The 120,830-nt window shown below is 44.8% G+C and overlaps 3 protein-coding genes across 5 annotated transcripts; 1 reads left to right on the forward strand and 2 right to left on the reverse strand.

The window, feature by feature from the left end:
- Positions 1–2,300: 2,300 nt before the first annotated feature.
- Positions 2,301–45,119, reverse strand: Plaat5 (phospholipase A and acyltransferase 5). 2 transcript variants are annotated; one of them, XM_085834008.1, is made up of 6 exons: positions 44,814–45,119; positions 44,192–44,285; positions 43,001–43,109; positions 34,810–34,918; positions 8,684–8,943; positions 2,301–6,942 (listed from the first exon to the last, which is right to left on the reverse strand). In XM_085834008.1, exons 1-6 carry the CDS (start codon positions 45,031–45,033, stop codon positions 6,664–6,666), a joined length of 1,071 nt encoding a protein of 356 aa, XP_085690134.1. In that variant the 5' UTR covers positions 45,034–45,119; the 3' UTR covers positions 2,301–6,663. The 2 variants fall into 2 exon arrangements, with proteins under 2 accessions (XP_085690134.1, XP_085690133.1); XM_085834007.1 differs by having other exon boundaries at positions 6,875–7,327; positions 44,814–45,117.
- A 3,234-nt stretch (positions 45,120–48,353) lies between these two features.
- On the forward strand, positions 48,354–58,593 carry Lgals12 (galectin 12). 2 transcript variants are annotated; one of them, XM_085833843.1, is made up of 9 exons: positions 48,354–48,901; positions 51,319–51,407; positions 51,529–51,742; positions 52,572–52,691; positions 53,607–53,645; positions 54,383–54,409; positions 54,909–54,997; positions 56,783–56,933; positions 57,515–58,593. In XM_085833843.1, the coding sequence occupies exons 1-9, from the start codon at positions 48,833–48,835 to the stop codon at positions 57,659–57,661; spliced, it is 945 nt and encodes a 314-aa protein (XP_085689969.1). In that variant the 5' UTR covers positions 48,354–48,832; the 3' UTR covers positions 57,662–58,593. The 2 variants fall into 2 exon arrangements, with proteins under 2 accessions (XP_085689969.1, XP_085689970.1); XM_085833844.1 differs by lacking the exon at positions 48,354–48,901 and adding an exon at positions 50,727–50,801.
- Positions 58,594–75,587: 16,994 nt separating this feature from the next.
- Positions 75,588–104,199, reverse strand: LOC110285658 (phospholipase A and acyltransferase 3). The gene is made up of 5 exons (XM_021151982.3): positions 104,061–104,199; positions 103,658–103,721; positions 86,112–86,214; positions 81,857–82,125; positions 75,588–75,812 (listed from the first exon to the last, which is right to left on the reverse strand). The coding sequence occupies exons 2-5, from the start codon at positions 103,670–103,672 to the stop codon at positions 75,711–75,713; spliced, it is 489 nt and encodes a 162-aa protein (XP_021007641.1). The 5' UTR covers positions 103,673–103,721; positions 104,061–104,199; the 3' UTR covers positions 75,588–75,710.
- Between the last annotated feature and the right edge of the window lie 16,631 nt (positions 104,200–120,830).

Consider the following 120,830-nt stretch of genomic DNA (forward strand, 5'->3'; position numbering starts at 1 on the left):
GTGGTAGGTGCTCCATAATGTTGGAATGGAGTAGAACTACAGAACTCATAAACCCCAGCACACATACTTCTTACGGAGTCACCAGAGAGAGGGCATCTGTTCCTGGGTCTACCCATGGGTCTCATGGACTCTGAAGCTTCCCTGGTGCTAATCTGGGCAGAATAACAGCTTGACGCCAAAGCCTACTTTCAGCCCACCAGATGAGAAGGCTAAGATCTCAACTCAAGGTGCTGAGGCCATGCTCTTGCTACACACCTAGGCCCCTCTTTATCTACAGTAACTACTAACATGGCATGACACTTTAAAGTTGATGCCCTAATCCCAGATACAGAGTCACACGGGATTTGACAGTCTTATAAGCCAGTAAATTCTTCATATTAATCTGTTTTGTTGAGTTTTCTAAGCAACTCAGAGTCCTAACACAAATATACTTGTGATTTCTTCCCATAATTAAAGATTGACAGGTCAACAATGCCATGTATGTTTTTTTTAACCACATATTCCTCATTTTTATCTCATGAGTATCCACATGTGTTAACTCATGTGTTCCATGTATGGGAGGGTTGTGCACACATGTGTGTGCATGTGAGGGCCAGAGGACAACCTCAGATGTTATCCTCAGGGATCATCCATCTCCCTTGAAGCAGGATGGCAACCATGGACCTTTAGAGGAGGCATTTCCCTGAACCACAGCAACATCTACACCCTACAGAGACCCTAAAGACCATCCCAGAGGGGGCATGAATCTGTTTTGAATGTGTATCCTACTCACTGTTTCCTACTACTCACTGAACAGTCGATCTCAGATATTAAGATCACGAAAAGTTGATTCTGCCCCTGAAACTGAGTGTCACAGATGGCACAGCCATTTGCTGGTATCCAGTGGTACCCACATCCCCCCCCCAACTGTTGCATCTTTGATCTTTAATACCTTTGCCTATTTATCTCTGGGATTATTATAAATCAGATCTTTGCTTCAATTTCCTTATTTCATCAAATGGAGACATAACCACAATCATTGTTTTCCCAGGGAAAGCACTGGATAATGATGGCGGAAAGGGCCAGGATGTCTAAGGAGGCCACTGTGTCTATGGTAGAAGTAATTGAGTTGAACACACAGCCACGGGACAAGGGGAGCACATGCTGCAGTGCCTGGAGCAGCAGGAACACTTGGCTAATGGTACTGTCACTGTTGGTTTATTCCCATCGACTGTTGGAAGGTAGTGTTATCAAAGGCTTCTTCTGCCCTAGCAGATGCCTCTAGCTACCTTCATGAATCAGTGGTTAGCTCCTCTTTTCCATTGAGCAACTCAATGATACTGTACCTGCTATTAAAGCATAGAAGCCATTGCTCTGAAAAAAAATCAGTCAAGGCCAGGCTCTCTCATCTTTGTGACAGAGTTTCTCTGACCTTTTCCTGGTAGATTTAGAAAAAGACAGGGTAGCTGACGTTCATCAAGGCAAAAGACAAGAAACCTCTGACTTTTCTTTCAAAGGTTCCTCTTATGAAACAGAGCTGTAAATAGCACAAATTAACCACCAATAACACACCTCCCCCATCACTGTAAACTCAGAGATGCTTTAACTTTGAAGTTGAACTTTAAGCCATCGTTCCAAAAGTAAAGGAGAAAATTAATGATTTGTCAAGCGTGGTGACACACATCTGGAACCCCAGCAATATGAAGGTTGAGAAAGGAAGATGACCTGTTGGAGGCCAGCCTGGCTGTAGAGCAAGCTCCTGCTTCAAAAACATGAATTAGGGGCTGAAGGGTTTAGCTCAGCTGGTAAAGTGCCTGCTGGACAGGCACGAAACCCTGAGTTTGAATCTCCCAACACCTCTGTAAAAATGCTAAGCAGGGTCACACAGGCCTGTGACCTTAGTGCATACAGACAGAGACAGGTGGAACCAGGAGCTAGGTGACCAGCAAGTCTAGCCAGTCAGTCAAGGACCGGGTTCAATGATAGACCTTGCCTTAAAGATAACATGGAGAATGACTGAGGGAGACACTCAGCGTTGACTCCTGGCCTCCATGTGTGTCTTCACATAATGAGGGTGTATCCACACTCACACATAGACATCACACACAAAAACGTTAACAGGAATTCATCTATTCATGTTTCTCCTAAAATGCTGAACCATTTGAGAAAATAAAACTATTTTGAAACACAAATCTACCATAAGCAAGCAAAAACATCTAGGCAGTTTGTTCACGTTAAAGATCTTTCCCAGCTGGAAGCCTTTGAAGAGACCCCCCTCTCCCCCCAGGACAGAACCTTCAGTGGCTTTGATTCCCCTAGAGTCCAAATGACTGAAGCTCGCTCTGCCAACATAGCAAAGTGTTTTCGTGGGGATGGTGTGAGGGCTGAGAGTTCAGTCCTTACTCCCCTAACTCTTGTCCATTCCAAAATCATTCTTCTTTTAAAAAGAACAAAAGCTTCTTTTTGGCCAGTTCACTCTCAAAAAAAAAGAATTCCAGCAAGATGTCTCCAAGCCTAGTGCCCCATGTTTAATACTTAGAAGCCACATGGCAGAAAGAGAGTTGACTCCCGCAAGGTATCCTCTGACTTCTACGTGTACTCTGGCACATATACGTCCATACACATACGCTCATATAGAGAGGACACCAAGAGTTAGACTAACATGGAACCTCTGTGCTCTTCCTGTTTCCTATGGGCTGTTAGTTCTAGAACTGTCTCCTTTGAGCATAGCAGCCATTATCAGCTTAATCAAAATAGCCTTGACTACACCTGCAGACAACCTCCAGATCCAGATTGTTGATGTAAGGGAAGGAAAGCCATCAGACCTCAGCAGAGATCTCAACTGCTCCCTTCTGCAAGCACAGCCAAAGCCCACACACACTGCTGGCTATATATAATTTGGTCCCAGCTACATGTGGTATGGTATGGCCTCTCAGGAGGCACTGCAAATATAGAGTGTGAAACGTGGGGCTCAATCTATGCAGTTGTGGGGAAGACGTCATCTCTGCTGAGGTGAGGTGCTTGGGTGATACAGCTCCTGTAAGTGGCCTCTCGTCTATGCTCTGTAAGGAAGTCCTATAAGGAAATCCCAGTTGGACCATGGTAGAACTTTACTTTGCTCTCTCACTGTATCCCTCTCTAGGTGATTTGTACATCTCCCTAGGAACATTTTATGGAAACAGCATTGCTCGTCTCCCTGCCCCCGTGCCTACTACTTCCTTGGTGTCTATAAACTATGGCTCCTGACTCCTCCCTTTATTCTCCAAGCGCAACTGATAACAAACCTTTACGATATCAAAGAGTGGTTATGAGAGAAATAAACTGACAAGAGGAAACAGCTTGTCTCTGTACTTCATTTCACAAAGGGTCCGCTCAGGCCTTTTCTTCAGCAGTCTTCTTCTCTGGCAATTGACATACCTGAGACTAAGTAAAGGGATGAGTGGGTGACAGTGTTCGCAGTGCCAGCATGAGGTCCTGAGTTCAAATCCCCAGCACCCATGTAAAAAATTGGATGTGGCCCTACACACCTGCAATACCATCCTTGGATGTCAGGGGTAGAGAAAGGAGACTTGCTGAGGCTAGCTGACTGCCAACCTAGCTCTGAATCCAGCAAAAGATTCCCAAGACAAAGTGATAAAGTAGGGCACTCAAAGTCCTCCTCTGGCCTCAGTGTTCACATGCGCGCACACGCACACACACACACACACACACACACACTCATATGCACACACAGCATACCTGACTGACATTCTCCACTACCTTTCTCCTACTTCTAGCAAAACCACATCTCCCCATGGCTGTAACAACCTCTGCAACATTGCCTCCTGAAGTCTGCCTGTCTACATTTAGGTAAAACTTCTATGTTGACCCGTGTGTCGCTAACACTGCCCCTCCCTAACCATGAGGGCAAATCCCAGGTCTGTGATTTGCCACAGGATATGCCAAGTGAACCACTACCACTATCCCCTCCTAACCCTCCAGAGCTGAATCTCAGAAACATTCGCACTCAGGTCACTTTCCCTTAGGCTCTCCCACTTCCTTACCCTCCTGCTGTCAACAGAGAACACATGTCCACTCAGAGTGGTGACATGACAGGACTCACTCAAAGCACACATTTTAGCTTCTAGTCTATGATGCAGAAACTGCTACAAGTTTTTTGTTTCTTAAGGGAGGCCTTAACAAAAGTCTTACCTCCTCGTCTTGAAGGTGTGAGATATGAATTCCAGAGCTCATGGCCTTATAGACAGCTTGGCAATAGAAGGGAACACTGTCCAGAAAGTGGTCTATGGCACGTGTGTCTTCATCTTCCTAACTGACTCAGAATGTCACCTGGGCCTCCTAAACCACTGCTTATAGGCTGACAAATATGCAAGTAGCCAGCACATGGACACACTCTCAAAAATGTGTTTTTTAATGGATGAGGGAACATAATTGCTGATATACTTTGCCCATGGAGTCAGAGAAGTGAGCAAGAGGTGGATAAGTTCCCTGTTAGAGTCACTAAACTACTGTGGGGGAGCTGTTTGCTAACCAAAGAAATCCTTGCTTGTTTGTTTGTTTGTTTGTTTGTTTGTTAGACATCAAATGGCCCAAGAGGTCAGTATCAATAAAGAGTCCACTAAAACATGACAGTGTTCATTTAAAGCTAAAGGAAATGTGCTCATAAAGACCTGGTATTTAGGCTCTGCCTCAAAGGAAGTCTAGACACAGATAATATTTTGAGTTAAGAGGCTAATAGAAGAATTATTGGGAGCCCAGCTGATCTTCTAGGTGTCAGGGAGACAGGGAAAGGAACCGGGTGTATTAGCTTCATGGCAGTTGTGATGAGCAGAAATGCAGGTTTGCCTGACTGGACCAAGATGGCTACATATAGAACGCATAGGATGTTGGGGAAGGGCATAAGAATTCTAACAAAGAAATACACCAGGCTTGGGCATCCAAAAAGTTAAATGAGACATCAAGTTTGGGTTGCTGAGAAAGGGTAAGAGGACAAAAACCAAGGTGGCTCATTGTGTCTGTTTACACACACACACACACACTCACAGGAAAAAAAGCCCCTTAGCAAGCAGCTTAAAAGAGCTCCTAAACACCCTGAGGGCTCCATCTTGCTCGTGCATGCATGTTTCCTTCCTCCATATTTCCCAGCATTTTCAGAGCTACGGGAAAAAACCATCTCTGTTTTGGGTGACTTCAGTGCTCCACGGAGTAAAATCCATGGGAACAGTTTCAGATCTTCCATCAAAATCATTCCTTTCATTCACACCATTGACTTATATGCTTTAAATATCCATTGGAAATCAGTCAGAATGGAAATTTCAAAGGTTTCTGGCAATTGTAAAGTATAAGTTATTTTTAATAGTCTCATTAATTATGCTTCAAATAAAAAAGGTTTTGTTTTGTTGTATGTTATGTTGTTTTGTTTTGTTTTGTTTTGATTTGATTTAGACAGGGCTTCTCTGTGTATGTAGCCTTGGCTATCCTGGAACTCACCAAGTTCAGGCTAGCCCCAAGCTCAGAGTTCTACCTGCCTCTGCCTCCCAAGTGCTGGGATTAGGGGCCACCACCACCCAACCTAAATCCAAAAATTTTAAACAGTAAAGAATGAAGTTGATGCATGTGATGAGCCTCTGAGCATGGCTGGATGTTCTTAGCTGGGTTCACTGAGGTGGGAAGACCAACCTGGATGGCTTCATTCTGGCGTCATTCTAACAGCACCATTTCATGGTCTGGCCCTGGGCTGCATGAAGAAAGGGGAACTTTCGAGCAGCAAGCATGCACTCATTCACTGCTCCTTATTTTGGCTACAGACATAATGTGCCCACTTCCCTCCAGTTCTTGACAGATGGCTTCCTCACCCTGATGGACCATAACATTGAACTGTAAATTAAATAAATAAACCCTTTCTCCTTTGAGTTGCCTTATCTGAGAACTTATCATAGCAACAAGAGCAGACCCTAAGTCAGAAATTGCTTCCAATTAAGTGAGGTCACTGCTATAATGAACCTCACCATGTGGCTCTTCTTCCTTTGAGACTGTTCTGTGGATGGAACGTGAAAGAGTTTGGAACCTGGGGTTAGAAAATGGAGCTTAGTGGGCAATTCTGGTGGGATCATAGCGAAGAATGCTGAGAGAAATGCCCAGTTCCTGGGGCTTCAAAGGGAAACAAGGACTCGAACAGGAACTGAGCTGGGGACTATTTATGTGTTATTTGGAAAAAGGACCTGGCTTCATTCTGACCATGTGCTGAGAATCTGAGTGAAGCTAAATTGAGAGATTATGAAGTGGTTTATCTGGCAGAGGACATTTTAGGAATGTGTCCAGGAGGGGTGCCAGGATGATGCTGAGTCCAGCTGTGGTTGTTAAAGAGATAATGTATACTATAAAAGTGTTCAATTTCTTTAATATTTTTTTATTTTTGTCTAGGCATGGTTTTAATGTGTTGCCCTGATTGTCCTGGAACTCACTCTGTAGACAAAGCTGGCCTCAGACTCAGAGATCTGCCTGCCTCTGCCTAAAGATGTGCGCTGCTGCTGCCACCACCACCTGGCAAATCTTTTTCATCTTTAAGCATGTATATGTATGTGTGTCTGTATGTGAGTGTGTGTACATGAGTGCTATGCCCACGAGGTCAGAGGATAACGTTAGAGTTACCAACGTGGGTCCTGGGAACCAAACTCAGGTCCTCTAAAGAGTAGCAAGTGCACGTAACCACTGAGCCACCTCTCCAGCCAGGTTTAAGTCCAGCTTAAGTCCCTGAAGCCGCAGCTTTCCTTGATGTCCTCTCACCCCTCCTCCCCTTAGCGACACAGTGGGTCTGAAAAGATAGGGCTGAGATACATGCAAGAAGGCAGAGATAGCTGAGAACAATAGGAAGAGTTTCTGGGGAGAGTTCTTCATTAATGGAAAAGTTCTAAGGAGGTTCCCAGAATGTTTCCGATGGTTTCCCAGTTCCACAAAATAGACCTAAGGAACAAGTAAAGGGTTAAGATTAAATAAATACATGAAATGGCTCTAACAGTGCCAGACACATGCAAGATTCATAGCAGATATCAGATCCTCCCATGCTGATGGTCTAAGGGTCCACGTCAGCTTTAGCGGACAAATGCCAGAGGAAGTAACAAAACACATTCCAGTTTTCCAGGAACTCACAATCTTTTTTAACAGGGCTACTGAGTGAGAAAGGCGAGGAAGAAGAAAGGCGGTCTTTGCTCCGCAGCTGCTAGTAGCTCTTCCTCCGCTCAGAATTGCAGCACCTTCAAGCAGTTATGGGTTTGGGTCTTATGCTATCTACTACTGCTGAGAGGACAGCTCCTGCAGCCTTCGCTCCCTCCACCAGGGCGTGCTCCACCTGCAAAGCACAGTGGTTCATGATATAGAGGGTACCAATTGCAGCTGGCACTCTTCCTTCCTCCTATTCCTCTCTTCCCTTCCAGGATCCAACCTGACTGGAGTATGTTCCTACGGAAGGAGACCACCTGTAATACCCTACATCTCCCAAATCTCTTAAGTTTCCAGAGACTCAGCAAAGGGGCATCTGAAGGCAGGTACACAAAGCAGTAAAGTCTCCCTTCCCCCAGGCCATGGAGCCTCTGGCCTTTTGCTTTCCTGGAAGCCATTCAGCATAGGGTCTTCCTCCCAAGTAGTATATATGAAGCAAAGGATTTCTCCGTGGGATAGGCTTCAGCCATTAAACAAAAAGGAATTCTGAGAGCCAAGGAGTGGCTTATTACTAGCCTGTCTGTGGCAGAAGGTAGGTTACAGAGCCAGGCAGGCCATGTGACAAGAGTTGGCAAAAGGCACATCTATGCTCAACACATAGCACACAGCCACCAGTTGGCCCAACAGAGGACAGGAATGCCAGTGACCTGGTTAATGGCTTAAAGAAAAACTGAAAACCTAGATACTTCTATGTAAACTTTCTACAGTCTCCAAATTTAGCAGATTCAGGTACTAATCCAAATTTTAAAATAATAATATGTAGCACCAATTATATACAATAATCTCTTGTATACTGTATGGCTACAGCACCTGCCAATAAAGTGCTGATTAGCCTATAAGCTTAGGCAGGAAATAGAAGGTGGGACCATTGGTAGGAAGAGTGAATTCTGGGACAGAGCCAAGATGGGAGGATTCACCCAGGAATTTGGAGGAGCATGGGGGCTGAGCAGAGGCAACCAGTCACATGGCAGAAGATAGATTATAATAAATGGGATATTATGTTGTGATCTAACCAGGGAACAGCCAAAGCTTATGGCCTAAGTATCTGTAAATACATTTGAGCCTCAGAGTCCTTATACTGGGAGCCTGGGAGAAAAACTCAGTTTTTACACCCATGGTGGCCCACAGGTTACAGCTTCTCAGCTCCAACAGCCAAGTATCTACCATGATCTATACCCATTTTATAAAGGAAGGAGGAGCTTCAAAAGGAAGCAACTTAGGGAGCTGAGATACCAGTGGGAGATGATGGAGCCCACCCCTGGTCTCACTAAGCCGAAACACCACTGGGTGATGATGGAGCCCACCCCTGGTCTTCAGCTGAGACACCAGTGGGTGGGTGGTGTTCCTGATGGCGTAATGTTTCTTCACATTGTTAGCACAGCACAACAAGCAGTATCAGGAACCTGGTGTCTGCCAAGCTTTGTCTGGCCATCTTTGATAAGCTTGGCAGACAGTGAGGAGCCACTGAAGGCGCTCGGGGACATACCTGCTGGCTCCTGGGCACACCATATCTGAGGTCATTGACAAAGTGCTCACAGTTCCCCTCAATTAGGCTGTACTGAACTATCTTGTTTATCATGTTTTTTGTGCGCTGCATGATCTTGTCCACCGGCAGCGGCAGGTATGTGCCATCCAGCTTGTTGTTGATCTTCCAGGAGCAACCGTGCAGCACATCCTCCAGCCGGCTATACTTCACCACAGCTCGGTTACTGAAGATAGAGGTGATGCTCCCTGCCTCAAACTCACCTGAGAACAAGAACAAAAGTTGGAAATGCACAAGGAGTAAAGGAAGGGACAGGATGCGCTGGCTCTGCCTAAGACCTTGGCAAAGCCACTTTCTTTGAGATTCTGGATCACACATCAATCTAGAGTATGTTAGCGGAGAGGATGTTGTATTAAATGTACCATGGAAGACCAACTTCCCAGAGAGATACTTTACTTGTGGGTGCACATGCATGCGTGGAGGCCAGAAGTCAGTGTCAAAATAATATTCCTTAATCACGTTCTCCATTGTATTTTTTAAGACCTGGCATCTCACTGAATCAACAGGTCACCTGGTTATTGGCTAGACAGGCGGGTCAGTGGGCTCTGGGATCACCTATCTCCAGCATACACAGACTTTCTTACATGAGTGCTGGGGATCTGAACTCAGAACCTCATGTTTGTGCGGAAAGCACATTAGCAACTATGGCAACTGCAATGCTACTCCACCCCATGCCAAGATACCATTTGCCTTGAGTCACGTGCCCGTTCACCTCCAAAAGAATCTCTTGTTAGTAACTGTAGAAATATGTTATCACTGGCCCTGGACTAGACCACATTGGCCTGATCCTGTCTTGGAAGCTGAGTCTTGTTTCCTAAGCAGATCTAATCTCTAATATCTGTGGGTCATTCAAGGATCTGTCTTGTGCATAAAAATGGTTTCATAACAAGCCTCCCTCTCAGCCACTGCCAGGGAATGGTGGAGCTAGTATTTGCAACTCTGTGCTCACTTCTACCACCATCCACGCAGAGACTCTTGCTGTTTGTGACTAGTCACATATGCGGCATGGGAAGGGTTCATTAAGGCTTACCACCAAGGAGGGACTCTGCAGCTTCAGGAAACAGAAACATTTGAAAGCTGCCATATTGTCTCACACTCACTGTTTAGAAGACATAGAAGCTCCAAGATGGTGGGGAAACCTGTCTGAGGCCACATGGGTGGTTACTAAAAATGATTTCCAATATTCTCATCAAAAAGAAATAATAGCATCTTGGCTCCGGGGCTCTGCCGAACTTAGTCTGCACAGGTGAGAGTGAGGACCACAGAGGCAGACAGCTTCTGGGACAGGCGGGAGCCACAGAGCCGCTGGGACAGCACCCTTTTGGGGCCGCAGACATCCGGCACCCTCCCAGCCAGAGGACAGTGATCCGCCCTGCAGGGAGCGCCATCTTGGCTCCGGGGCTCCACCGAACTTAGTCTGCACAGGTGAGAGTGAGGACCACAGAGGCAGACAGCTTCTGGGACAGGCGGGAGCCACAGAGCCGCTGAGGCAGCACCCTTTTGGGGCCACAGACATCCGGCACCCTCCCAGCCGGAGGACAGTGATCCACCCTGCAGGGAGCGCCATCTTGGCTCCAGGACTCCACCGAACTTAGTCTGCACAGGTGAGAGTGAGGACCACAGAGCAAGACAGCTTCTGGGACAGGCGGGAGCCACAGAGCCACTGAAGCAGCACCCTTTTGGGGCCGCAGTCACCCAGCACCCTCCCAGCCTGAGGCAGAGGTCCGCCCTGCAGGGAGCGCCATCTTGGCTCCAGGACTCCACCGAACTTAGTCTGCACAGGTGAGAGTGAGGACCACAGAGGCAGACAGCTTCTGGGACAGGCGGGAGCCACAGAGCCGCTGAGGCAGCACCCTTTTGGGGCCGCAGACATCCGGCACCCTCCCAGCTGGAAGACAGTGGTCTGCCCTGCACAGGAGCCCTCTGCCTCAGGAGCAGGGAGCACATCTTGGATCCAGGACTCCACTGAACTTAGGAACTTAGTCTGCACAGCTGAGAGTGTGCACCACAGAAGCTGACAGCTTCTGTGACCTGCCAAAGCAACACAGCATCTGGGAAAGGTCCTGTTTTCGGCCTTCTTCTTCGGCCAGGAGGAGGTCCAAACGCCAGATATCTGTACACCTTCCCTTTAAGAGGAAAGCTTGTCAGCAGGGAGTGCTCTAACCACTGAAACTCAGAGGAGAGAGCCTGTCTCCCAGGTCTGCTGACAGACGATACTCAGAATCACCAGAAGAACAACCTCTGAACAGAGACAACTATAACAACTCAAGAGATACCAGATGGCGAGAGGTAAAGGTAAGAATCTTACTAACAGAAACCAAGACCACTCACCATCATCAGGACCCAGCACTCCCACTTCGCCCAGTCCAGGGCACCCCAACACACCTGAAAAGTTAGACCTGGATTTAAAAGCATATCTCATGATGATGGTAGAGGACATCAAGAAGGACTTTAAAGAACTACAGGAGAACATGGCTAAAGAGTTACAAGTCCTTAAAGAAAAACAGGAAAACACAACCAAACTGGTAGAAGTCCTTAAAGAGAAACAGGAAAACACATCCAATCAGATGATGGAAATGAACAAAACCATACTAGACCTAAAAAGGGAAGTAGACACAATAAAGAAAACCCAAAATGAGGCAACACTGGAGATAGAAACCCTAGGAAAGAAATCTAGAACCATAGATGTGAGCATCAGCAACAGAATACAAGAGATGGAAGAGAGAATCTCGGGTGCAGAAGATTCCATGGAGAACATCGGCACAACAATCAAGGAAAATGGAAAATGCAAAAAGATCCTAACTCAAAACATCCAGGAAATACAGGACACAATGAGAAGACCAAACCTACGGATAATAGGAGTGGATGAGAATGAAGATTTTCAACTCAAAGGACCAGCTAACATCTTCAACAAAATTATAGAAGAAAACTTCCCAAATCTAAAGAAAGACATGCCCATGAACATACAAGAAGCCTACAGAACTCCAAATAGGCTGGACCAAAAAGAAATACCTCCCGACACATAATAATCAGAACAACAAATGCTCTAAATAAAGATAGAATACTAAAAGCAGTAAGAGAAAAAGGCCAAGTAACATATAAAGGCAAGCCTATCAGAATTACACCAGATTTTTCACCAGAGACTATGAAAGCCAGAAGATCCTGGACAGATGTTATACAGACACTAAAAGAACACAAATTCCAGCCCAGGCTACTATACCCAGCCAAACTCTCAATTAACATAGATGGAGAAACCAAAGTATTCCACGACAAAACCAAATTCACACATTATCTCTCCAGGAATCCAGCCCTTCAAAGGATAATAACAGAAAAAAACCAATACAAGGACAGGAACCACGCCCTAGAAACAACAAGAAGGTAATCCCTCAACAAACCTAGAAGAAGACAGACACAAGAACAGAATGCCAACTTTAACAACAAAAATAACAGGAAACAACAATTACTTTTCCTTAATATCTCTTAATATCAATGGACTCAACTCCCCAATAAAAAGACATAGACTAACAAACTGGCTACACAAACAAGACCCAACATTTTGCTGCTTACAGGAAACTCACCTCAGAGAAAAAGATAGACACTACCTCAGAATGAAAGGCTGGAAAATAATTTTCCAAGCAAATGGTATGAAGAAACAAGCTGGAGTAGCCATTCTAATATCTGATAAGATTGACTTCCAACCCAAAGTCATCAAAAAAGACAGGGAGGGGCACTTCATACTCATCAAAGGTAAAATCCTCCAAGAGGAACTATCAATCCTGAATATCTATGCTCCAAATACAAAGGCAGCCTCATTCATTAAAGAAACTTTAGTAAATCTCAAAGCACACAATGCACGTCATACAATAATAGTGGGAGACTTCAACACACCACTTTCACCAATCTGTCGATCAAGGAAACAGAAACCAAACAGGGACACAGTGAAACTAACAGAAGTTATGGATCAAATGGATCTGGCAGATATCTACAGAACATTTTACCCTAAAACAAAAGGATATACCTTCTTCTCAGCACCTCATGGTACCTTCTCCAAAATTGACCACGTAATTGGGCACAAAACAGGCCTCAACAGATACAAAAATATTGAAATTGTCCCATGCATCCTATCAGATCACCATGGAATAAGGCTGATCTTCAATAACAAAATAAATAATAGAAAGCCAACCTTCACGTGGAAACTGAACAACACTCTTCTCAATGATACCTTGGTCAAGGAAGGAATAAAGAAAGAAATTAAGGACTTTTTAGAGTTCAATGAAAATGAAGCCACAACATACCCAAACTTATGGGACGCAATGAAAGCATTTCTAAGAGGAAAACTCATAGCTCTGAGTGCCTCCAAAAAGAAACTAGAAAGAGCACACATTAGTAGCTTGACAACACACCTAAAAGCACTAGAAAAAAAGGAAGCAAATTCACCCAAGAGGAGTAGACGGCAGGAAATAATCAAACTCAGGGGCGAAATCAATCAAGTGGAAACAAGAACTATTCAAAGAATCAACCAATCAAGGAGCTGGTTCTTTGAGAAAATCAACAAGATAGATAAACCCTTAGCCAGACTCACTAGAGGGCACAGGGAAAGCATTCTAATTAACAAAATCAGAAATGAAAAAGGAGACATAACAACAGATCCTGAAGACATCCAAAACACCATCAGATCCTTCTACCAAAGGCTATACTCAACAAAACTGGAGAACCTGGATGAAATGGAGAAGTTCCTAGACAGATACCAGGTACCAAAGTTGAACCAAGATCAGGTTAATGATCTAAACAGCCCTATATCCCCCAAAGAAATAGAAGCAGAGACTTCTGGTGAGTGGAACACAGCTTCTGCTCCAATCCAATTGCGCACGGGACCTGAGACTGCATTAGTTAGGGAAGCAGAAACCGGCCTGAGTAGGGCCACAGGCCTCATCCGGCCGGATCAGCACCCGGGTAGCTAGAGCGCAGGGTTGGCTGACACCTGCCAGCTACCCACGACCCCCGCCACAGGATTTTGAGACTGCTGGTGAGTGGAACACAGCTTCTGCTCCAATCCAATGGCGCGCGGGACCTGAGACTGCATTAGTTAGGGAAGCAGAAAACCGGCCTGAGTAGGACCACAGGCCTCTTCCGGCTGGACCAGCACCGGGGTACTGCCAGCTACCCACGACCCCCGCCACAGGATTTTGAGACTGCTGGTGAGTGGAACACAGCTTCTGCTCCAATCTTTAAACAGTGACAACGACAACAACTAACCCCAGAGATTACCAGATGGCGAAAGGTAAACGTAATAATCTTACTTACAGAAACCAAGACCACTCACCATCATCAGAACCCAGCACTCCCACTTCACCCAGTCCAGGCCACCCCAACACTCCGGAAAAGCTAGACACGGATCTAAAAGCATATCTCCTGATGATGGTAGAGGATTTCTAGAAGGACTTTAATAACACACTTAAAGAAATACAAAGGAACACTGGTAAACAGGTAGAAGACAATAAAGAGGAAGCACAAAAATCCCTTAAAGAATTGCAGGAGAACACTGCTAAAGAGTTACAAATCCTTAAAGAAAAACAGGATAACCTAATCAAACAGGTAGAAGTCCTTAATGAAAAACAGGAAAACACATCCAAACAGATGATGGAAATGAACAAAACCATACTAGACCTAAAAAGGGAAGTAGACACAATAAAGAAAACCCAAAATGAGGCAACACTGGAGATAGAAACCCTAGGAAAGAAATCTGGAACCATAGATACCAGCATCAGCAACAGAACACAAGAGATGGAAGAGAGAATCTCGGGTGCAGAAGATTCCATAGAGAACATCGGCACAACAGTCAAGGAAAATGTAAAATGCAAAAAGATCCTAACTCAAAACATCCAAGAAATACAGGACACAATGAGAAGACCAAACCTACGGATAATAGGAGTGGATGAGAATGAAGATTTTCAACTCAAAGGACAAGCAAACATCTTCAACAAAATTATAGAAGAAAATTTCCCAAATCTAAAGAAAGAGATGCCCATGAACATACAAGAAGCCTACAGAACTCCAAATAGACTGGACCAAAAAAGAAATACCTCCCGACACATAATAATCAGAACAACAAATGCTCTAAATAAAGATAGAATACTAAAAGCAGTAAGAGAAAAAGGCCAAGTAACATATAAAGGCAAGCCTATCAGAATTACACCAGATTTTTCACCAGAGACTATGAAAGCCAGAAGATCCTGGACGGATGTTATACAGACACTAAAAGAACACAAATTCCAGCCCAGGCTACTATACCCAGCCAAACTCTCAATTAACATAGATGGAGAAACCAAAGTATTCCACGACAAAACCAAATTCACACATTATCTCTCCACGAATCCAGCCCCTCAAAGGATAATAACAGAAAAAAACCAATACAAGGACAGGAACCACGCCCTAGAAACAACAAGAAGGTAATCCCTCAACAAACCTCAAAGAAGACAGCCACAAGAACAGAATGCCAACTTTAACAACAAAAATAACAGGAAACAACAATTACTTTTCCTTAATATCTCTTAATATCAATGGACTCAACTCCCCGATAAAAAGACATAGACTAACAAACTGGCTACACAAACAAGACCCAACATTTTGCTGCTTACAGGAAACTCATCTCAGAGAAAAAGATAGACACTACCTCAGAATGAAAGGCTGGAAAACAATTTTCCAAGCAAATGGTATGAAGAAACAAGCTGGAGTAGCCATTCTAATATCTGATAAGATTGACTTCCAACCCAAAGTCATTAAAAAAGACAGGGAGGGACACTTCATACTCATCAAAGGTAAAATCCTCCAAGAGGAACTATCAATCCTGAATATCTATGCTCCAAATACAAAGGCAGCCACATTCATTAAAGAAACTTTAGTAAATCTCAAAGCACACATTGCACCTCATACAATAATAGTGGGAGACTTCAACACACCACTTTCACCAATGGACAGATCATGGAAACAGAAACTAAACAGGGACACAGAGAAACTAAGAGAAATTATGAATCAAATGGATCTGGCAGATATCTACAGAACATTCTATCCTAAAACAAAAGGATATACCTTCTTCTCAGCACCTCATGGTACCTTCTCCAAAATTGACCACGTAATTGGGCACAAAACAGGCCTCAACAGATACAAAAATATTGAAATTGTCCCATGCATCCTATCAGATCACCATGGAATAAGGCTGATCTTCAATAACAAAATAAATAATAGAAAGCCAACCTTCACGTGGAAACTGAACAACACTCTTCTCAATGATACCTTGGTCAAGGAAGGAATGAAGAAAGAAATTAAGGACTTTTTAGAGTTCAATGAAAATGAAGCCACAACATACCCAAACTTAGGGCACACAATGAAAGCATCTCTAAGAGGAAAACTCATAGCTCTGAGTGCCTCCAAAAGGAAACTAGAGAGAGCACACATTAGCAGCTTGACAACATACCTAAAAGCACTAGAACAAAAGGAAGCAAATTCACCCAAGAGGAGTAGACGGCAGGAAATAATCAAACTCAGGGGCGAAATCAACCAAGTGGAAACAAGAAGAACTATTCAAAGAATCAACCAATCAAGGAGCTGGTTCTTTGAGAAAATCAACAAGATAGATAAACCCTTAGCCAGACTCACTAGAGGGCACAGGGAAAGCATCCTAATTAACAAAATCAGACATGAAAAAGGAGACATAACAACAGATCCTGAAGACATCCAAAACACCATCAGATCCTTCTACCAAAGGCTATACTCAACAAAACTGGAGAACCTGGATGAAATGGAGAAGTTCCTAGACAGATACCAGGTACCATGTTGAATCAAGATCAGGTTAATGATCTAAACAGCCCTATATCCCCCAAAGAAATAGAAGCAGTCATTAATAGTCTCCCAACTAAAAAAAGCCCAGGACCAGATGGGTTTAGTACAGAGTTCTATCAGACCTTCAAAGAAGATCTAATCCCAGTTCTTCACAAACTATTCCACAAAATAGAAACAGAAGGTACTCTACCCAACTCATTCTATGAAGCCACAATTACTCTGATACCTAAACCACAAAAAGACCCAACAAAGATAGAAAACTTCAGACCAATATCCCTTATGAATATTGATGCAAAAATCCTCAATAAAGTTCTTGCTAACCAAATCCAAGAACACATCAAAACAATCATCCATCCTGACCAAGTAGGTTTCATCCCAGGGATGCAGGGATGGTTCAATATACGGAAATCCATCAACGTAATCCAGTATATAAACAAACTCAAAGACAAAAACCACATGGTCATCTCCTTAGATGCGGAAAAAGCATTTGACAAGATCCAACACCCATTCATGATAAAAGTCTTGGAAAGATCAGGAATTCAAGGCCCATACCTAAACATGATAAAAGCAATTTACAGCAAACCAGTAGCCAACATCAAAGTAAATGGTGAGAAGCTTGAAGCAATCCCTCTAAAATCAGGGACTAGACAAGGCTGTCCACTTTCTCCATACCTATTCAACATTGTACTTGAAGTCCTAGCCAGAGCAATTCGACAACAAAAGGAGATCAAAGGGATACAAATTGGAAAAGATGAAGTCAAAATATCACTTTTTGCAGATGATATGATAGTATATATAAGTGACCCTAAAAATTCCACCAGAGAACTCCTAAGCCTGATAAACAGCTTCGGTGAAGTAGCTGGATATAAAATTAACTCAAACAAGTCAATGGCCTTTCTCTACACAAAGAATAAACAGGCTGAGAAAGAAATTAGGGAAACAGCACCCTTCTAAATAGTCACAAATAATATAAAATATCTTGGCGTGACTCTAACTAAGGAAGTGAAAGATCTGTATAATAAAAACTTCAAGTCTCTGAAGAAAGAAATTATAGAAGATCTCAGAAGATGGAAAGATCTCCCATGCTCATGGATTGGCAGGATCAACATTGTAAAAATGGCTATCTTGCCAAAAGCAATCTACAGATTCAATGCAATCCCCATCAAAATTCCAAATCAATTCTTCAACGAATTAGAAAGTGCAATCTGCAAATTCATCTGGAATAACAAAAAACCTAGGATAGCAAAAACTCTTCTCAAGGATAAAAGAACCTCTGGTGGAATCACCATGCCGGACCTAAAGCTCTACTACAGAGCAATTGTGATAAAAACTGCATGGTACTGGTATAGTGACAGACAAATAGACCAATGGAATAGAATTGAAGACCCAGAAATTAACCCACACACCTACGGTCACTTGATCTTCGACAAGGGAGCTAAAACCATCCAGTGGAAGAAAGACAGCATTTTCAACAAATGGTGCTGGCACAACTGGTTGTTAACATGTAGAAGAATGCAAATCGATCCATTCCTATCTCCTTGTACTAAGGTCAAGTCTAAGTGGATCAAGGAACTTCACATAAAACCAGAGACACTGAAACTTATAGAGGAGAAAGTGGGGAAAAGCCTTGAAGATATGGGCACAGGGGAAAAATTCCTGAATAGAACAGTAATGGCTTGTGCTGTAAGATCGAGAATTGACAAGTGGGACCTCATGAAACTGCAAAGCTTCTGCAAGGCTAAAGACACCATCAATAAGACAAAAAAACCACCAACAGATTGGGAAAGGATCTTCACCTATCCTAAATCAGATAAGGGACTAATATCCAATATATATAAAGAACTCAAGAAGGTGGACTCCAGAAAGTCAAATAACCCCATTAAAAAATGGGGCTCAGAACTGAACAAAGAATTCTCACCTGCGGAATACCGAATGGCAGAGAAGCACCTGAAAAAATGTTCAACATCCTTAATCATCAGGGAAATGCAAATCAAAAGAACCCTGAGATTCCACCTCACACCAGTCAGAATGGCTAAGATCAAAAATTCAGGTGACAGCAGATGCTGGAGAGGATGTGGAGAAAGAGGAACACTCCTCCATTGCTGGTGGGATTGCAAGCTTGTACAACCACTCTGGAAATCAGTCTGGCGGTTCCTCAGAAAATTGGACATAGTACTACCGGAGGATCCAGCAATACCTCTCCTGGGCATATATCCAGAAGATGTCCCAACCGGTAAAAAGGACACATGCTCCACTATGTTCATAGCAGCCCTATTTATAATAGCCAGAAGCTGGAAAGAACCCAGATGTCCCTCAACAGAGGAATGGATACAGAAATTATGGTACATTTACACAATGGAGTACTACTCAGCTATTAAAAAGAATGAATTTATGAAATTCCTAGCCAAGTGGATGGACCTGGAGGGCATCATCTTTGAGTGAAGTAACACAATCACAAAAGAACTCACGCAATATGTATTCACTGATAAGTGGATATTAGCTCAAAACTTAGGATACCCAAGATATAAGATACAATTTGCTAAACGCATGAAACTCAAGAAGAATGAAGACCAAAGTGTGGACACTGTGCCCCTTCTTAGAATTGGGAACAAAACACCCAGGGAAGGAGTTACAGAGACAAAATTCGTAGCTGTGATGAAAGGATGGACCATTTAGAGACTGCCGTATCCAGGGATCCATCCCATAATCAGCTTCTAAACGCTGACACCATTGCATACACTAGCAAGATTTTGCTGAAAGGACCCAAATATAGCTGTCTCTTGTGAGACGATGCCGGGGCCTAGCAAACACAGGAGTGAATGTTCACAGACAGCTATTGGATGTATCACAGGGCTCCCAATGGAGAAGCTAGAGAAAGTACCCAAGGAGCTAAAGGGATCTGCAACCCTATTGTTGGAACAACATGATGTACTAACCAGAACCCCGGAGCTCTTGTCTCTAGCTGCATATGTATCGAAAGATGGCCTAGTCGGCCATCAATGGAAAGAAAGGCCCATTGGACTTGCAAACTTTATATGCCCCAATATAGGGGAATGCCAGGGCCAAAAGAATGGGAATGGGTGGGTAGGGAAGTGGGGGGCGCTATGGGGGACTTTTGGGATAGCATTGGAAATGTAATTGAGGAAAATATGTAATAAAAAAAATAAAAAAATAAAAAAGAAATAATAGAGCTGGGGGAAGCTCAGTGAATAAAGCATTTGCCTGACAAGCATTAAGATAAAAGTTCCCAGTGCTCAGGAAGCAGAGGCAGGTGGATCTCCCAGTTCAAGACCAGATTGATCTATAGAGTGAGTTCTAGAGTCCCAGGACAGCCTGAGCTACACAGAGAAAACCTGTTGAAAAACAACAACAACAAAAGTCAGGCAAGAAAGGTAGCCACCCATAATTCCAATACTGGGGAAAGAGAGATGGAGAGCCCCAGGACTAGATTTCAGCCAGATAAATTAGACAGAATTGGTGAGCTGTAAGGTTCAGAGAGACCAGGACCAAGAAAGAGACATGATGTCAACTTCAAGCCTCCACACCTGTGAGTGCATGAAAACATGCATACACACCAAGACTTTATATGTCTTGCAAAGAAAAAATTATTAAAGGACATGGATATGCTAATAATTTGTATGTGGTCGTTACATATTGCAAAGCTGTTGCACTGTATCCCACAAATATCTACCATTATATCAATTAAAGGACAGAACGTTTTATTATTTCTTTTTCATCAGGAGCCAACTAGATGGTTGCAACCAGTACATATGTTTCTAAGCTGCTCGGGGGCGGGGGGGGGAGTCTCTTATTCTATTCCTATGCATTCCAAGAAAATCTACTGGTTTCACAAAATCTAATTACCTACACTAGCAACCCTACTCCATCCCTGCAGTGGTCACACAAAGAGTGTGATTATCAAGCCACTGTCATCATGAATGGGCACAGAGATGACATACTTGAAATTTAGAGGCAAGATGATAGGGAGGGGATCACTGCTAACCCTCTCTTTAGTTACACAAGTGGGGTTTGTAGAGTCAACTTTGAAGTTTTGGTTACTTTAAAAAAAAAAACAGAAATATTATATGTTTTCATTTTAACCCCAGGTGTGATATATGGAGCTACTTTAGATTACCCCAGGTGTGAGATAGGGGACTTCTTTAGATTGTCCACAGCAGCTGACTATGATTTGCCTTGTTCTCAAGCAGGGCTGTGATTTTGCCAGCTGCAGATAGTTCTGTGATTGTGTGATGTTTGGAATTCTGGGAACTTTTTAAAGGGCACATAAATGCTGGGCCCCTGAGTGTAGGGGGGTGGTTCTGATGTTTTGATCAAGAGTCTATGTGAACACTGAAGGAAATATCCCCAACTGGTTCTTGATTAATCAATAAAGATGCTAGTGGCCAATGAGCTGGAAAGAAGAGTCAGGGCTTCCAGTTTTCCTGCAGACAGGCTAGCAGATGATGATAAGATGATAGCACATAAGCAGGCTAGCTTATCAATGATAAGATAGTTGTGTGTGTGTGTGTGTGTGTGTGTGTGTGTGTGTGTGTGTGTGTGTCTTTCATCCTTGGATCTGAGGGAACCTGAGCAGGACTATTAGCGTGGTCTGCCAGGAGCTTAAAGCTGGGTAGCAAAAACTACATGCTACACCCAAGAGGCAAGGTAGGTTGTTGGTTGGTTGTTGACGGTTGGTTTAAGTAGTGGTGTACAAAGAAGAACCAACAAGAAGAAATTGAATATCCTGACAGTGAAGATCAAACTTACCACCAAGGAACTTGGTGCCCCTAATCAGCAGGAAGTCAATGTCACCCCTTTCTGATCCCTGGCTTTATTCAAGAATCTCTTTCCTTTCCTCTCCTCTCTATCCTCTTTTCTCTCTTATCTGATGTTAGGGGAATGAAAGGATAGAAAAATGGTGGAGAAGGGTGGAAGAAAGAAGAACCTACAATGTAGCAAAAGACAGCTATAAGTGGTTCCCAGACATGGGGTTAGTCAGAATGGAAAATTTGATTTAAAATGCCATAGAAGAAATGGCAGGGTATGGAGGAATGGATATTTCTTTTCAAGAGGTCAGCAAAAATGTTATTGTAGCTGATGCTGCTAGAATATTCCCTGGTTTCCTCTCAGTTGGGATTTTCTGATTTTTTTCTTTTTCTTCTTCCTATATTGTTTCAAAAACTGTTTGGAGAATGGCTGTGCGAAAAAATTGCAGGTGGAAATGTGGAGACCTGAGAAGCAAAAGAAAAAAAAAAAAAAACCAACCTGCTGAAATGGGAAAACAAAAGAGTTCACTCTGCTCTCTCATTTCCTAAAAGGTTATAGAGTTGGCTGTGCAATGGAGAAATTCAGGTGGAAGTGGATGCACTGGGGAAACAGGGAGGGTCTGAAAAGGAAGAACAAGACTGAGTAAGAGAACAGGAGTTCCCCACTGGAGGATAGAGGGAAAGAAACTGTTACCAAGGGCAGTCAGGTCAGACAAAAAGCTGAAACAGTGGGAGGATGTTTCAAAACTAAGAGTTAATATCAAACCAACCATACTGCCAGGGTGGGAGAAGGGGTGGCCCTGGGTTACTAAATCACTATCAGCTTTCCCAGTGGTCATACAGCATATTCCTGCTAATGGTGTGGAACATCTTATGGAACAGGTTATGATAGATAGGATGTCATCCTATAGAAATGACAAATCTAGGGCATTTTAAAGAGGCCTTTTATATGATTTTATATGGGATGCACTCACTCTATATGAAACAAACTCTAGATAACTGGGATATTCAAAACAGAATTTTCCCCCACAATTGGAAGAGATTGTTGACAGATGTACCACCGGCCAGGCCACAGCTGCAATGGTTAACATGGTAGAGGGAAGACGCTGTGAATGTTGGACAGTGAACTAGAACGAGGAATGAATATAGCCAAAGACCAGTTTCTAGGTTAAGGGTGGCACTGTGATATACAAGAACAGATTCAATTTGATGATGCTATTATAGAACAATGTCCCTTATCAGGTTGGGACAAAGTTGAGGAGGCTGGGAAAAGGTCCACCTCATTTACAAAGATTATGCAAAGCTCTGGAGAAGCCATCACTGATATTTTTTTTTACAAAGATGAGTCTCAGAGTATAAAAATATTAATACTGAATGTAAAAAAGTTATTAGATAATTAAAGGCATGAGACCCCACAGCAAAAAGTATGAGCTGTTTACCTCTTATGGGCCAAGGACTAACATACAGACTTAAAAATGTTCACTCAGCATTGGAGATTTAATGCTGCTTGTAGACTTGGCCATAGGTAAACATTATCCCCTAAAACCCAAAGTTATAAAATAACTACTGGAGTTCATGCCCTTTTCCCCTCAGGGACAGTAGAAGTGATCTTGGAAAGCAGTGGATTGACTTTCCAAGAATTTGTTTTATATCCAAGAATTATAGATGAGGATTTCAAATAAGAAATTAAAATGATGGCCTATATAAAAAAAGAGGTGTGATTTAATACAGGTGATAGGATTGCTCATCTGCTACTGTTCCCCTACATCGAAGGCAAGACAGCTCCAGTAGCAAGAACAGGAGAGTTTAAGAGTGCTGGAAAACATGTTCTGGCAAGCAGTAGTTAGTAACCAGAGGTCAAAATTAAAATTGCAAGCAAACGGTATTGAAATAGAAGGTTTGGTGGATACAGGAGTTGAGGTAACTATCATTTCAAAAAAATCTTGTCATTCAGAATAGCCACTTCAAATGGTTTCTAGGACTTGGAAAATTATCTCAGACAAAACAAAGTGTGTGGTGGGTTAAATGTGAGGGACCAGAAGGTCAAATAGAAAAGTTAAGACCTTATGTGGATGACATTCCCATAAATTTATGGGGAAGGGATCTTTTACAGCAATGGGACACTTAGATTAATGTTTTTGCAATCTCATACACAGCCCATGATGAAAGAAGGGGTGAAGTGGCAGATGCTCCTAGGGAAGGTATTGATATATGTCATCAAAAACAACCCCAACCTGGGCCAGTTGTCGAAACACAAGACTGCCTTTGATCCAGATCTCAAGTCTGAAACACAGGCTTTTGATCTGGACCTTGAGTTGGGATGACACACACTTTGATCCAGGACGTGAGGCATAGTGGCCATGCTTATAAAGATCTGTAATGAAAAGGAATTAAAGAAAATCTTAGGTCCAGGCAGAGTGGTGCAAGCCTTTAATCCCAGGACTCATGAGACAGAGGCATGCATATCTCTGAGTTCAAAGTCAGTCAGTCTGCAGAGAAAGTTCCAGGTTAACCAAGCTTAAACAGTGAATTAAATCATTGAAAACAGAACGCTAGTCAAGATGTAATAGAAGAGGACCAGATCCCAGCCCCAGCAAGCAGCAGAACTTGGCAGCTCTGGCCATGTGACTCTGGCTTTAGAGTCCAGAATAGAAGGGATTACAGGATAATTGATGATGCTGGTTAGCTGGAGCTAAGAAATTAGTGGTGATTAAGAAGAGACTGACATCACTAAGATCAAATCTTCTGGGAAGTGTATTCATAGAGAACAAAGAAGCTGTGTACCAGAGAGAGAGATTGTGCTGGCAGTCCAACTTGGTCATATGTAAGAATCACCCAGGCTGTACTGGATTTGAAGCCGTAAAAAACCCATGGAGAGCAGCTGAGCCTTGGCATTGTGAGAGGCCAGGAAAGGCCATTGGTGAAGGAACAGCCTCAGTGGCAATTGAAAGCAAAGAATGGAAGTGGTCACACAAAGAAATTGAGGATTAGCAGTATGAAGAGAGCCTATGAGAGGCTATTGGTGAAAGTAAAACCTACTTGCAGAGGAAGACCTCAGTGTACTGGAGATGCCAGTACCATGGGATGATCACCACTAACAGCAGCAGCAGTGAAGTCAACCAGAGCCTAGAGTGCTACAGAGAGAAGCATTGTAGAAATGACCAAAGTCATTTGGAGGAGCACAGAAGATCATGTGTGGATCCCAGACACTGGAACAAGAAGCTGTGAAATTGAGGTTGCCTTGAAGACCCTAAGATGTTAGAGATCCCAGAGCCAGGGGATACCTGCCAAGGAAAGCTATTAACAGGGAGTAGACCAGCCCAAGAGAAAGATTTGTGTCACAGTTTACAAAGCTGAAAGGAATTGGACATCAGACATGAAGATATAGATTCTGGAGTTTTCCTAGCTGGGTTTTGGTCTTGCTTTGGTCCAGTATTTCCTTACTGTGACGTTTTGGAATGGTAATATATATCCTGTGATATTGGAAGTATGTGATCTGCTTTTTGATTTTATAGGGAAGTACAGTTAAAAGATTGCATGAATCTCAGTAGAGACTTTGAACTTTATTCTTTTAAACATTGTTGAGACTGTGATAGACTATGGGAACTTTTGAAGTTAGACTAATGCATTTTGCATTATGTTATATTAACAAGCCTTTGGGGGACAGGGAGTGCAATGTGGTGTTTTAAATAGGTTTGGCCCTCATAGACTCATGTGTCTGAATGCTTGACCCGCAAAGAACAACACATTAGGCCATTGGAGTAGGTATGGCCTTGTTGAAAGAAGTATATCACTGTGAGAATGGGCTTTGAGGACTTTCTGCTCAAGCTCTGCCCAGTTGGAAAGACAGACTCCTGATTGCCTTCAATCAAGATGTAGAACTCTTGGCTCCTCTAGCACCATGTCGTCCTACATGCTACTATGCCTCCTTGTCATTATAATGTACTAAACCTTGGAACTGTAAGCCAGTCCCAATTAAATGTTTTCTTTATTAAAAAAAAATAAAATAAAAAAAGAAAGGAAAAAAACAAAACCAAAAACAAAAGAAGAAGAAAGTATTCTACCTAGCCAGGTTTGCCACTAAGTTGAAAAATTCCATCTAAAGATCATCTTCTGACTACACACAGCTCAGGGCAGTCAAACTGCTGAGTTCATAGGAGACTGACGTGACATAAACATTGGCAGATCAACAAAGAATAGGCAAGGTAACCTTTGCCATCAGGAAATGTACTGGGGTGGGGGGCGGGGCTCCCACAGGCCTGGATATCAAATCCAATCCAGTCATTCCCTGTCAGAGAAACTCAACCATAGAGCAATTAAAAGATTTAATGTCTGTTGTTAAAAACAACAGTGCTATAGATGTAATCAAAGAAAGACAGCTTCAGTAGATAAAACAAAAAATTCAGGAGAGACCAAAAATAGGTATTTTTGTCAAACTGCTATAAATAGTCATATTTATACAAATAAATGGCATTGAAATTGAAGGTTAGTAGACAGAGGAGCAGATGTAACGGTATTTTCACCAAAATGTTGGCACCCAAATTGGCCTCTTCAGGAAGTAGATATTCAGCTTCTAGAGAATGGGACTTTGTCTCAAATGAAACAATACACAAGACGGGTCAGGTATATAGGGCCAGGAAGACAAGTAGGAAAATTAAAGCCATATGTGGCTAATGTAGCCATGAATTTATGGGGACATGATTTGTTGCAGCAATGGAAAACTACAGAACTCTGAACTCAAAAATACTTAATCCCAACCGAGCCATGGTGGAACACGTCTTTAATCCCAGCACTTGGGAGGCAGAGGCAGGCAGATTTCTGAGTTCGAGGCCAGCCTGGTCTACAAAGTGAGTTCCAAGACAGCCAGGGCTACACAGAGAAACCCTGTCTCAAAAAAAAAAAAAAAAAAGCTTAATTCCAGGACTGCCAAATACAACCAAGCTTGACATTAAGCTGGACAGAAATTGACTCATTATTGTAAACAGTTTACTGTATTAAATGTTAAAATGTTTCCTTTGTATTTAAACCAAAAAGGGAATATAGGAACACTATAGGAATAAAAGATGGATCATTGAATCTACTCTTAAACTATAAAGCTACTACTAGCCAAAAAATCTAAAATTAGTACGGATCTTTGTATACTGATGCAGAATTGGGGTTGTATTTGATTACATTGGTATAGAATGATGCAAAATTGAGGTTATATTTGGTTAAATTGGTATAGATTTTTATATATTGACACAAATTTAAGGTTATATTTTGTTTCAACATACTAAGTATCAACTCTTTTTTAGGTATTGAACCCATGTAATTCTTAAAAATGCAATGTTACAAAGAATTATCAACTGAGGAAACTCGAATATCCAAGAAGCACCTAAAGAAATGTTTAACATCCTTAGTCATCAGGGAAATGCAAATCGAAATAACCCCGAGATTCCACCTCACACCAGTCAGAATGGATAAGATCAAAAATTCAGGTGACAGCAGATACTGGCTAGGATGTTGAGAAAGGAACACTCCTCCACTATTGATGGAATTGCAAGCTGGTACAACCACTCTGGAAATCAGTCTGGCAGTTCCTCAGAAAATTGGATATACCTGAGAAGCCAGCTATACCACTCCTGGGCACATACCAAAAAAAAAAAAAAAAAAAAAAAAAAAAAAAAAAAGATGCTATAACAAGGACACATGTTCCACTATGTTCATAGAAGCCTTGTTTATAATAGCCAGAAGCTGGAAAAAACCCAGATGTCCCTCAACAGAGGAGTGAATACAGAAAATGTGGTACATTTACACAATGGAGTACTGCTCAGCTATTAAAAACAATGAATTCATGAAACTCTTAGGCAGATGGATGGAACTAGAAAATATCATCCTGATTGAGATAACCCAATCACAAAAGAACACACATGGTATATACTCACTGATAAGTGGATATTAGCCCAAAAGCTCCAAATACCCAAGATACAATTCACCGACCACATGAAGCTCAAGAAGAAGGAAGACCAAAGTGTAGATTCTTTGGTCCTCCTTAGAAGGGGGAACAAAATACTCATGGGAGCAAATACAGAGACAAAGTGCAGAACACAGACTGAAGGAACGGCCATCCAGAGACTGCTCCACCTGGGAATCCATCCCATATACAGTCACCAAATGCAGACACTATTGTGGATGCCAAGAAGTGTATGCTGACAGGAGCCTGATATAACTGTCTCCTGAGAGGCTTTTTCAGAGCCTGGCAAATACAGAGGCGGATGCTTGCAACCAACCATTGGACTGATCATGGGGTCCCCAATGGAGGAGTTAGAGAAAGGACTGAAGGAGCTGAAGGGATTTTCAACCCCATAGGAAGAACAACAATATCAATATCAACCAACCAGAGCTCCCAGAGCTCCCAGGGACTAAACCACCAACCAAAGAATACACATGGAGGGACCCATGGCTCCAGCCACATATGTATAGCAGAGGATGGCCTAGTTGGGCATAAATGGGAGAAAAGGCCCTTGGTCCTGTGAAGGCTCAATGCCCCAGTGTAGGGGAATGTGAGGGCAGGGAGGCAGAAGTGGGTATGTGAGTGAGAGAACACCCTCACAGAAACAGGGGGAGGGGAGATGGGGTAGGGGGTTTCTGGATGGGGGAACTAGGAAAGGGGATAACATTTGAAATGTAAATAAAAAAATATCCAATAAAAAAATGCAATGTTACATTCTAGTCTTTTTGAAAGCTATTACAAATAGTTCAGGATAAATAAGAAATGCAAGCTAATGGCCAACCAAAAAACATGGTCATGTTAAATACTAGTCTAGTTTATTATAGAAATATGCTCCCAAGATTGAACAGATAGTAAATAGCTAGAAACAAACAATGTTTGTCTATTCAAATATTCTATAGATAGATAGATCGTCTCCAAAAACCCCAGAGATCCAGAAAATATGGCATTTAAAGATGTTTTAATTTAAGGTTTTTGAGACATGTCAGCTCCTGGCAGCACCACCATACTAATTCAAAGATGTTGCTGGGTATTGAAGAACCTCCATATGGAGTTTGCTTCAAATGGGGCAAAACTAGCCATTATGGTGGGGGCAGGGGGGGACTGCCCTTGGCTCAAGAGCTACAGTATGCTCTCCAAGCTGTAGACAAACAGGACACAAAGAAAATCTACTGCTGAACTCTGCCAGGACAATATAGGCAAGTTCTTTATAATTCCTGCTTCACAGAGAAGGAGAGCACACATCTCTTTGGCCTACATCCAACACTGCAGAGGAATCTTGCATGACTGTCCAGGGAGCAGCAGTCTCTGTCATTTCTATAGTTTTGGAACCTTGCTCTCCGCTTCCACTTCGTATTTATTCAGGGAATATTTATGCTTCTCAGGTTTTTGATGGGGTTGAAGGTTATAGTCTCACAATTAAGTTATAGTCTCACAATTAAACTTACATTGTTTAGGATTTAAGAAAAGTGTTTTTAGATCTAAAAAGATCTTTTTAGGTTGATAAATACAAGTTATGATAGAAAGTTAGGTACAGAACTGTTGGACTCACCAAGACAGGACAATAGAATACTTTCTCCAAAGTTGCCAAATACAAATGGGCTGGACATTGTGAATGTAATTCTTATACCAGGTTGTATACAGTTCATTGATTGTCTTTTGTTTAGACAAAAGGGGGAAAATGTTGCAGAATATTTAACCACACTGTGAATTCCAAGGTTGTGTGCTGGGGGAAAAAAAAAATCTGTTTCTAATTGTGGTGTGGCTCAGGCCTAGCACACACCTTTAATGCAAGAGCTTTGTGTTTATTGTAAACAAGATTGAATAAAGACAACCATAGGTCAAGAGGCAGATGGAGCAGGCAACCAGATGACAGGGAGTGAGCATAGGAAAAATTCATAGAGAGGAAAAATTCAAAGACAGGAGGGCAGATAGAGAGACAGACAGGAAGTAGAAAGGACATTCCATTTGAAAGGCTAAAAGACAGAGTGGAGAAAGAGAACTAGTTTTTCCTTCTGAAAGATTGGTTGAGAGGGAAGGTCATCTGGGTGACCTCTCTGAGCTAGCAGGCTCTCACCACAGTGTATAGCTCCTGAGTCTTCATTTGGTAAAATAGAACATTTGGGATTTTGTTTTAAAAACAACATAGAGATGTAACTTCAAATTCTATTTTTAGTGATGATTCTTAAACTTTACCTTTCTTGTAACCGACCACCCATGAGAGGTAGTGGAAAAGAAAGGATGGGGGTAAGTAGAACTGTTAAGAAAGGTTCTTTAGAGCAACTCTCATCTGTGTGGTCTGGAAAACAGCAGTTCATTTCACAGGTCAGCAGGCAGTGGCAGCTTGATCCACTTGCTAACACTCATGGATGCCCCAGCAGTCTAGATGCAGAGAGTTTCTCCACGTGTATGATGTTGACAATTCTGGGGACTCTTGAAAAGGTATATAAAAGCTACAAACCCAAGAGCAGCGGCGGTGGCGGCTGCTGCTGATGTTATTGTGGTTGTTGTGCTTTGTTGCAGTTTTGTAGGGTTGTTGGTACTGAGTCCACTCTGCTACAGGGCATGGCCGCTTGGGGAGACAGAATGCAGGAAGTTTGACTGCACTTGTCCCATGCTGTGCTGTGCCAGGCAGGTGCTGAGCCGTAGGGACACCCTACCCTGAGGACACCTCAGGGTGGGAAAGCATAGTCTGAGCTGCAAGACAACCAGAGATGGTTTGGGGGTCCACTGGCCTGCGACGAGGCCAGAGCTGTCTGGTTCTCAGGCTCTCGGACATCCAGGCACTGCTGGGAGCCTCGGAAGAACTAATAGAGTGGAGGCCTGCAGGCTGGATCTAGCCAGGGGCTGGGGACAAAAGTGGGAACTCCAGCTAGTCCCACAGGGAGAGTCTTTGGCTTGATGGCAGCAGACTTGGTGACGACTGTGGCTGGGAGTGCAGAGAGGCCTTTGCAGGAGACTAGACTGCGGCTCTATAGGCAAAGGCCTTCTCCATGGTGGATTCCGATGAAAAGAGACTGTCCATGGTTCCAAACCATTTATTGCCATGTTGGGAAGTAGATACCCCACCTCTCAGGTTAGGCCTGAGATTAAATACCTCTTGCAGGAAGGAATGTCTGTGAAGGGACTCTTATTGGCTATACCCTCCAGGCCTTATTGGAGATCTCTGCCTTGAGCCTACATGACCACAGGTCACTTCTCTTTCCTATTGTTTTGGTCTGAGATGTTAGGGATACCTCAACTACATGTAGAGGGGCTTGGAGCATTGCCCTTACATGGCTGATGGCCACAAATCTATGAGGGGCTGCGGTTAGTGATGGGGGCCCTGGTCCCCGGGAGCAGGTGAAGCTCCTATCATCCCTTCAGGGTCTCTGGGACTTCAAAGCCTTTAGCTCAACTGAGGACCAGGCTACTTCTCCTGGTCCACTGCCCCACAGTTTGTCAAGTGGTCTTGCACCAAGAGATGAGAAGAAATCGAATGGCAAAGATCAGACTTGCCCCCAAGGAACTCGATACCCTAATCAGCAGGAAATAGTCTAACAATATCAACACCCCCTTTTTCCTCTAGCCTTCTTTCTCTCCTGTCTAGTGTTGGGGGTTGGAAGGGTGCAATAGGGATGGAGAAGGGTGTAACAAAGGAACCCTTAAAGTAGACCAAAGTCCAGTTACAAGTCCATTCCAGCCTGGAATTCCTTTCCCTCCTTTATTACCTAAGGGATAACCTATGAGAGTAATGGATTGAAAAAGACTGCCTTTTTACTATCCCCTTGTGAGCAGGACAGGGAAAGGTTGGCTTTCACAGTACCCACTTATAATAATGCTCAGCCTGTTAAAAGATATCAATGGGAAGTTCTTCCATGTGGAATTTAAAATAACCCAAATCTATGGCAATATTTTGTGCAGCAACCAGTAAAGATAATTTGAAAACAATTTCTTCAATCCATATCTACTGTCACATGGATGATATTTTGTTGGTTGATTCTGACACATATACTTTAGAGGAAAATATTTAAGGAAACTCCAAAGAATTCTGTCATGCTGGGGCTTACAGATTGCTCCTGAAAACCCAGGGAGAGGAGGTTCTATTAGCTATGGGGTTATAAAATAAGTCGACAAAAAAAAAAAAATCAGCTACACAAGGTACAGATCAGAAGAGATCAGTTGTGAACTCTGATTCTCAAAAATTAATGGGAGATATTAATTGGCTATGCCCTACCATTAGGTTAACTAATCAAGAGTTAAGTAATTTGTTTCAAACATTACAAGGAGATTCAGACTTAAACACTTCAAAATGGTTAACAAATGAAGCAGAGTTAACTCTGGAAAAACAGAGACTGCAAGATGATTTTGTAGATCACGTAGATCCTAAACTTGATGGTAGTTTGGTTATTTTGCCATCAACTCATTCTCCTGCAGGGCTCATAATAAAAAGGAAGACAGTTTTATGGAATGGATTTTCAGAGCACACAAAGTGAAAAAAATGATAAAGAATTACTTAGAAAAAGTTTCTGATTTAATCATAAAGGAAGAATAAGACTACATCAATTGTTGGGAACAGACCCAGCAGAAATCATAGTACTTTTTATTAATGCTAAAATTATGTCATTATAGGTTATCAATGAAGGTTAGCAAAAAAAAGTATGTAGCAACTATTTGGGAGGAATTAAAGGCAAATATCCTAAAAACAAGTGTCTTCAGTTTATAAAAAGAACTGATTGGATTCTCCCATGCATTTATTGTAAAAGGAACGCCAGTTCCTGAAGCACCTGCATTCTCTACTGATGCAAATAATAGTGAATGGCACGCTATAAGTCAGACAAAATAAGCAAAGTTATTTTTTTAATCTGTATTATTAAAAAGTAATGAAAATATAAAATATATTAAATGTATTAAATATATATTATACTATACAAAATATATTACTTATACATATATTATATATGTTATATATTATATGTTATATGTTACTTCATAAGTTATATAATCTATTATATTACATATTACATATTATATAATCACATATGTAGATATATAATATTGTATATTATATACATATATGTATATCATATGTGTATATATGTGTATGTATAATGTACATATGTGTATATATAATATATACTATTCTCTATTATATTTTAATATGTTATATATTATATAATATATAATGGTATATAGTACATATATTATATAAAATATATAATGTAATATATAGTATTAATATTATGTTATTATGTATTAATGTGTGGTATATATTAATGCATAGTAATATAATATTTACATTATATTAAATATATAATACATATTATATTATGTATTATATCTTATATTTTATATATTACATATATTATATATACTGTATTTTTTGTATTTTATATGTTACATGTTATATTATATTGATTGTATTATTTATATTTATATTTTTATGCAAATATTTATGAAATATATAAAATATACAAAAATGTTTATCACTAAAAATTAATAAAAAATAAACCCATACACTTCAATTCGAAAATCAGAGATGTGTACAATCTTTATGGTATTACTAGATTTTCCTTGATCTCTTAATATAATTACTCTCAATATGTAGAGTTCTTTTGCATATAGAAACTGCTGAATTTCCTGATAATTCAAAATTAACCTTGTTATTTATGCAATTGCAACAGGCAGTCAGAAATAGAAACTAACCATGATATATCATCCATATTTCATCTCACTCGGGCTTGTCAGATCCACTAGCACAAGGAAATTAAGAAATTGACCAAGTATTTATAGGAAATGTGTTAGAAGCCTCAAAATTTCATAAAAAGTATCATGTTTATAGTAAAAGCTTAAAAAGTGTCTCCGTCACCTAGCAACAAGTCAAGGAAATTATAAGGCAGTGTCCTACTTGTTCTTTGTGTAACCAAACTCCATTACCAGCCAGAAGTAGTCACAGGAGTATCGAAAGAAATGAAATCTGGCATGTAGGTGTGTTTCATTTTGCAGAATTTAGGAAGCTTCAGTTTGTGTGCCTTACCACTGATACACACACACTCAGGGTGTGCCTTACCACTGATACACACACACTCAGGGTGTGCCTTACCACTGACACACACACACACTCAGGGCTCCATGGACAGCTGCTTTGAGTTCTGAAAAGGCTGATTCTGTGATTTCACACTTATTGTAATAACGGCTATTATCAGATACCTATGCAAATCAATGCTAGCATTGTCTCTGCACATGTCTCCAGTAAGATAAAGCAGTTCTTTACATACTATAACATATAGCACATTATGGTATACCACACGATTGTACAGAACAAAAAGTTAATTCAATCACACATTAAAAGAAATGCTTAGTAAACAAAAAGGAAGAATAAAGAACCCCACCCCAGGGATAGACTCAATAGTGCTGCTAAGTTTAATTTTCTGAATGTTAATGAAAGCAGAGCAGCAGCAACCTATAGACACTAGGCTATAAAAAAAGAAGAAAAAAACCTGTGGAATTAAGTCAAGCTATATACTATAAAGACGTGTTGGAAGATGGAGCCCAAGAGAAAACACGCAAGAATCAAAGCAGCAAATCAAAGACCTTGGCCGTGCCTTTCTGTGATTCCATTTTGAGCCAGCAAGAACTGCCCAGGACACAAACTTCAAAAGGCACCAGATCACCTCCCCCTCCCCCATCTCCCCACCCTACCCTTGGGTCCAGCCTCCTGAGATCGCCATTATGAACAGTGATGCTAGACCACATTCAATTGTAAATTGTTTCACATCCCTCTATAAGCTCCCTCTACTTTCACCATCTGATCCCTCAGCAAATCTCCACTTCTCTTTAATAAGCCCCAAGTCCAGCTGAAACCATAGGAAATGAAATAAAGACCAGGAGAACACTTAGGACAGTGCTTCTTAAACTGTGGGTCATTTCCCCTTTGGGGGTTCAAATGACCATTTTACAGGAGTTACCTAAGACCATCACAACAGTAGCAAAATTATGAAGTAGCAACAAAAAAAATAATTTTATGGTTGGGGGTCACTACAACATGAGGAACTACTGTACGAAAGGGTCACAGCATTAGGAAGGTTGAGAACCAGTGACTTAGGATAAGGTGGCCTAGAGCTCACTGGAATATCCGGAAGACAACGGCTTTCACTTTGGGCAGGAAAGTGACAAAGATGATAAGGAAGTGGGAAGCATAACTTGGGAACAACATGAACCAGGTGGTGAGAGCAATGGTCCTTTGTGTTTTCGGGTGATGAACGATGCTAAATGATTGGCATCAGACCCAGAGGTTGAAAAGGATTTTAGGAACACTCTAAACTCCTGTCATTCTTAAGACACTGGACACTTGGTACTTGCTAATAAGCAAATAAAAGTCCAGGAATGTTTTCTTGCTAAAGGATGGAGGCTGAGGATAGCAGTGGTTGGTCATCCTTCCATTTACACTGCTAATTTCTAACCACTATCCCAGTAGCATATCCATCCACTCTTACTTGGGGGAGCCAGGTGGACCACGCAGTCATCTTCCACATAGATGGCCCAATGTTCATAGCCAATTCGAAAAATCTCAATCAGGTCTCCAGGTCTGGGTCTTGGATTGCCCTGTGATGGGAAGAAAGAACGAGGCAGATAAACTGCATGGACATGCCCGAGAACACCAGAGCCACAGCTCAGCCTATATGTAGAACCCCTCTCTGTGACCCATCACTTGACAAAAAGAAAGCTAATCTGGACCCTCGTCACCAGAACACCCCCACCCTGTCACAATATCGGGGTGTTAGTGCTAGTGATTAGCCTGCTGACTCTCAGCTCTGAATGTGACAACGCATCTCTGTACTCAAAAGCCCCACCATTCACCCAACAGTAAGAGATGCACCAGGGTCCCTGGGAACCTCCCGGGTGTGTGTGCCAGGCTTGCACACGCCATCCAGTGCCGCTGAAATGTGTGGCCTTCTCAAGGCCCTCTTTAGCTATCTCTCAGTATACACTCCTGGCTGGCTAGTTGGGCTACTGCATATCCCAGTCAGTATTGCAACGTTGGGCCATGCTTCTGTGCCACTGAAATAACCACTGCCCTCAGAAGCATCGCTGGGAATAGAACCATCCACACTGTGCCCCAAACAAATCCCTCTGATGCCATGGTCAACAGACCCTCTACTAAGTCCCATACACCCAGGGCACTTTAAAGCACAACAGACTTCCACCGCTCTTTCAGAGAGCCTGCAATCCAGAGGCCATCTTGAACTTTAATATTACTAAGTGTGGAAGCTAGGGAGATGGCTTAGCAGTTAAGAGCACTTACTGCTCTTTCAAAGGACGCAGGCTCTGTTCACAGCATCCACATAGTAGAGCCCACAACTGTCTGTAACTCCAGGACCCTCTTCTGGCATCTCTGGGTCTAAAGCACTTATGAGGGCACCAGGCACACACTTGATACATAGACATAAATACAGGCAAGCAATCATATACATAAATAAAATATTAAAAAATACTTTGTTCACAGGGTTGAACAAAGGGAGAAATGGCTCAGAGGTTAAGAGCACTTGATTCTTACAGAAGACCCAGGTTCAATTCCCAGCACCCACACAGAGACTCATAACTCTCCATAACTCCAGTTCCAGGGGATCTAATGCCCTCTTCTGACCTCCTTGAGTGTCAGGCACATGCATGGTACACGTACATATAAGCAGATAAAAGAACCATACACATAAAATCAATTAAAAATTTAAAATTAAAAGGCAATAGCCCACAATGTTTTGCATGCTTTAGGTCAGATTCTCAGACACTTTAATGTGCTATCTGGGCAGTCCTCCAAGCTTTTATCTTGACTTTGGTGGAAGAGAGTATGTTGAGACCTACAGGTCTGTTTCGCAAACGCCGCTCACTGGAGGAATACCTTTTTCTAAGCACACAGTCTACACCACACTGCTTCACTGAAGGGACCAGAGCTGAGGGATACAAAGAGCTTTACAAGGTTCCTTACTAACAAGCCCCAGAACTACCTAGTGCCCAGCAGAACCAGCTCTCCTTTTCTGCCTGAAGAGGAAATGCAGTGGCAAGTAAGTGGCCACTAGAGGGCAGCCAAATCCAGGCTTCACCTCCGGAAAGCAGATTCCTATTGTAAAATTTAACATGGATTTCAATGACTCCATTAAGTCCCTTCCCTCAGAGCTAAGGAAGCCCTGTGAAGGAAGAGGAGGAGGAGGAAGAGGAGGGAGTGTAAGAGTCAGAGGGTATGGAGGACAGCAGGAGATCAAGGCCCTCTACAAACTGAGCACAGGCCATCTGAGCACACAGAGGCTGAAGCCGCAAGCACAGGACCTGCATGGGCCTGCACCAGGCCCTCTGCATATATGTTATGGTTTCCGGTTTAGTCTGTTCATGGGACTCTTGCGTGTGGGCTCTTTCCCTCTGTTGGCTTGTCGTGTGCAACTTTACATTTGACAGGGTTGGGGTTTTATTTGATCTTATTATATTTTATTTTTGTTATGTTTTGTTGTTAATTCTTAAAAGCCTGTTCTTTTACAATGAAATACAGAAAAGGGGTGGATCCAGACGGGATGAGATGGGAGGGGAGAAGGAACTGGAAGGTGAGGAAGAGAAATCGTAATCAGGGTGTAGTGTAAGAGAAAATAATCAAGTTTTGATAAAAGAAAAAAAAACATTTTAAAAGAAAACATTTAAAAATATGGATTTCATGATTTCATGACCTTCCCTTCAGTACAATTACAGAGCTGTTTGGTTACCTCCAAAGTGCCGTACCCTTAAGATTATCATGCCGTATAGGTCATTGTGGCTCATAGGCCTGGGGCTGGAGACGACTGTTGGTTATTTACTCTCCCAGAGGACCCAGGTTCAGTTCCCAGCGTTCACCTCAGAGCTCACAACTATCTGCAACTCCAGCTCAAGGCACCCAGCGCCCTCTTCTGGCCTCCATGGGCACTTCTCGCATGTGGTGCACATATATACATGCAGACACAACCCCTATGCTCATTAAACAAATAAGTTTTATTGCGTCTGGGAGAGTTTGTCACTAGACAGTTTAGTAAAGTGGAGTTATTCACCCTAAATTCAAGGTCCCTCTCCTTAAGTTCCCTCATTCTCCAAATTTTTGGGAACAGTGGGAACTTATATCTACCCTCCCAAGTGGCCTCCAACAACGACCAACAATCCAGTGTTCAGTTTCTGAGTCCTTTACCCTGACTCTGTCTGACTCCACCCTGTCTAACATACACTGTTATTTCAAACCTCTCCGGGCATCCACTGCTTATTTCTTTGGCATAGGCTGACAACTCGGCTCTTGGCCCTCTCCCAGAAACAGGCACCCAAGTCAAACGCCAGACTCTAAAGGCATCCTAAATCAAATCAAGTGGGCATGGAGCAAGGAAGTGGGGAGAGAGTTTTGTTTTTGCCTTGGGCGGGGAGCAGGTGGCAAGAACAAGGCCACAGTAAGAGTGTTACTTTCAACTCTAGGAGAACCCAACCCGAGGTGCTTGGTCCATTTATAAAGCATACTAACTCTTTAGCTGGAATGTAACCAGCCGTCAGAGTCGCCACAGGAAGCTGGGAGGGAGAGCCCATTACTTAGGAGTGTGAGAGGAAGCCTCCAAAAGAGAAACAGAGGGATGAGGGGGAGGGAGCCGCACCTGTGCTAGAGATTCTACAAAGCAGATGAGGAAATTTCTCATGGTTACAGGGAGTTAAAATGCAGATTATCTTGGGATACTTTTAGTCCCTTTGGAAAGCCAGCCCGAGTCTGACCTAACATCCCTGTGGCTATCAAAACCATACAACCGACCCTTCACAGAACTAGCTTTTACCCATCCAAGTGCTGAAGCCTCTAACAGGATGTCCCCAGCTTGGCTGGAACGACTTTCCCATCCCCCCTACCACTGTCTCTGGTAAGTGCATTCGTTTCTTTGTCCTGCAACTAACAAAGAGCCCTGTAAGCACTTCCACAGTACAGAGCAGCATTTTCGGAACCCGACTCTGTGTTCCTAGGCCAGGCTCTCACATACGTGACTACAGAACAAACTCTGCTTTCCTCTGAGGCAAGACCTACGCCTCTTGCCCTCACTTTACCTTCTGCGGTTTCAGTGATCTACAGCCATCCACTGTGGTCCAAAAATATTAAGTGAAAAAAAAAAATGCTAGAAATGAACAACTCCTAAATCTCGTATTTCGTGCCCTTCGGAGGACCGAAATCTTGTATCTTTTGTTCTGCCCCATGGGGACACATCCTTGCTCTTGTATCCTTGCTATATATGCCCCCTGCCTGTTAATCGGAAAAACAAACAGGAACTGCTCTAGAATAACTGATAGTGAAACAAGTCCTTGAAACAAGGCAGTGCACCTGTGTGCTGTATATACACGTGTATATACAACAGACATGTACCCCAAAAGAGCCCAGCACTGCCCAGCTCCAAAGAGTCCTCCTCTGCTCTCACCTAACAGCAGTCACGAAGAAGTTTTGTGATTTCCCCGGACAGAGCGATGCGGTAGATGGTGACCATCGAGCCATCCTGGGCCACATGGTCAATCAGGAGAGATCTCTTGCAAGATGCAGATTGAGATCTCGAAGGCAAGAAGAAAATTATGGGGCAATGGGGGGGGGGCGGAGGGACTATCCCCACCCCAGCAGGTGGGTAAAGGTGAAGGCCTTCCGTAGAAGGTGAGAAAACAGAGACAAGGTAGGCAGACATGGTCTAAGACAGGTCACAAAAGACAAGGGGCACAAAGTGGATCTTTCTCCGAAGGAAGGACAACAGGACACATGGAAGTACTCGTGGTGAGGCTCTCACAGAGAGATCAACACTGATAGTTGATCACCAACCAGGTTGTCCCGGAAGTGAGGGTTCAAGAAGAAAGCCCAGAGAGGAAGGGCTTTGGGTTTTCAGTCACAGCTTTGTTTCAGCTTGAGTTTCCTTTTGTGTGTTTCTCTCTCTGCTGAATTCTGTTGTTAGATCCTGAACCTTTGCCTGTTGTCTTTGCCTGATTCAGCTGTATGTCTGTGTTTTCCTGGGCATCACTACATTTATCCCTAGGTTCTTCAAGTTCACTGAGGCACTGAGGTCTGGTTTAAACTCCTTAGATTCTTTGAAAACACTCATGGCTGTTCTTTTACATTCTGTGCTGTGGGCTTCATCTCAGTAACTCTTGTGGGAGGATATTTCTACAGAACTCGAGGATCTGGGGTTGAGAGCAGAAGCACGGAGCGTTCACACTTTGTCACATGACCTGGACAGGTGGACTTCTACTGTCAGTTGTGTGTCTGATGTGAGATTCTCGCCTGCCTCGGTTGGGCCAAAGCTTGACTGACTTCAGATCGGGTCCTTCAGACACTCGGTGTGGAGTTTTGATTAGAGGGACAAGAGTTGATTCCAATTCAGTAGTGACCATGAAAACTTGTGGCTGGAGCAGCTTGGGCGGATGTACAAGGTACACTAATCAAGCTGGGGCTGGGAGCAGGGTAGGGGGTCGGAGGGAGGATAGTGTGGGAGGTTCTGGGGAGCTCCCTGGACTGGGCCAGTGCCAAGACTGCACCTAGGAATAACACTTGAGGCAGAGAGATGAGAGGGGGCCTCTCTCAAGGCAAGAGCTGTTTATTTGCATTTGTCTGTTTAAGCTGACATGACTGAACTCATGGCTGACTGGATGCCCTAAACAACACATGCTAACCTCCTCAGCATTCCCCAGACTGTTAGCAAGGCAGGCATCATGCTGAGGCCCCTTCCTTCATGATAGGGTCACCTCTCTCTACTTTCCCTCTGCAGGGCTCACACGGAGAACAGGAGTGAAGACAAAGAGGAGGAGGACCCCCCTAGGGTTTCTTCTCACAAAGACACCAATCATGGCAGCTCAGGGCCTCACCCCATGACCTCGTTTAACCCTAACTAGTCTCTTACTCCAAATACAACTACACTGAAGGTTAGGACTTCAGCCTGTGACCTTGGAGGGATACATCCAGCTAGTCTATAAGAGCAAAACTATGCTGGGTTTACAGAGCAAGGGAAGAGCAACCCAAAGCAAATGACCTGTCGGAGGCAAAGACTCGGGGTCACTGGAGGTAGAAAATCATGAGGAACCTATAGCAAGCTGAGCAGAGTGGGCAGGGGATGGACATAGAACGGATATATGGAGACAGGAAAGGAAAGAGAAAAGAGTTGGGTTGCAGGTAGAGGCAGGAAGACGTCTGTGTCTAGCAAATCTTAAGACCTAGTTTCAGGAAAAGAGTTGGTTCTCCTTCCACCAGAAGCCACCAGTCAGGGACGTGGCCTCTAGCCAGCTGCCCATGCTACAGAGGATGCCCCACACACATGCACATACCAGCAGCACTAACTACGTTCAGTGCATTTATGAAGAACTGAATGTGGATACTGCCAAAGTACAGTGTATACGTGTATGAAATTCTCAAAGAACAGAGACCTACTCTTTTTAAAGGAAAAAGTGAAGAGGCTGATGCTTCTCACCTGCTCATAGCTCTCTAAACACAGGAACAAGAGTAGAACCAGGGATGAACTGAGAAAGGCCTGCATGGAGAGCTGAAGGCCACACAGCTTAGCCAGTGGTGACACACGTTTGTATTCCTGTTCTGCTAAGTGGCAAGGGAGCTCTTGAGGGAAAGAACAAGACCACTCTTGGACTCTGTTGGGCAAAGCCCTGCAGAGAAGCAATGCTGTGAATTCCTGCCACAATGCTCAGTGCCTGCCACCTATTCTTCCTCCACTCTGACTCCAGTTTCGCCGGCCACATGGAATGACCAGGTCCTGACACTTGCTCATGTCACCACGGGAAAGTCTTGGAGCTCGCCATCCATAGCACAAGTCTTTGCAATTGTTTCAGAGGGATCTTAAGTGTTAAAAGCAATAGCTACCCTGTAGCTCCAGAGGCAGCAGGGACTTTCTGCCCCATAATACTTACTGAAAAACAAATCTGACTTGGCAAGCACTCCACTGAGGATGTTTGAATTATGCAATATGAAGGGCTTATGAATTTTCATAACTACTGCCAACTAGTGCTGTTCTGTGTTTATATAAATTCTTCCTTGGAAGTATCATTTGAACAGACCCCCAACACTGACAGAAATGTTTGCAGTACCCTATGGAAGAGCCTTTAAGGAAAGCCAGAAATTCTCTTTGGTTGTGGCATTAGAGACACAAGCATTGGTCCGGTAAAAATGTTAGGATGACTGACATCTCTATAACCCAAAATAATTGATATACAGACCAATCACACACTTTTCTGCTATGTAATAAGAAAGGAAAACGTGTGGCTATTAGGATTCTTCTGCTAAAGAGACCATTTAAATGAAAGGATCACAAGGTCATAGTGAAAGCCAGTGGTAGCCTACAGCTGAGGTCTCCAGCAGACCCCAAACTCCTCACTAAAGCCAAGGCTTAGAGAACCAGAAAAGATGGCTCAGCCGGTTAAAGACATTGCAGCCAAATCTTAGTTTGATCCTGGAATCCACATGGTAGGTGAGGACCAACTTCTTCAAGCTGTCCTCTGCCCCCACCCCACCCCATGTGCCATATCCCCATACACAATCAATCAATCAATCAGTGCAAAACATGTCTTAAAACTAGATACATGCACCATCTCTACAAAATGCAAACTAATCTACAGGTGCCAGAAAGCAGGCTGGTCGCTGCCTGGAGATAGAGGCATGGGGGCAACAGGGAAGAGACGACAAACAGGTATGTTCAGTGGTGGCGCATGCCTTTAATCCCAGCACTTGGGAGGCAGAGGCAGGCAAATCTCTGAGCTCGAGGCCAGCCTGGTCTACAGAGTGAGTTCCAGGACAGCCAGGTCTACACAGAGAAAACCTGTCTCGGAAAAAAAAAATTTTAATTTAAAAAAAAAAAACATGCTTATGGATGTGTATGATGGCAAAGGGTTTCACAATTGAATACGTGTATCTGTGAGACCACAGACCCTCTTGCTGGCTCATGCACGTTCATTCTCCTCCCCCTACTCAGAAACCAGGCTGTGTGCCCCTGCAGCTCCCTTCTCTGAGACAGAGAGGTGATAAGAAACAGGTTGCTCTATGGCCTTGAAGCCCTTCACCAACTCCATCCCCTGGAGCTGCAGGATAAAATCACGGTCCTACCTACTGCCTGCCACCATGCCCTTAGGTATAGTGACATGGCCAAGATAGATCATGTGATATGATGCCTCCCCCCTCCACCACCCCGCCCCCCCCCCCCCCACACACACACACTCTTCCAAACCTGTAAGAGTTAGAAACGCCTTTGTTCTCAGGATGTGAAGGGTCAGCACTCTTCCTCCAAGGCCTGTGGCTGCTAAGACACTCTCTCTTTCTCTAGCTCTCCAGCTCTCCCGATCCAAGGCCTCATGCTGCCCCGCCCCCCCCCACCAACGTTGTGAAGCTCTCTCTCCTCCTAATAAAGGTCTTCTTGGGGAGCCGGGTAATCTCATGTCAGCTCCTTCCCAGGAACCTGCCATTTTTCTCTTTTCAGCTCTAACATAACAATATCAGAATGGGTCTAATTGCATATTTTAAACATCTAGAATTTAAATATGGGCTAAATGTGCCTCAGGAAAACTACTTAAAAAAACACATAACCAATCTCTCATGTCGGTGCAGATATTTATTAGACGCAGAATAAAACACAATGACCGAGAAACTAAAACACTTATCCTATGGACCCCTGGGATACGCACCTCAACTGCTTGGTTTCTTTGTGTGCTTTCGATCTCTGAATTTGATGTTGGAACCAGCTCTGTCCTCTTCTTACTGGGTGTGAGCTCCAAACTAGTTTCCGGCTTCTCTCTAGAAAATGGTTTGGCAATCACATTGTAAACATCGTTCCACGGCTGTTGGAAAGTCTGTGTGACTGATCAGATCTGTGCTTTTAAAACACCTTTCAGTTTTGTCATCGAAAGAGACACACACACCTGCAAACTTGACTCCATGAAGATATTCATTTGCCTTCATACAGTTCAACAGCTCCAATTGCTTAAAACTGAGTGTGTAGGTGAGAAGTGTCACATTCAAAATGGAGTCCCTGGTCTCAAATTCAGACAAAAATGCTGCCATCAGGAGTGCTGGCACGCACTGCTGGCAAGAGCTACATTGAAGAATCTCACAAGCCATAACTTTGCACAAAGAGCACCATGTCCTGCCACAGTGTTGCTTCTCAGGGGATGCCCCTGCCCAGCAATCATCTTGGATTGGCATACCCTGCTGGTCCCTAAACACCCCTGTTATAATTAAACCTGTGGCCAAAGATGATCTATTCACAGCAACTTTAATTCTCTCGATTCAACTCTTCCCCTTCTCTACTCCTTGGAATGGGCTGCTGGCTTCCACAAGGTTGTGTACATTTTGCACTGAATTATGAACTTATTCTCAAATAAATTCTATTATTCATTCTCCCTTCCCCCTCTGGTCAGAGCTTTCTGATTATTTTCTAATTTGCACATTATTCTTTTCAAATCTCTATCAGTGAGTGATACACACTGATCTTAAAAGGAGAGAAGACAGTACATAATAGATTATAATAAAATGCAAAGAGCCTCAAACCTCTTCTCCTTGCCCCAACCTAATGCCCAGGCACAAACCTCCTAAATTTTTCATTGGTTTGTACTCCTACAAACCCACTCAACTTTCATGAGTCTGGAGAGTGGTCTTGTGGGTAAAAACTTCCACAAGATACACCAACAGTCATCGGGTCTGCAGCCTAGTTCAATCTTACCCAGCAGGCGCTACTCACTAGTTTGTCCTTGGCAGAAACCATCTGGAGGAGGCAGGTTAGGGGGTGGGTATGGTGTTCTGCAGAACTAACATCTAAATAAGATCTTCAAAAGTGCTTCTGGTACCCAAAGCCCTAGTTCTCATAGTAAGAATCTTACCCCTGCTGAAAGCTTCGGGCCTGTTCTAATCGGCGGTCTTGCTTGAGTTGCTTCGGCAAGAACTGGACCAACAGCGCTTGAGAACTTGCTGAGTCTAGTTCAGGAGGGAAGGGGTGTGATTTAATATACAGCTGCCTTCTGTGGGGGAAGGAGGGAGCCCCATGAAAGACCAACTCGAGCCAAAAGTGGGCTGCATGTTCTGATTTAGAATGGTGTCTAAAGCCAGGTGTGATGGTGAATGCCTCTAATCCCACCACTCTGAAGTCAGAGAGGCAGACGCATTTCTGTGAGTTCCAGGCCAACCTGATCTACATAGTAAGAGTTTGAGGCCAGCCAGGGCTACATAGCAAAACCCTGTCCAAAAAAAAAAAAAAAAAAAAAAAAAAAAATATATATATATATATATATACATATATATATATATATATATATAAGAGAGAGAGAGAGAGTTAAATAAGAATTAGAACTGTGTCGGTTCCTGCTTTGCCCTCCATAAAATTTGTATGGGCGCTGTCTAGATGCAAGCAACTGCCAAACCATTTCTGGCAGGGGCCAACCGCTGGGAATTACCCACCCCACCCCCCAAAGACTACGAGGGAGAGACCCTACTCCTGGGGCAGACCTGAGTGGGATACAGTTGACTGTCCAGTTGTAGATTGGGTGTCACTTGACTCGGTACTTGTGGTCCTCGAGATCTGCGTGGGGCGTGGCCATGGGACCCTGGAAAGACGGATCCCGTACTCCCCGCTGGCTGCTGGGCTCAGGCCCATCCCGCTGGGGCCAGCAGGGACAACGCGCCTGCAGGGAGGTGCGGACCAGGGTCCGCCTAGCCCCGGGATCATGGGCACTGAGGCCAGCGGGGCAAGAACGGGGGTGAGAGAGGTGGGGCGTCGCCTCCAGGGAGCGCGTGTCAAACGGCGACGAGAGCGCGTGGGGCGGGACGCGCGGAATGAGCGCGCGCGCGGGAGTGGGTGGGGTGTGGGCCGCTGCAACTGTGCAGTAAGCGTATGCGTAGACACTGGCGCGGAGGAAGGCGCCCCCCCAGCAACTCAACGGAAAGGCAGGCGCTCCGCGCAGGAGTTAGGCCATTCACGAGTCACGCAAAGACGCAGTCCCAAATATCTGTGTCCTTTCAAAATTCAGAGTGAAATCCTAACCCTAAGTAGGTAAAGTAGGTGAAAGACTTTGAGAACTTAGACCCCAAGGGTAAACTCCTCATGAATGGGACCTGTATCTTTATTTAAAAAAAAAAAAAAAAAAAGACCCCTACAGAGCTGGAAGCCTCCTTCACCACGTAGGTATCTAAGCATTGCCATCTATGACCCTGAATACAGCTCTGATCAGATGCTGAATCTGTTGGCACTGGTCCTGAGCATCCTAGCCTGGAGAACTTTGAGGCATTTTTGTTATCTACACGAGTCTTTGTTATAGATGCTACAATGGCTTGAATGAATGCTCCATGGGCTCAAATATTTGAACACTTATCCCTGGTTCATGGTTCTGCTTGGGGAGTGTGATGGCTGATCTTAGTTGCCAACTTGACTGCATCTGAAATCAGCTAAAACCCGGCAGCTGACTCACCTGTGAGGGATTTATTTTTATTTGCGGTTCCACCCTAACTCTGGAACGGACTTTCTGATAACACACACACATACACACACACACACACACACTACAAAATATAGAAGAAGGAAGCTTCTGCTTTTTGCCTACTTGTCCTTACTCTCAGTGGCAAATTCATCTATCCTGCTGCTGCAGCATTCCTTCGATAGTATTAGAACCTGATTCTTCAAGATTCCAACAGAGACTAAAGACCAGCAGCTCTTCAGGGCTCCTTCCAGACTCCAAGCACCAGATCAAGACTACAAAAATATCTACTCTGGAGGATTAACCGACTCCTGGAGTCTTGGTCTTTCCATGATGAGACAGCCATCATAGGACTACTCACGGTATTTATTCATTCAATCAATCAGTTCTGTTCCTTTAAAGAACCCTGACTAATACAGGGAGGCTTAGGGTGTGTGGCCTTGCTGACTGTGGTGGGCTTTGAGAGAGAAAAGCCTGTGCCACTTGCAGTGTGTGCTCTGCTTGGTGGGCATGGTTGGGTACAAGCGTTCAGTTTCCAGCTCCACGTTTGCTGCTTGCTTCTATGCTTTCCCAACATCATGCACTCTCGTCCATCTAGAATGTAAGGCCAAATAAGACACAACTTCTATAAGTTGCTGTGGTATTGGGTGCATATAACATTCAGCTCTAATATAAAAAGGCAGGACCTTTTCTAACTGACAGTATCAATTTCATTTCTACCAGCAATATGTTAGAGATCTTATTTATCTATGTTTTCATGGATGGCTAATACTTTCACAATTTCCAGATAAAAGGCTATAAAATATTATGTTGAAGTATTTTACTAAGGGGGACTGGACAAGTGGCTCAACCTCCTGCTCTCAGAAGGGATCCAGATTTGATTCCCAGCAACCACACTGGGCAGCTCACAACTGCTAATATACCACTGCCAGGGAATTTGATCACCTCCTCTGGCCTTTCTGGGTATCTGCACTCAAGTAGCATACACAGCATACACTACACATAAATAAAAGTAATAAATGAAGGATACCACAAGAACCGTGGAGTGGAAGGTAGTTGGTAATATTCGTTCATGAAAACCTAACACAAGACGTGGTGGACCTTGTTCATCACTGGAAAGGGGAAAAAAAAGGTTCTTATATGATGAGAGAAATTACTATTCATACTGAGAAAAATGAAACTGGACTACCTAATACCCACATACATAAAAATAATTCCAGCTAAGCTGAATGGTGGTGGGCCAGCTGCCAAGCTTTGTCCATTCGTCCTGACTAGTTTTTCTCTTAATGTTCACACCCTCTAATTATTCCATCAAGTGTCCAGATGTTGTCAACTGACTCCCAGGTGAAGAAGGGTCCCTTTCTTGGTCTGCGGAATGGATTCTTAGGGTATTCTGCAATCGTCCAAGACTCTCCCAGCAGAGACAACTGTATGAGAACAAGGCTGGCTGCCAACCCAGAACAGAGGTCCCAGACAACACTTTGATCTTGAACTTCTAGAACAGAGACAAAATAGAGTTCAGTTGTTTACACCCCACCCAATCTGTTGTATTTTGTTATGGCAACCCAAGTAAATGAGTGCACCCTCCTCCCTCGTGATTTCCCAGCAGGGCTAATGTGGGGTGGGGGAAGGGTACCACTAGCCTTGGGGACCCAGATCTGTGCAGGGCACTATAGCCTGGCTCAACTGGTCTCTCCACCTGCCGTTTCTCCTCCCCACTGTGGCGAACATATCTCCTTCTGAACACACCCAGGATTGGATTTCCCACAGAAACACCTTCAGCTCTGCTGCTACACCTACCCAGCCACAGCTGAACAAACTCCTTGCTTGGCACCCAAAGTGCTTTCAGTTAGGACCCAAGTCAGGGTTTCTCATTTATGCTCAGTAGAATTGCCTGCAAGGCCATTTCCTGGACTTCACTCCCAAAGAGCTTTCTCCAGTAGGTCCCGGGGTGGAGACGCCATAGTTCACCTTTCTGGCAAACTTCTAGGTGGGGAGATCAGATGAGGTAGTCCTGCTGTATCCCTCCGCCAGGCCCCTCACATGGCGCTCTTATCCCTGGAAAGACTGTACCAACCCCCTGTGTAGCTGATATTCCTGGTCCTACCAGGAATTCCCTGCTGCTAAGTCTGACCCCATAGTTAGATCAGGAAACCTCCCAACGTAGGCTAGAGTTGAAGAGTTATGCTATTTTTAAAGAGGAACTTTAACTGGAATCTGAGCCAGACCTAGAGGCCTCTCCTAAAACAGCAATATGGGTCCAGGCTCAAACACAAAGCCCAGCCATGGCCACCCTTGTGACACCGGGGTGAACAAAGGGAGGCTCAGGGAGAAGTGACTTGTGGAAGGACACAGCATGTAAGAGCAGAGGCTGTCTTCCCTCTAGCCAGTGCTGCTTTGTCTGAGACCAAGGGAGCCCTCCTCTCCCTGGCCTTTTTCACTCCACTTTCTTGTGACCCTAGCTGGTCCCTGGCATTTGCAGCTAATGCTGAAATGGCCTCAAGGGACTGTACAACTTGGGGAAAAGGGGAAGAGAAGGGAAAGCGACCAGGGAATGAATGCGGGAGGAGCCAGGAACCTGGGGGGCGGGGCCTCTTAAGGAACCTGCACACGTGTACCACCAGCAGCAGCAGCTTCCCTTCCTACTATCCGCTTAAGGCCCAGGTGAGCCCCAGGAAACAAAAGCCCTCGCTGAAATGAGCCGGCCCCAGGCTTCCCTTTGAAGTGGCCAAGTGCTTCAGACACAGATGGGCCAGTTAGCAAGTCCATGAGTGAGTGCCAGCTACCCGCCCCTGGACGCGCGGGAGTTTCTGCTAGCAGGTCCAGTCCAGCAAAGCTGCTGCTGTACCATCATAGCGGGGGTTGATGTGGTTCCTAGAGGTGGGCCAGTGCCCCTCCCAGGTCGGCTCCAAGAAGCATTAGAACTCCATAGCGAACAAGTAAGACTAACAGCTTGGATAGCTGTTGCAGAGGCTGGGAAAAGTGAGTCCATTCAGTGGGGAATCGCGTTGCTGGAATCAGGATCAGAGGCTGAGTTGAAGTTGCCCCTCCCCCATGTCAACTGACGAACACCTGGACCCGATTCCTGACAGCTTCATCCTGCAGCCGCCGGTCTTCCACCCGGTGAGTAAGCGTAATAAAACGACCAATCAGCTAAATTCCAGCTGACAAGTGATTGGTCGGGCTTCCAGGATCCTTGCCTATTCAATATGCCTCTTCTGGGATAGGTGGCTAGAAGAATGGAGGTGGAGTGCTATGAGGGACACTAATGACTAAGGGCAGCCCCTTCTCCAAGCCTGAGGGAAACCCTCCTAGTCAGGGAGAATGTGGATTCCTCTCTCCCTCCCCCTGTTCAGTGCCCAGGAGACTTTCTGAAGCCCAGCCACAGGCACTACCACTAATGAGCACTAATTATTACTTTCCCCTGCTTGGTTCTCTCCTCCTTAGAGACCTCCGTCAGATCAGTTAATTAACACATTCTGCCAAGAGCCTGGGAACTGGAAGCCACTGGGCTGCCTGCCAAGCTGCCATGCCATGTAGAGATCCTGGCCTCTGGCTCCTCCCCCCACCCCCCAGGTGCCTGAGCAACAGGACTGAAGCATCTGAAACCTCCTAGGTCCCCACAGCCTGTTGCTTCGCAAGCTAAGACCGCCACCTGGAGGGCTCCTTGGAGTGGTCTGGGCTCTCTGATTGCCACTGGGAGTTGACAAGTCACATATAAGGGCTGACTGATCCTGTGACACTGCCCCAGGTTCCCCTTCCAGCTTGTCTGCACACCCTCTGTGGAGCACCCACTGTGCTGAGCCTGCTGAAGAGAAAGACAGGGCTCCAATTATCTTATACAGTGATCCTAATGGAAAAACAGTCAGCCAGCTCCTGTACATGAGGGACCAAGGGCCAAGCTAGCATTGTGAGCCAAGACTCTGAGAACTCAGAAGAGGGAAAGCAAAAAGGTGTCAGGATGGAGGAACAGGAAAAAGTGGAAGGGAGCAGACCCAACAAAAGTAGATAGAAAGTGTGTCCATACTTCAGGAAGGCAAGACAGCCTCTATATGAGGAAAGATTGGCCCCAAGAGATGGGCCTGGTCCCTAGTCACCATTAGGTATCTCCAAAGAGAGTCCACATCAGGGCCAACTTGCTCCCAACTTCTTCATTCTTTTTCCTCTTAGCTCCTAAACTCTGGGTATTCACCAGCCCTCAGCAGCTTCCTTCCCAGATGGCACCCAGTGGAGTGACAAACCACAGTGGCACAGCAACCTGGTGTGCCTCAGCTGGGTGGTGCTCTGATAGGGCTGTGGAGCTGATTAGGGTTCCCTGAGTCATATAGCTTTGGCATGTCTGCCCAAGAAAGAAGAACTTTGGAAAGAACTGGGCTGAGTCACTGGAGTAACAAATTGATGGGATGTAGGGTTGCCATGGAAACAAGTCTCTGGGCAAGTCTGTGAGATATTATCTCAATCCCATTAATCAAGGTAATGAGAGTCACCCTAAGTTAGGGTGGCACCACCCCATGAGCTGACTCCTGGTCTGAATAAAAGGCAGGCATCAGGCTAAGTAAGCACCAGCTATCACTGCAGCCTGCTTCCTGACTGGGTGTGCTGTGACTAGCTGCCTCAAGCTCCTGCTGGCATGCCCTCCTGCCATGATGGACAGGACTCTTCCTTCCTTTCTTCAGTTGCTTTTGTGGAGTATCTTGTTACAGCAGTAAGAAAAGTAACCCAGGAATATTGGAGAGAAAACTGTTCCTTCCCTACAAGGACATTTTCTCTTGAGGGTGAAAAAAAAATATTACTTTGCAAAAACAACTTACGGCAAGAAATATTTATTTTGGCTCACAACCATAGGAAATCCATCCACCGTGGCAGGGAAGATGGTAGGAGGTGACCACTCTCCCAACTCCACAGTCAAGAGTCAAAGGCCTGACAGGGGTGATGGCACACGCTTTTAATCACAGCCCAGAAGCAGACAGAGACAGACAGAGGCAGGCAGGTCTCTGAGCTCGAGGCCAGCCTGGTCTACAGAGTGAGTTCCAAGATAGCCTTGGCTACAAAGACACCCTGTCTCTTTGGTGGGGTGAGGAGGGGACATGAATGCTTGCACTTCGTCGTTTTATTCCGTCTGTGATCCAGCCTTTAGAAAGGCACTGCCTGCCATCTGTGATCCAGCCTTTAGAAAGGCACTGCCTGCCATCTGTGATCCAGCCTTTAGAAAGGCACTGCCTGCCATCTGTGATCCAGCCTTTAGAAAGGCACTGCCTGCCATCTGTGATCCAGCCTTTAGAAAGGCACTGCCTGCCATCTGTGATCCAGCCTTTAGAAAGGCACTGCCTGCCCACCTTTAGGATGGGTATTCTGCTTCCCTCTAGAAATCCTTCACGGGTGTACCCCAAAGTGTGTTCCCCCATCAATCTAACAGTCAAGATCAACTCAGGGCGAGGCTGTTTTCCTGGTCTTTCCTCTCTACCCACGTCCGCCCCTGTCCATATGGCATCCCTGGCCCCGCGTCCAGTTGGCATACCCGATCTCTCTTCCTCGTTCAGGTGATTCCTTATGGCACAACAATTTTTGGTGGCCTGTATGCAGGCAAGATGGTCACGCTGCAGGGTGTGGTCCCTCTGCATGCACGGAGGTAAGGGGGACTGGCTAGGACGCTCAGTGGGGCCCAAATTTAGGGACATCAATCTGGAGTTCCTCTCTACCTTTAGGATTGATTTCTGTAGGCACTCAAAACCTCACAACTCCCCTACCAGGTTTCAGGTGGACTTCCAGTGTGGGTGCTGCCTGCATCCTCAGCCAGATGTTGCCTTCCGCTTCAGCCCTCGATTCTACACTGTCAAGCCCCATGTCATCTGCAACACCCACCAAGGTGGACTCTGGCAAAAAGAGATCCGGTGGCCAGGGGTCGCCCTGCAGAGAGGGGCTAGCTTCCTCATTCTCTTTCTCTTTGAGAACGAAGAGGTGAAGGTGAGTGGGAGGTTGTGTGTGCATCAGGCAGTCTGGAGCTGACACTTGACACTGCTCTTGTCCAGTTCTCCATGGCACTGTGATGAATGGCCCCATGGAGACAGGATAAGACTGCTCTGGGCCTGTAGAGCAATAGGAAAGTGCAAAAGTCCCTTGATCTAGTAGGGAGAGGGATCCAGGGCGTGGTCAGAGCAAACACTTAGAAGACCCATGCTTGGTGGCAGGCAGTGTGCTAAGCCCGTTTTGTGAATGTGCCCATTAAATCTTCCCCACAAGGTCTGAGGTGGAATCCACTGTCGTCACCATCTCCTTTCCGCCAGGGCAGCAGGAGACAGGGAGAGAGAACTTAATGTCCAGGCTTTGACCTCCTATATGATCCTAACAGAAAGATAATGAGACCTTCAGATGGTTCCACAGGACAAGGAAGCCCTGATGGACGAAAATTATCCCCAACTTCCCTAGCCTTGGTTTCCTTGCTATATAGATAGGAAGAGGATGATGGTGGTGGTGATGCTGGTGATGCTGCTGCTGCTGGTGATGATGGTGTCAGTGGTAGCGGCGATGACAATGGCAACAACTCAGACTGGCTAGGAAGGAAAGAGCTTTGTCATAGGTAAAGTGGACATGGACAGTGCCCTGGTCCCAGGATCAGCTCTGCCACCTATCAGCTCAACATTGCACAGATTAAGTTTATCTGTACAATGCACCTGCCTGGCAATGTTTGGGAAAAAGAAATGTAAGATCTTGGAGGGCATGCTTGCGGTGCCTAGGGTGGACTGTGCACACAGTGTGCAGCGTGCTGCTTTTCCACTGTGGTTTGCTTCCCCAGGTGAGTGTAAATGGCCAGCACTTTCTTCACTACCGCTACCGGCTCCCACTGTCACGGGTGGATACCCTTGACATATCTGGTGACATCTTGGTAAAGGCTGTTGGATTCCTGAACATCAATGTAAGTTCCCTTGGAACCAAGGCTGGCCTCCGACGTCCCCTGATCTGAACAGGTCTGGGGCTCACTCACTCACCCCAGATTGAGAGAGAGGGGAAGGTTCTATATGCCTGGGATAACCAAGAGAAAGAAGTGCAAAACTGTGTCAGAAGTGAGTGGGGTGAGGAAGAAGAGAAGGTGACCACAGGTGACCACAGTAAGGAAGCCCAGGAGCCATGGGCAGGAATCTTTCTGCTTGGCACTGAGGGGCAAGGGTCATGGCACATCAATGCCAATGCAAGCTGCAGTTTGATAGATGAATCGTATCTACCTAACTAACTTATTCAGAATACAGCTAAATATGTGGCTCAGCAGTAGCACACTGCCCTGGCAAACACAATTAGGTCAATCCCCAGTACTGCAAATACCGTCCTAGATTGACTCAGTAAACCTGAGGTGGGCCAAGAGTAGGGATGTTTCACACACCAGCATTAAAAGGCTGTATGGGAAGCAATCAGGGGCTTACAGCGGTTCCAAAGGCTGGCATCTCTTTGTTTGTTTATTTGTTTGTTTGTTCATTTGTTTGTTTTTTCAAAACAGGGTTTCTCTGTGTAGCCCTGGCTGTCCTGAACTCACTTTGTAGACCAGGCTGGCCTCGAACTCAGAAATCTGCCTGCCTCTGCCTCCCAAGTGTTGGGATTAAAGGTGTGCACCACCAGTGCCTGGCTTTATTTTACTTTTTTATGTTATATGTATGAGTGGTTTTGCATGCATGCATATATGTGCACCATGTACATGTCTGGTGCCCATGGAAGCCAGAAGAAAGCATCCAATTCTTTGACACTGTGAGTGCTGAGAACCAAACCTGGGTCCTTTAGAGGAGCAGCCACTGAAACATCTCTCCAGCTCTTTTTTTTTTTTCCTTTTCTTTCTCAACAGCCATTTGTGGAGGGTAGCAGAGAGTATCCAGTTGGATATGTGAGTTTCTTTCATTGATTTTTATTACATTTATTTATTTATTGTGTAAATTATAATGTGTCTGTGTGTGCACAGTGGGGGAACATGCACATGTGGAGGTCAGAGGACAATCGGCAGGGGTTCAGGAAGGGAACTCAGTCATCAAGCTTGATGGCTCCTTAGCCCAAATATCTGAACCTCTTGGGGGAGCAAGGCTGGACAACCACACTTAGAAGCCAGCTGGCCCTCTCTCCTCCCCGCATATGATTGCACAAGGCTCAGCTGACCCCTTCCCTCACTGCTGCAGTTGCCAGGAATATGCTGTGGCTCCCTTAAGCCGCATGGGGAGCCTGGTTTTGCCTTTCCCCTCCTATCTCCAAGGCATACTTGGGAAACTGGGTGGAGGTAACTGACTCCCTGGAAGAGCCCATGATTCCCATCGGGAGATAATTTCTACTGAGTTTTAGGTCCTCAGATCAACCCTGCAGGATGACTATGGTTGATGCCATAGGACAAAAAGGGAAAATGAGACCCACAACCTTGCTGAAGGAGTAGGAAGACAGCTCCTCCCCACTACTCAGAGATGAGGAGTCTCATCCCCCCCTCTCAGGACTCAAGGGATCCCACCTGGGAACCCAATCACTCACTGCTGGGAGAGGCACAAACTCCTTGTGTCCCCCAAATGCAGGCAAAGTAGGGAGACCTTCCCTTTGCCCAAGCAAATACTAACAGTGTCCCTGCCTCTTTCTCTCCTTCAGCCCTTCCTGCTGTATAGCCCCAGGCTGGTAAGTGACCCTCACTCCAGGCCTCTTCTGAAGGTGAAGGGAAATTCCATTTTCCTTCTTTGTGGAAAACTGCAGCAGTGGGAGGACGAAACAGCTCCTGGCTGAACTCCAGTTTCATCTCACCCTCTTCATTTGCTCTGCAAATGGGCATTTAATACACTCCATGACTGGCCCAGTACCAGGCATCAGGCTAGGGAAACCATCCAGCCCCAGACCTCCAGTTGCTCACAGGTGCCAGAATGATAAACCACTATATACCCGCTACATACAATTCAGAGCACACTGGCAGAACAAGGCCTAAGAGACTGTGCACAGCCTAGAGGGGCCTGAAGAAGCCTACAGCGGGTGCTTAATACAGGGGCATGGCTGAGTCTCCAGCATGCAAGCCTACAGAGACACTCACCTACCCTGGTGTTCCTGGGTCCCTGGGGGCATCCTGCTGGTGAGGGACCCTGACATCCCAGTGGTCACCATTTCAGTCCTCTCCAATTTCTGTCAGGAGGTGCCCTGCTCACGTGCTCTTCCTCGGGGTCTCTGGCCTGGGCAAGTCATTGTAGTTCGAGGACTGGTCTTGAAAGAGCCGAAAGAGTAAGTATTTAATTAGGAGAGAGAGAGAGAGAGAGAGAGAGAGAGAGAGAGAGAGAGAGAGAGAGAGCGCTAACACCACCATTTACCTCCCTCTTGCAGCAGAGCAAAGAGAAGTAAGTTAGCCCAGGTTACAGAGTTATGAATAGGGCTGGGTGAGGCACAGCAGCCCCTTTTGTGGGTGCTGCTTCCCTGTCAGGTAAACTAGCTTCACATCACAAGTCCTAGACAAGAGCCTTTGTAGCTGAGACCCAAAGAGGTGATATGGCCTCCTCCTCTATCACAATGCTACAATCAGTAAACAGCCAAGCTGCCTAGAAAAGAAGTGCTTGGGCACCAGACTCTGGCTTCTCCTCCAGTGGTCACTCAAGCCAAGGCCTGCAGCTTAGATCTGTTTCGACTAGACGCTCCAGTGTTCCCTAATGTCACCCTGACCCTATCCAATAGAGCCCTACACTTGACGAGGAGTTCTCTCTAAATGCCCATCAAAACTCTGGGGCTAAAGAGTTGGTCCAGCATTTAAAATCACCCCTAATACAAATATGAAGGCTGGAGTTGAGCTCCCAGCACCCATGTAACAAGCCAGGTATTCAAGTACACTCATAAGCCCCAGCACCCCTGGAGACAAAGATGGGAGGAGCTGGGACTTGGTGGCCTCTGGCCTCACTCACTGAGGAGCTCAAGATCCAAGCTCAGTGAATTTCAAAATAATAGCAGAAAGAAATAGTGGAGGACACCAGACACTCTCCTCTAGTTTCTGGTGCACACACACACTCTCTCACACTCACAAATGCACACACACACACATACACTCACACACACACACACACACACACACACTCGTGCACACTCACATTCACATACATACACACAAACACACTCATACTCACACATTCACACACAAATACACTGGCACACACATGCTCACACTCTCACACACTCATGCACACACACATTCACATACATACAAACAAACATACACTCATACTCACACACCCATACATTCACATACACTCACACAAACAAAAATACACACACACACATGCACACACTCTCACAAACGCACACTCACACACACTTGCACTGACACATGCACACTCGTGCACATACATTCATATACACACTCATACAACTACACACTTGCACACACATACACACACTCAGACAGGTAATTAAAAAGACATAGCTGTTGTGTTCTGTAATAGTACTGTCTAAGCAGAGTGTCCCTTTCATGTCCATTCGCTGTTTTACATGCACACTTGACCTGTTCTTTAATTTCATTCCAGCAGCCCATGAGATGAGAACAGCACTCATCCCCCCTAAGTTACAGTTGAGGAAGCACACAGAGATTCAGTGACTTGCCCAAGACCACAGGACTAGAAAGCAACAGAGCATAAGCCCCTGAAGCCTGACCCTTACCACTCGCTCTTTGCAAAAGCCATAGTCTGACACATAACAATAAATGTTAACTGAGGCTATGGTCACAGCCATACCCACTTTCAGGGGAATAAACTGAGGCTTGGGGTAGGGAATTATTTTACCTGCATAGTCTTCCAGTTAGGGATTCAAGTATGATACTCACGTGCTGTCTATATGCTGTCTATATACTGTCTATATACTCTATACTGTTCTATGTCCAAGTGTTCTGCCCAGAGCCTGCCAAACAAACCTAACTCTTAGAAGTTATTCAGTCTTCAGTGGCTCTCCTGACTCAACCCTTCCCCTTCAGAGATACAATGGCCTGAAGGTGACAGGGGCTTGATCCACCTCTCTGCCTGTTTCTTATAGTTTCACCCTGAGCCTGAAGGATGGGGCCACCCATGTTCCTGTGACACTCAGGGCTTCCTTCACAGACAGAACACTGGCCTGGGTCTCCTCCTGGGGACGAAAGAAGCTGATCTCCGCCCCCTTCCTCTTTCACCCCCAGCGATTCTTCGAGGTAGGTCTGAGCCAAGAAGTCACAGCTCTCCTTGAGCCCATTTCCTTAATGATCTGGGAGACTATGGGCTGGATTCTGGGAAGAGTGAGCAGGCCAATACTCTGGGGGCTAGGAAGCCAGCTCTGTAGAAAGAATGTTCAGTCCTTCAGTCCTTATGCTAATGCCAGAGAGCCTGTGCCCAGAAACACAGGCATAATGAATTCAGGTGAGGCATTGTCACTAAATGCTTCCCTAAGCTTCCAAAGGGCAAGAGTGATATACACCATCCCTATGTACACCTATAATCTGGCCCTTGGAAAGTAGAGGCAGAAGGATCAGGAGTTGTTCAAGCCCAGTCTCAGCTATATAGGAAGCTTGAGGCCATCCTGAGCTACATGAGACCCAGTCTCAAGCTCTCTTTATGACTCCAGTATGGTTGAGAACATTTCCCAGTGGAAAGCTTCGTTGCAGATGGTGAGCTTTAACTTCTAGACCCACCTGTTTCTGATAGTTGTGTCCCTCAATGAAGCAAGAACCCTGTGGTAGTACAGCAGGAAAGGTCTGTCTGGAAGCCCACCACCCATTCAAGTTATTCTTACCAGGTACTGCTTCTGTGCCAAGAGGGAGGGCTGAAGTTGGCACTCAATGGGCAGGGGCTGGGGGCCACCAGTCTGGACCAGAAAGCCCTGGAGCAGCTGCGGGAGCTCAGGATCAGTGGAAATGTCCATCTCTACTGTGTCCACTGCTAAGAAGGGCTCCAAGGGCACCCCCACCAGAGAAGAGGAGGGGCGGCTACAACCAAGGATCCGCAGTTATAGCCCCATTCTCCTGTTCTCAAGGGAGAAGCTGACCTGGCATCACTTTGTCAGACCGAGCTCACATCTCAAAGGACACACACATATGCACGCATGTGCGCGCGCACACACACATTGCATTTTAATCTATCAATTCTGAAAATAAGGGCCCAGGTCAATGTGTCTCTGCATCTATCTTCCACATTCAAATTCTGTCTTGGTCTTCATTCCAATCCAGGCCTAGCCACTGAGAAGGCAAATAGAGTGTGAACAAGATGAACCCCAAATCTGTGATCCTCACACTCCATCTACACTCACCTTTTCATCTACACTCGTTTTATCTACAGTCACTCACTAGTTTGTGAAGCCTTTGCCCAAAGTGAACAAAATATCACAGCTGCTTTCATGGTTTTGGCCAAAGGGAACCAGCCACATCCTAGGAAAACACGCTGATTATGGGACCTTTTGGTCACCCAACCATGTAAACAACAATAATCTCTCATAAGATTATAATATAGTCTGGGTGGGCCAGGGATTATTCAATCTATGTTTCTACAGCATACCCTGCAATATCTATGCGATGGCCAAATGGTCAAACAATGCATTTCCCAGAATTTGTCCTTGTCATGAAATGATACATGACTGTATCTAGCAGAGCAGGTAGACCAGGAAAAAGGGCGCTGTAGTGTTTGATTTGAACTATTCCTGGAAATGAAGTCTGGGCTCACTTTAGAGTGGACTTAAGACCCTGTCTCCTGGGAATGTTTCTGTAATCCCACCTCCCTGCCCAGAGCTGTGCCCGGGTACACACTGTAGAAGATACTGATGAAGGATTTGCTGTGTTCTAACGTTATACTCTAAGCAACGAGCCGTTTTCTTCCCTTGTCCATTTACCAAGAGTGATCATGTACCTTTCATAAAGGAAAAAAAAAAACCCAAATAAATTTCCAAAGGGAAAGTTTTTACTGCAAATATATGTCTTTATTGTAATCCAGGGAAACTAGAGGTCAGAAAAAGAGATGGCTGAGAGGCATCCCCTAGACACCAAAGCCCAGAATTCTAGGAAGAATCTATGTCAAAGAGGAGATGGCAGGTTGGTGGTTGAGGTTACTTATTTAACCTTCTAATGAAATAAACTATATTGAGAGTCTCTAATATACTATCTTAAAATTTGGGGAATAAAATTTATTTGGTGTTGATTAATCTTAATAAAAATACAGTGTACATCTTATCCACTGATATTATGTATCTTATATTATGTTCATAAATTAAATTGCCTTGTCATTCTACTTACTCATATGTGAGTGGTTTTTCCATTATTGTGATAAATACTGTGACGAAGGCAGCTTAGACAAGGCAAGGTTTATCTAGGTTTATAGTTCCAGAGGTGAGTCTCACAGCAAGGAAATAGAAGGCAAAGGAGAGCTCACACCTTGAACTGTGCAAAGGGAAAGCTGGAAGAGCAAACTCAAATGGCAGGAGCCTTTATACTCTCAAAGCTGTCCCCCAGTGACACACTTCCTCCAACAAGGTCACAACTCCTAAGCCTTCCCAAACACACACCACCCTCAGGGGACCAAGCACTCAAACATCTGAACTATGGGTGATATTCTCATTCAAGCCACCAAACCATGCACAGGTTAGACTTTTCATGGCTTTGACAAGTTACCATAATTTTTGTTTGTTTGTCTTTAAAGACAGAGTTGTTCTATGTAGCCTGTCTGTTTCTGTAGTAGTCTGTTTCCTGGCTGTTCTGGGACTCACTCTGTAGAGAGGCTGGCCTCAAACTCACAGAGATCTGCCTGCCCCTGCTTCCAAAGTGCTGGGATTAAAGCTGTGCATCACCAGCATCGCTATGACAAGTTAAACAATTTAAGGAGAGAAGAATGTATGTTGCTCACGGTTTTAGAGCTTTACAAACATCATGGTAGAGAGCACATGGGACAGCTGTTCACACCATGATAGCCAGGAAACCCTTGAGTAAGAGTGGGGTGTACCCACACAAGCTCACTCTCTTCCTTTTTTTTTTTTTTTCCTCTGTAGCTTTCAGCCAATCAGACAGTAATGCCTACATTCAGGTCAGGTCTTTCCCACTTAGGAAATCATCAGATACATGGACAGCATGCCTTACTGATCTTCCAGATGTATCCTAACAGGCTATGGAGGAGGCTGAAAGTGAAATGCTCAAAAGTTGGCACAAAAGAACAGCAGAGGGCAGATGCTACTTTGCCTTCCAGAGAAATGTTCCATGATAGCATCTACAGCAAACGCACACAGACAGCTCCTTCTATAAATGCCTTTGGGCATACCTAACTCCAGAGTTTATCTTTAGAAGGCATTCACAGAAAGCTGCACTTGCTATGGAAAGGTTTGGTTTTGCTGCTGGACTGGTCTTTGCAGGGTCGAGAGGCTCCTGCTCCTGCAGAAGGTTCTAGCTCAGTCTCGGCACACTAGTCAGCTCACAAGCACCTATAACTCTAGCTCCAGAGGATCCAATGTCTCTGGCCTCCATGAACAAATGCACAAATGTGGACATAGCCATGACAGATGCATGCATATGTACATAATAGAAAAATAAAGCTTTAGGAAATAAAAATGCAGTGCGACTTTAGCAATCTAAACTCTGAGATTCCTCTTCTATCAGCGTCTAAGTCCTGGTTCCAAGGACAAGCAGGCTCTGCGAGGAGCAGCTCAGTTCCCCAACAGCTGTACTAGGGCTGGAAATAAAATATGGATTCACCTTAGGAGGGGCTTTAGACTATCTCTTTTTAAAAATCTTTTCATTATGATTTTCACATCATGCATCGCAATCCCACTCATCTCATTACTTCCTATCCACCTGCCACCTTTGTAACCCCCCAAAAGAAAACAAAAATATAAAAAAGTAAAAAATCTTGCCATGAAAGATGCAGTGTATCATAATGTGCCCCACAGTAGACCCTTTTGGCCACACATCTTTATTTGCAAATGTTTATTGGAATGAGTCATTGGTCTGACTCAAGGCTTCTAGCTTCGGCTACACTATCAATACTGGATCTTCATGGGGACTCTTCTCAGATATCCTGTGGTTGCCCTGTGTCATGGAGATCTTCCAGCTTTGGATCTGCAGAACAAGCCTTTTCATACACTCCAGCAGTTCATGGGGGTAGGGGGTAGATGTTGGGGTAAGCCAACTCAGAGCCTTAGATCTGGTCTGAGTAGAAGCTGAGTTAGGCAGCCACCCTCTCTCCTGCACCCACACCACCAGGCGAACTTACCTGCACTGTCCCAGCTAGCTCATCCAATCCAATGCTGCAGCTGACAAGGGGCAAGGACAGCTCTCCTACTCTCATGCCCTGGGGGCCAGCTCACCCTTGCCCTTGCCATCAGGGCCAGCCCACTATGCTGCCCAGGTTAATGCAGGGCCCACTCTCCTTAGCACTGCAGCCAAGGGCAAGGAGTGGGGCCAGCTCTCCTACTCTCCTGACCTCAGGTGACGCACATGAGGGAGGGGAAGGCATCTCTGCCATTCCCACACCACCTCAAGTCAAACAAATTCTCTCTTGATGATGCTTCTGTAATCCCAAAGACATGTGTCACGTACTTTGGTTGAGTCAGTTTGACATAGCGAAAGCTGGGAAACTGACCGATGAAGCAATGGGTTTCAAAGGGAACTCTCTTCCTGAAGTCTGACATTCTTCTCCCCTAATTTTTATAAATCATAATATCAATCCTCCACTCACCGTTAGTCTAATGTATAGACTCACGTGCACTCTATTAAACATTACCTTTTAGTAGATGCCTTTTAAGATTGTATTCTAACATAGCTAAAGCCTTTTCCCAGTGTTCTTAGATTCCAGATAGCAACAAGGAGTTTAACCTATTCAATAACCAATTAAGTACTAGTCATTATTTCACCTATCTACAGAAAGAGACTGGAATTCTCACTGAGATAGAAATTCTTATTACAGACTATATTCCGTGCCAACAGCAAATTAAGTTACTATACTGAAAAATGGGAATTCTCCAGACATAGATAAGTATTAACAAGGCCTAAGTCCTTGACACTACTTTATTCCTGAGGCCAGGCAAGGGTTAAAACTCCTCTAGCCCAATTAACTCTAAAGTGTGGAAACCCCAGCAGGTGCTAATCTCTAAGATAAACATAGTCCTTTTGTAGTCACTCCTCTTACATCTGGAGGGATGCTGATCCCTAGAGTAAACTTTGCAGTCACTCCCTTTGCACCTGGGAAACTTCAATGTACCATATCTGTTATGTTTTACAATTTATGATATTCGCTGTAATATAATTAGTCTAAGCTCAACCAGACATTACATTCAGACTCAACACCTCTCTTGTGTGTTTGTCTGTCTGTCACGTCCTAATCTTTGCCCATCTACTCTAGAGAACCGTTTTATGCAGGCACAGGACCCAGAGGGTCTGCGGCAGACATGCCCAGCATGAAATGAAATGAAAGACACTGATAAAGGATTCACTAAAGTTCAACTCAAGGCAACGTGCAGTCTAGGGCAGAGAGACACAATTTCACATCCTAGCTGTGTGACGTTTTAGAGCATAGAAAAGTCTGATACTGTTTTGTTGGCCTAGTACTAATTGCTGAATGGTGAGTTTCTTTCTTAATTGCAAAGGATGAACTGAAGAGATGGCACAACAGTTAAAATCATGCAATACTCGTTCAGAGGACCTAGATTCGTTTCCCAGCACCCACAACCATCTGTAACTCCAATTCCAGGGAATCTGATGACCTCTAACCTCAGCAGGCACCTGCACACATGAGATGCATATAAACTCTGTCACAGGCACACACAAACATACACATAAATAATAAGTTAGTCCTTTTCTTTAATTGCAAAGGAGCTTCAATTAGATGAGATTAAAAAAAAAAAAAAAAAAGGAGTGCCAAAATCAAAATACACGTGTGGTGTGCAACGGTGAGCAAGCAGTGTTTACCACTGTTGCTTTCGATGGTGGAAATTGCTCATACGCCAACAAAAGAGGAAAGAATAGAGAGAGGGATTTTGATTTATGTAATTGAGCAGCTAAAACAAATAATTTTATAATTCTGTACGCACAGAACAATTTTCACCTCCCTGTTTACTTTGTTCTTTGGTCAGCCCCAGCTGGCCTCTTTCCTTGGGACATCTCAGGCACTATGTACCCCTGCTGCCTGATGCACAAATGTGCAGCAATTTAGATGGTCCCCTGAGAATTCCCCAGGTGCCTGCAGAGGAAGATTACACACACACACACACAGGGGTGAGGGTGGGGCATGAGAGGGGCAGACAGCTGCCATTGTGCTAACAGGTAGACACCAGAAAGCAAATCTTTACCTCTGGTCACAGACATTTTTCTAATTAGCACACTGAATGCTAGAGATGGATTTTCCTAGGAAAAATTAAGGTCTTGATAATCTGCATAATTGGAGCCTAGAAATGACCTCTCCCAGTGAAATGAAGACTACCCATGGGGATTGACTAAAATATTAGAGAATCTTTCCACCCCTGGTAGAGCAGATAGGAAAGAGGAGGGGGTGGGGGATGGACTGTGTCCTTGCTGATTCACTTGAATGAGACTCCTTTTTGAGGCTCAAGGGGCACACTGAGATGGACTGTTGGGAATGCAAAGTTTATTTGAGGAATTATTCATGCCATGGACAGCCTATTAGATTTTCAGACAGTATCCTGAGAAGGCTGCCTGCCAGGGCCTGTAAAACTGGGGGAAAGGGCACAATCCAATCTGGATTGGATTTCAAGTTGCATGGTGCTACCATGTGAGCACTAGAATCCTGCCTTGAGCAAACCTTTTGCAAAGCATCCAAAAGCATTGCAAAATGAATGGGAATTGTGTCTTCATTCTGCATCCAGAACATAGTGCCACACTCAGTCCTGTGCCCCATTGGTGATCACTTATTTATGGGTTCTCTGCATATGTCAGAAGTCACTCTGAAATGGACTTCCACTGCTACCTGCAGGGCAGCTAAGCTGGACTCACTCAAAAGTGTCAACAATTGTCATTATGACCATGCAGAAGCTCAAGAGCTCTGATTGTGATCGCTCAGATTGCAGAGGTCGAGTTCAGTTCTGCAGTCCCAGGGGCTGGCTGTCTTCCCACTTCCCATTACAGGCCCTGAGTGAGCAGGTCTGAGAGGCAGGAAGTAGTCTGGCCATGTGAGAGGCGGGTTTGCTTCTGTCTCCTCTCTCATGGTTCCTTCTGGTGACATAAGCATTTGAGGCATGAAAGAAAGAGAGGCTGGGCCAGGGATGTAGCTCAGTGGTAGAGCACTGGCCTTGCATGTACTTACCCTGGGTTTGTTCCTGCAACCATAAAAACAAATAAATAAAAATAACTTGGATTGAAACATTTTATTTTATAAATAGCAGTGTTATGTTGATATGGTGGTGAGTCTTGATTGGGGAATTTGATGGATGGAATATAGCATCACCATGGAAACAAGTCTCTGGGCTTGTGTGTGAGGGATTATCGAGATTAGATTAATTGAAGTGAAAAAAACCAACCCTAAATGTAGCAGACACCATTCCATGGACAAGGTCCCAGACTGAATAAGAATAAGAAAATGAGCTAAAGCAGGGAGATCTCTCACTCTAGTTTCTCACTGTGGACAGAATAGGACAAGTCTCCTCCTGCTCCTGTTGCCAAATCGTCAGCAGCCGTATACTGTATTCCTGGTTGCGTTTGTCAAGTATTTTGTCCCAGCATCAAGACAAATACTTAACAAAGTAAGAAAACCAATTCTCAAAAAGTGTCCTCTGACCTTCACAGGAACCCCAAGATGTTACACACACACACATAAACACACACATAAATAGATGTAAAAATAAACAATTAAATGGATATAGAAAGTAGTCTTGTGCATCTGATTGAAAACAAGCTTAATTGGGTCAGGGATGTCGCACAGTTGGTAGAGTGATCTATAGCATGCTTGAAGCCCTGAGGCCATCCCTTAGTTCCCCCAAACAAAGCATAATAGCATCCACCTATAACCCCAATGCTTGAGAGGTAGATGTAGGAGGCTCAGAAAGGGTTAAGGTCATCCTCAACCACATAATGAGTTGGATGCCCACTAGGACTACATAAAAATCCTCCCAAAACAAAAACAAAAAAACCTTTGGCCCACATAGGAGCTATCCCCAAAAGAAACTCCAATTCAATCCCCTTTAAAATGCTGTGTACAGGGAATAGAGAGATGGCTCGGGGGTCAGGGGCACTTACTGCTCTTGCAGTTTTGTTCCCCAGAACCCATGTGTGTTGGGGGAGGTGTCACTACCATCTGTCACTACCATACAATTCTAGAGCTTCTGACAATCTGTGGGTATGTTGCCCTGACACACAAGCGCCAGTCAGTGGACAGCTTTTGGGAGTCAGTTTTCGCCTCTCATTGCATAGGTTCCTGCTGTGCATCAAAATTTTTCCTGGGGAGATGCTATACACACGTCTACTCATCCCAGATAGGGAGACCACAACAGACCCAAGTACAGATACCACTGAAGTCCAACTTGGTGAACCAATTATAGGAATATGGGTGAAAGGTTACTTAGAGGAGCAGAAATGACCCAGTGACAGCTGCATCACCAAGGCCCACCCCAGCATAGGTGATAGCTCACAAAAGCTGGAAAGCTGGAGCTCACTCCACAGCCTGAAAGCAGTTCACCAGGTTGAAAAATATCCTCTCCAAGTGATTCAGTTTGTCTAAACCCCTTCCAGGCAGCTCAGCTGGTTTCTGCTTCTTCCAGGCAGCTGGTCTGATCTCAGTCTCTTTAGCTTTGCTTGTCAGAACCCTCTTTGCACCTTGGCTTGTTTGAGAGTGACTCTCGGCAGTTTTATTGCCTACTCTGGGAGAGAGGGACCTAATGAGCCTGATCAGTTTCAGGGACTTCCTGAAGCTATTTTAAATAGTTGACCTCCCTGCTTAAAAAGCTTCCCTGCGGGATGGAGTGTTCCAGTTTCGAAGGAGACTGTTATGCAACAGTCCCAGGGACTGAATTCAAGTCCACAGGCTTGGTAGCAGGTGCCTTTAACTTCTAAACCATGTTACCAATCCAAGACACAGGATAACCTAACATTCTATAAAGTATTGAGCTATGATCTGAGACACTGTCAAATACTGCTAGGAATGTTGTTGTTAGTTATAAGCTGCTATTGTAAGCACCATTCATGTGTACTTTTCTTTCAGATAAGCTAGACTGTTGGCAGCCTGGCATGTTTTACCCTTTAATTGGCAAATGCCAGATACTTCCCTGTACCAGCTACTCTGGATGGTGTGTGGTCAACCAAGCAACACCTCTCTGGGTGACTAGTTGTTAGACCTTAGTGGGGAAACCCCCATCCAATTCCCGATTCAGTGTGCACCCAAAAATTCACGAAGGACCATCTTGATGTAAATACATGAGGTCGTTTAATTACGGAGCTCCAGACCAACATGTATCCCACACAGGAGATAACAGATGTCGGCCACGAGGCTTGAAAGCTAGGGGGTTTTTATGGGGTAAGGGGCTTAGGGGTGTGGAATTCGGCGCAGTGACACACTATTGGCTTATTCAAACATCAGCAGAAAAATTACATGTACGTGCAGGGTGTCAGAGTTCTGTGAGTTGTTGACTCAGTTTAGATAGCCCTGTTATTGTCCTCACATTCCCCTTTATCTTATGGTCAAGCTGTTCCCAGGAATGTTTTAACTACGGGGCATACCCAGGTTTGTTTTTCTCTTTTCTGAGCCCCAGGCAGCCTCTAGGCTCACAAACAACCAGCAATTTCTGAGTACTTTATATGACTTAAAGGTCTTGAAATTTCATCTTTCTTTCATTCCCCTCTTCTTCTACTAAGTAATTCTAATCTTAGAATTTCAGAAGTCTATATCTCTATGTGGAGAATAGAAATCATACTCTTTTTCTATCTTAACTATAGATTGTTGATGCTGGAGGACCATAAGCTGTACTGTCTCTTTAACATGGGAACAAAAACAGAATAAGAAGGGTTAGTAAACAGAACTAGGCAGAGACCCTTCTAGCGAGGCTTGGGGGTCTGGGCATGATGTAGGTGCACGTAGATCAGATCTCTGGCTGGAACTGGTGAGGTGTCTTTGGGGTATCTGGCTCATTCGCTGTAGCCAGTTGTGACCAGACCTCTTTCTGCACCACCTGCAAACCTTTTAACCTAGCATTCAGATTATTATTATAACAACATAGGTTTAAACACATCATTTAAGACAGTGATGGGCATGGGAACCCCATAAAGGATCTCAAAAAGAGTAAGACTGAATCAAGAGGGAGTATCTCTAGTTCCAAATAGGACACGGGGAAGGAGCACCAAGTCTGCGCCAGTTTCCATGGTTAATTTTGTCAAGGTCTGTTTTAGAGTTCTATTTATTCTTTCTATCTGTCCTGAGCTCTGAGGTCTGTACACACAATATAATTTTCATTTGACCTCTAAATACTTGGCCACACCCTGACTTACCTGGGCAACAAAGGCAGGGCCATTATCTGACACTATTGCTTTTGGCACTCCGAACCTTGGAAGATTTTTCTTTAATAATCTTCTTGATGACTATCTGAGCAGTCTCATTTTTACAGGGAAAAGCTTCTATCCATCTTGAGAACGTTCACAAAAACCAGAAGGTATTCATACACATATTTTTCTCAGTAAAGTCTATTTTCCAGTAGATGTCAGGTCTGTCTTCCCATGGGAGGACTAGTTTTCTTCCTTCAGTTTCTACTATTCTATACTATTCTACTGGTAAAAGTTTTCTTTTACCAGTCTTAATTTGTCTATAACTTGATAGTCTTCAGACTGTCAGGATCATTACTCTTTGGGATGCCTGTTTGGCGGTTAGATCTGCCATCTGATTTCTTTTAGCCTCAGCATCTTAGGTCTTTCTCTGCAGATGTCAACAGCCCTCTTTGTCTGTATATTGCTCCGTACAGTGGCAAAAGCATACCTGCTGTCAGTGTAGACTTCTCTTTTGCCATTTATAGAGCTTGTATCAAAGCCACAAGTTTAGCTTTCTGGGCAGACATCCCTTCAGGGAGGCTGCTGGCCTAGATCACTTGCTTTCTGTCTACCACTGCAATGCTGTCCCTGCCTTCTGCTTACCTTCAACCTCAACCGCAAGGCTACTGCCATCCGTGTACCAGCTCCAACTCTCAGGCCAAGGCTGGTCTGATCCTTCAGATCATTTCGAGTATCAGTTTCTTCTGCCAGAATGTCAGCACAGTGATGAGTAGGTGAAGTCTCAAGCAGTAGGTTAGTGAAGGTCACTCGTTCAGTCAACAAAAAAGCTCTGATAATGTGTCCATCAGTCAGGGGAACAGTTAGATAATGTTTTCAAGAGCATTAGTCAGCCATCGGTCAGGGGGGCTGAACCACACTTTCTAGGGCATGTGCCAAGTTTTGTCTCAGAGTCAATTTTTCTGCGTCCTTGACCAGAAGCCACTATGTGCAGACACACAGGCCATCCTACAGCCACCAGATCTAATTTTTTACAAGTATGCCACAGGTCTTTTCCAGGGTCCCAATCTCTGAGTAAGAACCTCTTTGGCAATACCTTTGTTCTCAGTCACATCTAGGAGTCCCAAAGCTAGGGACGACATTAGGGCAGTCTTACTAGCATCCAAGGCCTGTTCTTTATTTCTCTATACAAAGGGCTGTTTATCTCTTTAATTCAGCAAAATCTGGAATCCACAATCTGCAAAAGCCCCGCAGTGCCCTGGAACTTTTCTAACTTGTTTTGCACTGGTCGGTAGGGGAATATGAAACACAGTCTCTTTTCTAGCTTCTTTGACAGGTAGGTAGGCCACTGGCCTCTTCTAAGGACTCAGCTTCTGTATTAGCACCCCTTTTGTTATCTCTTTTCTTAACTTTTAGCCATGAACAGGTGAAGGGTTTAGTCACGAGGGGGCTCCTCTTCTTTTTGTTGGGGCAGTCTCTCACCCAGTGCCCTTTTTCTTTACAGTAAACACATTGATCTTTAGCCAAAAGCTTTCTTTTGTTGCCAGGCACTATCTAAGTTTTCTAGTTTTCCTGACTCTTGTGGCCAGCATTTCATTTCTCTTATCTCTTTTTAATTTTCTGGCTTCCTATTTCTTACAGATCATTTCTAAGTGCTAGCATTATCAACATGTGCCACTTTGCTAGGTTCTAGTCTTTGTCATTTACCTCTCTTTGCTCCTGTTTCCTTTGGATGTTATCTAATTATCACATCTATATTCTGTCACTTATCTTCTCTCATAGTTCGCCTCTGCCCTGGTTTATCTTTCTTTCTCACTGCACATCTCTGATTCTGACTCTGGTCTCTGTCTTTGTCAGCCTCATTTTACTGGTTCCTCTTCTAAATATTTCTCATTCAGAGTATCTCTCTCATCTCAGACCTCTCTAATCTCCTTCATCTCTATTTTTACTTCTCCTCACTGTTAACCTCTCTATTTGCCACTGTCATCCATCTTTTCTGAGTCTGCTGAAGCTTTGCTCTTAGCTCTTCTTTGCATACCTCTATCCTTCCTTCGTTTCTCCTTCTCTGCACTTTCTTACCGACTTACCCTGTCCATCTCTTAACTTCTGTAACTTCCTGTTACCTTGGTCAGATTGTTGGGGCACTTTCTAGTCCCACAGAGACCAGACCCCCATCAGAGCCTGGCAGTTAGACTCGCAGGTGCTCCTTACCTTGGACAGAAGCCCAAAGTGGGCGGATGCCTCCCTCACTGGAGCTTGGAACAGACTCACTGCCAGCAGCTCAGGGCAGGGCAGCCTGAGAAGAGAAAACTCGTGAGGCAGAGAAGGGAGTGCAGCTCTCACAGCTGGCTGTACTGGACCAAAAGTGAAAGCACTTTTTATGTTAACAAGAGACAGGATGCAGGGAACAGGGGAATGAGAAGCATCCAGGGAACCCCCGCACTCTTGGCCGGCTACTCCCACAGCCTCCTCTTCTTTTCTCTTCAGCAGCCACAACATCCAGGGCCACTGACTTCTCAGGGACCAACCCTCTTTTGCTCCGGGTTTCCCAAGCTCATTTCACCCTAGGCTCCAGGTCCATGGGCAGGACCACTGTGACCTGCTGGCTGCTCCCTGGAGTTGGACTGGGAGGTAGGGCAGCTGAGGATCTGAAAGGAAGTGGTCAGCATAGGGATCTGACAGGATTCTTAGGCTTATTCCAGAGGGCATAACTCAAAAACAGTCGTCAGTCATTAGTCCAAGTCCGAACACAAAGAGACACACAAGACACACACAGAAACCATTTTCAGGCAACCACCATAGAATCACTCTACCACAGGAATGACAAACACAAGCAAGACCAATACAGGGCATCTTACACGCAATTTCCAGAGAAGCTCACTGTCACTACAACCAACCCAAATGAACCTCTCTCTATGGGAAGGTCCCCTGAACCTGAGACCGGCCTAAAACCAAACCAAGATAATCAGTCAACTCCTTGGGACCAAAACCAGACTTGAAACCAGACAAACCAAAAACAAAACAGAATCAGAAGGTGGTCCAATGGAGGACACACAAGTGAACAAGACAGACAGACACACAGACATACAGACAGGCAGGGAGGGATTCCACTTTACCTCCATTTACCTCCAATGTACGATTTCTGTGTCCCATGACAAAAACCACAAACAAAAACAAGATAGCAACAGAAAAAAAAAAAACAAAAAAAAAAAAAACACATCAGTATATCTAAGCACACTCGTCTGCGCCTGAACTTATATAACCAGCCAAACGCTACTTCCTGACAGGTCAGATTCCACATCGACCTCTTTCCTGACGGGGGGTCGGATTCCACATCAACTCCTTTCCTGATGGGGTGGGATTCCACATCCACTCCTGTTCTGGCAGAGAGGACCTGATTTCCCTCACTCTGCCAGAGGACAACCAGTCCTTTCTGACTGTCCCTCACCCTGGGCACTTCCTCCATGGTCACCCTTGGAACATCTTCCAAGGTCGCAGCCTGTGGGGCCATAGACTGTCATCCTCCCACAGCCACTAGGGTCCTTACGGTCCACAGTGGCAGCTGCCAGAATACAGAATACCAGAACTGGTAACCAAGACACAAGGTGGGACTCAAACCCACAATCTCAGAACTGAAAAACCAAGACACAAATTCAGCGGTGCCACACTTAGACACTTAGACAACAGACAACATACAAGACTCACACAAACAAACGTACCTCCAAGGGGTCCTTCGGGGTTCCTGGGTGTCACGCAGATCTCGGTGGGACCTCCAAATGTTAGACCTTAGTGGGGAAACCGCCACCCAATTCCCGATTCAGTGTGCACCCAAAAAAATCACGAAGGACCATCTTGATGTAAATACATGAGGTCGTTTAATTACGGAGCTCCAGACCAACATGTATCCCACACAGGAGATAACAGATGTCGGCCACGAGGCTTGAAAGCTAGGGGGTTTTTATGGGGTAAGGGGCTTAGGGGTGTGGAATTCAGCATAGCGACACACTATTGGCTTATTCAAACATCAGCAGAAAAATTACATGTACGTGCAGGGTGTCAGAGTTCTGTGAGTTGTTGACTCAGTTTAGATAGCCCTGTTATATCTTCACACTCCCCTTTATCTTATGGTCAAGCTGTTCCCAGGAATGTTTTAACTACGGGGCATACCCAGGTTTGTTTTTCTCTTTTCTGAGCCCCAGGCAGCCTCTAGGCTCACAAACAACCAGCAATTTCTGAGTACTTTATATGACTTACAGGTTTTGACATTTCATCTTTCTTTCATAGTCACCACACTATGGCAGCAAGGCATACAATGACTTGAAGTAACTGCACTCCAGTTATGAGAGGTACAGCTGCCACTGCATGAGGCCTTGTTCCAGAGAACTCCCAGAAATCTTGTGATTGGTCCTTATACAGGGCCAGTGATTGGAACTAGGTACCATTAAGTGATGGATGGGAATTTTGAAGCATCCACAAATATGCCTTGCCCCTTTTCTGGCTACAAAAATAGCTTGTTTTCCTGTTTTGTTTTGTTTTGTTTTGTTTTTTTCAGGATAGTTGGGAGGCCTTTCTTTCTTCCATAAGTCTCCAGGATAGGAATGAAAGCTGGGCTGGCTACAAAAACAAGCAGAATGCTGGGGCTTCCAGTGACATCAACAGCCACCACTGTGTGAAGGCAGCTGAAGAACCCTGTGGAGTCACAGAAATAGAGAGAGGTCTCTTATATCTGTGGCTAGAGAAATACACCAGGCAGCTGACCTTAGGGCCCTGACACCTAAGGTTCTGAGATCTGATGCCGGGGCGCAGAAGAGTTTGAAGAGTTCCAGTGAAGACAGAAACTTCAAAATGCCAGAGACAGCTGGTCAGGGAGGTGCACACCTTTAATCCCAGCATTCGGGAGGCAGAGGAGAGCAGATCTCTGTAAGTTCAAAGCCAGCCAGGATTATATAGTGAGACTCTGTCTAAAAAAAAAAAAGGCAGATCCAGATGGTAGAAGTGTTGAAAGGGCAAGGGACATCAGAGAAGCTGAAGCTATTGTGAAAGAGGAGTGATTTTGATTTATGGAAGCTGAGCCTATGAGATCTTTCCTAATTGCTAGAAAGTCTGGTGGAACCAGAGACAAACAAGCCATAAGTCCTGACACTCAGAAGCTGCAACACAGCTGGCTGTGGCCCACTGAGCCCATAGCAGTGACCCTCTACTGAGAACAGCAAGTCTCTGGCTCTGAAAGCTTGCAATCCTAAGCTTCTGATTCTCATAGATTAGAACTATCTGCCTCTGGGCTTGGAACTTCACCTTCTGAATCTAAGGATCCCCAACATTAAGAGTTGGATCTTGCCTCTCGGTGATTTCTATCATGAAAGAACAAAAGAGCCACCCCCACCCCAGCTCACCCCTGCCAGCCATTTGTAACACCAAGACACCGGGTGTTCTATTCCTGTGAAGAGACACCATGACTACAGCAACTCTTATACAGGAAAGCATTTAATTGGGGCTGGCTTACATTTGAAGGTTTAGTCCATTGTTATCATGCCCAAAGCATGGCAGCATACAGGCAGACATAGTGCTGGAGAGATAGCTGAGAGTTCTACATCTTGATCCATAGGCAGCAGGAAGAGAGCAACACTGGACTTGGTTGAGCCTTTGAACCTTTAAAGCCCACCCCCAGTGACACACTTCCTCCAACAAGGCCACACCTGCCAATCCCTCTCACGTAGTGCTACTCTCTGATAACCAGGCATTAAAATGTAAGAGCCAGGTGGAAGTAGTGCAGGCCTTTAATCCTAGCACTCAGGAGGCAGAAACAGGCAGATCTCTGTGAGTTCAAAGCTAGCCTGGCCTACAGAGCAAGTTCCAGGACAGCCAAGGGTACACAGAGAAACCCTGTCTGAGCCTATGGAGGCCATTCTTGTTCAAACCACTGTACTAGTATATCATCAATTTTTTATAAATGTGTCATGTATGTCATTAGACTTTGTGTCTCACACTTATACTGCATGTCTATTGAAACTGTTTCTTGACAACTTTTTAAACTTATCTACATCTTTATGTTGCTTTACCAGGTCCTAGAAGTTATACTTTTTTTTAGTTTTTATTTGTGTGTGGGTGCTTTGCCTGCACGTATGTCTGTGTGTACTGTGCCGGTGGAGGGTAGAAAAGGATGCTGGATCCTCTGGAGCTGAAGTTACAGATGGTTGTGAAGAACCACATGTGTCAGGAAACAAAACTCAGGCTCCCTGGAAAAGCAGCCAGTGCTCATAACCACTAAGCCATCTTTCCAGCCTCAAAAAATATTTATTTTTCTAAGAAGGAACCAAAATGAAGCCATTTTAAGTAAAACTTTCATTTTGAATAGGAGTCAAATAAAATTTAAGTTCCCAAGACCTCCTTGGGTACCTGTCATCCTGTTTGGCAGAGAGAGATATACATAGGTAACTGACATCCTGGTTGACAAGTTCAGACATGAATGTTAGGTTAATGGTCCTGCCATAGTTGAATAACCCAACCAATGGGAACAGGATAAGTGTGCCACAAAGACAAGTTCCTAAGGAAATCCCCTGACCCTAAATCCTGATTGGTGAAAAAATGTAACTGTAACTTGGCCCAGATGTTGGTGAGCTGTAGCACTCTGGCTTCAGGTCACAGTTCAGCTCCCAAGTCTGTTCTGCAGCCCTGATCAATCAGTAGCAGCTTGATCACAACACATTTTTGTCATTTGCATTGACCTGGTGTTTGAGTCGCGTTGGATTTAAGCAGACCCCATAACATTTTGATCTCTGACTACAATGGTAAATTGTCAATTTACTGGCCAAGAATTCATGATCTACTTTGAGACTATTAATTGCAAATGAATTTAGAATTAGTATATACTTTAATTGAGTTGAAACTTTAATCAAGATTGTTTTATTATCTTTGTGTAATAATCATTTTGTTCAATTATATACTACACACAATTCTCTGTGCAGTAAATTATTTTTTCCTTAAACTCTGTATTTTCTTCCAGTTTTTTGTTTGTTTGGTTGTTTGGTTGTTTGTTTGTTTGGTTGGTTGGTTGGTTGGTTGGTTGGTTGGTTGGTTGGTTTTTCAAGACAGGGTTTCTCTTGTGTAGCCTTGGCTGTCCTGGAACTCACTTTGTAGACCAGGCTGGCCACAAACTCAGAAGTCCGCCTGCCTCTGCCTCCCGAGTGCTGGGATTGCATGCAGACATATGTGCACCAATGCTATGGTACATAGTGGAGGTCAAGGGACAACTTTTGGGAGTTGGCTTGCTCCTTCCACTGTGTGCATCCCATGGACTAAACTCGGGTCCACAGAATTGGCAGCAAACACCCCCACTTTCTGAGCCCTTTCCCCGGCCCAGATTGCTTTTCCTCATTTGACAGTGAAGTTTCATTTAGTTCTCTTGTATTTGTTTTTTTCTCCTTCTTTCTCTTGCCCCACTCACTATTAGTTTAGGTAATAAATTAATATTATCTAAATATTATGAATATTGTGTGTCCCCTTCACCTTGTGCCACACTGGGGAGGGTGAGCATCGGGACACCTGCCCTTTGAACTTGGGTCGGTCCTTTGGGTTTGGGGACCTTGAGCGCTGACGTGAAACCCTAAGGAACCTGAGCCAAAGAAAACTATTCTCTCAGTGCTGGAACTCAGCGAGCACATGTGTATTCTGTGCAAGATGCGCATAAGTCGGGAGAAAGCTTTTACAGAGCAACGTTTCAATCCTGACCAGGGCTCCAACAGACAAGATGTATGTCATGGCGAGCAAGCCAATAAGCAGCACCCGTCATGGTTTCTGCTTCAGTTCCTGCCTTGAATTCCTTTGAGCTTCTCTCAATGGACTGTGACCAGGGATATGTAAGCCGATAAACCATTTTCTCCCCCAAAGGGTTTCAAGTCTCTATCATAGCCATAGAAACCTAACTAGAACAGACCTGTAATGCAGAAGGAAATCGGAAGGCTTTAGGAAGACCACCCAAGTATATCCTGGATTTCTCTGTGGAAACGGATGACACTAGGGGTTGAACCTAAAACTGCATGCACTCCAGGAAAGCATTCTATCACTGAGCTAAAGCCCCAACACTCCAGGATTTGTCCTTCTCACACCACTGAATATCCATAAACTCCAGTGCCTGAGTCTCAAAGTGCCACATTGAATCAAGTTCTAGGCCAAGATCCCTGGTTATCTGATGTTTCCATTTCTGTGTACCCAGGCTGTCTCCTTTGGCAATACCATAGTATCTGACACGCAGTAATGCGCTTCACTTGAGATAACAGTGCTGGACTCTGTTTTCTGCAATACAAAGGGTATCACAGCAAACAGAAAGACCAGCCAGGAAAGAGTGTTACCCAGAACAGAGCCCCGAGCTTCCCTCCAGAGATTTCACACCAGGTAGCTACTGCAGTATCCTCACAAAAATTCCTTTCTTGTGGTTTATTGTATGTTGTGAAAATAAACCTAATTATAAAGCAATAGAATCTATAAATCAAACTCCAAACCCTCTAGCAAAAGAAGAGCCCCAAAACTGGGCAGTCATTCAGCTCATTGCTTCTGTTTCTTGTTTCTGGAGAGCATGACTCCAATGAGGCCCAAGGCCGCCAAGCCCACTCCAGCGATGCCTACCACCTTGACCGCATCTCTGACCTGCAACAGAGAAGAGGGTGAGTCAAGCTCTGTGTAACGAGTGTAGGAACAGGCTTTTCATTGACCAGGGTCACTCTGCTCATGTCACTTCACATGCCCTCTTCGCTTCCAGTGGCCAAACTGAAGAGTCAACAAATACTGGCAGGAGCAGTGGGAAGGAGAGGGCTGGGCAAGGAAATGAATGGACGGAACCAGCTGGCCTGGAATTGACACAGACTCAAAATAGTAACCTGAATGCGGCTCTGGACTATTTAAAGCATACAAATCTTTGTAAGGCATCTATGGAAAGAAGAGAGGGATGACAGCAGAATGGGAAGATGGACAGCCAGTGGGCAAGTGCAAGGTCAGGAAGGGATTGCAATTGAGAACTCAAAAAAAAAAAAAAAAAAAAAAATCTGACCTCCATGAGAGCAAGGACCTCACCTCATGCCATGTGTCCAGTGTCCGGCCTGCCAGGCTTGGAGGTGCTCAGCCCTTTAAAGGGCTGGGGTTTGTGTTTGTTTGTTTGTTTGTTTGTTTTGCTGTATGCTTGTTTTTCTCTTTTGGAGTCAGGATCTTGCTCTGTAGCACCCTGAACTCAAGACCTCCTGCCTTGGCCTCCTGAGTGCCAGGCATGACACCACACCCATCTCTCTCTTTGTATGGACTCCAGTGTTCACCAAGAGACCAGAGTCAAGACATAGTTGCCTCTATTCCACAGGTCTCTTTTTATTTTTATTTTTTTAAAGAAAAGGTTGCATGTAGCCCAGGCTGGTCTCACACTTGGTCTTAGTTACAGTTTCTATTGCTGTGATAAAACACCGTGACCAAAAGCAACTTGTAGAAGAAAGGGTTTGTTCTATCTTACACTTGCAGGTAATGCTCCATCACTGAGGGAAAGCAGGGCAGAAGCCTGTGCGGAGGCCATGGAGGAACATTGCTTACACTTGCAGGCTTGCTTCTCATGGCTTGCTCCTCCTGCTTTCTTAACACCTGGGGCCACCAGCCCAGGAATGTTAATGCCTACAGTGAAACGGGCCTTCCCGTACCAATTATCAATCAAGAAAACGCACCATAGGCTTGCTCACAGGCCAATCTGGTGGGGACATTTTCTCAGTTGAGGTTCTCTCATTCCAAAATTACTCTAACTTGTGTCAAGTTGATATAAAACTAACCAGCACCAAAGATGGCCTTAAACTCCTGGTCCTGCCTTTACCCACAATGCATTGGGATTCCGAGAATGTGAGCCACTGAACCTCTCTATTCTTTCTTATTTTATTTATTTATTTATTTATTTATTTATTTATTTTACCTCCCAACCCCCATTCCCCTCTCTCCCCTCCTCCTAGATCTTCTCCCCATCCTTCCCCACTTCTCTAGATATCAACCAGCCCTAGCATATCAAGTTGCAGTTAAGACTAGGCACATCCTCTCCTATCGAGGCTAAATGAGGCAGCTCCTGCTCCCACTGTTCGGAGCCCCATATGAAGACCAAGCTATACAACTGTAACATGTGCAGAGGGCCCTGGTCAGTCGCAGGCAGGCTCCCTGGTTGTGGTTCAGTCTCTGTGTTCCCCTATGGACCCAGGTTAGTTAATTCTGTGAGTTTTCATGTGGTGTCCTTGACCCCTCTGGCTCCCACAATCCTTCCTCCCCTCCTCCACAAGATTCCCCAGGTTCTGCCTAAAGTCTAGCTGTGAGTCTCTGCACCTGTTTCCATCTGTCTATTCTTAAGTAAATTCCACTAGTAACGGTAGTTACATAATGCAGATGTGAGACTATCTGACTTGAGCTGCTATGGAGTAGGACAAAAAGCATTGCAAAAGAGGGGGTGTAGGGAAAAGCTAAACATTTGTCAAATTCCACTCCCTCCTAAAACCTAACTGAAATAAAAGACAGCATTTGTTTGGGCTGGGAGACAGCTATGGTTGAGCAACGGCCTACCATGGAGAAGACAGTTCACTACCCGGCACCACAGAGATCTTTCTTTTTAATTAGAGGCATTTCGTTTTTGTTGTGAGTTTAGCTCTTATGGCTGAGGACAAAGAAGCTGAGAAGTAGCCTGTGTTAAAGAAAGAAACTCCTAAAAGGGTCAGATGGACACACCCAGTTTCCTCTGGGAGTGAAAAGGAAGAGAGAACACTTCCTCCAGTTTCCTGGACCTCCTCCCTCACCCCAGCAGAGGCAGGCGTGACTGTTCTCTGGACAGGATAAAACAGAAGCTCTAGGGATCTGCAAGTCTAGACATGCATTCCAGATTATATCGTAACCCCAACAGGGCACTGAGTGACTATGAGCATGCTAAATGTGAACCTCCAAGACCCCTCTGCTGCTCCCAGAATGTCACCCTCCACTCAAGCCTGGAAGACTTTTCTGGGGTACCTGACCATGCCAAGTAGAAACAGACTCTGGGTACTGAAAACAGCCCACTGGGGTCATCTCACAACATTAATGAACCCCTTGCCCTCACCCTATTCATTGGCTCCTTACCTAGTGCCTATCTTCTATATCCCCTGCCTTCCCTCACTGTTAACCTAGTTTGGATGGAAGTGTGAATGGTACTATCAACCAGAGAGGTCTGACTGCTGGCTGGCCTCAAGCCATGGTGTTATGGGGTTGGTTACCTGGGGAGATGGAACAGTGAGTTAGTGCTTGACTTGTAAAACAAAAACCTGAGTTCCATCCCCCGAACCTGTAAAAAGCCAAGTATGGGGGCATGCATTTGTAACCCAAGTGCAGGGAGATGAGAAAAACCTGGGACTGCTCGTCAGTCAGCTCAGCCTAGTTGACAAATTCCAAGTCATCAAGAAATGGTTTTGTTTGTTTGATTCATTTCAAAAAATGGGGACAGTACCTGCAGAATGACAGTGGAAGTTGACATTTTGCCTCTACATACACTCAGACACACAGGAACACACACACACACACACACACACACACACACACACACCTTTTCTATCCAGTGTTTTCCTTGCTGACTTCTATATGGGGAGGGGTAAAATGCAGATAATGGAGGAGGAACAACGTGGCCCTCATTCTTTCCTGAAAGCCACAATGTGCAAACAAATGCTGATACCGCTGGTTTAAACAAAAGATACTTTGTGGAGGCACACAACAATAACCCCACTGTTTGTGGTCACACTTAGTACACAAAGAGAGTGGTTAGGACATGAATATAGTGTCTAGTTAGTCCTGGTGGTACTAAGAAAATGGTACAGTCAGACCATACATGCATACATACATACATACATACATACATACATACATACATGCACACATACATCTTTTTATATGTACTTAAGAACATGTTATGATAGCTTGGTGACAGGTTCTATGCAAATAAATTGAAGTTTTATTTAGGTAGACTGAGTTCTGCCTGCTGGTTAGAAGTCTCTACTCTTATCAGGGAAAATTAACACTTGTTCAAAACTGCCTGAAGGGAAGGGCATCACAGTAGACCAACATCACACTGCAGGTCCTGTTTCTGAATGCTTTCACAGACCAAAGTTATTGTTATTTACATAGCCTGTGAGTTTTTTTGTTTTTTGTTTTTTTGTTTTTGTTTTTACTGTTGCCTGCCAAATGTTTGAGCCTTATTTTTTGCCAAAAATCTCTTTGTTCCTGTAATTTCTATCCCTGTAAACATGCCTAACTAAATTCCCTCTAGTGATTAAGGAGCTCAGAGGCCACTAACAGATGGCCACATAGCAGGAATTATAATACTGTTTATTGTTGCATTCTTGCTATATATAGATAATATATCACACATAAAAGATCTTTTTAAAGGCAACATTTCTTAGTGAACTCTTATTATGATTGATTTCAGATGAAGAAATGCCTAAAGCACTCATGAGGCACACCTCTGGGTGTGGCTGTGAGGGCTGTCCAGGGACGATCAACATGAGGAGACTGCCCTGGATGTGAACAGCACCACTGCATTAGCTGAGTCCTGGAGAAAAGAGGCTGTGCACCAGCATTGCCCTTCCTCCACTTCCTGACCTGCACTACCCGGCAAGTACCTCCCACCACCACACCTCCCACTGTGAGGAATGGTTGCCGCCAGTCGTCAGCCAAAACAAACTTCCCTTCTTAACTTGCTTGCTGGGTGTTTGATCACAGTGGTAAGAAAAGCAGCTAATGTAACTATTGTAGGGTTGCTGGTCATTGAGTCCAGAGCCTTGAGACTTGTGCAAATAGACAGACTTTCTGAGTACTCATTTTCTACCTTTTGTTTGTTTTGTTTTGTTTGTTTTTTTCAAGACAAGGTTTCTCTGTGAAGCCCTGGCTATCCTAGAACTCTCCCTGTAGACCAGCTTGAACTCTGCCTCTGTCTCTGGAGTACTAGGATTAAAAGTATGCCACCACCGTTACTGCAGTCACCCAGGAACCAGGAACTAATGACATTCGTCTCAGATCCCTGTCTGCTTCCTTCCTCAGAGTGGCTGTTCTATGTCACTAAAGCTAGACTGTGGCTCACACCCTCAGGATCGCTCAGCAAACACTAGCAACACTGCCTTCCTCGCCTGCTTAGTTAGAAACGTGCTTGCTGCTCCTCTATGTCCATTGCCCTTGACAAGGATATATCCTTGTCATAGCCGATGAGCAGTATTCAACTAATGGAGGACAGAAACCAGATGCTGCCCACTAGAAAATACCTAATGTCTCACTGTAGGGAAGAGTGACCAAGCCACCAAGCAGCAGTCAGTGCAAGCAGTGTCAGAGGAAGGTGAGACTGTCCCGGTCAGCAAATGTCTCCCCATCTAAGTCACAGTGGCCCAGAGAGGCCAGCAGCCTCTGCCTGGGTGAACCAAGGAAGAAGAGCGAGCTTTGGAAGACTGTCTCTGCTGCTGTAATCCATCAGCTGCTTCATGCTCCGAGTCAGCCCTGTGAGGCTCCTAAGGGTCCTCCTCTCAAGTGCCCAACCCTGCAGAGACTTGGTGCGCCAGGGTGAAGGGATATCCAGAGAGGGTCCTACCCTCTCCGAAAAGAGGGGGAGGGGTGTGGGGAAGGGACTCTGTGGGGGGGGGGGGGGGGTAAGGAGGGCAGTGAACGAGATGTATAAATAAATAAATAAATAAATAAATAAATAAATAAATAAATAAATAAGAATACTCCTCTCTAGTTCATATGAAATCCTCCAAAATCAGTTCTCATAGTTACTATACCAAGTGGAGGGGGGGCCTGACTAAATACATCTTCAAAGATCACGTAGTTGGTAAAGACAGGGCCCAAAGGGCTGGAAGCAGAGTGGTTAGCTCAGTGGTAGAGCTATGATAGGCAAGACCCTGGGTTTAATCCCTAGCAATGAAAAAGAAGGGAGTCCCTGTTGTCCATCACCACATTAGTCAAGGAGAAAGAGAAAGGATTTCAAAACACAGATGTGAATAACCACACATCTTAACCTCTCACCCATGCAACACTGAATGTGGTAGCACTTGCCTGGGTTCCCGGCACTGAGCAAACTAAAGCAAGAAGACCAGCCTGAGCTAGCCAGAGACCCTGTCTCAGAAAAGAAAGTGGGAAAACGGCAGGACCACCTCTAGGCTGAGGACAGTGCTATCTGTAGCCTGCTAAGGGAGGTTGGCTAGATGAACCTGCACATCAAACCACTTCTCTGCCTCTCACCAACACAGCTACATCTGACTTCCAGAAAAAACATGGCACAGGTCTGAAGGCCCAAAAGGATGAGTTGGCTGAAATGAATGGCCATAGCCAGAAGGCTTGAGTTCTAGAAGCTTGTGATTCCTCATCTGCAAAGTGGGGCTCACAGAGCTTTCCTCCAAGGGTCTGGAGCATCATCACAGGGATGGAATGATCATGACCTGTCCTGGGTTCAATCCCTAGCACTGAAAAAGAAGGGAGTCTGACGTGCTGTCTCACCTTCCTGTCTCCCCCCACCCTCACCCCCACCCACCTCTGACTGTGTCACTCTTAGAGACAGGAAACATATATTAGGCTATCATCATCTTGTTTGTAATTCTGTCTCCAGCCACACTCAGGTCCAGCCACTGGCAGTTGGGAAAATGATCTGACACCTAAGGTCAGGTACAGGGACTGTGACACACCTGATCACTCCGAGGAACTCCATAGCGTAGTTCATTCACAAAGTGCTCACAGTTCTCGCTGGTCAGCCTATAGAGCACCTCCTGCCCCACCAGTCTCTCAGCCCGCTGGATGATCTTGTTCAGAGGCAGTGGGGTGTATTCCTCGTCATGTTTGTTATTGACCTGGTACTTGTCCTTCCCGGCCACGTGGCACAGCAGTTCTTTCTTCACTATGGCCTTGTCAGTCAAAGCAGACATGATGCTGGCTGCCCCAGCTCCTGCGATTTCACCTGTGGAGCCACAAAGAACAGAGGAGTTGATCCTGGGAAGGGCCACAGAGGTTCGATGCTAGCCCACAGCTGGGCATCCAGGCTTAGCACCATCCACAAGGGATGAACAAGATAGAAACAGGTGAGACGCACACAGTGTGGCTTTGGGAAAGGTTCCTGTGGTCCTTGAGTCCTTATCAAGATGAAGACTAGTAAAGTGCCATGATTGACTGTGATGTTTCAGTAGTAGCCGTGGTGGCGAGGGTGGTGGTCAGTTGAGGGATGAGACAGGGCCTCAGTCTGTAATCCAGGATGATCTCATCTGGAAATTACTATGTAGTCTAGCCTGATGTCAAACTCTCAACAGTTTCCTGCCTCTGCAGTCCATATGCTGGGATGATGGGCACCCACCACCACCCCTGGCTCCTGGGATGTCAAGCATGCACCCCCATCTCTGGCTACTGGGTGACAGGGATACACCACCACCCCCTAACTACTGGGTGACAGGGACACACCACCACCCCTGGCTACTGGGTGACAGGGACACACCACCACCCCTGGCTACTGGGTGACAAGGACACACCACCACCCCTGGCTACTGGGTGACAGGGATACACCACCACCCCCTAACTACTGGGTGACAGGGACACACCACCACCCCTGGCTACTGGGATGATGGGCATGCACCACTACCCCTGGCTATTGGAATGTTTCTTTAACCTGAAGAAGCTAGTCCTCTGTATTGTAACTACTTCTTAACTCTGCAAACATGTGCACAGAGCTCCCTCATCTTTCTGGGGAAAGAGTGTCTAACTATTGATTCCATCTGGATAATTCCTTGACCTCACCAGGCTGATGACCTCAGGAGAGAGGCTGGTCTTCCTTCCAGGAAAGAAAAAAAAAAAAGAGGCTGCTCCCCTAGAGATGATGCTAAAGAGACCCAGGGGATGTAGTGGCAGCCCTGGCCAAGATCCACACAAAGAAGAGGCAAGAGTGAAGTGACTAGAAGAGGAAGAATTTGGGTTCTGTAGAACTAGGATAGGGCAGTGAGCATCAGCTGACAAAGCATAGAGCCAGGGCATCCTAACCCAACCACCCATACCACGGGGAATGAACATGGACTGGGTATGATGGCTAGGAAGGAGCTATGGACCCAAGAGGACCCAGGAACCCAGGGAGCATTACCAGGTTGGTCCCCAGCCAGGAGCAGCAACAGCACCCCAGGAACCAGGACAGGACCAGCCTTTAAATATAACATTGACACAGCAACAAACAATAGCCAGAAGGAAAAGAGCAGAGGCTATGTGACCCCTCTTCCTTGAAGTTTTAGAATAGGCTGAACTCTTCGAGAACATAAAATGTTTGAACCCAGCATAGTGGTTTAGTCCCTTGACCCCAGAATTCATGAGACAGGCAGACAAGTCTTTGTGAGTTCAAGGCCACCCTGGTATATACATAAGTGATGGACCAGCCTGACTCCATTATAAGATTAAAAGCCATCTTGTTACAAGGTCAAAATTAAGTTCATTTCTGTGTTCTGCAAAACCTGGATTTGATCAGGTTTTGACTCATTTTCTGGAGTTGAACATGTTCCACACCCTCTACTCTACCCTCTACCATGATATTATAGGATGTTCTGCCACATAATGTTGAAATGGTCAACCAAGTTCCTATGTAACCAAAATGCCTCAGAATCTCCCAACCCTTGAAACCTGCCCAGCATTGCAGTTTGTGGCTAATAAACCCCACCTTCTCATGTGCTCCATGATATTTTGATACTTTCTCCCCACTTTATGGAGATAGCCCTATCTGACAGAAAATAAAGCTTGCTTTATTTGACCAAAATATTTTGGGTAGTGGTCTTTACTCTCATTCAGTGGGATTAACATAAGGAGTTCTAGACCATCTAGAATGATACAGTGAGACCTAGTCTTTTGTTCTGTTTTGTTTTGAGACAAGATCTATGTAGCCCTGCCTGTCCTAGGACACTCTAGGTAGACTAAGGCTTGAACTCACAGCACAGAGATCTGCCTGTCTCTGCCTCCGCTCCTGAGTACTGGTATAAGAGGAGTGCACCACTACACCCACCCAGCCATGAGACCCTGTCTTAAAAATAAGAAAATTGAAAACAGCTATGTATAAGACATAAGACTTGGGCTATCAACATTCACTCTTGGATTGGGGAGGGACTCACAAGTCTCTACCCCTTCCTCCTGAATTATTGTCTACGGATGAATTCTAGGGGCAAGACAGTCATTGTCTTCTGTTGTGTACCTACTGACGAGCCCACCAGGTTCCATCAAATAGTTCCAAACCCAGGGTCACACAGAGGACCCTGGTTAACTAAAAAAGAGAGAGGGAGAGGGAAGAAGGAGAGAGAGAGAGAGAGAATATAAATATTGTGTATAATTCTGAGGGAGAAGGCTTCCCCTCTGGCAAGGGGAAGATCTCCCCAATGCAAGTGTTATAGCCTTGCCTTTCTATGTCTCATCATCAGCCTTATATTTTCTAAATATTTGTCCTTCCACACTTGCTCAGACACTTGAAGGTCAGGCAGTCCTCTATGCTTAGAGGCAATCTAGAATTGTATTAGAGATTATCTCACTGCTGATTGGTTGTCACAAAGATCTGACAGCCAATCACTGGGCAGGAAGTGGAGGGTAGAACTTCCAGGGAGAGAGAATGATGCAAGAGAAGAGAGAAGAAACAGGAGATTCAAGAGCAGACATTTATTAGTTTGGTAGATGTCATCTGCAAGTGCCCTAGCTTGGACTCAGACTCCTCTGCACTCCTCACAGAGAAGGTTGCTGGTGGGAACTGTAGAACTGTCGTGGAAGGTGAGACTAAGACTAGGTGATACAATGGAACTTTTTCATGAAAGCAGAGGAATTTGTGACATGAGACCCCAACATCTCTTCTATCTGAGAGAGATCACTTAGTAAGAAAGGGACACATACCCTGATCATGCCATCCACCCCAGCAACCAACCTCCTGTAAAGGGAGAACTGGGACTAGGTTAGGCCAGGTAGGAGGAGGTAGAAGCGAGTCCTGTAGTTGAGGAATGAGCTCTGGAAGGACTAAGAGCTGCTAATGGGCTCAAAGTAAGTGCCAGGGAGATTTGATTAGGGTGGACTGCGGCTGAAAATGTCCAAGGATGGAGGAATGGGGTCAGGAGAAGAGGGCCAGCCATAGCCTTGAAGACCTCTGTTTCTGGGGTACCTTCACCTCCAAGAGTACCAAGGAGGTGCTGATCACTTCCTTGGACTCAGAAAAACATTTGCAGTGGCCAAAGAGGAGACTTACCTAATTGTTGAGACCTAATTGTTGCTGGTGGTTGGGGTGCTGAGTGATTGGTGAGCTGGAAGGTGAGTCTGTGTGTGTTGACTGGAGATGGGGAATAGGATCCCAGTACAGCTCAGACCCCAGTGGGGAGCACAGACAATGGAACAGCTCTGTTCCAGTGGGGGAAGGTTCCCCCAGCAAGTGTTCCACCTCTGCTGGGAAAGATACCCTGGCAGTTGGGAGCCAAGGACTACTGCAAAGTCACACTGCACAACAAACCTCACACAAGAGCTTTGTTGAGAGGGAAAATCTCAGACCAGAAGCATCAGGGAACCGAGGGAAAGGCAGGCTTTATGATTTCCAGGATGGGGATTAGTAGGGATTAGTTCTGAGCTCAGGCTTTTTACTCTGTGGGGCAGAGCTTGGCCATCTGCATCTAGAGAGGCTGGATCCAGCCATTAGATTGTTCTCTGGGTGGAGCCTGGAAGTTGAAGGTCCTTAGGGGCAGGGTCTGGACACTCACACACCTTGAGGGGCTTACACACTGGGCTCCAAGAAACAAAGCTCAGAAAGCATCATGACACATCAGACTGCCTTCACATAAACTTAGAAACAAATGGTTGATCGAGAAGCATGGACAGCACAGGGGCACCCTGTTGCCCACAGCTCCCCACATCCTTTCCCAGTCCCTGGACCCAGCACAGTGAATGCCCTGGTGTTCTTACTTGGGGGAGCCAAGTGGATCACGTATCCATCACCAACATAGATGGCCCAGTGTCTGTACATAGGGCGGAAAATCTCAATCAGGTCTCCAGGCTTGGGTTCCGGCTGCAAAACCAAGAACAGAACTATTAGCGATGGCATGAATCCTTGACACCAGGGCAGGCTGGGTTAAGAAGATGCAGCCAAAAGTTCCCCCAAATCAGCTCCAGTAGGCAGATCCATGTGGATGCAGGCTCTGCAGGTCTGATGCTGGCTCACCTCACAAAGCTGAGATACAGGCCTTCAGGGAACATGCTACCACCCCATCTCCAACTTCACCCCAACCCCTGCATGTACTATGACTAAAAACTGCAAACAGGGCTGAAGAGACACCTCAGCAGTTAAGAGTGCTTACTGCAGCCGGGCATGGTGGCGCACGCCTTTAATCCCAGCACTCGGGAGGCAGAGGCAGGCGGATTTCTGAGTTCGAGGCCAGCCTGGTCTACAGAGTGAGTTCCAGGATCAGCCAGGGCTATACAGAGAAACCCTGTCTCGAAAAACCAAAAAAAAAAAGAGTGCTTACTGCTCTTGCAGAGGATCCAGGTTAAGTTCCCAGCACCCACATGGCTGCTTACAACCATCTATAACTCCAGTTCCAGGGCATCCAATGCCCTCTCCTAACTTCCGCAGGTGATACATGAAGATAGTACACATACATACATGCAAAACACTAATGCACATGAAATAATCTAAAAAAGAAACCTGTACAATGCATGATACTATAAACCTGGTCATAAGTACACAGCTCAGAAGGCCACTGGCTCTAGCAGGGGACCTACTTCTACTGTATCAATAAATGAACATGTTGTCAAACTTCCTTCCAAATATTTGTGTTTATGCACATAGATAGAAGCTTGTTCTGCAGTGGGCAAAAGTTAACGGAGAGACTCCTACGTCAACAAAGTGCTGAGGATAAGTCACTCTGAGTGCCCATCCCTAACGGGACATCTGTGTCACCACCAACCCACCCACCCAATGCTCGGGTAACATGACAGAAGAACCAGAAGTCGGAGAAAAATGCTGTGAGATGTCTTCTGGTCATGACATGGCCATAGCATTCAGGAGCACTGCAGTCCCCTGTATAAGACATACCAGAGCAAGCCTACAAGACCAGTCAGCACTCCAACAGGCAGCACTAACTGGATTTAGTGGGTTACCAAAGACAGAAGAGACAGAGAGAAGGAACATGAATGTGAGAAGGGCTCATATTGGAGGTGGATGGAGGAAGGGAACTAGGGAGGAAAGGGAGTGGCAAGGAGGAGAGGGGTGGGAATCAGGTGCGGAGAGGGAAGCTGGAGAGGGCTGGGTTAGAGAAGAGAAATCTGTGGGGGATTATCTCTAGGATGAGCCGGAAACCTGGGAGGGGAGAGGCTCCCAGAATTCTATAGGAGTGACCCTAGCTGAGACTTCTAGCAGCTGGGGATATGGAGACTGAAGTGACCTCCTCCTTCCTCTGGAACCACCCACAAAACCTTCAACCCAAAATTTGTCCTGCCTACAAGATGTGCAGGAATAAAAATGGAGCAAAGATTCACACAATGTCCAACCGGTGACCGCCCAACTTGAGACCCGTTGAGACCTGCTCTTTTTAACGTAACTGTAGCCATTTTGTATTCAGTTTCCATATTCCTTACAAGGAGAAATTAAGTTCACTCACTTTTTAGGTGTTATTACTTTAACAAACACTGAAGAACATTATTAATAAGTCAAAAAGTCATGGTTGAATTTCTTAGACTCTGTTGTCTCAATAGACTGGAACGCCGCCGCCCCACCCACCCACCCCCGCCCACTACCTGTGCCTCCCCTCTTACTTCACCTAGGACCACCGACTCAGAAAAAATGTTGTGCCACTTCACTGCACCTCACTGCTTGCCTTTAAACTTTCTGGTTTTTCATAGAAAAACCCTGTCCTGTGTACAGACTGGCACCACATTTATTCTCTGAGTCACTTTTTTGTGGTCCTGATTGATCAGTCTTGGGGTGTGAGTTCAATAAACTATTTTCCCTTAACTGAGATCAATGTTCACATCATTTGTACGGCAATTCCTGAACTTTAACAAGACCCACCCTATGAGAGAGAACTGCCCGACACTATTGATGATACTAACAAGACCCACCCTATGAGAGAGAACTGCCCGACACTATTGATGATACTCTAGTACTCTTACAGGCAGAAGCCCGGCACAGCTGTCTTCTGAGAGGCTTCATCCAGCAGCTGATGGAAACAGATGCAGAGACCCACAGCCACACATTAGGCAGAGCTCTGGAAATCTTGTGGGAGGGTGGGGGGAAGGACTGAGGGTGCTGAGGGGGGGTCAAGGACAACACAAGAATATCTACAGAGTCAACTAACCTGGGCCCATGGGGCTCACAAAGACTAAACCACCAACAAAAGAACATGCATGGGCTGGACCCCTGCATATTTGTAGCAGATGTTCGGCTTGGTACTCATGTGAGTCCCCTAACAATTGGAGCAGGGGTGGTCTCTGACTCTGTTGTCTGCCTTTGGATACCCTTCACCTAGCTGGGCTGTTTTGTCTGGCCTCTGGGAGAGGATGTGCTTAATTCAACAATGTGCCAGGGCAGGGTAGTAACTCTAAAGAAAAGGGGAGAGGAAAATAGGCGGAGGGGTATATAAGATGGGACTGGGAGAAGAGGAAAGGGGCTGTGATCAAGGTATAAAATGAATAGATAGATAGATAGATAGATAGATAGATAGATAGATAGATAGATAGATAGATAAGGCAAAACATAAAAAGAAACAGTAATACAAAGGAACTAGGAAAATAGCTCAGTGGTTAAAGGCACCTGCTGCTCTTGCAGATAGCCCAACTTTGGTTCCCAGCACCCACATCAGGCAGCTCACAGTTACCTGTAATTACAGTTTCAGGGAGCTGAGTGGTCGACACCACAGGCTCTAATCTGCAAGTTAACAGGTTTTGCATACTTGGTAAATAATTGTTCTCTCTCTGATACAACAGAATTGAGGAGCTGCAACCAAGACTGTGTAGCCTGCAAATATCCCAGTAAGTAAAGGGCTTGCTTTGCTTGACATCTATTTCATCCCCAGCGTCCACAGGAAGGAGTCGAGCATGGTGACATGTGTTAGCATCCATCTTTCTTTCTTTCTTTCTTTCTTTCTTTCTTTCTTTCTTCCTTCCTTCCTTCCTTTCTCTCTCTCTCTCTCTCTCTCTCTCTCTCTCTCTCTCTCTCTCTCTCTCTCTCTCTCTCTTCCTTCCTTCCTTCCTTCCTTTAAATTAGATATTTTCTTTATCTACATTTCAAATGTTATCCCCTTTCCTAGTTTCCCCTCTGAGAATCCCCTATCCTCTTCCCCCTCCCCCTGTTCCCCAACCCACCTACTCCCATTCCTAGCCCTGGCATTCCCCTATACTGGGACATAGAACCTTCACAGGACCTAGGGCCTCTCCTCCCATTGATGACCAACTAGGCCATCTTCCTGCTACATATGCAGCTAGAGCCATGAGTCCCACCGTGTGTTTTCTTTGATTTGTGGTTTAGTCCCAAGGAGCTCTGGGGTTACTGGTTAGTTCATACTGATGTTCCTCCTATGGGACTGCAAACCCCTTCAGCTTCTTAGGTCCTTTCTTTAGCTCCTTCATTGGGGGACCCTGTGCTCTGTCAAATGGATAACTGTGAGCGTCCACTTCTATATTTGCCAGGTACTGGCAGAGCCTCTCAGGAGACAGCTATATCAGGCTGATATAGCAAGTTCTTGATGGATACAGAAAATGTGGTACATTTACACAATGGAGTACTACACAGCTATTAAAAACAATGACTTCATGAAATTCTTAGACAAATGGATGGATCTGGAGGATATCATTCTAAGTGAGGTAACTCAATCACAAAAGAACACACATGATATGCACTCACTGATAAGTGGATATTAGCCCAGAAGCTCAGAATTCTTCTTAGAAGGGGGAACAAAATACCCATGGAAGGAGTTACAGAGACAAAGTTCAGAGCAGAGACTGAAGGAAGGACCATCCAGAGACTGCTCCACTTGGAGATCCATCCCATAAACAACCACCAAACCCAGAAACTGTGTTAGCATTTTGCCCAAGCTCTGCCCCATAGTTACCTGGAAACATCCAGGTGTGCCTGACTCACTATGAAAAGGGCTACTTGCCCGCTCTGCTCTCTCTTGCTCTTGCCTTCTTGCTCTCGCCTCTACTCTCTACTCTTTCTCTTTCTTTGCCTTTTTCTGTCTCTACTACCCTCTTAACTCCCCTCCTCACACCCTGAATAAACTCTATACTATACTATACTCTTCTATACTATACTATACTCTTCTATACTATACTATACTCTTCTATACTATACTATACTCTTCTATACTATACTATACTCTTCTATACTATATTATACTATATTATGTGGCCGGTCCCTGAATGGGAAGGAATAGCTCAGCATGGGCCCGCAGAGGTACCTCCTTCCCACACAACCACCAAACATATTCCTCCTCTCCTTGTCTTTTTTATAAAACACAACAATGTGTGCTTACAGTGCCAGCTCTGGGAGGAGAGGAGACAGGCAAATCTTGGGTTTGCTGTCTAAGCAATTGAGCATAATTGGCAGCCCACTCCAGACCAGAGAAATGCTGTCTCAAAAAAAAATTTTTTTTTGACACCAAAGACACAATATCCAAAGTTATTATGAAGTTCTGTGGGGTTTCTAAAGGCACAAACCACAATTGCCTCAACTCTAGGGATTTCTTTTGCTACATGAGGTTTTATCACGGTGTTGTTGTTGTTACTGCAGCTGTTGTTTGGGTTGTTTGTTTGTTTGTTTGTTTGTTTAAGCAAGCAGCAGTTAAGCAAGATTACAGAAGCAGAATGAGTTGACCGATGAATATTTATGAGTCCGGAGTCTCCGAGATCAGTTTCCTCGTATACTCAGCTGCTGATGGGTCATAGTCTAGACATCCTGTGGTTAACAGTCCTTAGGTTAGGCATAAGGCTATGCTAACTCTTAGATATTTCTTTTGCACACAGTAACTTAGTTTGAAACCCAGTTTCAAATGAAGCTAGTTTTTAAACATTATATTATCTTCTGGCCTGGGAACTATACACACAAAAACACCCAGACACACACACATACAATAATTTAAAAAATAAATAAATAAATAAAGGGGCTGAAAAGATAGCTCAGCAGATAGAGTGCATACAGCTGTGGCAGGTGACCCAAATTTGGTCCCTAGCACCCACACCAGGCAGCTCACATCACATACACACACACACAATTAAAAATAAAATAAATCAGGGGCTGGAGAGATGGCTCAGTGGTTACGAGCACTGACTGTTCTTCCAGAGGTCCTGAGTTCAGTTCCCAGCAACCACATGGTGGCTCACAACCATCTGTAACGGAATCTGATGTATCTTTTTCTGCATTTTTGCTTGTCTCTTCTGTTTCTTTATCATAAGTTTCTATGTAGCTGAACTTTGGGCAACTGGACAGACAGACAGACAGACAGAATAGGTAACAAGACTAATAAACCTGACTCTCCTTTAAGTTGTTTTCAGGAGCTTTGACAAAATTTACCCTCCTATAACTAAGCAGGATTGTATCTTATCACCAAGAGTGGCCTCCAATTTTCCTGTGAGCTGGAGTGGCTTATATTCAGGGTTAAATGACCCCCAAAGGGCACCTTCGACTCCCAGGGTAGCCTGGGAAGTGGTCAGCACCACCCTTGGTATTCCTGGCCACCAAGACCAGATTGGGTATATTCTACCCTGGACAGAAGCAACATTCGATTTGCCCCCATGGATGAAGGTTTGTGTGGTCCAGAATGGACGAGGTGGTCACACCCTGGTCATAGCAAAGAAGACTGCCCAGAGGCCCAGCCCTGCTGGGAACTAAAAGCCCTCCAAAACTCCTGTCCTATAGGACTCTCAGAAGGGCCTTCTCCTTCTCCCATACCCTCCTCTTTACCTTGCACTATCCCCACCTCTCCAGAGCCCATTGCCTCCTCTTCCCTCTGCCTCCTCTCAGCCTCTCCTGCTTACCCCATTCAATTACTCCTCTGCCTCGGTTCCCCAGTGAAGCCAGATTCAGTCCTTTCTCCTCTCCATAGCCATCAGAGAGGTCACAATGGGTGTCCAGATTCGGTTTCCTCCCCCAGCCAGCCTGGGACTTCAGTTTCCTCCCTCCTCTAATGTGCAGCATCTGTTTCCTATCCCCAAAGCAGGAGCAACTCCAGACTCAACCTCCCCCTCCCTGGGCCAACCTAAAGCTTCAGTTTCCATTTGATCCCTGAAACAGAAGGACTCCAGCCCTGTCATTCCTCTACACCAGGCCCCCATATGTCCATTCCATTTACTACTGCAGATCTTTACAACTGGGAACTAGAATCCCACTTTCGGCACAGACCCTAGTTCTCAGATTTCCCTGGTTGATTCTGTTTTCTTTAACTGTCTCCCAACCTAGGAATGACTGCCCACAAATTCTCTAAACTCGCTTCACAATGGAAGAGAGAAAAAAAAATCCTAGCAGAAACAACTATGGTGCTACCTGGATTAGACACTCTTGACAACTACTAGAGAATGACAGCAATTGACAAGGCTTTACCCAGGAGAGCATACTGGAACTGTGGGGCAGAAGGAGGTAGAAGATCACTCCATGGCTACCACAGGCAGGCAGCTCACATCTGTACAAAGTAGCTGATGTAAAACAGGGCTCAGATGAATCGCCTTCAGCGTTTCTTGGGCTCCTTCTGGAGACATACTTATATACTCCTGTACCATACGCCCCTGTAGATCCAGAGGACCCAGCAAACTTCAAGGTGACTAACTTGGCCTTTGTAACTCAGGTGACCACAGCTGGGTGTAAGAAAATCCAAAAGATGGACAGACTTTGAGGGAAAAATAGGTCAAAATTATTATAAATATCCCAAAAAGTGTTTGCCAAGAAAGACAAGGAAGACTCGCTAATATAAATAAGTAAATCAGGCCACTGTGGCAGCACTGCGTGCTCCTGGCACCCTCAGCCCTGGACAAGCCACCTACAAGTAAAAGAAAAAGCCCCTACAAACGGACCAGTGTGCTTCCTGCAACTGGAAACACAAATGTCCCCAGCGGAAACAGGTAGTCCCTCAGCCAATTCCCATCCTGTCTCTGGAAGAATAGGAGGGGCATGGCTCCTTAAAAGTAGGCCTCTGGCCCCTTGGTATTGCAAACTTTATATTCTCCAGTACAGGGGAATGCCAGGGCCAAGAAGTGGGAGTGGGTGGGTAGGGGAGCGGGGCAGAGGGAGGGTATAGGGAACTTTCAGGATAGCATTTGAAATGTATATAAAGAAAATATCTAATAAAAATAAATTTAAAAAAAAAAAAGTAGGCCTCTGGAGCCAATGTTACCCTTCTCCATTGGAGGCCAACCTGTAAACTTCCTTGGAGACACGGGAGCATTGTTCCTTATTACAGAAGTCCCTGGAACCCCTTAATAAAAGAACAATGGAAGTGCAGGGGGCTACAGGGGAAATTAAAAAATATAGTTGGATTATAAAACAGATTGTAGTTTTTATTCTTGCTAGATGAGATCAACAAATTTCTGTTATAAAAGGGCCACGGTGATCCCAGGAACCCAGCTGACTGCTGTTGCGTTCTGCACAGGAAACATGGGCTGGATCAGCAGAGAGACCACTCAGATGTATGGACAGGGTTACCTTTTCCAGAATGGGGCTCAGGAAGCCACCACAGTACCCCACGCAGCACGGATGGGAACAGTGACAAAGCTGACACTGTGTGCCCACAGCATTTCAGAACAAAGCACTTTTATTTCCCACAAAAGAGAGCTACAGAGCAGCTGCTTCCCTTAGCAAGCAAGTTGAGGAATTTCTGGCCTCTGAAATTCATGTTGAAAAACAACTCCAACTAGCTCAGTGGTAGAAACAGATTAAATATATCCTATATATACACGTGTACATCGGATCTTTGAAGAGAACAACGTGAACTTATATGAGTAAGCACAGAAACAAAACAAAACAACAACAACAAAAAAATTACTTTCAAAAAAGCAACCTGAAGCCAGAAGTGGTGAATCTTTACTCCCAGCACACAGGAGGCAGAAGCAGGTGGATCTCTATGAGTTTGAAACCACTCTGGTCCACTACAGAGTGAGTTCCAGGACAGCCAGAGCTACATTTTTAATAAGCAAGTAGAGGTTAGAGGTGGTGGCGCATGCCTTTAGTCCCAGCATTCTGGGTGGCAAAGGCAGGTGGATCTCTGTGTGTTCAAGGCCAGCCTGGTCGGCAAAGCAAGTCCAGGACAGCCAGAGTTACACAGAGAAACAATGTCTCAAAAAATAAAGGCGGTGGGGAGACTTGAAGCACTGGGGATGTAGCTCAGTTGGTAGGGCATCTGTTTGCCATGTACAAAGCCATAGGTTCAGTCCTCTGCACTGCATAAAACCAAGTATGGAGGTATAAGCCTGTAATCCCAGCATCTGAGAGATGAAGGCAGGGGGAGCAGAAGTTCAAGGTCACAGCCAGTACCTTGGAGGCCAACTTGGGTTTCATCAAACCCAATCTCAAAAAATGCCTCTCTCACCGAAAAACTAAGTGGAGACATGATGACGTCAGGGTCTAATTCAGCGGTAGGCACTTACGTAGCATGCCTAAGGTCCTGGGTTGGAGTGTCAGAATCACCATCTCCCCCTAAGAAGACATTAGTATTCTATTTCTGCCTAGTGTACACTTTTACACACTTGTAATAACAATGAATTCTATATTATGCACGATCTGAGAAAAATACAACAAACTGGGCTAGTCCCCGCAGTGATTGATAGAAATGTTGGTTTTCTTATGTTTTATTATTTGATTCTTTGAACTTTTTTTAAACTATAAATTACTTTAAAAATAAAAATTTTAAAGATCTGTGTGTGAGAGACCACATATGGATTATGTATCTGTATCAGTGTGAGTGTTCATGTGTGTCTCTGTGAGTGTTCATATGCATGTGTCTGTGTGTGTTCATGTATGTATGTGATGTATCTGTATCAGTGTGAGTGTTCATGTGTGTCTCTGTGACTGTTCGTATGCATGTGTCTGTGTGTGTTCATGTATGTATGTGATGTATCTGTATCAGTGTGAGTGTTCATGTGTGTCTCTGTGACTGTTCATATGCATGTGTCTGTGTGTGTTCATGTATGTATGTGATGTATCTGTATCAGTGTGAGTGTTCATGTGTGTCTCTGTGAGTGTTCATATGCATGTGTCTGTGTGTGTTCATGTATGTATGTGATGTATCTGTATCAGTGTGAGTGTTCATGTGTGTCTCTGTGACTGTTCGTATGCATGTGTCTGTGTGTGTTCATGTATGTATGTGATGTATCTGTATCAGTGTGAGTGTTCATGTGTGTCTCTGTGACTGTTCATATGCATGTGTCTGTGTGTGTTCATGTATGTATGTGTTTGTGTGTCTCTGTGTATGTTAATGTTCATATGTATGCCTGTCTGTGTGTGTGCTCATGTGCGTACAGAGCCCAGAGGTCGCCATCAGATTCCTCACCTTATCTTTTGAGACAGGGCCTCTCACTGAACCTGGAGCTCACTAACTCAGCTAGCTGCAAGCCCAGGAGCTCCAGGGCCTCTTCTCTCCCCACCTCCCCAGTGTCGAGACTGCAGGCTTGTACAGCAAGAGCTTTGCTGACTGTGCTATCTCTCCAATCCCATTATTTAAAATAATAATAATAATAAGTGAGAAGAAAATGCTCACATATTGAATACTTGGGTTTTTTTAACTGAAAAAGGTAGATGCCATCTGTTACCAAGCCCTCATAAAACTCTCAATTAGGAGTATTCATTTATTATTGATTTTCTAGCATTTAAAATTGTTTAAATAGCTGGACAGTGGTAGCACATACCTCCCACCATTTGGGAGGCAGAGATAGGTGAAGTTCAAGGCCAGCCTGGTCTATAGAGCTAGTTCCAGAACAGATACACAAAGAAAGCCTACTCAAAAAAAAATTTTTTTTAAATAAATACATATCTATGTTTTCGTTTTGGTTTTGTTTGAATGTGAGGAGGGTGAATGATATTCAATTTAGAATCAGAGGAGGGGAGAAACCACCTTGAGATTTGACATTCTGGAAAGATGACTTAATGGCCAAAACCACTTGTCATGCAAACCTGATGACCTGAGTTTTCTCACCAGACCCCACTACAGAAGGAAAGAACCAATTCCCAGAGTTGTCTGACTTCCACACGTGCGCCACAGAGAGAGGTGGGAAATGGAGGATAAAATAAATACATAAAATAAATATAACATTTTAAATATTTTTGAAAGAAAGCTGGTGTGGTGGCTCAGAGCACATAAGAGGGGACCATGGTAGGTTGGGGGGGTCAAAGCTGCCACAGCAGTAAAAGAAGAAGGCAGGTTATCACCTATTGAAAACAGAAAGCTTTTGACTCGGATTTTGACTAACAGCAGCCAATATTGAGGTGTGGGTGGGCTGCACTAGAGGTTTGTTCTAGGGCAGGTTTCTAAATGGGTGGGTATCCTGACTGCTACACTAGGAAGTAGCCTGAAAGAAGGCCACACAGGGCACTGGAGGAAGCAGGAGAGGCATGGATGACCCAAGCACTGCAACCCAGACAGTGAGAAGGGCAGGCTGGACCCACTGAAAGCAGTCAACTGGCTTTTCCAAAAGGTTATGGTATTTAAGTAGTGTGGCCAGTGTAATAAAGAGTTACATTAGCAATGCCATTCCCAAGATAAAAACTATCGTCTCTAAACCAATACGAAGTAAAACAATTGGTTTGAACTATTTAGAAATGTAAAAGGCAGAAAAGGCTCCAGGATCTCTGAGAATCATGTTTAAATTGTCAGAGGGATTGTTTTAGTCAACAGTTCATTTATTCTTTTTTTATGATTTACTCACATGTCTATTTACCGTCCTCCACTCAACCAACCACCAGCTTTTCTATTCAGTAATGGCCTTTTAAATGTGCAAGGCACTACGTGCCTCAGCTCCTAGATTACAGGCCTGAACTACTAAGCCTGGCTACTGATGGCTCTGTTTAACTCGAGCAGGATTTAATTTTCAGAAACAGCACAGGGACTATGCTTAGGGCTCTGTGTTCAAACCAAGGCTCAACTACTTACCACAGAGTCCTGGACAAATTTATCCAAATTGTCGCTAGGCTTCATTCTCTTCAGCCATAAAATGAGGACAGTTATATGTGAACCGGATTCAAAGTTTCATCCTGAAGATTAAGTCAAATCTATGAAGCACTGGGTGGAGGAGGAAATAGCTCAGTAGATAAAGTGTTTGCCACAGAAACACAAAGGTCTGAATTTGATCTCAAGAACCCAGTTTAAAAAAAAAAAAAAAAAAAAAAAGCCAGAGTGTTGTGGTGTAGTGTGGTATGGCGTGGTGGCAATACATGCCTTTGATCCTGTCACTCTAGAGACAGAGAGAATCACTGGATCTCTGAGTTCCAGGCCAGCCAGAGCTACACAAAAATGCAAAGCAAACTGGAATGAGTAAAAGCACCTGCTATGCAAATGAACCAGTTCACCTGAGTCTAGAGCCCATGCAAAACCCCAGAAGGCGTGGCATACATTGCGGCCCAGCACTCTGTAGCAAGAAGGAGGCAGAGAAGGAGAAGGTGCCAGAAGCCTATAGGCCAAGTACCCTGGAGTACTCTACATAAAGGAGGAAACGAGAGAGCTTGCCTCAACAAGGTAGCAGGTGGGAAGTAATTCCTAAAAGTTCTCTCTTCTCCATCCGTGCACTGGGGCACACGGCCAGCCAGAAAGGCCTAACTGGGGTTTTCCAGACAAGCAAAAATCGAAGTCCCCTCCCGCCTGAATGACTCAGTGGTTAAGAGCTCTTAGGAGGACGCAGGTTTGAATCCTAGCACCCACATGGCAGCTCACAATCGTTTGTAACTCAAGTCCCATGGAATCTGAAGCTCTCTTCAGGTTTCTGTGTGCACTGCCTGCACATATTACACAGACATATATGCAGTCAGAACACCCACACAAATAAAAAATAAAATAAAAGATAAAATAGAAATGAAAGGGACAGCGCCCAAAACTGTCCTCTTGCCTCTCAGCCTCCCGATGCACACTGCGTGAATGTGCGTGTGGGCACTGTTTTACAAACACAAGCCGCACGGAGGAAACGCTTAGCAGTCAGCAGCTTTGTCACTCCCGTGGCTGGGCGCTGTGAGTTTGCCTTATGCAGAAACAGCAAGGGCACTCTGGTACTTATGAAACCCAACCTGGGAGAATTCTCTCCCTGTTCCTGTAAACCACATGCCCCAGTCAACATGAAAAATTCCTGAGCAGGCCTTTCACTTTTGATACTGAGAAGAAGGTCTGGAAACTTGTGAAAAACAAAAGAAGCCTGGGTCTTGCCAAAAACAAAAAATCAGTGAGAAGCTGGAGAGTCTCCATGCCACGGTTTTGAGAAAAGAAAATCCAAGGAGCTTGAGGCTTCCCCCAGAAACACACCAGGCACCTGTGGAAACCCGGGGAAACTTCTGGAATCGATCTCTGGGAATTTTCTGATTAATCAGGACTCCTAATACCTATGCAAGTATGGTTTCTGTAAGAAATAATTGTGATAATGGCTGAGCACTGTAAAACCACTTAAACCTAAAGAAAAATGCTAGCCTATGCTGTAGGCAAGATGGGTGCCGGGAAGGGGTGCAAAGAATAAGGAAGAGTCTGACAGCTCTGACTTCCCAGCCTCTGGGCCAGAAGAAAGGTAGACAAGACCTGGCCTGACACATTAGCCTTCCTTATGTCCCTGCCCAGGCTGCCTAGTTAGTCAGAAAGGACAACCCCAGAGTGCACCCATGTCAGAAGTACTAAAGCCCCAAGCATGATGGAAAAAGAAGGAAATCTTGCCTGCCTGCCTAGGCTCACCAGCGCCAAACCTCAGGCCTAGTCTCCTCCAGGGTAAGCCTGCCCCTTTCTGCTTTCAGAACGGCCCCACCCCAACCCCCTACTCACACGCCACCACCAAGCCTTACTGGGGCATCCACAAGTTACCTGGAATCCTTATAACAGCATCATTTTAGAGATGAGAAAAATGAGTTTCAAGGTGGGGGTGAACTTACCCAAGGCCTCAGAGGTGGTCCAGCAGCCATGGCAGCCATTCTACCACAGACCTGCTTGGATCTAAGTATCCAATGGCAAAGCAGACAAAGGGGTAGGAAAATGTGAAAGAGATGGCTCAGTGGGTAAGAGCACTGACTGCTCTTCCAGAGGTCCTGAGTTCAATTCCCAGCAATCACATGATGACTCACGACCATCTGTACAGCTACAGTGTACTCATATACATAAAATAAATAAATAAATCTTTTAAAATTTTTTGAAAGAGCTTTATGTAGGGTCCACAGAGAAAGCCTGTCTGTCACTCTCACTCTGCAAAGCCCCAGCTTCAGCTTTAGAGCTGGCTCTCTTCTAAACTGAAACCAGCTTCAAGGTCTAGTAACAGATAAGGTGAGTGAAAGAGAAAGGCCTCCAGGCCTCCTCCCTCTCACCCTGCAGAGCAAGCTGTTCCTGTTTCTATGGTCACAGCCCAGCTGTTTCTGATTGCGTTTTGGATTTGATTTAGTTTCTCCTTGCTGATGGTACTTTGTTTTGTCCTGTCATTGTTGATAGTGCTGGTGGTAGTGGACTTCACTTATTTGTTTTTGAGATGGGGGTCTCATTGGAGCCCAGCCTAGCCTCCAACTCTGCATGCTGCCTCCCCAGCGGAAGAATTACAAGGATCTGTTTGACCATGCCTAGCTCTACAGATCTCATAGACAGAATGACTATAATAAATAAATAAAAGTGACCATTCCACACCACCCTGACACCTAGACTGGGTAAGGAGTGGAGCAGCCCACCAGCATTCAGCCTGGCACTTAGAGGGTCTCATCAGAGGCTGATGGCCCGGGGAGAGAGAGGGACACCCCTCCAGCCCCTTTCAGCTTCAGGAGTGAAGCTGTGGCCTGCAGGACCAGAAGCATCTTCTGCATCAGAAGCATCCTCTTCTCTCCCCTTTCTTTGCACCCAAGCCAGCTCCACAGACAGTCCCAGATGTCAAGCTCAGATCAAAAAGCAGTAAGGCTAGGTCCCTTTTTGTGAGCTCTCCATAGCCTCAGAAATAGTGTCAGGCCTTCGGACCTCCCCTTGAGCTGGATCTCACTTTGGGCCTGTCGCTGGACCTTCTTTTCCTCAGGCTCCTCTCCACTTCTATATCTGTAATTCTTTCAGACAGGAACAATACTGGGTCAGAGTTCTGACTGTGGGATGGCAACCCCATCCCTCACTTGATGTCCTATCTTCCTGCTGGAGGTGGGCTCTATAAGTTCCCTCTCCCTACTGTCGGGTATTTCATCTAAGGTCCCTTCCTTGGGGAGGAGGTATGGGATGTGGAACAGTAGAAGGGTGGACAGGGGGCGGGCAGAAAAAAATATGGAGTATAAAAAATTAATTAGGGCCGGGCAGTGGTGGCGTGTGCCTTTAATCACAGCACTTGGGAAGCAGAGGCAGGTGGATTTCTGAGTTCGAGACCAGCCTGGTCTACAGAGTGAGTTCCAGGACACCCAGGGCTACACAGAGAAATCCTGTCTCGAAAAACCAAAATAATAATAATAATAATTTAAAAATAAAAAATAGAGAATAAAGACAGACAGACAGGAAGGAAGGAAGGAAGGAAGAGAGAGAGAGAAAGAGAGAGAGAAAGAAAGAAAAAAAGAAAGAAAGAAAGAAAGAAAGAAAGAAAGAAAGAAAGAAAGAAAGAAAGAAAGAAAGAAAGAAAGAAAAGCAGTAAGCCTGGCTTGATGTCACACGCCTTTAATACCTGCACTTGGGAGGCAGGGGCATGGGGATCGTTTTGAGTTTGAGACTACCTCGGTCTGCATAGTAGATTCTGAGGCAGCCAGAACTACATAGAGATGCTATCTCAAAAAATAAATAAGCCTCACGTGGTGGTGCACGCCTTTAATCCCAGCACTCGGGAGGCAGAGGCAGGCGGATTTCTGAGTTCGAGGTCAGCCTGGTCTACAAAGTGAGTTCCAGGACAGCCAGGGCTATACAGAGAAACCCTGTCTCGAAAAACGAAAGAAAGAAAGAAAGAAAGAAAGAAAGAAAGAAAGAAAGAAAGAAAGAAAGAAAGAAAGAAAGAAAGAAAAACACAATAATAACGAAGACAGAAGGCAGCCTGTGCAGCCTGGTCTGAGGCTTGAGATGCACCCTGGCCTTGCCGAACTTAGTTTTACTTTTAGTTCTCACTTCCAGGAAACATACTCAAAGTTCAGCATTGCAGTGGGTGGATGTGAAAGGACCTGTCATCAAAACCTCAAAAAATAAACCTCCTATCCAGTTACAAAGTTGAGGGCAAGGAGAGATCTGGGCTGAGCTTTTCCAGCTGCCTTCTCCTCCCCAAGCCACAGAGCCCTGCCCAGTGGGCTACTTGGACCTCTCCCTACAGCCCTGCATTTTTAGTTTGGGTTAGGGCTTTGGGTTTTTTGGTTTGTTGGTTGGTTGGTTTTTGTTGTTGTTGTTGTTTGTTTGTTTTTACCTTTTTACTTTATGTGTATGGGTGTTTCGACTGCATGTGTCTGCGGATCACGTGTGTCCAGCACCCTTGGATACCAGGAAAGGGTGTCAGATCACTTGAGATGGGAGTTACAGCCTGTTAGCTGTGCTAACATGAGTGTGCTGGGAACTAAATCCATGTCCTCTGGAAAAGCATCCAGTGCTCTTATCCACCAAACCATCTCTTCAGCACTGTTTGTTTGTTTGTTTGTTTTGGGTTTTGTGAGACAGGGTGTCTCTGTATAGCCCTTGGCTGTCCTGGAACTCACTTTGTAGACCAGGCTGGCCTCAAACTCAGAGATCCACCTGCCTCTGCCTCCCTAGTGCTGGGATTAAAGGCATGTGCCACCACCACCTGGCAACCCTGTTTTATTTTGTTTGAGATAAGGTCTCTCCACAGAGCCAAGGATAGCCTCCAAGTCTGCATCCCAAGTGGTGGGTTTACAGGTGTGTGCCACCATGCCTTCATTCACAGCCCTGGAGATGAGATGACAGTACATACTGAGCTGGATGTAGGAGAAAGAGTGACACGTCTCCTCAGTCTGAGGAGAGAGGATTCAACAGTGAGATTTCATAGCTTCTACATAAGCCTGCAATTGGTGTATATTTATTTCTTACTCTTTTAATTAAAAAAATGAGTGAGGTGGCTTATCAAGCAAAGGAGATTGTTGCCAAGCCTGATGACCTGAGTTCAAATCCCAGAACCCAAATAGCGAAGAAGAGAACTAATTCCTGCAAACAGCTCTCTGACCTCCACCTGTTTGCCACGGCATATGCATGCCCCCCAAAACACATACACACATACACAAACACACACGTACATATACACAAACACGCTTTTTAAATTGTCTACTACGAGAAAATTAAATCAACACACGGCTACACAGTCAAAGCGCACAACTGAGACAAACACGTATTTTTGTGAGTCGGCTCCTCACGGCTCCGCAGAGTTCAAGCTTTATATGGAAAATATAAAATATAGTGCTAACTTCTGTGCTCTTGGGTTTTCCCGGGTTCAAACAGAAAGCAAAACAGCCTGGCCTCACAGTACCAGAAACAGAAAGTGCAGCCTGGAGTGACTCTGCTGCTATGAGAGCTGTTAGATTTTAAGTGTTGTTTTCACTTGGGAACAGAATAAACTTGAACTTGATTATAATCCCACACCAGGTACTCAGCTGGAGCACAATCCCAAGAGGGTTGTCTGCAAAACCCTGAACCAAATCAACAGAGTCTTGTTAAAATGAAGAAGACATTTGTCCCGTTCCAATCTCAAGACATCATGGGTTAACAAAGATGCGGGGGGGGGGGGGGGGGGGGCGGCTGGGATGTGGCTCAGTCGGTATAGAGTGCTTGCCTACCATGCAGGAGGGCTTCACAAAACTGGGTATGGGGCCTCACAACTATAATTCCAGCACTCAAGAGGTGGGGGTAGAGAAACCAGAAGTAAGAAACTGTCCTCGATAAATAGGAAGTTTGAGGCCAGTCTGGGCTACCTGAAGCCTTGTCTCAAAAACAAAAGCAAAAAAAAAAAAAGAAAGAAAGAAAAGAGAAGGGGGATGGAGGGAAGAAATGAAGGAAAAGCCAGAGCTGAGTGTTTGCTGGCAGCAGGGATGGCCATGGGTCAGCTGACAAGACAAAATTAAGCAGAATCAACTTCAGACATTCGACCCAGGAACCTGCCCAGGGTCCGGGTTTGAGAGGAAGACCCAGCCCCCAACTTCCCCCCTCTACTGCTTTCTATTGAGCCTGTTTCAAGCAGGGTGGCAGCCAACTGCTGAGGCTCAACAGGTGGCAGCTGACCCACAGCTCATACCTGATCCCCCAAGGGTTCAAAGTGTAGCTCCTCTCTTCAAAACAGCGAGTCAGACCCGGAGAAGACAAGAGTCACCATTAAAACTCTACTCCCATCCCTGGCCCACCCTTGGCTTCTCACCCCGTACTTACTATGGGTGCTAGCATTTTCCAGGATATGTGAGCTTCAACTTCAGCTTAGCAGCAGCGTGGATGCCTAAGACACAGAGGGGAGCAAAGCTCATTATGTCTCTAGCAAGTCTCCAGGAGCAGGGTAGCTTTTAGCAGGGCCCTCCAGAAACTTCCACCAAACTCCTCCAACTTTCTCGCTCTCTTCCGCTCTGCCCTGCGCTTGCCCTTGAATAGACAAATCCCTCGCTGTAGGGATACTTGGTCGCCAGCAGGGTTCCTGGCCAGGCATTCGCGCGCCCCTGGCTCCTTTTCTCCGCGGATGGCAGACAGGTGGAAGCTCTCGCCTGACTTGTTTACGCAGCCGAAACACTCTCCGCCTCCCAGACAGCCCTCGGGGACCCGCAGAGGCACCCGGGCTTCTCACCTTTGCTTGGGTCCCAGAAAAAAGCTCTCCAACCTCCTCGCGCCCCAAGTAGGCAAGTGGAGGCCAGCGCAATGGGGACTGGTTTAATGGCCGCAGAGTCAGGCCGCAGGTCACCCCGCCCCTTCTCCTGTAACTGGCTAATGAGAGCGTCGCCAAGGGCTGCCACTACTCAGTTGTCACTTAGATGCCTCCCTCCCGCTGAGCTGCGTTCTGGCCTCTCTGCTCCTCTGCCCCAGATTCCCCAGCCCTTGACAGCCTATACACACCCCTCATGGAAGAACATGTTATGTCGAATTACATTTAATCTTTGTATATGAATCATACCAAAAGGCTATTTGTTAAGAGTAATACATGCCTGAAATCCTAGCATTTGACAAGCTGAAGCAGGAGGATTGCCATAAGTTTAAAGTTAGCCTGAGCTACTGTTTGAGATCTTCTCTCCAAAATAATAATAATAATAATAAATAATAATAATGATGATGATAATAATAATAGCCAGATGTAGTTGTTTATGCCTTTGTTTCCTGCACTCAGGAGACAGAGGCAGGCCCATCTCTGTGAGGCTAGCTCCACATAGTGAGTTCAAAGAGTGCCAGAGCTATGCAGAGAGACCTTGCCTCAAAAATCCAAAATATAGCCGGGCGTGGTGGCGCACGCCTTTAATCCCAGCACTTGGGAGGCAGAGGCAGGCAAATTTCTGAGTTCAAGGCCAGCCTGGTCTACAGAGTGAGTTCCAGGACAGCCAAGGCTATACAGAAAAACTCTGTCTCAAAAAAACAAACAAAAAAAAAATCCAAAATATAATACTAAAAATAAAAATAAGAACAACAACAGTAATATGGGGTTGAGGAGCTGGCTCAGGGGTTAAGAGCACTTGCTGCTCTTGCAAAGGGCCCCAATTGGTTCCCAGGATCCACATGGAGGCTCACAACTTTGATTAACTCAGTTCCAGGGGATCCAATACTTCTTTTGACATTGTTACTCATAAGGTACACACCTGGTACATGTGCACACATGCTGACAAAGCACACATAGAGAAGACAGCTTGCACAGGGTTTCAGCCAATAGGAAGTCTTTATCAGCCTGGCTGTCAACTACAGTGGGTGTTCAGTGTAGCACTTAGCTTTTCTCAGAGTGAGCTTTTAAACACAAAAACCATGTTCTGGGTTGGCATTCTTCAGTTAACAAGAACAATTAGGGGCTGGTGAGATGGCTCAGCGGTTAAGATCACCGACTGCTCTTCCAAAGGTCCTGAGTTCAAATCCCAGCAACCACATGGTGGCTCACAACCATCCGTAACGAAATCTGATGCTCTCTTCTGGAGTGTCTGAAGACAGATACGGTGTACTTACATATAATAAATAAATAAATAAATTTTAAAAATTAAAAAAATAATAAAAAAGAACAGTTAGCCAAAAGCAGGCTCACAGAAGCCAAAAATAAGATTAGTACACCTGGCCTCTGTTTTAGCTTTGGCAGGTGGTGCTGTCTGCATGCTGAGTTTTATAGCCCGAATGATACTTCCATCATGGAGTCAGTTGTGCTAAAGTCTTGGGGCCTACTAAGTCTGGAGCCCTGTTACACTCATAAAATCAATCTCAAAACATTTTTGTAATTGAAGGAGTTAAAAAAAATACACTCCCTAGCATCTTGATTGAGGAACATGAAGTATGTAACTTCTTTTGATTTCCTTTTCAATATTCAGAGATTACTTTATTAGTTTTTTAAATCAAATCCAAGAACATAAAAGCTTAGATGTTTAAAACAGTATATTACCATAGCACAAATGAAAAAAGAAAAAGAAGCATTCTGGACCAACATGGCTACTGTTCATTTCTGTACAGTGTTCTTTTCTCTTTCTTAAAAGCAGGAGATGAGGCTCTGCATGGTGGCACATGCCTTTAAACCCAGCACTCAGGAGTTAGAGGCAGGAAGATCTCTGTGACTTCAAGGCCACCTGGGGCTACACAGTAAGATCCTGTCTCAAAAGCAAAACAAACAAATAAATCAGGAATCGAAATTCCCAAATGACGGCTTCTCTCACTATAACAGAAAGAAACCATGACCCAGAGGCCCTGGACTCTGCTCCCAGCACTACCCCAAAAAGATAGCAATAACTCGCCTTTTCCAATTCCTCACTCAACGTAAACACTTCTGCAAAGCTTAACTATTCTTTGTCCACAACTGACTCTCCTCCCTAGCTGCTTCTTGGGGTCCTTGTCCCCTCCTCTTCCTCTCACTCCATAATTCTTTCTGATCCTGGAGTGACTCTTGGGACCTCATGGACACTAACAATTGAAATTGGGCCACAAGTCCTTAAGTCTTCACTTCTCCCTGCAAACCCCTAGGATACACAAAACTTGCATCCGAGAAATGTCCATGCTTCTCCTCCTGTTCATCTATTCCAAGTCAATTTAATTCTGAAAGTCAACAAGGATCAGATCTGTAGAGTTGGATTTTTGCTTCTCCCTACAAATCTATGTGAAATTTAAAAGCCAGCCAAAGGGACGGGTTTGGGGGCATACAACTGTAGTCTGAGGCAGACAATCACTTGAGCCTGGAAGTTCTAGACCAGCCTGGTCAACTCAGTACACATGAGAGTAGTGGGGACAGCTAGAAATTGTACAGCAAAAAGGACTTAAGTATTGGTCCTTAAGCCATAGTAAATCCCCAATGCTTTCTTTCATATGCATCCCCAGTGGCACACAGTGGGCATTTTATGAGTGAATGTACCTCCCTCTGAGCCTCATTCTGTCCATCTATAAAATGGGTTGCTCATTCTATTAGACAATGTACAAGAGTACATGTCCCAAAGGAAGAGCTCTTTAACCTGTTGAGCACTGTCTGCCACACAGTGAACCCTGGTCAGGCTATGTTAGGTGTTAGTAACATGAGAGGCACATGATCACCCACATCACAGGATACTCACCGGCTTCTTGATAAGGAGAGTCAGCATTAATAAATGCCATTGTCTCATGAACTCTATCACTCAACCAATCCACTGCTGCTGAGCACACTGGGCTAGTGACTATAAGGCCATCTAAACCCAGCATGGAGTGAGATGGCTCAACGGGTACAAACATTTGCCACCAGCCTCATCCTGAGTTAGATCCCCAGGACTCACTTGGTGGGGGAGAACTGCCTCCTGCAAGCTGTCCTCGGACCTGCACAGCTGCACAAATGCATATTCTCTCTCCCTCTCCCTCTCCCTCTCCCTCTCCCTCTCCCCCTCCCCCTCCCCCTCCCTCTCCCCCTCCCCCTCCCTCTCCCTCTCCCCCTCCCCCTCCCTCTCCCTCTCCCCCTCCCCCTCCCTCTCCCTCTCCCTCTCCCCCTCCCCCTCCCCCTCCCCCTCCCCCTCCCCCTCCCCCTCCCCCTCCCCCTCCCCCTCCCCCTCCCTTTCCCTCTCCCTCTCCCTCTCCCTCTCCCTCTCCCTCTCCCTCTCCCTCTCCCTCTCCCTCTCCCTCTCCCTCTCCCTCTCCCTCTCCCTCTCCCTCTCCCTCTCCCTCTCCCTCTCTCTCTCTCTCTCTCTCTCTCTCTCTCTCTCTCTCTCTCGTAATAAAATAAACAAAACAAAGATAGAGGATATTTTGTGTAGTGATTCTGGAGGTAGAATCCAGAGTTAGCAAGTGCTCTAACACCAAGTCATCTGTATCCCTATCCCAAGAATATTTTGGGGAGCCCATATTGGCATCTGCTTCTCCACCTCCTCTGCTTCTAGATGGGCCCAGATGTTACCCCACCCACCCTTTACCCATTGTTCCGAATACTGTGCCAGACACAAACAAAACAAATTGTATGGGAACAGTCTAGTCAGACAGCTTCAAGTTTTTACCTTTCATGCAATTCTATGATATTCAGTAAGAAACTGCTATTTGGTCCCCCCACCAACACTGGAAAGAGAGGCCCATTGGACATGCAAACTTTATATGCCCCAGTACAGGGGAACGCCATGGCCAAAAAGTGGGAGTGGGTGGGTAGGGGAGTGGGGGGGAGGGTATGGGGGACTTTTGGGATAGCATTGGAAATGTACATGAGAAAAATACCTAATAAAAATATTAAAAAAAGAATAAAGACCAAAAAAATCAAAAATATTAAACACAAGAGAATTAGGTGAGTTGCCTAAATGTGAATATTAAAGTGGTATATTTTAAAAGGCAAATAAAAATGGTACAGCTAAAAAAAAAAAAAAGAAAAAGAAAAGAAACTGCTATTTGATGCCAGAATTATCACTAGACTGCCCTTAACACATCAAAGATTAGGCAGCTAACACAGGAAAGCTCTATTTGGTTCATAGCTCTGGAAACTGTTCAACATCTGGTAAGGTATTTGGGCTGCACCATAACATGGCAGTAGCGTTGCATAGCAACACAGAGCCAGGATGCTAGACAGAGCTTTATCTTTTTCCTTTTTTCTCTCTCTCTCTCTTTTCTTTTTTTTTTTTTTTTTTGTTTTTTTTTTTTTGTTGTTTGTTTGTTTTTTTTTTTTTTGTTTTCCAAGACAGGGTTTCTCTATGTAGCCCTGGCTGTCCTGGAGCTCACTCTGTAGACCAGGCAATTTTATTTCTTTTTACCTATTCACTTTACAACCTGTTCACTGGGCTCCCTTCTCATTCACCCCCTCCCACAATCCTTTCCCCATCCCCTCCTCTCCTCCTCTGAGCAGGTATGGGCCCCTCTGAGTATCCCCCCACCCTGGTACTTCAAGTCTCTGTGAAGCTATGTGCCTCCTCTCCCACCGAGGTCAGATAAGGCAGCCCAGCTAGAAGAACATATCCAACAGACAGGCAACAGCTTTTGGAATAGCCTCCTCTCCAATTGTTCAGGACCCACATGAAGACCAAGCTGTACATCTGCTACATATGTGTAAGGGTCCTAGGTCAAGCCCACATATGTTCTTCAGTTGGTGGTTCAGACTCTGAGAGCCCAGGGATCCAGAGAGCCTGAAATCCTTCCTCCTATGAGTCCCCAACCTCCATCCACTCTTTGGCTGTGGATGTCTGTATCTGTCTGAGTCAGCTGCTGGGTGGAGCCTCACAGAGGACAGCTTGCTCTTGTCTGCAAGCATAACAGTATCATTAGTAGTGTTAAGTATTGGTGCTTGCCCATGGGATGAGTGTCAAGTTAAGTCTGTTATTGGTTGACCATCTCCTCAGTCTCTGCTCCATCCCCACGCCTGCATCTCTTGTAGGCAGGATAAATTTTGGGTTGAAAGTTTTGTGGGTGTGTTGGTGTCTCTATTGCTCCACTGGGGTTCCTGCCTGGCTACAGGAGGTGGTCTCCTCAGGTTCCATATCCCCATTGTTGTGAATCACAGACAATGAGTCACCCCATTGCTTCTTGGATACCTCCCTTATCTTGGTGGAGCCCTTCCTTCTGCTACCCACTAATCATGAAGGGATTGATCCATTAGTCACCTCCCAACCTTTGAAATGTCAGCATCTAGCACTAGGGATTCAGTTTCCAGCACATAAACTCTAGGGAACATTTGAACGGTAGCACCTGGCAAAGTAGACAAGTTCTAACCTGTACCTTGACTGAAGTTGCCAAGCCTTTCTGCAAACCCATTCAGCGTCTGACAAGGTGGAGAGCAATATGACTTTTTAAGAATTTGCTGTCTTTTCATTCTGCCTTCTGAGGAAATGGTGGCAGCTTTGAGCAGGATTCACAGAGCCCATGAGGAGTCTGACCAGATAGAGAAGGGGCCACTGTAGAATAAGAGAAGGGGTAGAGCTGGCAGGTGCTGTTTTTGGAGGGGAAGAGGAGCAGGGGTGCCTGTACACAAAGACCAGAAGGTAGAAAGTCCTGGATGACATGAGGGACTGGGCTGCTTCACAGTCTCCAAGGGGAGGATCCTTTAGCCAACTGAATACAGAGTTTTTACATGTGTGGTAATGCTCGGTGAATATGCCAATTTTAAGTTTGTTAGGCTTTTATACAAACAACAGTGAAGTGCTTCTTCCAGATGCCCACCCTCTGAAACCCCCAAGGTATTGCTGAGGAGACCAAAGAACAAATCCCTAGTGAGGTGCCCTGAAGCGCAGCCCTATCTATGCATAAATGTGCAGCGTAGCCTCCCTCAGAATAGCATTGCAGAACATTTATCCTAGTCAGTGTGCCAGGCTGAAGTGTCTCAGTCTCATGGTTGCGAAATGAAGTGGGTTCTTACACTGGGCTGGCCACCAGTCTCTCCTTTGGTGACCCTAGTAAAAAAAAGCAGCCTGCAGGTTATCATCTGTGACCTGGGTCTGACTCTCCTAAGCCTTAGCCTCTGGGCTAGTGTTGACTGCAAGGAGCATGACGCAAGCCATACCAACTGAAAGCCTTCTCTGGAATGGAGATAAACATGTTTTAATAGACAGGGGTTTTTAAAAAACTTTTTTAAAATGTCCCCTGGTGACATTTTAGTATGATGACATAAGGCTAGAGACATTTGTGACAGCCTCCCTAAAGGGATATGGAAAAACTGTCTGCCACAGCAGATAATGTGTTGCACAGTGATAAAAGCCCTGAGGAGGTTTTCCTCCAGTGCCTGGTGTTGGTTTTGCACTTAGACACCCATTCAAGTGGACTTGTCTTATTGGCAGCTACCTGGTAAGCTGAAGCAAGCATCAGCACTAAAGGGAAGCCACAGTGTGGCCCACTCCTTACTCTGGGCCTAACATTAGTAAAGGCAGCAACAGCAACCCCCAAGTGTTAGACCTTTGTTTACTCCCCACTCCGAGGGCACAATGTTACTGGGTACTGTGTGAAGACTATCCTTGTACTATTCAAATGACAATTTCTCTGCACCCATATCAGTTGCAATCTGGACACGGGCATTGTAATGTTTATTCTAAGTATCTCCAGCCTGAATGTTGTGTAAACACTGCTCCCCATTTATTTGCTGACTTGTCAATAAAAGCTGACCAGCCAATGGCTGAGCAGAAGATAGACTAGGGCTGGGCTTCTGATCCCAACCATGGGAGAAGGAGAGGGAGAGAAAAAGAGGGTTTGCCATAAGGAAAGTGTCCACAAGACACCATAGAGACACACTTGGATCAGAGGAAACCAGAACAATACTAAAATGCAATTATCTCGGGGATTTTGGCTGGGAGGTAGCCAGATTAGCTTAGAGGAATAGAAAAGATTAATAACTGCTCAGCTACCGTTCTGGGAAGCCTATTAAATAAAAATTGTATTGGATATTTTATTTATTTACATTTCAAATGTTATCCCCTTTCCCAGTTTCCCCCCTGGAAACTCCCTATCCCATCCTCCCTCCCCCTGCCTCTATGAGAGTGCCCACCTACTCACCCACTCCCACCTCCCCGCCCTGGCATTCCCCTACACTGGGGCATGGAGCCTTCACAGGACCAAGGGCCTCTTCTCCCATTGATGCCCGACAAGGCCATCCTCTGCTACACATGCAGCTGGAGCCATGGGTCCCTCCATGTGTACTCTTTGGTTGGTGGTTTAGTCCCTGGGAGCTCTGGAGAGTTTGGTTGATAATTATATTGCTGTTTTTCCTATTGGGTTGCAAACTCCTTTCAGCTCCTTCAGTCCTTTCTCTAACTCCTCCATTGGGAACCCCATGCTCAGTCCAATGGTTGGCTGAGAGCATCTGCCTCTATATTTGTCAGGCTCTGGCAGAGCCTCTCAGGAGACAGCTAGATCAGGCTCCTGTCAGTGTGGAATAAAAGTGTCTGGGTTTGGTGTCTGTATGTGGGATGGGTCTCCAGGTGGGGCAGTCTCTGGATGGCCTTTCCTTCAGTCTCTGCTCCACACTTTGTCTCTATATTTTCTCCTGTGAGTATTTTGTTCCCCCTTCTAAAAAGGACTGAAATAACCACACTTTGGTCTTCCTTCTTCTTGAGCTTCATGTGGTCTGTGAATTCTATCTGAAGGCTGGTACAACCACTCTGGAAATCAGTCTAGAAGTTCCTCAGAAGATTAGACATTACCTGAGGACTCAGCTATTCCACTGCTTGGCATATACCCAAAAGATGCTCCAACATATAACAAGGACACATGCTCCACTATGTTCATAGCAGCCTTATTTATAATAGCCAGAAGCTGAAAAGAACCCAGATGTCATTCAACAGAGGAATAGATACAGAAAATGTGATACATTTACACAATGGAGTACTCTCATCTATTTAAAACAATGACTTCATGAAATCTTTGGGCAAATGGATGGAACTAGAAAATATCATCCTGAGTGAGGTAACCCAATCACAAAAGAGCACACATGGTATGCACTCACTGATAAGTGGATATTAGCCCAAAAGCTTGTAATGCCCAAGATACTATTAAATAAATTGTATAGTCCCTGTCCCATTTATCTTGGAGCTAGCTGGAATAGAGAAAAAATTATGACTTTTAAAATTGCATTGACACTCCAGTCTCAACTTGAGTTTGACCCTTCCCTGCTAAACTGTGAGGCCCTTTTCCTCACCTGACACAATCCTCAACCAGGGATGGAAAGCAGGAAGAATGCTAACAAGTCTTTCTGGGCTAGAATCATGGGGGCTGTAGAGCTGGTTCAGCGTTTAAGAGCATTGGCTGTTCTTCCAGGGGTTCTGAGTTCAATTCCCAGTACCCATGTACCCACGTGGCAGCTCACAACTGTCTATAATGGGATTCAATGCCTTCTTCTAGTGTGCAGATAGACATGCAGACAAAGCACCCATATACATTTAAAAATAAAAAAGAATCATAGCTCTGTTGGTAGACTGTTATAAGGGAAGCCACCAGAGATGACCATTCAGAAACAGTAAAAGTCTTTATTCCAGCCAGCTGGGACTATAGTCAGTTATTCAGGACACTTCTTGTTTATGGTAAGTAGTTTTTAAATGTTTGCATTTCTGAGTTGCCTTGGTCATGGCCTCTTCACAGCAATAAAAATCTAACTAAGACAGTTAGCAATCTTCTTCCCCTATTTAGAGCCCCCTGAACATGAGCAATGACAAAAGCATATTGGTTATCAGCGTACATGGCGATAGCCTTGTCTTTTCCCCAGTGTAGTACTCAATTCAAAGATAAAAGCTCAGCTCCTTGAGTCCCCCTTCTTACAGGCTGCTCCGATGGTCTTAGCTTTGGTCAAAAACTGATGCCCCTGTATACCTGATTCCATCTTGGATAAAACCACTAGCATCCATGAACAATGCCTCCTGGTGTCACCAATCATCAATTAAATCAGTCCTGATTGATTGGACCAGGTCTGTCACCTCAAGACAGTCATGCAGGAGACCTGTTGGGTTATTGTCTGGCAGGAGTATGGCAGGGTTGAGGGCTGATGTCTTAGAACTGAATACAGAGTTGATCCAGAAGCAGGGCTTGGTATTGAGTAACCCAGGTGTTAAGACATTGATCTTTCAGGTGCCCCCTCAAGAAGGTCTCAACAGAGTGTATGGCTATCAGAAACAGTTTGTGCCCTAAGGTTAACTTGTCAGCTTCTTTTACCAGCAGGGCAATGGCAGCTATGGCCTTTATACATGATGGCTATCTAGCTGTGACCAGGTCAAGTCTCTTGGACAGATATGCCACCAATCTTTTCCAGGGTCCCAGGGTTTGTATGAGGACATCTTAGGCAGTGCTTCTGGCCTCATCTGTGTACACATAGAATAACTTAGTAATGTCTCAGAGAACCAGGGCCAGAGCCTTTTTCAAGGCCTCAAAGGCCCTCTGCTCAGCCTTAGTCCATTCCAAAGCTATCTCTATCTATAGCTGGCAGTATCCAACTGCCCCAACCCCAAGAATTCCTGCTTGTTTTTTCGATATGAGAGTGGTGACTGACAGGATGGCTCATATACAATCATGGGAAAGTGTTCACTTACCATCTTCTAGGTTGTAGCCTAGGTATATGTCCTGCAAGATGCACACCTAAACGTTTTTAGCTGAGACTCTGTACCCCAGGGCTTGGAGGGTTTTCAAAAGGCCTTCTTCTGTTGCCTGTCCACATTCCTCTGAAGAGGTCAAAGCTATACTAGAGCAGAGTGCTTAGTGAATATTTTTATCTTCATTCCAACATCTGTATTCAGGGCTTCATTTTGGTGAAAGTTTTGGTTTCTTTTTAAAAAAAAAATCTATGTTATGTGAATATGTTATTTTAATACCAGATGTGGGATATGTGGCTACTTCAGTTTGTCCATAGCTATAAACTATGACTGTCTTGTGCTCTAGGAGTATGATTTTTGCCAGCTGCAAATAGTTTAATGCTGGGCACTCTGGAGAGAATATAAATAGGAAAGCCTCAAGAGGCTCTACGGCGGTTGCTATTGCCCCTCCCGCTGCCCCACTGCTGTGGGTTCCAACCGTTATATTTGCTGGAATGCTCGATTTCTTGATATTCTGATGACCAAGAATAGACTTGCCCCTATTAAACTGTAATGGTTTGAATATGCTTGGCCCAGGGAGTGGCACTGTTAGGTATGGCCTTGTTGGAGTAGGTGTATCGTTGTTGGAGGAAGTGTGCCACTGAGGAGGTAAGCTTTGAGACCCTCCTCCTAGCTGCCTGGAAGGCAGTAGTCTTCTCCTGGGTGCCTCTGAATCAAGATGTAGAACTTTTGGCTCCTCCAGTCTCACATCTGCCTGGATGCTGCCATGCTTCCCATCTTGATGATAATGGACAGAAGCTCAGAACCTGTGAACCAGCCTCAATTAAATGTCCTTTATAAGAGTTGCCTTGATCATAATGTCTCTTCACAGCAATGGAAACCTTAAGGCAAAGCTCAACACAGGACCTCCAACCTTCTTTCTCTTCAACCTATTGTTGGGAGGTTGGAAGGGATTAGAGTGGAATAAGGGCTAGAAGCATGATATAAGATAGATTTAAAAAAAAAAAACAATAAAATAGCTAAATAAATATGCCAATACTTCATCAGTGTTAGTGAGTTTTCTTGTTTTTTGTTTTTTAATTATTTTTAATCTATTTGTTTTTTACATCCACTAGTTATCCCCCTCCTGGTCCATCCTCTGATACTTCCTCATCTTATTCCTCCTCTCCAAAAGGATGACCCCACCACCCCACACCCATCCCACCAGGCCTCCCCACACCCTGGGGGTCTCAAATCTCTTGAGGGTTAGGTCATCTTCTCTCATTGAGGCCAGACCAGGCAGCCCTCTGCTGTATATGGGTCAGGGGCCCTAGACCAGTCCATGCATGCTGCCTGGCTGGTAGCTCAGTGTCTGAGAGATCTCAGGGATCCAGGTTAGTTGAGACTGCTGGTCTTCCTATGGGGTCGCCCTCCTCAACTTCTTCCAGCCTTTCCCTAATCCAACCACAGGAATCCCTGACTCCAGCCCACTGGTTGCGTGTAAGTATCTGCGTCTGTCTCAGTCAGCTGCTTGTTGGGCCTCTCAGAGGGCAGCCATGTTTGGCTCTTGTCTGTAAGCACACCACAGCATTAGTAATAGTGTCAGGCCTTGGAGCCTCCCTTTGAGATAGATCCCAAGTTGGGCCAGTCACTGGACCTCCTTTCCCTCAGTCTCTTCTCCATCTTGTCCCTGCAGTTCTTTCAGGCAGGAACAATTCTGGGTCAGAGTTTTTAACTGTGGGATGACAACCCCATCCCTCCACTTGATGCCCTGTCTTTCTTCTGGTGGTGGGCTCTACAAGTTCCCTCTCCCCACTGTTGAGCATTTCATCTGAGGTCACTCACCTCCCAGGTCACTGGTACATTCTAGAGGGTCCCACCACCTCCACCTCTTGAGGTTGCTTGTTTCCATTTGTTCTACTGGCTCTCAGGGCTTCAATCCTGTCCCACCCACCCCCCTGTCCAATACCTGATCATGCTCCCTTCTCCCTGCCTCTCACATCTCCCACCCCCATGACCTGTGATTGTCCTCTTCTCCCTCCTAAGTGGGATTGAAGCATCCTCACTTGGGCCCTTTGGCTGGTTAACCTTCTTGAGTTCTGTGGATTGTATCCTGGGTATTTTGTACTTCCTTAATGAGTGGCTAATATCCACTTATTAGTGAGTGCATGCCATGCATATCATTTTGGGTCTGAGTTACCTCACTCAGGGTATTTTCTAGTTCCATCCATTTGCCTGCAAAACTCATGATTGATTTGCATACAAAACTTCACATGATGTCCTCATTCTTAATAGCTACATAGTATTCCATTGTGTAAATGAGTCACATTTTCTGTATTCATTCTTTTTTGTTTGGTTGGTTGGTTGGTTGGTTTTTCGAGACAGGGTTTCTCTGTATAGCCCTGGCTGTCCTGGAACTCACTTTGTAGACCAGACTGGCCTCGAACTCAGAAATCTGCCTGCCTCTGCCTCCCAAGTGCTGGGATTAAAGGTGTGCACCACTACGCCCGGCCTTCTGTATCCATTCTTCTGTTGTGGGATATCTGGGCTGTTTCCAGCTTCTGGCTATCACAAATATGGCCACTATGAACACTGTGGAGCATATTCCCCTGGGTCATGCTGGGGTATCTTTTGGGTATATGCCCAAGAGTGGTATAGCTGGGTCTTCTGGTAGATCTATTTCCAATTTACTGAGGAACCTCCAGATTGATTTCCACCATGGTTGTACCAGTTTGCAATCCCACCAGCAATGGAGTAGTTTCCCTCTTCACATTCTCACCAACATGTGCTGTCACCTGAGTTTTTGATCTTAGCCATTCTGATTGGTATAAGGTGGAATCTCTGGGTTGTTTTAATTTGCATTTTCCTGATCACTGAGGACTTTGAACATTTCTTTAAGTGCTTCTTGGCCATTCTAGATTCCTCTGTTGTGAATTCTCTGTTTGGTTCTATACCCCATTTTTTGACTGGGTTGTTCGGGTTTTTTGGAGGTTAGCTTCTTGAGTTCTTTATATATTTTGGATATTAGCCCTGTATCAGATGTGAGGTAGTGAAGCTTTATTTTTTTTCCCCAATCTATAGGTTGCCAATTAGTCCTACTGACTATGTTCTTTGTCTTACAGAAGCTTTTCAGTTTCGTGAGGTCCCATTTATCAATTCTTGATTTTAGAGCCTAAGCCATTGGAGTTCTGTTTAGGAAATCCCCCCACCCCCATGACAATAAATTTAAGGCTCTTTCCCACGTTCTCTTCCATTAGATTCAGTGTATCTGGTTTTATGTTGAGGTCCTTGATCCACTTGGACTTGAGCTTTGTTCAAGGTGACAAAAATGAATCTATTTTCATTTTCCTACATGCTGACTGCCAGTTAGACCAGCACCATTTATTGAAGATGCTTTCTTTATTCCATTGTATATTTTTGGCTTCTTTGTCAAAGATCAAGTGTCTGTGTGTGGTTTTATTTCTGGGTCATTAATTCTATTCCATTGATCAACATATCTGTCTCTGTACCAATACCATGTAGTTTTTAATCACTATTGCTCTGTAATACAGCTTGAGGTCAGGGATGGTGAGTCCCCTAGTTCTTTTATTGTTAAGAATTGTTTAGGCTATCCTGAGTTTTTTGTTTTTCCATATGAAATTGAGAATTGGATTTTTGATGGAGATTACACTGAATCTATAGATTGCTTTTGGTAGGATGGCCATTTTTACTACCTTAATCTTACCAATCCATAAGCATGGGAGATCTCTCCATTTTCTGAGATCTTTTTCTATTTCTTTCTTGAGAGACTTGAAGTTTTTGCCATACAGATCTTTCACTTGTTTGGTTAGAGTTACCCCAAGATATTTTATATTATTTGTGACTATTGTGAAGGGCATTGTTTCCCTATTTTCTCTCTCAGTCCATTTATCATTTGTATAAAGGAAGGCTACTGATTTGTTTCAGTTAATTTTATATCTGGCCACTTTGCTGAAGTAGTTTATCAGCTGTAGAAGTTCTCTGGTAGGATTTTTGGGGTTGCTTATGTAAACTATCATATCATATCCAAATAGTGATACCTTGACTTCTTTGCCAATTTGTATCCCCTGATCTCCTTTTGTTGTCTTATTTCTCTAGCTAGAACTTCAAGTACTGTATTGAATAGATACAGGGAGGGTGGGCATCCTTGTCTTGTCCCTCATTTTAGTGGGATTGCTTCAAGTATCTCTATGTAATTTGATATTGACTATTAGTTTGCTGTTATTAAGTATGGCCCTGGCATTCCTGATCTCTCCAATACTTTTAACATGAAGGGGTTTGTATTTTGTTGTACAATGAATTCGGTATTGTTCCTTCTGATTCTATTTTATGGAACAGTTTGAGGAGTGTTGATGTAAGCTCTTCCTTGAAGGTCTGGTAGAATTCTGCACTAAAGCCATCTATCTGGCCCTGGGTTTTCTTTGGTTGGGAGGTTTTTAATGACTTCTTCTATTTCCTTAGGGGATATGGGACTGTTTAGTTTACCTGCTCTTGATTTAACTTTAGTACATGGTATCTGTCTAGAAAATCATCCATTTCATCTAGATTTTCAAGTTTTGTTGAGTATAGGTTTTTGTTAGTAGGATCTGATGATTTTTTAAATTTCCTCCATTTCTGTTGTCTCCCTTTTCATTTCTGATTTTGTTAATTTGGATACTGTCTATGTGCCCTTTGGTTAGTTTGGCTAGGGGTTTATATATCTTGTTGATTTTCTCAAAGAACCAGCTTTTGGTTTCGTTGATTCTTTGTATTGTTCTCTTTGTTTCTATTTGGTTGATTTCTGCCCTGAGTTTGACTATTTCCTGCTGTCTATTCCTCTTGGGTGTGTCTGCTTCTTTTTGTTATGGGACTTTCAGGTGTGCTGTTAAGTTGCTAGTAAAGGATCTGTCCAATTTCTTTAGGAGGGCACTTAGTGCTATGAATTTTCCTATTAGCACTGCTTTCACTGTGTCCCATAAGTTTGGGTATGCTATGTCAACATTTTCATTAAATTCCAGGAAGTCTTTAATTTTTTTTCTCATTTCTTCCTTGACCAAGTTATTATTGAGTAGAGTTGTTCAGTTTCCATGGGTATGTGGGTTTTCTGTTGTTTTTGTTGTTATTGAGTCTAGCCTTAGTCTGTGGTGATCTGATTGGATACATGGGATTATTTCAATCTTCTCATGTCCACTGAGGCTTGTTTTGTGACTGATTATATGGTCAATTTTGGAGAAGGTACCATGAAGTGCTGAGAAGGTATATTCTTTTGTTTTAGGGTGAGATGTTCTATATTATCTGTTAAGTCCATATGTCATAACCTCTATTAGTTTCATTGTGTCTCTGTTGATGACCAGACCATTGGTGCGAAGTTCAATGTGTGTTTTGAGCTTTAGTAAAGTTTCTTTTATGAATGTGAATTGCCTTGCATTTGGGGCATAGATATTCAGAACTGAGACTTTCTCTAGGTGGATTTTCCTTTGATGAATATGAAGTGTTCTTCCCCATCTTGCTTGATAACTTTTAGTTGAAATTCTATTTTATTGGATATTAAGATGGCAACCCCTGCTTGTTTCTTGGAACTGTTTGCTTGGAAGACTTTTATCCAGCCTTTTACTCGGAGGTAGTGTCTGTCTTTGTTATTGAGGTGTATTTCTTGTATGCAGCAAAATGCAGGATCCTGCTTGCATATCTAGTCTGTTAGTTTGTCTTTTTATTGGGGAATTGAGTCTGTTGATGATAGTAAAGACAGATGACTGTTAGTTCCTATTATGTTTGTTGTTATAGGTGGCATTACATATATGATTCTCTCCTTTCGGTTTTGTTGTGAAATATCTTGGTTCCCCCCCCCTTTGGTGTGGGTATTCTACTTGTGTTGGCGTTTTCCTTCTAGAATCCTCTGTAGGGCTGGGTTGGTAGATAGATTTGTTTAAATTTGGTTTTGTCCTGGAATATTTTGTTTTTTCCATCTATGCTGATTGAGAGTTTTGCTGAGTGTAGTAGCCTGGGCTGGCAATTTTGTTCTCTTAGGATCTGCATGACTTCTGTCCAGGCTCTTCTGTCTTTTAGTGTCTCTGTTGAGAAGTCTGGTATAATTCTGATAGGTCTGCCTTTATGTTACTTGGTCTTTTTCCCTTTCAGCTTTTAATATTCTTTGTTCTGTGCACTTAGTGTTTTGATTATTATGTGACAAGAGGATTTTCTTTTCTGGTCCAGTCTATTAGGCTTCCTGTATATTTATAGTCATCTCTTTCTTTAGGTTGGGGAAGTTTTCTTCTATCATTTTGTTGGAGATGTTTTTGAGTCCTTTGAGTTGGGAATCTTCACTCTCCTCTATTTCTATAATTCTTAGATTTGGTCTTTTCATTGTATCCTGGATTTCCTGGATGTTTTGTTTTGTTTTTTCTTGGACCATTGTGTCAATAGGGTATCTTCTACACGTGAGATTCTCTCTTCTATCTCTTGTATTCTGTTGTTGATGCTTGCATCTGTAGTTTCTGAACTCTTTCCTAGGTTTTCCATTCCCAGGGTTGCCTCCATTTATGTTTTCTTTATTATTTCTATTTCCATTTTTATCTTCCTGGATGGATTTGTTCAATCCCTTCACCTGTTTGTGTTTTCCTGTATCTAAGGGATTTGTTTCCTCTTTAAGGGCTTCTGTTTACCTGTGTTTTCCTGTATTTCTTTCAATGAGTTATTTATAGACTCCCTAAAAGAATCTATTATCTTCATGAGATAGGATTTTAGGTCTGCATCCTGGTTTTCAAGTGTGTTGTGGCACACAGAGCTTGCTGTGGTGGGAAAGCTGGGTTCTGATGATGCCAAAGTATATTGGCCTCTGTTGCTTATGGTCTCTCACTGGTTACCTCTGGTGTTAGCTGGCCTGGGTGTCTCTGTCTAGAGCCTGACTCTTGTGTCCCTGGGTTACTGCTGCTCTCCTTGGAGGCCTGTGCCCTGGCTATAGCAGACCTCCTGGGAGGCCT

Source organism: Mus caroli, unplaced genomic scaffold (assembly GCF_978045245.1).
Source record: "Mus caroli unplaced genomic scaffold, Mus_caroli_1 scaffold_20, whole genome shotgun sequence".
Taxonomy (NCBI): Eukaryota; Metazoa; Chordata; class Mammalia; order Rodentia; family Muridae; genus Mus; species Mus caroli.

Bases quoted from the DNA above. Each gene is read 5' to 3' on its own strand.
- Lgals12 (XM_085833843.1), top strand. From the start codon at position 48,833: ATGTCAACTGACGAACACCTGGACCCGATTCCTGACAGCTTCATCCTG. The intron at 48,902-51,318 runs GTGAGTAAGCGT...TTCCTCGTTCAG, and splicing joins AGCCGCCGGTCTTCCACCCG to GTGATTCCTTATGGCACAAC. The intron at 53,646-54,382 runs GTGAGTTTCTTT...TCTCTCCTTCAG, and splicing joins GAGAGTATCCAGTTGGATAT to CCCTTCCTGCTGTATAGCCC.
- LOC110285658 (XM_021151982.3), bottom strand. The intron at 82,126-86,111 runs GTAAGAACACCA...GTGGCTCCACAG, and splicing joins GATCCACTTGGCTCCCCCAA to GTGAAATCGCAGGAGCTGGG. The intron at 75,813-81,856 runs GTGTGTCACAGT...TCTCTGTTGCAG, and splicing joins GAGTTCCTCGGAGTGATCAG to GTCAGAGATGCGGTCAAGGT.
- Plaat5 (XM_085834008.1), bottom strand. From the start codon at position 45,033: ATGATCCCGGGGCTAGGCGGACCCTGGTCCGCACCTCCCTGCAGGCGC. The intron at 44,286-44,813 runs GTCTGCCCCAGG...CTCCTGAACTAG, and splicing joins GTCAACTGTATCCCACTCAG to ACTCAGCAAGTTCTCAAGCG. The intron at 43,110-44,191 runs GTAAGATTCTTA...ACCATTTTCTAG, and splicing joins GCCCGAAGCTTTCAGCAGGG to AGAGAAGCCGGAAACTAGTT.